Consider the following 116553-nt stretch of genomic DNA (forward strand, 5'->3'; position numbering starts at 1 on the left):
CACAGAAGATAATTAATTGTTTTAATCGTTTGATTTAAAATAATAAATTTAAAGTTTAAATCAGCACTGAAAATAGAATCCACCCAACACTTAAAAGTCCTCCCAATCCATCACTATATTTATTCGTCAGTCGAGATTTATTACACCATATAAACCCCACTCATTATTCAAGAAGTTATCCTACACTTCCATTTTTTTAATATTCTAAAACACCACCCCTGTAAGCAATTACAGAAGCCATATTTATTATCTAAAAAATAATTTAGCTTACATTTTAGCATCCAATAACTGAACACAACTTTTATATGGCAAAACAGTTTGAGTTATTAGCACCTGTAGTTTAATTTTTTCAGCCAATCACCATTTGGAATCAGATATAGTCACTGTGTTGATAATAATTTTGAAGTTAGCTCTATCAAAAGAGTGATTTAGAAAATTTTTGAATTCCCATCAGCTGTCTTCATACCTAGCTTATATTTAGCTACCTGTCAAATACAATTTAAATTCTTTTAAGTTTAGTAGTTAAAGAACATCCACTGAAAATGTATTCTTTTATGATTGTGGTATTTAAAAAAAGTCCACTGCTAATGTATACTTAATGATTGTGTAACTGAAAATAAATTTTAAAAAATCCCCAAATTGATACAAACCTAGCTTTGGCTTCAGCTTAAGGTTACTCCTGGTGTAAATTAACTCATTTCATTAAAAAGGGCCACATATGATAAATTACAAGTTTTCGTCTCATATTTTACGTAGTTATTGGGAGAATGCTATGAACATAAAATATTTTATTATGTAGTATTAATATTTGCATGTCTTGGTAAAGCATAAACTAACACAATAATATTAGTCTTTATACACATAGCTCTTCAGCATATGAATATCTATGTAATGACATTGCTTAGCATATCAATAACAATTATCACTGTTTATGTATTGTGTGGCTTACGTCATAAAGCCATCTGACATCTTCCAATACTCTTGCATTTATTGTCTTGTAACTGTGCATCTGTTATGAAAGATTTACATTTACGGAGTTGTTCCGTTTTTAGATTTGTCTTAATATAGATTTATCTTAATACATTTTTGTTTTTCACTTTTTTCTAAATATATATGTAATGTTAGTTGTTTTACGTTTTGTCCTAATGTAGAAGTTATAGGTTTTGTTTTAACCTTTATCTTAATATATTTTTGTTTTTCACTTTTTTCCTAAATATATTTGTAATGTTAGTTGTTTTACGTTTTGTCCTAATGTAGATGTTATAGGTTTTGTTTTAACCTTTATCTTAATATATTTTTGTTTTTCACTTTTTTTCCTAAATATATATGTAATGTTAGTTGTTTTACGTTTTGTCCTAATGTAGATGTTATAGGTTTTGTTTTAACCTTTATCTTAATCATGTGAGTTGAAAATATTTTTTAATTTTTAAAAACATGAATTGTTTATAATTTTTTTTCTTTATGTCAAACTGTTGGTTAAAATATTGAACTTCAGTGTTTAGTAATTTACTGTAATTCACATTGTAAAGTAATACCTGAAATTCTCAACACAATAGGTGTATTTGTGGTGATTGCACATTGTTTGTTATTTAGTATATCTTCTAGAGTACATAACTTACTGATGTATTTTTAGATTTAACTTTATAAAAAAACTTAAAGGTAGTTATTTCAATTTCATACTCTGAAAGATAATCGCTTTCTGAAGATTTTTAATGTTTAGATATATTGTTTTTTTATTGACACCCTTTATTATTATTTTATTATGTCAACATACTAGTAGACCTGTTATTATTTTTAAAAAGTCTTTTATAAGGTTAATGTTTACCTAAGGGGACTTTTTTCAATTCATATTTTCATATTCTAAATTTTTGAAAATGATAGTCAAATAGAAGCGAAGTAAATTTATAAAATTCTTTTGGCCCAGTTCTTCAATAGAGGTGTTGAAACAGAGCTCATCTGTATCTGTGGACAGAAGAGATCATGCCAGGAACCAGATAGAGCTGGGTGTACTCAGAAAGTCTAACCATATTAATCTGGTCATAGGTTCTCTTGACCACACTATCCTATACGAAGGTTACATTAGCACTGTGTATAGGACAGTGTAGTGAAGTGACCACAACAAATGTATGAACTCTATTTCATCTGTCACATCCCACCTGTTAGGTCCAAAAGGGCAAAAAATTTTTACTGCTCAGACTAGTTTTTTTACTGGGACATCCAGGCCAGTTTGCAAAGTGGCTGGCCAATGTAAAATATATGCTGACAATTTTAAGCTTTTTGGACATTAGCTGCAATTTGGGTTTTGACCGTAACATAACATAACATTATATATATATATATATATATATATATATATATATATATATAAATATAAAATTTCCCCTAAAAGGTTAGCCTATGAGAGACTTTGCTATTAGTATTGAGCGTAAACCAGGGGTCTCCAAACTACGGCCGGATGCGGCCCGCGAAGTCCTCTCATCCGGCCCGCGGAGATCTTTTTGTCCAAGGAAAAAACTTTTGTTGGTGATGGCTGAGGAACTTTGTCCAGAAAAATAAAAGACATGCCTGGAAGAAACTGGCCCCAGAACTGAAAATTGATAGTTAATGCGGCCATCGGACTGAAAAGTTTGGAGACCCCTGGCGTAAACAATGGAAGGATTTGCAGCAAAGGAAGAAAATTAGTTCTGTCACTTGATATTGATTGTATTTAATGTTGAGGGATCACTTTTGACCAAAATACTTAAATGATAGCCATGCTTTATTAGAGGATAACCATTTACCTGTTACATTGCATGATAAGATGATCTTTGTACTTCTTAGTTCAAAATACATTTGGGCTAAAATACATGTAGTAACCCTGTTTTTAGAATAAGTCACCAATACAGATAGATGTAAACATATTTGCCTTGTTTTAGAATAGGTCACAATGTATTTTAAAATCTTATATTAGCCCGTTGATCACAACTACTTTGATGTTTGGCAAAGGAAAAGTGTTCAGTATTTTATTACAGCTTTTGTTTCGTGTGTTCAGTGGAATACCACTTTTTAATCGTGTTGAATTCTATAAAGAGATGATTATATCTACAGAAGTTTTAGGAAGAGATGATAAATTTTAACTAGATCTACATTATGAATCACAGAAGAAACTAATATTTATTAGTTGAAATGTTTGGTTATGATATACTTTATTGTACTTAGATGACAGTATGAAAACTTAGATAATGTTTGCACACGAGCAGTTTAATTTTAAAAAAAATACATCACTTGTTTAACATTTTAAAATCAACGAGAAAAGTTGGACAGTGACATATTTTGCCAGTATTTGTTGTGATTGTGCAAAAGATTGAATTCTGAATTAAAAAGCAGATAGAAGCTCAGGTTGGCCTTGGTTGTTAATATTGAGCTTAAAAGGATATTTGCCTTAAACTCTTTACACTGTCCTAGAGTTAAGTGTAGTAAATGAAAGTTTAAAGGTGTCTTGAAATTGGGTGGAGTAAGTAAAAGTTAAGAGGTGTTAAAGTCTGGTGTAAAGTTTAAAGGTGTTAAAGTTTGTTGTAGTTATTGAAAGTTTAAAGGTGTTAAAGTTTGTTGTAGTTATTGAAAGTTTAAAGGTGTTAAAGTTTGTTGTAGTTATTGAAAGTTTAAAGGTGTTAAAAGTCTGGTGTAGTTATTGAAAATTTAAAGGTTCTTTTAGTTTGGTGTAGATACTAAAAATGTATGGACTCTGGTAGAGGAGCTAACGTTACACCCTGGATCTGAATACAATTTTTGCTTTTAGCTTAAAATAGAAATCCTAATTTAAACAAGTTCAGAACAATATAATTATGAAAAAGTTAGAAAATAGTATTTAAATAATGTGCATTGTTTTTTTCTATTTATAGTTGTTTCAGATTTTTAAAAAAATTCTTTAAAAAAGACATGAAAAAGATGTAATAAAAAAAGTTTAAAAGCTGTTCATATTTTTTTGTATCCCAATCTGTATCAAAGAGTTGAATCAACCCAGTGATATCCTATGTCTTTATGCATTTTATCAACTTTGAACAATGTCATATATTATAATAAATATATGTATGTATGTATACCCATCTATGTATTTGAATTTTCATATTAGCAGTGACCAGCTGGTAGATTCAGTGTTTTTCGTGTAACATATAAAAACCCATAAAAACCCATAGTATTGTGACATACAGCAATAGATCAAAGGTATTCATAACCTTCCTTAAGAAAAGTGTGATGTGGTAATGGATGGCTCACTTGAACTCCTTGAAGTTGAAAGGTCAAAAATTGTAACATTGCCAAAAAAAAAATTACCACCGACATACTATCTATACTATCACGAGATGATATATCACGAGATAAATATTACCACCAATGATGAACATCAAATATTACCCAATATCAACACCATATATTACAACAAGTAAATACTGCTGTTGAAGGTATAACTCTGCTTTTATTGTGATTTAGATATTTCAATTATTAACACACAAAAACAACAAAATAATGAATACATTTTTGGTGTTTTATTTAATGTTTTTCAACTATACAATTAATACTATTAATGTACTTTCCATGATTTAAAATTGTTTTTATTATTTAGTATTAATTTAAATAAATAAAAGTAATATAAGGAATATAATTATGAACTTAAGTATTATATTTAAATATATAGGGACATATATCAATATGTAAAGGCCTATATATAAACTTTGAGCTATGTACTTATGTCTATATTGCTTGTGTATTTAATATCATTGCACCTATAGCAAGGCCACATGTCCTTAATTAATGTGTTTATGCATGTGTTGTGTTTCCTTTGCAGGGGAGGTAAAGTCTTCCATTTAGGATATAATCTGAGTTACCCTAAATTGATGAATGATATCTTTGACTATTCAAACAAAAGAATACTGTTTCTGAGATTTTTGAAGACTCCTTATGGGCTCTAATGTTAATTATCCTCTACCCTAATAGTTTACACTTTACACTTTTGTCATTGGTGTAGTGTATGTATATTTTTGAAGCTAGAAAAATAATGTATCTAAATTCTAGTCTGAATCCAATGGCTGTGCTGATGTATTATAATTATAACATATCCTAAAACAAAATCCAATCATAAAGTTCAAAGTAAGATTCAGGAACTTGACATTTTATTTTGCTGGCTCTCCAGCTATTTGTTTAAGATCTCATTTTTTGCTTGTTTACATTTTAAGCTAAATAAAATAATTTTTTAAAAATTAATTTATTTCTATAAAAAAATGATTTTAGAATTTCTTAAATTTGATGCTGTAGCTGGTTTTGAGATATTAAAAAAAAAACTTATTAGTCTGTAGAACTAATCAATATTTCTAATTAGAAAATGTATTAAATTTTCTTGTGATGTAGATTAAAGCACCTCTCATGAATAGGGAAAACACATTGTTCAGTATAATTAATTTTTTTTCTACTTCTGTATAGCGAAGCAATACGAATCTTCTTTCTCTTCCGGGTTGTGTATCATGTGACCTAAGCTCAAAATAGAACAGCTAACGTAGTCGGTGACAAAAGCTTTGGCTTCATCGTATTTTGTTTTTATCATCAGGCCATTAGAATATTGTTGGAATTATTACAATCAGTGTTTCTTCCAGACTTTTTTCTCCGGGGGTGCACTTGAAATTTTCGGAGGGGGGGGGGGGGAACACTGTCAAAAGTATATATTTTCTATATAAATTCCATTTCGTTCGAGGGGGTGGGGGGGGGGGGGCGGTGCAAGAAACTCTGGTTACAATGCTACTGGCTTATAGTGATTATACTAAACATTGGAGATTGGGTTATAGCAGGGGTCGGCAACCTTTTGAAGCGGAAGAGCCAAAAGTTACAATTTTCAAAATTTCCCTGGTTTTAAAGAGCCACTAACATTTTTTTATTTGAAATATTTTTTTTTAAAGATCATTAGTATTTGTGCAAGGAGCTGGAGAGCCGCATCTTGATATCAAAAGAGCCGCATGCGGCTCGCGAGCCGCAGGTTGCCGACCCCTGGGTTATAGGGATGTCTATTGTAGAGGTTGAGTACTTATAGTTGGTCATGGTGAAAGGGACACTATTTCATAGCTAGATTTGTAATCATACAGCCGAAGTAACTACTTTTGGCTTATCAGTTTCAGGGAATGTTACTGTTAATGGTGGTACCAAAACCGATAATTAGAGACAGCTTTAGCTACTTCCTCGCAGTATAGTAGTATTAGGCATGGTGACCGCTTTACCTCCATAGTGGACTAAACCCACTGGCATGGTTGGTACTGGACTCTATGGTCTAGTGACCTCTTGATCTCCATAGCAGACTAGACCTGCTGGGATGGTTGCTACTGGACTCTATGGTCTAGTGACCTCTTGACCTCCATTGCAGACTAGACCTACTGGCATGGTTGGTACTGGACTGGATGGTCTAGTGACCTCTTGACCTCCATAGTATGTCATGGTTGCTACTGAAACCCCCTGCACTAGTGACAACCCAGTCCCATATCTGCCAACCATGTCATCGTGATCAAATCACAAACTCCCGTCAGTCACACACAACCCGGAAGTGGAATGATGACCATTGTTAGCCGGTTAATATCCCGTGGAACTAGTGACGTCATGTATTTCACCTGTATCGTCTTCTTAAACAGGAGCTGGACATACCCCCCCCCCCCGACATTACACCCCCGCGCTATTACCACCCCTTGTCAATACCCCCCCCCCCCCCCCACACCGCCCAGTCAGGGTTAGGGTTAGAGGTTTAGAGTTGGTGCTAGGATTGATATTGGGGGGTTAGGGTTCTTCAATATAGGGGATGTGGAGTGGGGGTAATACCCTAGACCCTAGTAAAACACAAACCTTAGCACAAAAAATATATCATCAAGCTATCACATCATCTTGTGTTCAAAATTGTGGATTCGATGGTTTCAGTAATGTACAATCTTTGAGTTTTTCTTTTCATCTTGTCTTAATAAAATAATTAAATATGTAGATGGCTTAGCTTTTTAAGATTGGTTATATAAGACTAGTAGACCCGAGTCTGATCATTGGTTATATAAGACTAGTAGACCCGAGTCTGATCATTGGTTATATAAGACTAGTAGACCCGAGTCTGATCATTGGTTATATAAGACTAGTAGACCCGAGTCTGATCATTGGTTATATAAGACTAGTAGACCCGAGTCTGATCATTGGTTATATAAGACTAGTAGACCCGAGTCTGATCATTGGTTATATAAGACTAGTAGACCCGAGTCTGATCATTGGTTATATAAGACTAGTAGACCCGAGTCTGATCATTGGTTATATAAGACTAGTAGACCCGAGTCTGATCATTGGTTATATAAGACTAGTAGACCCGAGTCTGATCATTGGTTATATAAGACTAGTAGACCCGAGTCTGATCATTGGTTATATAAGACTAGTAGACCCGAGTCTGATCATTGGTTATATAAGACTAGTAGACCCGAGTCTGATCATTGGTTATATAAGACTAGTAGACCCGAGTCTGATCATTGGTTATATAAGACTAGTAGACCCGAGTCTGATCATTGGTTATATAAGACTAGTAGACCCGAGTCTGATCATACATGTATTACATTAGAAATAAACTATGTACATTATAAATAAAGACTGCCATGAAGCAGTGCAAGATATTGTCTTCTGTTTCATTAATTAATATGTTAATTATCGTCATTATAATTAATCTGTCATCATCGAAATTAAAGGTAATTAGTGGAATATGCTTTCTTTGGAGACAATTAATAAAGGAAGTGAAGACACAAATGGAGATAGGTTCAGAGAGGTTAAAAGTGGAGAAGGGACTAATCTGTTGTTAATGTAAGCTAACGTATTAGAGTTACCCTTTTACGATAATACATTAGCATTTAGTAAGATATGCTAACACAGAAGTCTCGAGATCCAATATGGGTTCGTCAGCAGATCGTCCCTGAGTCCACCCAGCTCTGACGGGTACCTGACTCACGTTAGGGAAAATAAAGGCAGCTGGGCAAAGTGCTGACCACACTATCCCTTCATATACCTGAAACAGGTGAGCTAGACTTCACTTGCCCAATGGACTGTCTGGTGCGAAAAGGGAACTTAATTTATTTTAAGTAATAAATGGAAATCAGGAAATATAAGCCTAGTTAGTGACGACTAAAGTACGCTTTTTAAAAAAAAAAATGAACCTATTGTCCACTTGTATGGCACTGTATGTTGGAAACCTACCAATGCGCTAGAACTTAAAATAAAAGCCTCCAAAACAAAAGTGCATGTGACAAACAAAATGTTTTAGTCACATTTCTCGATTAGAGAGTTCTCCATACAACATTCAATCAGGGTTTCTTCCAGGCATCCCCAGCAAAGAAATGGAATTTATATAGAAAATATATACTTTTAACAGTGTCCGCCCCCACCCACCCCCCGACAATTTCAAATCCCCCCCCCCCCCAGGAGAAAAAAGTCTTGAAAAAACACTGCATTCAATCAACCATTAACAGTAGTTATCAAGCACAGAAGATGGAGATGGTTGGGCCATGTGATAAGATTGATAGGAGACGATTTGGCTAGGGCTGTTTTCATATGGACACTACCGGGCGAAACATGTAGAAGATAATGGAGAAATTGTTGAGTGTATTCAAACGTCTCAACAAGCAGATGTTATAACAACAGACAGGACGAAATGGCTAAGGCTTTTTTATGCCTTGTGTTCCAAAATAAATGTTCGTAAACATGAATAAATAAATAATAAATAAACATATATATATATATATATATATATATATATATATATATATATATATATATATATATATATATATATATATAAAGCAGTATGGTCACATGGTGTAGTGTTAATTAAGTAAGACAGTTGTCATTCTGGTTATCCGTTGTGGTGGTGGCGTGTGTGTTTGTGGGGGAGGGGAGGTTGGGGGAATCTAATCCCGCAAGATCCCTCTGCCTACGCCATTGACCATCATTGTTTAACCACCATTACCACGGAAAGTCTCCCTTATTCCCTTATGTTGACTGGCCAATGCTGGGAGGAAAATAGATGTTTATTCTGAGTTTAGGGGAGTAATTGGGGATTAGGAATTATAAAGGGGAAAGAACTCAGTAGGGAGAGAGTTATCTGGCAAAGACGGGCTAAGATTCTATGCGACGGTCAAGATGTTGTTTTGTAAGTCAAGCAATGGGGTTGTTCGGCTGCATTTTATAGTAGGCCATGGGGTCGGCTGTGATTTTATGTTAGGCCATGGGGTCGTCAGTCTGTAGTTTTATGGTAGGCCATGGGGTCGGCTGTAGTTTTATGGTAGGCCATGGGGTCGTCTGTAGTTTTATGGTAGGCCATGGGGTCGGCTGTAGTTTTATGGTAGGCCATGGGGTCGTCAGTCTGTAGTTTTATGGTAGGCCATGGGGTCGGCTGTAGTTTTATGGTAGGCCATGGGGTCGTCTGTAGTTTTATGGTAGGCCATGGGGTCGGCTGTAGTTTTATGGTAGGCCATGGGGTCGTCAGTCTGTAGTTTTATGGTAGGCCATGGGGTCGGCTGTAGTTTTATGGTAGGCCATGGGGTCGTCCGTCTGTAGTTTTATGGTAGGCTATGGGGTCGTCAGTCTGTAGTTTTATGGTAGGCCATGGGGTCGGCTGTAGTTTTATGGTAGGCCATGGGGTCGGCTGTAGTTTTATGGTAGGCCATGGGATCGGCTGTAGTTTTATGGTAGGCCATGGGGTCGTCCGTCTGTAGTTTTATGGTAGGCTATGGGGTCGTCAGTCTGTAGTTTTATGGTAGGCCATGGGGTCGGCTGTAGTTTTATGGTAGGCCATGGGGTCGGCTGTAGTTTTATGGTAGGCCATGGGATCGGCTGTAGTTTTATGGTAGGCCATGGGGTCGTCAGTCTGTAGTTTTATGGTAGGCCATGGGGTCGGCTGTAGTTTTATGGTAGGCCATGGGGTCGGCTGTAGTTTTATGGTAGGCCATGGGGTCGGCTGTAGTTTTATGGTAGGCCATTGGGTCGGCTGTAGTTTTTTGGTAGGCCATGGGGTCGGCTGTAGTTTTATGGTAGGCCATGGGGTCGGCTGTAGTTTTATGGTAGGCCATGGGGTCGGCTGTAGTTTTATGGTAGGCCAGGGGGTCGGCTGTAGTTTTATAGCAGGCCATGGGGTCGTCTGTAGTTTTATGGTAGGCCATGGGGTCGGCTGTAGTTTTATGGTAGGCCATGGGGTGGGCTGTAGTTTTATGGTAGGCCATGGGATCGGCTGTAGTTTTATGGTAGGCCATGGGGTGGGCTGTAGTTTTATGGTAGGCCATGGGATCGGCTGTAGTTTTATGGTAGGCCATGGGGTCGGCTGTAGTTTTATGGTAGGCCATGGGGTCGGCTGTAGTTTTATGGTAGGCCATGGGGTCGGCTGTAGTTTATGGTAGGCCATGGGATCGGCTGTAGTTTTATGGTAGGCCATGGGATCGGCTGTAGTTTTATGGTAGGCCATGGGGTGGGCTGTAGTTTTATGGTAGGCCATGGGGTCGGCTGTAGTCGGAAAGCATAGTTTTGCGATTATTGTCCCTATGTCTGTGTGTGTGTATGTGTGTTTATATGTGTGTATGTGTGTCTGTGAACACGATAACTTGAGTACCGTTACAGCTAGGTTGATGAAATGTCCTATATAATACCACATTTTTAGTTCTGTATCAACTTTTCAGCGATTTCCGATAACCGGAAAGTAACTTATTCTACTTTCAATTTTTCAAAAGCCTAGTGTTATATAAGAATAGTAGAGAGAATTTAGGGGAGACCACTCCCTGTTTATTTTTTCCCCAGTCATATTTTAGTTGCAGTCACACTCCCCCCCCCCCCCCCCCCAATCCAGCCTACGCCACTAATACCTGCTCTTACCCACCCATCACCTCGCACCAAACAACCCTTTACACGTGAAAACCATCAAATCTTCAAATTTTAAATCGCCCGAGCCTCCCAATGCTATTTAGCGCGGCCAGCTATTGGACAAATATCGACCCGACTTGAAGCCTTCGACAAGGCTGGGGCGGGTTTCCGTAGCAACACTTTGAAAAGAATCGAAGAGTCCAGCCGCATTCTGAAGCCCTCACTTGCCAATTTTGAGCACTTTTTTTTTTCTCCGGGAAGAAGGTCTTCGGCGTGTGTGTTTACTGCTGGTGCGTTCTATAGGACTTGGTGCGTTCTTTAGGTCTGGGTGCGTTTTTAATGAATTGGTGCGTTCTATAGGAATTGGTGCGTACTATAGGACTTGGTGCTTTCTGAAGGACTCGATGCGTTTGGGATTTCTGCTGGTTGCTAGTCATGTGCTTATGTGTTGTATGTTATGTTGACGTGTTGTGTGTAGATAATTTGTAGATGTATGGATAAGTTGCATGGATAAGTTGTAGGTCAGTGGCGTAGGCAGGGGTGGGGGGGGGGGGTTAGAGGGGGTCATAACCCCCCCCCCCCCCATAGTCCCCTCGGTATATATATATATATATATATATATATATATATATATATATATATATATATATATAAAGTATGAGGGGGGTGTAAATCGAAAGTTTGAGGGGGGTGTGCAAATCGAAAGTTTGTCCCCGGGTAAACAATTTGAACCCCTCCCCCCCACATGAGACGATCCTGGCTACGCTACTGTTGTAGGTGTATGAACAAGTTGCAGTTGTATGGATAAGATGTTGGTGTATGGATACGTTGTAGTTGCATGGATAAGGGAAAGGTGTATGGATAAGTTGTAGGTTTATGGATAAATTGTAGGTGTATTGATAAGCTGTAGGAACATGGATAAGTTATAGGTTTATGAATAATTTGTAAGTGTATGTATAAGTTGTAGGTGTATGGATACATTCTAGAATATGGATAAGTTGTAGTTATATGGATAAGTTATAGGTGAATGAATACGTTGTAGGTGTCCATACACCTGCTACTCCTACTAGAGTTTAGCGTGAATCACGTTTAATCAAATACCCTGAAGGTATGAGACCTACATATGAACGACATTGATTTAAAATTATAACAGTAGTTTTGTGTGTATGTAATACTACAATTACGAAATTGTAATACAGAAATTCACATAGGTTCACTTCAACCGACACTATATGACTGCTCATTTTAAACTAATTTTAATTAATAGAGCCTATTTAATTTTCGTGAAATTCAAGTTGCGTTAATGTTATATTATTTATAACTTATTTTGTTAATATTTAAATTTTGTTTAGTTAAGTAATATATAACCTAGGTCGTGTTGCAATAACGCAATTTGATTTTCACGATTATATTACTCGCTAAAATAACTGCAGAAAAATAATTAAACTTTTTAAGGAGCTAATTGACATTTATTATTAATGAGTTGCAAGTTACAGTTTTCATTTTTATTGGGATCTTTACACGCACAGTGAAACTTCTCGAGAGTTCCACCGAAAATAGACTGGGAGTTATATAGATATCGGTGCCTAAGAAATTCTCGAGGTTTCTACCGAAAATAGACTAGCTGTTATGTAGGTATCGGTGCCTAAATGAAATTCTAAATATCGGTGCCTAAAAGAAATTCTAGATATCGGTACCCAAAAGAAATTATAGATAGTTCCACCGAAGATAAACTGGGTGTTAAATATCTAGATATCTATCCCTTAGAAGTTCTCGAGAATTCCACAGTCAGTAACTTCGATTGATGCGGACTGAGTTTGTCCTTACTGTTGGTTGTACGACTGTGTGAGTGTAAAACGAAGTTCTCATGTAGGCCTACCTGCATTACGGCCGGTATTAGATAGAGGTTTTGTAGTTAATAAGATACGACAAAATTCGTCAATGTGAACTAGGGTGTTACAGTTTTTACATTCTGTAGTTACTGTTATAGGACATAACCTTTAGAAAATATTTTAGAACACATTTATTTAGAGCATATTTTAGAACACATTTTTAGAGCATATTTTGGGACACATTCTTTAGAGCATATTTTAGGACATTTTTTAGAGCATATTTTAGGACATTCTTTAGAGCATATCTTAGGACATTCTTTTGAGCATATTTTAGAACACATTCTTTAGAGCATATTTTAGAACACATTCTTTAGAGCATATTTTAGGACACATTCTTTAGAGCATATTTTAGGACATTCTTTAGAGCATATTTTAGGACATTCTTTAGAGCATATCTTAGGGCATTCCTTAGAGCATATTTTACGACGCACTCTTTAGAGCATATTTTAGAACACATTCTTTAGAGCATATTTTAGGACATTCTTTCGAGCATATCTTAGGACATTCTTTAGAACATATTTTAGAACACATTCTTTAGAGCATATTTTATGATATTCTTTAGAGCATATTTTAGAACATTCTTTAGAGCATATTTTAGAACACATTCTTTAGAGCATATTTTACGACATTGTTTAGAGCATATCTTAGGACATTCGTTAGAGCATATCTTAGGACATTCTTTAGAGCATATTTTAGAACACATTCTTTAGAGCATATTTTAGGACATTCTTTAGAGCATATTTTAGAACACATTCTTTAGAGCATATTTTAGAGAATTCTTTAGAGCATATTTTAGAACACATTATTTAGAGCATATTTGAGGACACATTCTTTAGAGCATATTTTAGGACATTCTTTAGAGCATATTTTAGGACACATTTTACAATTACACGTTCGGAAACATTCTGACAGGACACACTATACTGGATACTTTCTATAGGACACATTCAATAAAACACATTCAAAAGGACACGTTTTACAAGGCGTACGTAGCAAACATTTAATTAAATACACTTTTCAATACAATGCAAATTCTATTTTAATTCTAGACCAACTGTTTAAACTAACACGAACGCTGCTAGTTTGCTAGTGGCTGAAACATCTTTAATTGAATTTAAGAAGGACAGATAAACATTATCTGATACAACACTGTCAACAGACATAATTGGAAACTAATTTGACCGATTAACAACGAAAGTTTGTTGCCGGAAATTTTAACTCACACAGCCATCATGGATGGGATATTTGTCCTGACATGCGCAGTCCTGTTAGCCATGCTGGATATAGCAAGTTCCGGTGAATCCCAGGTAAGTCACACGTCGTTGATTCTGTCATAAACATTGTTTATTTCTTAACCTAAACCAGTGTAGCCTATACCCGTAATCTTATCTGATAACTAGGCCTACATAAGAGTTTCTTCCAGGCATCTCTTCGGGTGGGACTCCGCCCCCCCTCCCCAAAGAAGGTCTAACGCCTCCCACCCACTCCCCGTTCCGAACGAAATGAAATTTATATAGAAAACATTTAATTTTACCAGTGTCCGTTCCCTTACCCGGAAAATGTTGTTCGCCCCCCCCCCCCCCCCCCCTCCATCCACTGAAATTATCAAGACACCCCCCCCCCTCTGGAGAAAAATGTCTGGAAAAAAACGACACATTTCTCATGAGTTAGTGTTGGTTGGCTTTTGAGCTTAAAAATTCAAGATTTATTTTCCAAAGTCTACCGCCTCCCCGAACAAAATGGAATTTATATAGCAAATATATACATTTACCAGTGTTCGCCCCCCACCCCCGGAAAATTTAGTCCGCCCCCCGAAAATATCAAGTGTCCCCCCCCCCCCTCCCCGGAGAAAACAGTCTGGAAGAAACACTGACCCCAACTAACTCTAATTGAATGCCCTCTCCTATACATCCTGTTATTGAGCCCCCCCCCCCATCTGCATACTACTATTCACACCCCTTTCTGTTTGTTGTTGATTTTTTGTTTCTCCCCATACACACTTTTATTTACGATTCCCTTCTACCTACCATTACTTACAGCCTCCATACCCAGATTAGTTATAGCCTCCCCTACCCCGCTTCTTTCTTTTATCTACAAACACCTCCCTTAAAAATACTTATTGATTATACCAACACCTCCCCCTAAATATATTTGTTGATTATACCGACTGCTCCTTCAAAACATTCCCAATTATTCCCTCTTTTAACCACGACCTAGCCCCACACAACCTAGCCCCACACAACCTAGCCCCACACCACCTAGCCCCACACGACCTAGCCCCCACATTACATAGCCCCACACGACCTAGCCCCACACAACCTAGACAAACGACCTAGCCCCACACAACCTAGCCCCACACGACCTAGCCACACGACATAGCCCCACACAACCTAGCCCCACACGACCTAGCCCCACACGACCTAGCCCCACACGACCTAGCCCCACACAACCTAGCCCCACACAACCTAGCCCCACACAACCTAGCCACACACGACCTAGCCACACGACCTAGCCACACGACCTAGCCACACACGACATAGCCCCACACAACCTAGCCCCACACAACCTAGCCCCACACAACCTAGCCCCACACGACCTAGCCACACACGACCTAGCCACACGACCTAGCCACACGACCTAGCCCCACACGACATAGCCCCACACAACCTAGCTAACAGACCTAGCCCCACACAACCTAGCCCCACACAACCTAGCCACACCACCTAGCCCCACACGACATATCCCCACACGACCTAGCCCCACACGACCTAGCCACACGACCTAGCCACACGACCTAGCCCCACGACCTAGCCCCCCACACAACCTAGCCACACGACCTTGCCCCTCACGACCTAGCCCCACACAACCTAGCCACACACGACCTAGCCACACGATCTAGCCACACACGACCTAGCCCCACACGACATAGCCACACACGACCTAGCCACACACGACCTAGCCACACACAACCTAGCCACACGACCTAACCACACACCACCTAGCCACACACGACCTAGCCACACGACCTAGCCACACACGACCTAGCCACACGATCTAGCCACACACGACCTAGCCCCACACGACATAGCCCCACACGACCTAGCCACACACGACCTAGCCACACACAACCTAGCCACACACAACCTAGCCACACGAACTAGCCCCACACGACCTAGCCACACAACCTAGCCCCACACGACCTAGCCCCACACAACCTAGGCCCACACAACCTAGCCCCACACAACCTAGCCACACACGACCTAGCCACACACGACATAGCCACACACGACCTAGCCACACACGACCTAGCCACACACAACCCGAAAAGTTCCCTCTAGAGCATTACCCCGGGTCCTGTAAATCTAATTACGTGCAGCAGTTCGTCATGTGGAGCTCCAGAATAGAACCAAGCAGACATTTCCTGGAGGGAGGTTAGGACTGTAGGATGAAAACAAGGGGGACAACTGTAGGAAGAAGAAAAAAAAGGGGGGGGGGGGGCGACTGTAGGATGAAAACAGGGGGGGGGGGGGGGTAACTGCAGGATGGAAACATGGGGGGGGGGGGGCGACTGTAGGATGAAAACAAGGGGGACAACTGTAGGATGAAAACAGGGGGATAACTGTGTCTGTCAATGTAGTTTTGTTTTAGACAAACTAGAGAAATCTTCGTGCCTTGGTGTCCAGCTAGAAAGCAGAGTTTCTTCCAGGCATCTCTTCGGGCCCCCCCCTCCGAAAAAATTCTACCCCCCCCCCGAACGAAATAAAATGTATATAATTTATATAGAAGAAATATACTTTTAACAGTGTCCGCCCCTCCCCCCCGAAGAAAGTCTACCGCCCCCCCCCCCCCCCCCCCGAAAATTTCAAGTGCTCCCACGGAGAAAAAAGTCTGGAAGAAACACTGCTTGAAAGCTAGCGCATACATACCGTTTAATACAGAAGTACTTTAGTCAAATAAGATATAACGAAATGGTAAGGGAATGGTGTGGTCGGGCCAAATGGCGCCTAGCACGTTGTTAGGAAATATGAAACTAAAACGAATGAGAAGAAGTAGTGAAGAATTGGCTGAATTCAAACACATGTTTTCAAAACTAGGACTAATATCTGCCACACATTTTATACGAAACAAACTTTATGAAGGAAGCATCTAAGACTAAATATCTCAGACTAAATAGCTCAGACAAAAGACATTAGAAACAATAATTCAGAAAAAAATATCACAGAAAAAAGATCTCAAACAGAGTATCTCAGACAAAATATTTCAGACAAAATATCTCAGACAAATATCTCAGACTAAATATCTCAGTCAAAAGAAAAAATACCTCAGAAAAAATATCTCAGAAAAAAGATCTTAAACATAATATATCAGATAAAATATTTCTGACAAAATATCTCATGCAAAATATTTCAGACAAGATGTTTCAGTCTAAATATCTCAGACAAAATATCTCAGACAAAATATCTTAGACAGAATATTTCAGGCAAAATATCTCAGACAAAATATACCGTATCAACGTACGAGCAATAGAACATTCAATTGCTAACTCAGAGAAGATTCCTGAGCCTACCCAGCTCTAATAGGTACCGGAACCCAAGCGTGGACCGTACACTCACAGGGGATAGTGCTCTCCACACTATACCCTCGTTAGTCAGAGTAAAAGATCAATTTTACTTCACCTTTTCAATGGACCACCTAGTCAGAAAGCGAACTTGACCTTCATGTTTACATTGTAGGTGACCTCTAACCCTCTCTAGCACCACGTGACATAATGTTGGCAGTAGGTAATCGGCATGTACACATACATGACACATAGGCACACATACAAGGTGCGTACATGGCATAAGTTACTTAGCCTCTCGCCCAGCCTTACGCCTTCTTTTAGATTCTAAATTTTAGACCTATAAGGGTTATGGTTGTAACTATAAGCATTATGGTAGATTCTGAGGAATGCTGGAGTATTGGTTAGGGGACGATGCAGATACTGTTGGTATTGACAATGATAAAAACGATTATGGTAGTGAGGATTATAATGATGATTATGTTTTGGTCGTGTTAGCGATAACGATTTGGTGTTAACTATGATGATACTGACGACGACAATGATAACGACGACGATAAGTATTATGGGTATGAAGGTTGTTATAAGGTTCCACAGACAAAGTACGTGGATGTGTAACTGTTTTTTTTTAAATATTTCACCACGGGGCGTTGGTAAAGGGGGGGGGGGGGAAAGGGGGCGTGGGCGGCTGACGTATTTTGACCCCCCCTTCTCCTACCCCCTTCCCCACGGAGAGATGGCTGGAAGATGCTCTAACAGCAATGTCTTTTTAATATCCCGTTTCCAGGATACTAATTACATTTCCAAATTTTCATCCGATGGGACCACAGCACAAATCTCCATATCGCCACATCGAATCCCGACTTGCCTCGTTCCATATCGCAATCCTACACCTCCCATAGCCATGAAATAATCATGCCGAATCTGACTTCCCACAATCCCTAACTAATGTGCGAAAGATAATTCGTCGGACAGCAGCGGAACTAAACGAGAGCGCTCTGCCCTTCCCTTAGCTATGACTGCTCGACGCCAGTTCTGAGTTTTTAATCAAATCGATACTCGTTTGCCCAGACTGAGCGATACTCTCTAGCCAGGAAAGGCGGGTTACTCTTTCTAACTTATTAGGCTATACCTCGGAGATTTCGGTACATTGTATTTTCGTCCTATCTATTCTCGAAATAGAGAAAATCGAATGGAATACTTTATGGGTGTCTTGCAGCGGGTTGATGAATAGCGGTTTCACTTGCACGTATTTATTCTGCACTAGTTGACATACATTGCTAGTGTAATTGAAATATACATTTCACCTCAAACCATTTTACCCTAACCTTACCCATGGCTGAAGTGGCTAGCGTTATCAACCAAGCCATTTATTGTATGTCCATTTATTTTTTTTGTCATTAGGCAGTCCGTGATTGTGGCGGTCAACATGTGTGTACAACACTGATGAGGTACAGGGACGGGACCACGGTGGACGAAGGTAAAACTCATGCAAGTCACATATGACACGCAAACACACACACACACACACACACACATACACACTTACACATACACACACTCACACTCACACACACACACACACACTGTACTTAGGTGTGACACACCAAGAAATGAACATGCTTTTTTGAGAATATGATACTATGGTAAAATAATTTTAAAAAGTCGTCGTTGTTTTTTAGTGTGCTGTGTCTCTAGTATAACATTGGTAAAACTAACAACACTACCAACTGACCATACCATCAACTGACCACACTATCAACTTACCATACTAAAAACACTAAAAACACTGACCACACTACCAACTTACCACACTACCAACTTACCACACTACCAATTGACCAAACTACCAACTGACACAACTGTCAACACTGCCAACCTTACGTAACAAAGCACCACAAAAATCTGGCACAAGACAGCAACAATCCTATCAAGTTGTATTGACTACGTTTCCCCTGCATGGTAGAGATACGTGTAGTTCTGTAATAAAGATGAGAGGCTGCCAAAATATTTCCTGTCGTCTCCAATGTATCCCGGGTACATGAACAGCCTGACGATTGATTTCATCATTGATTTTGGGTTGTGTTTGTTTTGGTTTTTATTCAATGTCTAGGTGCCAGTTTTATGTGTTGGTTATAGGTGTCATTGTTGGTGGGTGGCACTGTTGGTTGAAGATGTCAGTTTTTATTGATTAAAGATGTTAAAACCACGACCAACAACATCATCACCATCACCATCACCATCAACACTAACACCTACACCACCGCCATCACTACTATCACCACCACCACATTACCACCACCATCAACACCACCACCACCACCATTACCACCATCAACAACACCACCACCATCACGACCAACACCATTACCGCTACGCCACTAAAATGACCATTATCACCACCACCACCATCCATTCCAACACCAACAACAACAACATCACCATCATCAACAACACAACCATCACCCCTACTATCACAATCACTATCATCACCACACCACCACCATAACTGCAATCAACACCACAAACGCCAACATCACAACTTTTAATTAACACCACCACCACTACTACCACAACCAACGCCACCACCCCAGTAACACCACAACCACTACACCCTACATCAACAAAAACTACACCAACCTTAAAACCACACCCATTACATTTCACCTCACCCTTCCCCCACCCACCCCTCCCTTACAGGAGACAACTGCATATGTCGGGACGGGTTGGCGTGTAGCAAGACCTGGGACGAGACCCACGGGGACCAGAGCCTGACGTGGCAGCACTACGAGCGAGGTGAGCCGAGAATCAGACTTTAGTTTTTCTCTCTTGCTCCGGTCGTAACCCACCCTAATCGACCGAGATCAAATCCAACTCAGACACAATTCAAGTACTGTTGAGTTTATGTTCGAATAAGGTCAAATTTGTTTCTTTCAGGCATCTCTTCGGGGAAATAGAATTTATATACTTTAACCTATGTTCTCTCTCACCCCCTCCCCTCGGAAAATTTAGTCATTTAAGTCTCGCCCCCCCCCCTCCCCCATTCCCTCGGAGCCTAAAGTATGAAAGAAAGATTGTATGCGGACTAGTCCATAAAGATAGGGGTGTTTCAATATAAGACTATTTTGTAACCTTTTTAAGACTAGCCTACTTGATTGTCTATTTGTTGAATGCTAATTTATTGAATGTTATTTTTTTCTTGGGTTTGACGACATTAGATAACATTGATCAAAGCCAGTCTATTTTGCCCGGGTAAAAAAATGGTCCATTGTATAAGGAGTAGTTTTTTAGTAAACATGTTCCGCTTTCATTACGATTTGGGTCATCCAAATTTGTTTTGTTCAATAGTCATGGTTCCTATTGTTTTTTAATTTTATTGTATTTATTTATTTTAAAAAAGATTTAAAAAAATAATTTTTAAATATTAAAAAAAAATAATATTTTAAAAATATTTTTAAAAAATCTTTTTATTTTTTATTTTTATATTTTGCTTTAATGTCATTGTTATTTTTTCGTTCGACAGATCTTTGAAAGATTTTTAATCATCTCTGATTCGTGTGGTCTTTTTTTTTAAATAAAATATTTTTTTTATTGTTATGTTATGATTTAATAACCTGAAAAATTTCTATAATTTTTAAAATTTTTACTTTCGTGTCAAACTGTTTAGTCAAGGTTTCCATTGTGTAACTGTTTTCACACAAGAATGGAACACAGTGCGATAATCGCTTCCACAACATTCCGCTCCCACTAATCTAGCGCCGAACCTGCAGAATGGAATAAAAATAAACCAAGGACTGGTTTTAAAGTCTAGTAAAACAAGGGACAAGACTCGGTGAGAGATAGAAATAAGGGGGGGGGGGGGAGGGGGGATGCGGTGGTGAAGAAATAATACAGGAGGGGGGGGGGCTTGCAGTGATTAATTTCAAACAGCATCAAATGTGCGCGTTAATCACGCAATGGATTCTGTTTCATCGATTTTTTTAAAAACAACACTAAATAGGGGACGCAACTCTATATAATTCAGGACAATAGTTTTCTCCCTTTGTACATTTTTTTTTGTAAAGGGACGGCTTGAGATAAAAATCAATTTTAATTTTAAATTTAAAAACAGAGATGACATTATTTTTTTAAAACTTTTTTTTTGTTGTTAGCTGCAGGTTAGTAATAAACGCAAGGGGCCGCCATTTTGATTGTAAACTAACAACAAACGCTAAGTGCCGCCATTATTTTCTCGCTAAAGAAACGGGACCCTAGCACAAATGACTAAACACCGGCTCTAGATTGTTACACACACTCGCACCAGCACTAACCTTAACATGCACTAACCCTCCTCCCCCAACCTTTCACACCACATTCCATCCCGTCCTCGCACACGAACGCACGCACGCACACACTCTCTCTCACACACACACTCACTTACACACACACTCACACTCACACACACACACACTCTCACACACACACACACACACCACACCACACCAGGGAATAGTAGCCGCCCCAAAGCTTTTAAATCATTTGCATTGACGCGTTTCATGTCATTTGTCTGGTAAATTGTTTAATCTCAATCTATTTGATCATTCTTTTTTCTATAATCCGTTTATTTGTAAATGTTTTCACATGAAGGCGTAATCAACTTTACGCGTATGCTGCTTTCTGAAGGCTTAGCTGCTACGTTAACAACATGTTGCCATCTGAAGGCATATGTTACTTTAACCACACGTTGATATATGAAGGCATATGCCACTTTATCAACGTGTTGTCATCTGAAGGCATATGCCACTTTAACCCCATACATGCCCGGGAGTTACCTCCTTTAAACTTTCTCGAATATTCTTATATAAAACAACAGGGGATGGGAACTCGGGATATAGTTATGATTTTTAATCCATTTTAAATAATTAAACTTTTTAAAATAGAATAGCATCGCATAGAAAAAAGAATTGCCCCCAAGCGAACGCCGAATAAAGATGTGTATAATAGTGCGGAATATTATTAGTACTTTATAAATTCACATGCGTTTTTTGAGAAATCGGAAACAGTGAAAATTACTACTAGCTGTAACGGTACTCAAGTTATCGTGTTTACACAAACACACACACACACACACATACACACACACACAGAGACATTCGGACAAGATTGCAAAACTATTTTTTTCCGACTCAGGGGGGCGTAGAACGTCGAGATTTTTACAAATCTCGATTTTTTTTGCACGATTACAAGACTTTCTCTATACTTCGTATATACGAGAAAGTACAAAACCAGCTACACTTCTTATTATTTTTAATTTATCCCTTATCCGTTTAGCTTGCCCGTGTCAGCCATCGTACTGTGGTGTACCAAATTAAACCAGCCTTCTATAATGCAACAAAACAGGTCAGATTTTTCCGAGATCGCCGTCCATTTCAGACGTGAGACTTGCCCGATGGTAAAATCAATAAAAACAACACAAAACAAAACGCGTCGCAGGCCAAAGGGAAGCGATCGCGTTTCGTCTTTTTAACGAAAACGGCTTTCAGCGAGATAGACATACAACAATTTGTCCGGGGAAAATCGTGAGTGAATAAAAGGGGAAAGCACTCGGATGTTGAAGTTTGAATTGGATGTTTTAATCACAATTTCCGTTGTGCTGAATGCATAGCAGATGAGAGAGAGAAAAAAAAGGGTTTTGGTTACATATAGTAGGGTGCCGCATAGGGATTTTAAACTTCATTATTGTTAGGAATCAAAACGTGCTTTTGGTTCCCTTGTTTAGATATCAAAAAATACATAGCCTGCGTGTAGTTATTTAATAATTCGTTAGTTAATAGATTAGATAGATTATTGAAATACATACGAAACTTTGTAAATGGGGAGATATGATGTTGGTGTTTTTTTTACTGGCATTGTAATCACAGGCATGAAAGGTTAATTTACACTCTGAACTCTGCTTACAAATGTGTGTTCTTTCATATTGTATTGACACAAAGTAAAGGAACGTTTTAGATAGAAGAACTATTGGGTGAATGGTAGGGTGGGTGGATGGTAGGGTGAGTGGATGGTAGGGTGGGTGGATGGTAGGGTGGGTGGATGGTAGGGTGGGTGGATGGTAGGGTGGGTGGATGTAGGGTGGTTGGATGGTAGGGTGGGTGGATGGTAGGGTGGGTGGATGGTAGGGTGGGTGGATGGTAGGGTGGGTGGAGGGTAGGGTGGGTGGATGGTAGTGTGGCTGGATGGTAGGGTGGGTGGATTGCAGAGTGGGTGGATGGATCGTAGAGTGGATGGTAGGATGGGTGGATGGTAGGGTGGGTGGATGGTAGGGTGGGTGGATGGTAGGATGGGTGGATGGTAGGGTGGGTGGATGGTAGGGTGGCTGGATGGTAGGGTGGGTGGATGGTAGGGTGGCTGGATGGTAGGGTGGGTGGATGGTAGGGTGGGTGGATGGTAGGGTGGGTGGATGGTAGGGTGGGTGGATGGTAGGGTGGGTGGATGGTAGGGTGGGTGAATGGTAGGGTGGGTGGATGGTAGGGTGGGTGGATGGTAGGGTGGGTGAATGGTAGGGTGGGTGGATGGTTGGGTGGGTGAATGGTAGGGTGGGTGGATAGTTGGGTGGGTGGATGGTTGGGTGGGTGGATGGTAGGGTGGGTGAATGGTAGGGTGGGTGGATGGTAGGGTGGGTGGGTGGATGGTATGGTGGGTGGGTGGATAGCGGGGTGGGTGGATTTATTGATTACGGTCCTGTTGAAATTAAGCACATTTTTGCTATTATAATCTATTATAATCTATTATAATCTGTTTAACTACTCTCCTCCCCTCCTCTTCCACTCCCCACCCCACCCTCCCACGCCCCACCCCCTCAGCCCACTGGAGCGTCCAGTACAGGTTCTGTACGCGAGTGTTCCAGGACAAGAACATCTGCCGGCCCGGGGAGATGGCGGCCATCGTGGAGACGGACGTCAACAAGTGGGAGCCTTTTGTCAGCAACCCCCGCTGCGTATGCGAGAATGACGTCACGTTCAAAATCATGGGGTGGAAGAGGGAGGGGCAGTCGTGGAAATATTTCTACCATTGTGAAAAGGCAAGTACTCGCACCAGTTAATTCAAGAAGGTGGTCATGAAAACATGCTAGGTATGAGGATCCATGTTTCTTCCAAGCATCCCTTCTGGGGGGAAGAGACTTTTTTCGGGGGATGGAAGAAACTCTTTAAGCTTGTAACATTTAAGTAACTAAAACACAGTAGCTTAATTTAACAAGGTAGGGGGTGCTTTTTTCGGGGGGTGGAAGAAACTCTGTAAGCCTGCAACATTTAAGTAACCAAAACACAGTAGCTTAACAAGGTAGGGGGGTGCAGTTGACACCGTTTAGGCGTGACACCATTACGAAAACTCATAAAATTTACTGTTAAGACTATGTTTTATCCAGTTAAAGTAATAAAATATTAGGCAGAAGGGGTGACACTCCGCCGGAAATGCAAAATTGTTGGAGGGGGGTGGGGGTAGGGTGACACTCACTAAACGCACAGGGTGATACCGAACCTAGTGACGCCACACACCAAACACAAATTTTTAAATGTTGCACTTCGATATATATATATATATATATATATATATATATATATATATATATATATATATATATATATATATATATATATATATATATATATATATATATATATATATATATATATATATATATATATATATATATATATATATATATATATATATATGTAACTAGGGTAGGCCTAGCTACTAGTTACAAATCTGATAACGAACGATAAGCCGAGACGCAGTATTACAGTCTGATGCAACCGATAGCAGGTGGCTTATTGGATCGGACTGATAACAATCTCAAAGCCAACGCGTGCTATTTTGGGAAACGGTTCGAGGGGATTCAGACGGCCTGTCAACTTTGATTGATAGGATGCAGATGTTTATGACACGGACTGTACGTTAGAACTGCGCAACTAGTGGTCGGAGACATCGAGTACAAGTATCGATTACGGAGGAATACAAGTACAAGGACGAGTACGAATACAAGGGATAAATAGGAGGGGACAGCGGAGCTCTCTCCCCTTTTCGATCGCTCTTCCCTCTTCATCGCTCGCTTTAGATCAGTCAGTCTGTGTGACATATCAAGTTGGTTATATTGTGTTAAGAAGGACAATAGACATGTGGATTCAGTTATATGAAGCCTAGTGAGGACTGTTAGGGGTCAGTTGATTCAGACTATTATTGTGAAACATTCCTGTTGATTCATTGTGTTATATTGAAGCATTTCTTGATTCATGTAATAAAAGGATCAATAGCGAACCTGCATCTTCGAGTCTTTCTACTGTAGTCGATGTTGTGTAGCATGAGTGGTTCAACTCGTTACAATTGGCGTTGTCGGGCAGGATAGACTCGGGGAAGGTCACATATATATAAAGATTTGTTTTTTTTTCTCTTTCTTTTAAGTTTGCAAAATAATTAATATTTACCTTGAGGTCCACTTTAGCTGGCCAAGTTACTGACCATAATGGCAGATCTACAATTTTTTTCATACCATCATAAAAATGGAGAAACACGGTGCGCCCAGCTGTATACTACTGCTGAGGCGCTGTAGGACACCCTTTATTTTATTTTATCATCGATTATAGTAGTCCTCCATTTCTTTAGGGCATGGCGCTCATTAAAACAAGTATATGCGCCGTAGTCCTCAGGTTGAACACAGTGCTTATGCAGTCTGACAGTTGAATCTAGCAGTAGCCCTGACCCCTTGTGGAGGACGCCCAATCAGCTGATCTCCAGGTACTAAGAAACCTGTTGGGAAGCTCTGGGTGGTAAACCGAACCACCTTACTGCCAGGGCGCTGCCCTCAGAAAAGAAATTAAAAAAATATTTATTGGCAGAAAACGCTACAGGAGGCAGAGTTTCTTTTTGGCTTCTCTTCGAGGGGGGGGGGGGGGGAAGGCCCAGCACCTCATGTGTGGAGGTGGGGTAGGGCATTTCACGGTCAGTTGAGATTATCTGGAGTATTCTAAAAGACTTTCCAATGTTCCATGGCGATGTGGATGATTAGTGTATTATTGCATAAAGGACAGGCAGACAGACACACACAAAATCAGTAATCATGGATGAAATGAATTTCGGGAGGGCAGACAGGTTTGTGTGTGTGTGTGTGGGGGTGGGGGGGGGGGGGGGGTGGGGGTTGCAAGTTTTTTTTTGGGACGGGGTAGAGAATTTCCCAGTCAATTGAGGTTTGTAGCGAAGCGTGTTAATTTACACAAAGATTCAAGGTACAACTTTATTTATAGGTTTATTCTCCCAATAACTTGTACGACAATGTTATCAATACGGATGGGTACTGTACGACCCCCCCCCCACTCACCATTAAATACCACTGCCTGTACAGTAAGAAACTGGGGGCCTTTTTTTGGGGGCCTTTTAATTATTTCTAATATTTCTATTTCTAATATAAAAAAGAAACGGGATTTAAATTTTCTTTTTAAAATTATTTTTAATGAAAAAATATAAGTTTCAATGTAAACATTTTAATTTTTTTTAAAGAGGATTAAGGTCCACTATTTTCCTTGGGCCCCTATGCCTTACTTACGCTAACTTTACAGTAGCTACGCCACTGAAACCTACCAAACTATTTTACTTAGAACTTCTGCTCTATATTTTTTTAATATAGCAAATGATAGGCTAGAGTTATATTTATAAGTAAGCGGCCAACCTAAGGTTCAGGAATTCAAAATGAACGTAAATTTAAGCAACGCATTATCTCCCATTTGGAAATCCAAATCCAAAAATTTTATGCAAGGGAAATAACTTTCACAAAAGTAGCAAATTAACCAAGTGTAAATAAAACGTACTTGAAAAAACACAATAAAAAGTTTTAAATTTCATTACATAATTATCGTAAGTAATTTTTAAAAATTATTTATGTAGCTTTGGCAAAACAGTATATTTTACCAAGTGACTACTTAACTGTAGGTGTTGTTTGAAAGTATAAAAATAGTAGCATTATGACAACATACTTCTATTAAATTTTAATTATACGCAATCAATTGTGCTCACGAGATGTTTCGGAGTTATCTATAAAGGGACACCTTTAAAGAAAAATAAAATACCGAAAGGCATTTAGATAGGGGTCGGTAACCTGCGGCTCGGGTGCCTCATGCGGCTCCCTTGATGTCAAGATGCGGCTCTTCAGCTCCATGCACAAATATTAATGACTTTTTATATATTATATTTAAAACTCAGTTTTTTTTATTTTGCTACACTTTGTGTTGAACGTATAATAATAAATATAAACAATAAACACTCGCTATTCTATTAAAATGTTTAGTTACTCCCTATTTCAATATACTTCCTATTAACTTGTTCACCTGAAATTGAAACAGTCAACTACATGGTATATAGCACAAAGAAACTAAACGAGCTAAGGGGTCGTCAATAAATGACGTCTAACTCGTAGGGGGGAGCGGGGGGGGGGGGGGGGGGGGGGTCCTTAATTTTGTGACGGTGTGTGATGAGGGGGTGGGGGGTTCAGATGGTGCGACGTCACACTTTTGCATTATCAAAAAGCAATATATATATATATATATATATATATATATATATATATATATATATATATATATATATATATATATATATATATATATATATATATATATATATATATATATGTATGTATTTGGGTGTGTATGTATTTATAATACTAATCAAATATCATAATATTGAAATAAAAATGTTAGTGGCTCTTTAAAACTAAGAAATTTTGTAAATTGTATTTTTTGGCTCTTCCTTCCCAAAAGGTTGCCGACCCCTGCATTACGATATTGCTATAAGTATTGTTTACATATTAAAAAACAATGGCGTAGGCAGGAGGGTGGTGGTGGTTATGGGGAGGGGTTACAACCCCCCTCATGGACCACTCTGTTATATTTTTTTTACTGTCATAATACCACTGTTACTTATTTTAATCTATTTCTGAATCAGTATATATGTATAATAGTATATGTATGTTTAGAACAGTTATCTAAAAACTGACGCTATGTTCACTCTGAGTTGGTTTCTCCGCACCCCCTCCCCCTCCCACTTCACCACCTAAAACGGGACAGGTCTTAATTGTGTAGAGCGACATCAATTTCACACATAGGTATACACTGGGTTGGATAATTGACCTAAAGTGACCGGACAGTGGTGAATAAAGTTGAACCCCTCTCTCTCCCCCCCCCCCACCCAACCCACCCCGAACTGATCTGTTAAGTACATTTGGGAAAACGCCGCCAGAATCGTAGCTTTTGAAACAGGTAAAACTGTGTAAATATTGTTTTTGAAATTACCAGTAAAAGGTATGTGATCAATACAATGACCTAACCCAGGGGTCGGCAACCTGCGGCTCGCGAGCCGCATGCGGCTCTTTTGATATCAAGATGCGGCTCTCCGGCTCCTTGAACAAATACTAATAATCTTTATAAAAAAATAAAATATTTGAAATAAAAAAAATGTTAGTGGCTCTTTAAAACCAGGGAAATTTTGAAAATTGTAACTTTTGGCTCTTCCACTTCAAAAGGTTGCCGACCCCTGACCTAACCCATACATTCTCATTATGTTAAAAATTAATTTTAAAGAACACAAAAAACAGTAGCTAATAAAAAATTGAATGATTGTAACTGCAAGACCAGTATATTAGTTATAATAGGCTATTAATCGGAATGTTCCGCTTATTAGTTATAGTTTTTGTATTAAATAAAAAAGCGTTATCTGATTTCAAAAACTTACATCATGCTGTAATTTTTTAACGTTTATGATGAAAATATATTTAATTCTGAATGTAGACAACATATTGTTGTAAAAAGGAATAGTGTTATCTACTATATTACATACTAAAGTAATTATTGATCTGTTTTGACATTTACAATTGAATTTGTAGAAGTACACATATTTATATTAAGAGAGTGATTATTTCCCTAGTTCGTTTGTCTTAATTGATATTCAAGGAATCATTATGTAAATTTTTTTTTTACAAGGATGAAAAAAAATAATTGTGTTGCGTTCATTGTTTTTGGTTGTATTTTGTGTATATTTTTTGTGTTTAGAGTGATACATTGTTTTGTTTTGTCTGCCTACATTATGTGTTTTTTCTTATTTCTTCAGAGTACTACTTTCAATTTATTTTACATCATCGCGAAGCAATGATATACAACTAGTATATATATATATATATATATATATATATATATATATATATATATATATATATATATATATATATATATATATATATATATGTATATATATATATATATATATATATATATATATATATATATATATATATATATATATATATATATATAATAAAAATATAAAATTTGAACCCCCCATGAGGCGATCCTGGCTACGCCAATTTTTTGAAAAAAAAAACGAAGTTTATGTTTAGTTATAAATTCCAGCCTATATAATATTATATATTAATACTTTAAGAGTGGTAATGTGGATTCCTAAAAATTATTCACCTTAAGAGGAAGCCTACCTTTCTTTGTATTGTGTTCCGTTCTGAATTGAAATCATCTAACTTACGATAAACTCGACTACTCGATATACTCAAACGCTACTACATTTACAACACATATCCAACTTCGATGCTCCAGAACTACGACACCAACTCATTTAACTTTACCAAGCTCGACAAACGATACTCCTAATCAACAGATTTAACTAGACCTACTATTACACTATAACAGTCAACACATTTCGATACCTTAATACCACAGGGCTCGATACTCCCGGACTCCAGAGCAGCGATACTTCATCACCTACTTTCTCATTTCTCTACTACCAATCAGATTCTACTAGACCTTCAACTACACGACAACAGCTAAATAAAACATACGACCCTTTAAACTTCAAGAACCGATATTTCATACCACCGTTACTCGCTTATCTAAATGATTCATCTAAACTTACCAAACAAGTGACAATACTTTGAACAACCCTTCATTATAAAACTCTATATTCTAACCCTAACCCTACTCCTATAACCCTTATCCTGTCACAAACCTAACCCTATCCCTGCCACTACCTTGGTCCCAACCCTTACCTCTACCCCTACCCCTACCCCTACCCCTGCCTCTACCCCTACCCCTATCCCTACCCCTACCCCTAACTCTACCCCGACCTGCCCCTAACCCTACCCCTACCCCTACCCCTAACTCTACCTCTACCTCTACCTCTACCTCTACCTTTACCTCTACCCCTACTCTCCCCCTACCCCTACCCCTACCACTACCTCTACCACTACCCCTACCCCCTACACCTACACCTACACCTACCCCTAAATCTACCCCTACCTACACCTACCCCCTACCCCTACCCCTGTCCCAACCATACCCCTACCCCTACCCCTACCCCTACCCCCTACCCCTACCTCTACCTCTACCCTAAATCTACCCCTACCTACACCTACCCCCTACTCCTACCCCTGTCCCAACCATACCCCTACCCCTACCCCCTACCCCTACCCCCTACCCCTACCCCTACCTGTACCCCTACCCCTACCCCTACACCTACCCCCTACCCCTACCCCCTACCCCCTACCCCTACCCCTACCCTACCCCTACACTACGCCCACCTCTACCCCCTACCCCCCACCCCTACCCCTACCCCTACCCATACCCCTACCTCTACCCCTACCCCTACCTCCCCTTCCCCTTCTGCCTCCCCCTACACCTACCCCTACACCTACCCCTAACCACCCCTGTTCTCTACCCACAGGATGAATGCCGTGACCCCAGTCAAACACTGAACGACAAAAGTGTTTGTGCCAAGATCTACGTGGACACACGCAAGTACACGGACAAGGTTCTGGAGGTGGGTAGTGGACATTAGGACATTAGGACAGACTCAAGTAACGGTAGGACATTACGACAGACTCAAGTAGCGGTAGGACATTAGGACAGACTCAAGTAACGGTAGGACATTAGTAGGACAATAGAACAGACTCAAGTAACGGTAGGACATGAGGTAGGACATTAGGACATACCCAAGTAACGTTAGGACATGAAGTAGGACATTAGGACAGACTCAAGTAACGGTAGGACATTAGGACAGACTCAAGTAGCGGTAGGACATTAGGACAGACTCAAGTAACGGTAGGACATTAGTAGGACAATAAAACAGACTCAAGTAACGGTAGGACATGAGGTAGGACATTAGGACATACCCAAGTAACGTTAGGACATGAAGTAGGACATTAGGACAGACTCAAGTAACGGTAGGACATTAGGACAGACTCAAGTAGCGGTAGGACATTAGGACAGACTCAAGTAACGGTAGGACATTAGTAGGACAATAGAACAGACTCAAGTAACGGTAGGACATGAGGTAGGACATTAGGACATACCCAAGTAACGTTAGGACATAAGTAGGACATTAGGACAGACTCAAGTAACGGTAGGACATAATTAGGACATTAGGACAGGCTCAAGTAACGGTAGGACATAAGTAGGACATTAGGATAGACTCAAGAAACGGTAGGACATGTAGTAGGACATGTGGACAGACCCAAGTAACGTTAGGACATAAGTAGGACATTAGGGCAGACTCAAGTAACGGTAGGACATTAGGACAGACTCAAGTAGCGGCAGGACATTAGGACATACTCAAGTAACGGTAGGACAGGAAGTAGGACATTAGGACCGACCCAAGTAACGGTAGGACATGAAGTGACGATGTGTGACGTCATGTGGCGACATGGGACGATGTGTAACGGTGGTTAAAAAAATGTGACGCCGTGTGCTAATGACGCCTAAACACAGCCTCCTTCCTCCTACAGGTACAGTTCCTGTGTAACTGTCCGGACGGATATTTGTGTCCGGCCAAGTTCGACGAGAAGGCGGACAACAGCCGGATTACGTCAGACGAGACCGGCGATTACGTCACCAAAGAGTGCGAGACCATTAAAAAAAAGAAAGGAGGCTCGGTCTAAAAAATATTTCAATTTTTTTAACTCGAGGAAATAAGAGTTCAGTATTTAAAAAAAATTAAATAAAAAAAAACATGAATGGAGTCTCGGTAAGAAAACTGTTAAACATCTGTTTAGTTCAAGGAGTCGGCATCTCTGCTGAAGTCAAAATCGTGAAAATGTAAGAAATAAAAATAAAAAAACAGAAGGAATTAAACGCTCTTTATTGTATGGGACCGTTTATAGATAACAATTTATGAGATTACGTAGGAATATTGCGACAATCTTCAACAAAAAAAAAAAAAATAATTTAAAAAAATAAAAATAAATAAAAACAACAAAAAACACCCCCCTCCCCACTATTTGTCCCGTTCAACAAACAATTCACGAATCAAACATGACGTAGGTGTATACAATATTTAGGATGATCGTGTGTGAGTGACAGGAGTGGTGGATTGGGTGACAGTTGCAACTACCCAATCATCTCATAACACAAATCTTAACCCCTAGCCTAACTGCTAGTTTTATTTGCTGTAGAATCTACCGATGTATGAAGATGCTTTAAGTGCAGGTGAGTGTTGGCGTAAGGTATGTGTAATACAATTATATCCACTTGATATATGTAATGATCAAGACATCCTATTTTAACCAATCAGGTGATTTGCCGTATCTAGTACCTCATAACTATTTAAAGAAGAAGACAGATAAAATTGTCAGTAATTACGTAACTATGTCATGAATTTATGTATGCATTTTTCATTTAATATATGAATACAACTTTTTAAATAACTATACATGTGTACATTTGTTATACTGCCAAAATGTAAAAAAAAAATAATTGAAAACAATACTAAAATAGTAAGGGAAGCAATCGAATAAATACTAGTTTGTACTGAGATCAAACAGAGTATTCTTTCCTAACTTACCGCACACTGCTAGAATGTCTTGCACTTAAAAACAATAGATGTATAACTCAAAATATCTTCCCTTTTTGTGATATATTTATTTTTCTCATCTTTATATCAAGATAATATAAAACACATTTATTGATACAGATGCTCATGAATTCTTTTATTACAAAACGTATTGACATTGGTGAATGATAATACAAATTGTCAACCGTTTTACACAGTCTATTTTTAAACTTATGTATGTATGAAGTAGCTAGTAACTTTCCATATGGTGTATTTTTGAATTAAATTTGAATTTATACGTAAAATTTATGAGTTATTTTTTAAATTTCTAATAGTGCTGTGTAATATTAAGATGTTGATGAATGATGATACCACTAAATTAAACGTTTAGTATGACAATATGAAAAACACATTTTATTTAACAAATTACTCCACGTAATAAAATTAATGAACTGATCTCATTAGCTTAGCCTTGATTCAGCCAATCAGGGGTAGGGTACCGTTGATCTGTTTAAAAAAAAGAAAATTTGATTGAATAAACCCAGCTGCAGCAAATCAAAGTATTGCTATACTAAGTATTGTTACACAAAGCATTACTTTACTAAGTTTTGTTACACAAAGCATTACTTTACTAAATATTGTTACACAAAGTATTGCTATACTAAGTATTGTTACACAAAGTATTGCTATTGTTATACTAAGTATTCCTAAACAAAGCATTGATATACTAAGTATTACTATTGTAAGTATTGCTAACTATAAATCACAGCGTTCATAAGAGTAGCTCCAATTTATTTCCTGATTTTTTCTAAATGCTTCGAGGCTTCTCGAATATAAAATAAAAAATAAATTTAAAAAATCAATGATCATTTGAGTGCGGCGTTAACTAGACATAAATGCTACTAAAACTTCTTTACTCACTCGTCCCTTAAATTAAACAACCTAGGCTGTTAAAACTTTTACCTTTTTATCATCTTTTTTAACTTTTTTATCTTTTTTGTCCTAAGAAAATAAAAGCAAAGTTTGTAGCATTGTTTGTACATTTTAAAAGATGGTCCGAATGTTCCAATATTAATTCTTATATAATATATATGTTACGGTCAAAGCCCGAAGTGCGGCCAAACCCCGGATTGGCCGGCCAATGCGCGGATTGGCCGGCTCTCTTGGCCAAAGCCCGAAGAACTTACAACTAATATCGTATTTCGTACATTGGCCGGCCAATGCGCGCACTGGCCGGGACGTACTGGCCAAAGTCCGAAGTACTTAAACTTGACACCGTATTTTGTACATTGGCCGGCCAATGCGCGCATTGGCCGGGATGTCCTGGCCAATGTTGTATCTAGACTAAGTTGTGATCGCGTTTTAATTATTCTGGGTGCGGTTTCATTGTGAGTAACGTATTGTTTAGCTCTTGTTTGTATAGCATTCTATATGCAAGGCGACATGGATCAAAAGGGCTGCCAGACCAAGAGACATACATAGCAAATGGCTGTCAAAAGAAAAAAATGTTAATTCAAACATTGTAGTGCAGCTCATTCTTGTGGATCCTGTGGCAACGATGTGCATGCTATTTGTGGAATACCCAATGAAGTTGACGAATGGTACGGAGGGAACATTACCTGCAGATTGTGTCACAACAAACAAGACATCATGGAACACAGGTCAGCAGCTCATACTGGCTTGCAAAATCAAGGTGCTAAGATGCTTAAAACATCAAATACAAAATTTAAAGATGGTGAAGTGGGTGACAATGTACGCATCCGTGTTCCAGATGGTGACAGAGGTCGCGGTGATCCCCGAAGCGTGATTGCATGAGCGTCGAGGGCGGTTTCTACAAATTAGGAACGGAACATGGTGTTCTAAAACAACTGTATGCTAGAAGTGAGTTTTCACATCTTCACGAAAAACTGCTCTTATTGTTGTCAGTTGGCACTGAGGAAAAATCACTACGAACAATCGCATCTTCATCGCATCTTCACAATCATTGACTGGGGGCCAAGGCTACACTCGCTGCAATTGCACAACCAAGTGTACAACAAATCGCTGCAAGTGTAAAAATAACAAGCTGCTATGTAATTCTAAATACCATAAAAGTTCAACTTGTTGTAACAAATGATAATATTGATTGATTGAGACTATAGTACAATAAAAAATTTGAATGTTTCTGTCATTTACTTTAATTAATAATCAATAAAGACTTAATTTCATGATCCTACCGGCATAAAAAAAACCAAAATCTGCTCATGATCTTCTAATTAAGACTTTGGCCGGTCCACCATGGCCAGACCGCGGACTGGCCGGGACTGGCCGGCCAAAGGCCGAAATCAAGAGCTATTTCAGACTTTGGCCGGTCCACAATGGCCAGTCTGCGGATTGGCCGGCCAAAGGCCGAAATGAAGCAAAGTTTCGGACTTTGACCGACCTATGGGAGGCGATATTGGCCAATGCGCGGATTGGCCGGCCAATCCTAGCATTGGCCGACTTCGGGCTTTGACCGTAACATATATATATATATATATATGTTACCGAGTGTATTTACTCGCCACGCCAAATGTTACTGGGTATATTTACTTTTGCTATCTTTGACCGACACACAACATTAATCACAATACAGATACTCTGAAGTGCAGGTTTACATTTATCTCTTTATTAATTGAATCAATAGCAATGCATCAATGTTCCACAAGAATACAATGAACCAACTGACCCCCACTGTCCTCACTAGTTCTCACACATCAGAATACATGTGTCCATGGTTCAGGCTTCCAAACTTATTCTAACAACTTAAAACACGCATCTACAGTTCAGGCTTCAACTTCTGTTCTCCTCACTTCTCGTCGTGCAGTCCTATTATATCGCCTCTCAACTACGCAGTCGCCTTGTATTCGTAATCGGTTCTATCCGTTGCATCATATCTATGAACTCCGCACTTCGATTATATCGCCTCCCAACTACGCAGTTGTCTTGTACTAGTTATTATTAGACTTTTGTTTCTATTTCTGTCACACCACCTGCATCCGTTGCATCAGTTCAGTTTGGCCTTGGTCATGTCTTAGTTGACAGACTGTATTGCGTTCTTATCAATCGTCTTTAGTAACTACACTAGTTACATCCACTCCCGCCGTTTTTTTCTGTGTGTTCTCAACCACAAACAACGCTTGGCAGGTGCACTCCTCCAATGTCAGACGCAACACCGTAAAAAAAAAGTTACTGTTCCACTCACTGTCAATGTCGTCACGTTCGTACAAGATTGAGAGTTATCCCCATTTCAACATATTAAATGTGTCTACATCATATTCCTCAGACACAAAGCAGTTCTAGAATTCACATCCACCCCCGCCGTTTTTTTCGTTTGGTGTCATCACCAGTTTACTTTTATAGCTTTTGGACAGTCTGTTCTCATACCAGCGCGACCATGAAAGAATTGATGGTTGCTGACGAAAAATTTCGTACTCTTTCTGTTCCTCAAACTTCTCCGCGGACCACTTATCTGATATTCTACTGTCTCTCTACTTCTGGGAGGACCGGGATCCTCATTGTTGCAGTTATCCTCCACTTGTGTATCGCTGTTGTGCTGTTGATGGTGACATGGTTCAGGGATGGGTATGTGAATTTCCGTGTAAGTTTCTGGTTCCCTAATTGTCTTAGTTTTCTTTGTGTGTAAATGCTCTTCTTGACTATGCCAATATTTCTTTAATTGAGTAATATTCGCCCAACTGTCCGGTTTGGTGTGATTGGTGGGTCTTACTTTAAAGGGGCCACCGGCTACTTTAGGCATCTCCACGACTTTCCATACCTCCTGTCCCCAGAAGTCGTGGATTTTGTTTCTGCCTAATGGGTGGCTACGCAGTAATACTTTGTCGTTCAGTTGGAGTGGCGGGTCTTTTGTCTGTACCAACGGTTCTCTTCGCCGTGCTTCATGTTCTAGTCTTTCTTGTACCACCCTGTACATTTCTCTAATTCGTCTCATATGTTCATTCACATATTCCAGTGCGGTGTATGAGCCAGTCATGCTTTCCTTCAAGAGGGAGTCGAGCCTCCCGTCCGAACAGTAACATATGTGGCGAAAGGCCGGTTGTGGCATGGAGGGTACAGTTGTATAGGTATACCAACTCTGGGAGAAAATCAGGCCAACGTTTTTTCTGTTCAGGTTCTAGAGTACGCAGCAAATCATGCATGCTGCGGTTGAACCGTCCGTTTCCTTTAGGATTATATGTGGTTGTTCTAGATTTGTTGATCCCGTAGTGGCTGCACAGTTGATTAATTACTTCTGACTCAAAGGCCCTTCCTTGGTCAGAGTGTAATTGTCTTGGTATACCATATTTGATGAACCAGTGTTCTATTAAGACGTTTGCCACTGTTTTGGCCGTCTGGTCTCGTGTGGGCACCGCGACAGTCCATTTGGTGAATACGTCAGTCATCACCAACACATGTTCCGTCCCATCCGATGATTGCTCCAACGACGTAAAGTCCATAGCCACAATCTCTAGGGGTTTCGTCGCCAGTAGGTGTCCTGATGACTGTCTCATTTTGACAACTGGCATTTTCGCATGCTGACACCTCACACAAGCCTCACAATGGCGTTTGACCTCCATCTCCATATTGGGCCAGTAGCACCGCCGTCGTAATATTTTGTGCGTCCTTTCCTGACCCTGGTGTCCCGCCCTGTCATGTGCCAACCTTAGCACCTCTTCTCGTAACTGTCCAGGCACCACCACTTGGTGTATTGACCCTTCTATGTGGTCATGAATTCTCCGCATGAGAACACCATCCTTCATACTGAGGCGGTCCCACTGACTCAGTAGTTTCTTTGTTTCCCGACCAAACTGTTCTCTTTCCCTTCTTCTTGGGAATTTTTGTTCCTGGGCGTATTTCAACAGCGGCTGTATCCCACTATCCGTTCTCTGGGCATCTCTTATCTCTTTATGATTAAGGCAATTAAAATCACTGGTGTCCATGTGTCGGGGCTCTGTGGATGTGTGCTCAACCGCGGTCTGCCCGTTTTGCATCACTTGCACCTCATGATGGATATCTGTTGACGCTCTGACCTCACATATTCCTGTCAGCGTTTCTTCCTCATCGCCCGGTCTCTCGTAAGGATTCCTTGATAAAGCGTCAGCATTGCCATTGGACTGCCCTGGGCGATATTTTATCTCCAGGTCAAAGAGTGCCAATTCTGCTGCCCATCGCTGTTCGATGGATCCCAACTTTGCTGTCTGTAGGTGACTCAGGGGGTTATTGTCAGTGTATACCACACATTTAGCACCTAATAGGTAGTCCCTGAAATTTTCAGTCACAGCCCATTTTAATGTCAAAAGCTCTAATTTCATGGCGCTGTAATTTGTCATGTTCTTCTCTGATTCCTTCAGAGCCCGACTGGCATACGCAATAACCCTGAAACCTTGCTCCTGTTGTTGTGATAGTACAGCTCCCAGACCTTTAGAGCTGGCGTCAATTTCTAGCCGAAATGGTTTGTCAAAGTCTGCGTATCCTTATATCGGCGCCTCGGTCAAAGCATTTTTCAGTAGCTTAAACGAGTTTAGGCATTCATCAGTCCATAATTCCCCTATCAGTTGTGTTTTACCTTTCTTTTTTCCTTACTGTGTTTCTGTGTCATTTTGTTTACTAACTCATGCAACGGTGCGGCAATTTTTGCAAAACCAGGTACAAATTTTCTATAATAGGAAGCAAAGCCTAAGAATGATCTGACCTCTACTGTGGTTGTTGGCTGTTTCCATTCTTTCACAGCCGCAATTTTGTCTGGGTCAGTGCCGATGCCATTAGCAGAAATCACATAGCCCAAAAAACGTACCGATTTTAGACCGAACCAGCATTTGTTTGGGTTCAGCTTGACTCCTATCTCTCTAAGACGGAGAAAAACTTGTTCTAATCTTTCTAGATGGTCCTCCCAAGTTTTTGAGTAAACTAGTATATCATCCAAGTACACCAACATTATTTGAAATAGGAAGTCACTCATAGCACTTTGCATTACTCGCTGGAATGTAGCAGGCGCATTAGTTAGGCCAAACGTCATACGGGTCCACTCGTACAGTCCTAGTGGAGAAATAAATGCAGTCTTATGTTGATCGTCGGGGTCCATGGCCACTTGGTGGTAGCCACTAGCCAAATCTAGGGTAGAAAAAAATCTTGCTCCCCCCCAACGCATCAAGACATTCATCAATACGCGGCAAGGGAAATGCATCCCTTCTTGTGATGTTCAATTTACGGTAATCACAACACAGCCTTATCTCCCCTGACTTCTTTTTTACAACTACTATCGGTGCCGCATACGGGCTTGTGCTGGTTGTAATAATTCCCTTTTTTAGTAGATCGTTCAGGTGTGCTTTCACCGCAGAGTAGTGACTTGGTGGTAATCTTCGATAAGGTTGCGCCACAGGCTTGTCTTGCAGTAAGGGTATCTGGTGTTTTATTACCTCCGTGTACCCCAAATCACCCTCGTACGAGGCAAATATATCCTTGTACTTATTCAGCAATTCATTTAATGTTGGGTCATCAGTTTCCGGGAGTGTGTATGTTCGGTCATCTTCTTTCTTCACCTTGGCAGTCACATTGACCGACCTAATTGTTACTTCATTACTGCTGGTATTGATCAGTTCGATGCACTGTGCCGAAGTTTTTACCTCGACGTTCTGTGGTACTCCTACCAGAGTATTAGGCGGTATAAAAATTTCCTCATCCAATACATTTACCACTAACCCTAGAACCAGTCCATTTTCCGCTGATATGTATGTCCGAAGTAACATGACGCCTGCCCTCAGTGCGGCGCTACATGGTTCTATCATCACATCACCATTCACGCTTCTATCACCAATTTGTAGTGTGATTGCCTTGACCGTGTTTGCTGGGATTGATGTCCTTCCTCTGGTCTTAGCAAACCTGGCCAACTTGGATCCACGACCTGGTGTTGGCGATCCGACAACATTTGAGAGAAATTCTGGCAACTGGCCAAGGATGTTCATGCCCAACAAGCAAGGTACATTTGACACATTTGTCTCTAGGTTGTGTTTCGTGACGAACACCCCAACCTGCTTCAACCTGTATCCTGCCACACCCACATCTGCCAGAAAATAGCCACAGTATGGAATGGTTAATCCATTAGCTGCCGTCAGGCGCATGCACGTATCAGACCTTAAACTATGGTTTTTTCCTTTCATCCATTTGGTGTAAAAATGTTCAGTAATGGTCGTCACCTGGGAGCCTGTATCAACAATTGCTTTAACCTCGATGTCCCCGATCGTGATCGTCATCTCGGGACAGACTCCAATCATTTTGTTCCTTAGGCCATAACCTCGCCCCTCTGTAGCCTGGCCCTGCCTTACAGAGGGCGATCGTTTCCCTGACAGTACCGTGCAATATGTCCGGGCTGTGAGCAGTACAGGCAGATTGGTCGACCGTCAGCTGTCCACTGGAGTGATGGATTTGCAGGTCGCGGCTGTCTAACTTGTCTATGTCTTGTCCAGTTTTTGCCGTGGTTATCTGCTTTTGACCTACTTTCTAACCTCTCCAACCGTTGGTCAACCTTATCCAGGTGAGCTAACAGTTGGGCCATCATGGTTTCCATCGTGCTGGTCCCTGTAGGTGGTGATTGTTTCTGTTCTGGCACAGAGATTTTGTCTACCGAGCAGTTCGATTCGTCCTCATACTCTGACCTGCGGATCGCTGAGTTCCTGACCTGAAGGAAGGTCAACTGTGGGTCCTTGTACACCTCCTCTTTCAAATCTCTTCTTAAGATAGGGGTTGCAAACACTTCGATAAAATGATCCCTCAGCAGGCGCGCATCAATGTCGGGTGTTTTGCCTTTTACAGCGTCAAAGGCCCTGTTCATTCGGTGTGAATATTCCATCACACTCTCCGCCAGTCTCTGCTTTAGACCTACGAACCCCGATAGCAGTTGCGACCCCGACCGTCTCTCACCAAAGGTCTCCAAAATTAGATCTAACACCTTATCTGGGTCTGTTTGGAGGGCTTTATCGTGGCATTTGACCTCCGCCCTAACCGTCTCCCCTATACTGCTAATCAACAACCTTAATCTTTCCTCTGGTGACATGTATCTCGAGGCCCAGGCGGCTTTCACCTCCTCACAGAATCTGTTAGTTAAGGTTGAATCACCGTCTCCATAAAATTTGTTTATGTGGGATTCTCTGGGCAAGACCACAATATGGGTCGGCTTTTCGACCAAATTAGACATTCTAATTTAATTTTTCAGGTAAAGTTTATCCTTAAATATATTTTCTTTGAATAAAAAGACCTTTCCTACCGTTTATGTAAGAATACTTTTCCCTGTTCCTCGATTGTCCGAATTCACACACAAAACACAGTTATTGACCAGGTTGACAATGGTTGCCGCTAACGGCTGGTCTAGTTGAGTTCAACTACTCGCAGCGCCAAATGTTACCGAGTGTATTTACTCGCCACGCCAAATGTTACTGGGTATATTTACTTGTGCTATCTTTGACCGGCACACAACATTAATCACAATACAGGTACTCTGAAGTGCAGGTTTACATTTATCTCTTTATTAATTGAATCAATAGCAATGCATCAATGTTCCACAAGAATACAATGAACCAACTGACCCCCACTGTCCTCACTAGTTCTCACACATCAGAATACACGTGTCCATGGTTCAGGCTTCCAATCTTATTCTAACAACTTAAAACACGTATCTACAGTTCAGGCTTCAACTTCTGTTCTCCTCACTTCTCGTCGTGCAGTCCTATTATATCGCCTCTCAACTACGCAGTCGCCTTGTATTCGTAATCGGTTCTATCCGTTGCATCATATCTATGAACTCCGCACTTCGATTATATCGCCTCCCAACTACGCAGTTGTCTTGTACTAGTTATTATTAGACTTTTGTTTCTATTTCTGTCACACCACCTGCATCCGTTGCATCAGTTCAGTTTGGCCTTGGTCATGTCTTAGTTGACAGACTGTATTGCGTTCTTATCAATCGTCTTTAGTAACTACACTAGTTACATATATATATATATATATATATATATATATATATATATATATATATATATATATAAGAGGAGTATGAGATTTTTCTTGTTTAAGTTGCAGATAAAGTTAGCATGATATTCTTAAGAGATACCATTAAACAATGCACGTATAGTCATGGTGATTTATGCTGTGAGTAGTTTGAACTACGATGATACCATTTCGTCATTAAGTTAAAAATAACTGACCTTTTCTTTGTCATCATCTTTTCTTTTCTTCTTGTTCTAGATTTAAAATTAAAAAAAAAATAAAAAAAAATTTCTTTAAACAAAATACCGTTTAACCTTGTGTTTCAAACTATCAAACGCGAATTTTAAAAAAAGTATCAATTTAAAATAGCTACGTTGTAAGACCCATAAAAATGACTATCTATAACATTAAAACAAGATGATTTATCGTGGATAACATTTCAGTAATTTAATACCCAAAAAGATAAAATATTTAATCTTCATCTTGGGAAAAAAAATAAAAATAAAACTCTAACAATATTTTTTTCGTCTTACTGAGTTTTAAATTATGTAAAATATATTTTCTTTAAGCTGCATTTTAAAAGATTTTAACTACTTGCGTTCTTTCATAATATTTATTTATTAATTTAAATTTTTAGATAAAAACCTTTTCTTTCTCTGTATCAGGGTTAGCTTTCTTGCTCTAAGAATAAAAGTAATAAACAAAAACGAAATATTAAAACGAAACAAAATGTATAAAATAAGTTTGTATTAAATACGATTCCATACTCAGCCGCAGTGTTTCTTCCAGACATCTCTAACAAAGAAAGTCTACCCCCCCCCCCGAATGAAATGGAATTTAAATAAAAAATATATACTTTTAACAATGTCCCCCCCCCCCCCGGAAACTTTAGTCCACCCCCCGAAAATTTCAATTGCCCTCCCCCCGGAGAAAAAAAAGTCTGGAAGAAACACTGTTCTGATGTTAGGCTCCCAGACTCGAGTCAGTAGGACGTCACTGAGTCGACTCAGCTCTGATTGGTACCTGAGTATAGAACTGACCACACTATCGCTATATATGTCGAGTTAATAGAGACAGGTGAACTCAAGTCTGATTGGATAACATTATTTCCTTCAATGAGTAGGCCTAATTATGTCATATTTATCGCTGCCGTACTCAATATCATTGAACGGCGTGGCCTAGCGATAGAACGTTAGACTGCTAACCCGAAAGTCTCGAGGTTGAGCCCAGGATGAAGTCCCTGAGTCCACCCAGCACTGATTCACGTTAGGTGAAGTCAATGCTGGGTAAAGTGCTGACCACACTATCCCTTTATATGTCGAGGTCAAAGAAATAGGTGAACTCTACTTTACTTATCCCATGGGACGTCTTGCTCGAAAAGGGAATTCTAAGATTTTTAAGCAGTTAAAATTTGACACTACATAACACAATCAACACATCTAGCAATACAAGACAACACTTGCTGTGTTCTTTTAATCTCACCTTTTTGTCATCTTTTCTATCCTTTTTAACCTAAGATATAACAAAAATACATAAGTTATTAATGGCCATGGTTTTGATGAAAATTTTTGTTAATTAAATTAGCTGATGAGCTGATTACATTTCAAATTTTAATTTAGATTTCATATGACTGTTGGACAATGGACTTGTCAAACAGATTAAAACCTCTAGAGTCTAGAGTCTAAAATGATGTTCTCTGAAGATTCTCCTAAGTTTATTTTAAACGGCCAATTTGCTTTGCGAATCAGGGAGGTGACATTTGATTAGCAAGATGACTTATTCACACAACGATCCACTGATTAGTCTATATGAGAGACAACTTATTCACACAACGAACCCCTGGTTAGTCTATATGAGAGACAACTGATTCACACAACGAACCTCTACTATAGTTAGTCTAGTTAGAGACAAATGATTCACACAACGAACCCCTGGTTAGTCTATATGAGAGACAACTGATTCACACAACGAACCTCTACTATAGTTAGTCTAGTTAGAGACAAATGATTCACACAACGAACCCCTGGTTAGTCTATATGAGAGACAACTGATTCACACAACGAACCTCTACTATAGTTAGTCTAGTTAGAGACAAATGATTCACACAACGAACCCCTGGTTAGTCTATACGAGAGACAACTGATTCACACAACGAACCTCTACTATAGTTAGTCTAGTTAGAGACAAATGATTCACACAACGAACCCCTGGTTAGTCTATATAAGAGACAACTGATTCACATAACGAAGCTTTGGTTAGTCTATATGAGAGACAACTGATTCACAAAACGAACCTATACTATAGTTAGTTTATTTAGGCAGGTTAAACATTTCGCAATTAATAGTAATAATCAGACTGGGTTAATGACCCAGCGATAATAATAATAAAGCACCCGACAAGGATATAATTTTCCGTCTGCTTGGCCGCCACCCTCTCCATGCATCCTTATTAAAATAGCAACACCCCTAGCAAACCGTTACCCCGACCCCCGGGCTGTTAAAACTTTTACCTTCTTATCATCTTTTTTATCTTTCTTGTCCTAGAAAACAAAGTGCAATGTTTGTAATTTTGTTTGTAAATTTAAAAAGAAGTTTCGAATGTAACAATGTAAATTATGATATATATATATATATATATATATATATAATATATATATATATATATATATATATATATATATATATATATATATATGCCACTGGTCAAATCGACGATAACAACGTCACACCGATATATATCCAAATAATTACTTACTAGAATGTTCAGACGTCAGTGGTTGCATGTTTAGAATATTTTAAATTATTTCTCTATCGTACGTAGATTGATATAGTTTATCAAACCGCTTTTGAATCGTTTTTATTTTTATTTTTGCACTATCAGGTTATTGAACTCTTGTTTGGGAAAGACCAAAAAGACAAGGTAATTATTGTTTCCATACATTTGATGTAACAATTAAATATTTGTAAATGCACTGTGTACATTTGTTTAGTTGTATCACTTAAACAACAACAACAATCTTGTTACCTTTATATATATATATATATATATATATATATATATATATATATAAAGGTAACAAGATTGTTGTTGTTGTTTAAGTGATACAACTAAACAAATGTACACAGTGCATTTACAAATATTTAATTGTTACATCAAATGTATGGAAACAATAATTACCTTGTCTTTTTGGTCTTTCCCAAACAAGAGTTCAATAACCTGATAGTGCAAAAATAAAAATAAAAACGATTCAAAAGCGGTTTGATAAACTATATCAATCTACGTACGATAGAGAAATAATTTAAAATATTCTAAACATGCAACCACTGACGTCTGAACATTCTAGTAAGTAATTATTTGGATATATATCGGTGTGACGTTGTTATCGTACTATAAGTAACAGCCACTGGTCAAATCGACGATTGGCATAATTTAACAGCCTCAGACATACGGACACACCACACCTATAATAGATGATCCGCGCAAGGCCGAAACAAGTAAATGTCGACACAGACATAAGGCCGACATAGACAAAAGAAAGTTATCTTTTTTTATGTCCATCTATACGTCTGTCGATCTAATGGCAATGTCGGGCTTTGGTATAATAGTGTACTAAGATGTAACTTACCTTTTTAACTCCACTTTTCTCTTCAAGTTTTTTCACAAGACCCTTCAACAACATTGTTGAGAGGAAAATCGGTGAGAAAATCGAAAATGTATTGAATATATTGTTTGTCCTCTTCATATAGATGGTGAATGTATATATATATATATATATATATATATATATATATATATATATATATATATATATATATATATATATATATATATATATATATATATATACATTCATCCGGCTAAATTAATTCCATGTTTTTAACAGACGAAAAATGCTTCGCCCACCAAAACTGTAAATGGGCTAAACATTTTTAAACGAGCACCTAAAGTAAACTGAACTAACCTCAAGTAAGTGTTTCAGTTCGTCTAGTCTTCCCTAGATCAAAATACAAAAGACATCATAGAGTAAAAGATATCATAAATGAAGGTAAAGACATCATAAATATAGGTAAAGACATCATAAATAAAGGTAAAAACATTACAAATAAAGCTAGATTTCAAACAAAATACATAAAACACAAATACGTTTGTAGTTAATATGTAACTAATGACCGCTCACCTTGTCAACTTCGTCACTGGAAGCACTGTCATCGCCACCCTTTTAAAGGAGACAGATTTGTAAAACATAGGCCTATATCAAACTTTCTAACTCACAAGCAAGTAAACACAGACAGATATGTTTTCACGATACATTTGAAAAGAAATTTGAAAAGAAATCTTTATACAAATTCTATCTTGTTTATGAAGTGTTGATAAATCAAGCAAGACATTATTACCTCTTTTGAATTGTCCTTTTCTTTTTTCTTTTCTTTGCCAACCTTTAAACAGTGATAGGTAAATACTTTAAAACTGTTAATTGAACAATGTATTTACATAATTATATGTATATATATATATATTATATATAATTATATTTATGTATATATGTATATATATATATATATATATATATATATATATATATATATATATATATATATATATATACATATATATATATATATATATATATATATATATATATATATATATATATATATACGACACTTACTGTTGTTTTAGGGGAAGTAGTTGTAACCGTAGATTTAGCCTGCAATAAAAGTATAGAAAGCTTACACACACATATTTCCAATTCAACACTAGATAGAGTATTATAAATAGAAATCATTGTGTTACCTGAGTAGTGTTAGTTACAGAGGTTGCATTGCTTGCCTTGTAAAGAGAAAATATATTACAAGTCAGCAAAATATGTAATCTGATATTAAACAGGCTTATATTAAAAAAAAACAACAACACTATCAGCAATATGGTTTTCAATTCATATTATGGCGACAAATAATTATACTATTACAACTGTAGAAAATATCTGGTTTTAAACTGTGTGTGTTTACGTTTAAAGCCCGTCAATATTGAAGATTTTCCCATGTTTTACTATCTATTTTTGTACAAGGGAGAATAAACAACTTATCGAGTTTCTCTCTTACCGTGGAGTTGTCCGCCCCGTACACACTTGCTATCGATAAAACAAGTAGCCAGATAAAAATGTGAAGAGACATGCTGAAACTGCAGGATGAAATTAATTGTTGACTGGTAAGTTCATTACTAATTTATGTAATTAAACGTTTATATAAGCAGAGTCTAATTTTGTTTTAAATCGTAGCATAATTAAAACTCAAAACATATACACATATAAAAAGTACATACATAGTTATAGGCTTACACATCTTATAGCACATAGAATACGCACAGACCCTTTTACCCCTAATTTTAAAGAATGTGCAGAACCAATGGAAAAACATGCATGTGGAATTGTCTACATTTTGATACATCAAACCCTTCCGTTAATAACATCATGTTAAATTGTTTACGAACATCACACACATCCATACACAGATACATAATCGACATACAAAAGCACATTTAAATATACAAATACTTAAACATACACATGAGATGCATAAATACATTTACAACTCATACATTTATGATTAATACGTTTCCCACAAAAACTGCTAAATAATTTTGTATTTATTTTCTTTTTTACTTTCTCGTATATACGAAGTATAGAGAAAGTCTTGTAATCGTGCAAAAAAAAAAATCGAGATTTTTGCTAATCTCGACGTTTTACATCTCACTGATACGGAAAAACATAATTTTGCAATCTTGTCCGTATGTCTGTGTGTGTGTGTGTGTCCGTGTGTAAACACAATAACTTGAGTACCGTTACAGCTAGGTTGATGAAATTTCATATATAAGTTATTTATCAAAATCGTAGTTCCATATCAACTTTTGAGCGATTTCCGATAACCGGAAGTGATACTTTTTCTACTTTGAATTTTTCAAAAGCCTATAACTTGAGTACTATTTCAGATAGATAAATGAAATTTGATATTTAAGTAAAAGATCTAATTCTCTACCTTCTGTCAAATTTTGAGTAATTTCCGTTTATCGGAAGTACTTATTTACGCTATTTCCGATTTCTCAAAAAACGCATGTAAATTTATAAAGTACTAATAAGATTGCGCACTATTATGCACATCTTTATTTAGCGTTCACTTGGTGTGCATTTCTTTTGTCTACGAGATTATATTCTATTTTTAAAAATTTGAGTAATTAAAATGGATTAAAAATTATGTCTAGAAGTCTATATCCCGAGTTGCCATCCCCCATAGTGTTATATTAGAATATTCGAGAAAGTTTAGGGGAGATCACTCCCGGTTTATTTTGGGAGTGTTTACATAACAAAACTGACAATAAGGACATGTCGTTTTGTTTGATGGGTAGGCGAGCGGTAAAGCTTATGGTTGCAGAGGCGTAGCGACGGGGGGTACATATGTCCCCGGGCGCCGATTCTAGTGGAGTAAAAAAAAAAGCTCATGTTGGCTACTATTTTAAATCATAAATATAAAAAATAATAGGGGGAGGGGTAAATGGAAATTTTGTCCCCGGGCGCCGGGAGGGGTCGCTACGCCTCTGCATGTTTGCTAAACCAAAAAGTATCGCTTTGGAACCACCGGGCAGCTGGGGACGATTCCAGGAGAGACAACTCAAAAATCAAACAAAAAGAACCGCTGCTTTGCCGTTTGTTCTTGACTGGAAGAAAATCCAAAAAGAAAAGCAGGCTGAAATCGGAGTCAACGGCCTAAATGGCGCATAGCATGTTGACACGAGATACTTATTTGTGTTGGAGGAAATGTCTTCCAACATTAAAACAAGAACTAAGAGTAAAACAAGATGAATGAAAACTTATTTTAAATGATTCGCCATCTAAAAAAATACTTACACAAACTTTTCTGAAGTTGGAAGAGAACAACCTCACCCTTTGAATCACAATATTTCCAGCTACAACTAGCAGTACCTAGTGTAGCGTTCAAAAGTGGATGAACAATTAAGCAAACGACAAACCATTTTCTGCTTATTATATAAACGTTGCCACCCGTTCCTAATTACAGAAATACTTTGCATTTTCAATTTGACATTTAAATATTGTGGGCAGTTATTTTTATAAAATTCCTCTACTTGAAGGCCAGTAATTTAAACCGGTTATATAGACTTAATGCTTTTATCTACATATGCAGTGTAACGCTGAAACCCCATAGTATCCAGGTACCGAGGATAAGCAAATATTGCAGGTGTTAGGCCGTCCTGAACTAATCATTGTCTACTAGATGGGCTGCTTTCCCCAGCTATCGAGCCACATCTGCCTAGGTCTGTGATCCAGGTACTGAGGATAAGCAAATATTATTGGAGTCTATCCGTCCTGGTATAATCGTTGAATGGGTAGCAACTCTCGATAATTAAAAAATGACCCCCCCCCCCAGGGATTTTTCAAGGGGCCACTTTTCTCATTTCGCCCCATCATGATGAATAACAAATGTGTCACTAAATTGTGTAGAAGTAGCATATTGTAAAATATGAAATAACATTTCTTACGGGGTGGGCAAAGATCATGTGATCCCCACACAGCCCCAATGCGTATGTGAATGCATATGTGACTGCATATGTGAATGTATGTGACTGCTTATTTGACTGCGTATGTGACTTCATATGTGACTGCATATGTGCCTGCATATGTGACTGAATATGTGACTGCATATGTGATTGCATATGTGACTGCATATGTGACTGCATATGTGAGTGCATATGTGACTGCATATGTGTCTGCATATTGGACTGCATATGTGACTGCATATGTGACTGCATATGTGACTGCATATGTGACAGCATATGTGAATGCATATGTGACTGCATATGTGACTGCATATGTGACTGCATATTGGACTGCATATTGGACTGCATATGTGACTGCATATGTGACTGCATATGTGACTGCATATGTGACTGCATATGTGAATGCATATGTGACTGCATATGTGAATGCATATGTGACTGCATATGTGACTGCATATGTGACTGCATATTGGACTGCATATTGGACTGCATATGTGACTGCATATGTGACTGCATATGTGACTGCATATGTGACTGCATATGTGACTGCATATGTGACTGCATATTGGACTGCATATTGGACTGCATATGTGACTGCATATGTGACTGCATATGTGAATGCATATGTGACTGCATATGTGAATGCATATGTGACTGCATATGTGACTGCATATTGGACTGCATATTGGACTGCATATTGGACTGCATATTGGACTGCATATGTGACTGCATATGTGACTGCATATGTGACTGCATATGTGACTGCATATGTGACTGCATATGTGACTGCATATGTGACTGCATATGTGAATGCATATGTGACTGCTTATTTGACTGCATATGTGACTGCATATGTGACTGCATATGTGACTGCATAAGTGACTGCTTATTTGACTGCATATGTGACTGCATTTGTGACTGCATATGTGACTGCATATGTGACTGCATTTGTGACTAATAGTTTTAATTAGCCGGAGCTCCCTGGTGAGAGAGTGCTTGGTCCACATTTATAATTGGAACTGTGAATCACAGGTCAATTTGCTTAGAGATGTGTGTATAGCTACACCGATGTTTGTATAGCTGACAGGATACGTGTGTGTATAGCTGTTCAGATGTGTGTATAGCTACACCGATGTTTATATAGCTGACAGGATAGGTGTGTGTATAGCTGTTCAGATGTGTGTATAGCTTTTCAGATGGGAATCACAGGTAAATTTGCTGTAGAGATGTGTATATAGAAACAAAGATGTTTGTATAACTAACAGGATCTGTGTGTCTATAGCTGTTCAGATGTGTGTATAGTTGTTCATATGTCTGTATAGCTACCAAGATGTGTGTACAACTGTTCAGATATGTGTTTAGCTTATAAGATGTGTATAGCTGTTCAAATGTGTGTATAGTTGTTTATATGTCTGTATAGCTACCAAGATGTGTGTATAATTATACTGATGTGTGTTTAGCAGTTAATATGTGTGTCTATAACTATTCAGATGTGTGTATAGCTGCCCAGATGTGTTCAGATATTTGTTTAGTGTGGGCGAATGGTTATACTGATATCGATGCAAGTAAAAATATATTTGTGCTTGTTTGTGTAACATGTAACTGTCAGTTGTGTGTATGTTGTGCTTGCGTTTGTAGCTGAGTTTGTGTGTATGTGGCATGTTGATGAATGCATTGATGTGTGGTTATTTTTGCGTTTGTTACAATGCGTGGCTTTCCTTAAAGTTGTGAAATACATCAAACTATAAATGATACTCTTCATCAAAGGCCAACTTGGCTATCATTTTATAGTTATAAACATAAAGTCTTTTAGCTCAAAGAAAATATTTCTTCTATAGATAAAAATCTTCTTTAAAAAATTGTTTATGTGCGATTAGGTCTAGAGTCTACATATGAAGCTATTACTTGTACATAAAACTAGACCACACGAATCTTTGTCGTCATCATTCAAACGAAAATATTCAAGGGAATTTCCTCCCACACAATTGAATTGTAACGTGTCAACATGGTAGGCGCCTTGAGGGAAGGACGTGGTCGAATGGTAGAACTTAGGACCTCTAAACTATAGTCTCAATCTGTTTCCACGCTTTGCAACCTATAGCCACTACCTGTCCTCCAACCTATAGCCTCCACCTGTCCCAACCTGTCCTCCAATCTATAGCCACCACCTGTCCTCCAACCTATAGCCTCCAACTGTCCTCCAACCTATAGCCTCCACCTGTCCTCCAACCTATAGCCTCCACCTGTCCCAACCTGTCCTCCAATCTATAGCCACCACCTGTCCTCCAACCTATAGCCTCCAACTGTCCTCCAACCTATAGCCTCAACCTGTCCTCCAACCTATAGCCTCCACCTGTCCTCCAACCTATAGCCTCCACCTGTCCTCCAACCTATAGCCTCCACCTGTCCTCCAACCTATAGCCTCCACCTGTCCTCCAACCTATAGCCTCCAACTGTCCTCCAACCTATAGCCTCCACCTGTCCTCACCTGTCCTCCAACCTATAGCCACCACCTGTACACCAATCTATAGCCTCCACCTGTCCTCCAACCTATAGCTTCCACCTGTCCTCCAACCTATAGCCTCCACCTGTCCTCACCTGTCCTCCAACCTATAGCCACCACCTGTACACCAATCTATAGCCTCCACCTGTCCTCCAACCTATAGCCTCCACCTGTCCTCACCTGTCCTCCAACCTATAGCCACCACCTGTACACCAACCTATAGCCTCCAACTGTCCTCCAACCTATAGCCTCCACCTGTCCCAACCTGTCCTCCAATCTATAGCCTCCACCTGTCCTCCAACCTATAGCCTCCACCTGTCCTCCAACCTATAGCCTCCACCTGTCCTCCAACCTATAGCCTCCACCTGTCCTCCAACCTATAGCCTCCACCTGTCCTCCAACCTATAGCCTCCACCTGTCCTCCAACCTATAGCCTCCACCTGTCCTCCAACCTATAGCCTCCACCTGTCCTCCAACCTATAGCCTCCACCTGTCCTCCAACCTATAGCCTCCACCTGTCCTCCAACCTATAGCCTCCACCTGTCCTCCAACCTATAGCCTCCACCTGTCCTCCAACCTATAGCCTCCACCTGTCCTCCAACCTATAGCCTCCACCTGTCCTCCAACCTATAGCCTCCACCTGTCCTCCAACCTATAGCCTCCACCTGTCCTCACCTGTCCTCCAACCTATAGCCTCCACCTGTCCTCACCTGTCCTCCAACCTATAGCCTCCAACCTATAGCCTCCACCTGTCCTCACCTGTCCTCCAACCTATAGCCTCCACCTGTCCTAACCTGTCCTCCAACCTATAGCCTCCACCTGTCCTCACCTGTCCTCCAACCTATAGCCTCCACCTGTCCTAACCTGTCCTCCAACCTATAGCCTCCACCTGTCCTCACCTGTCCTCCAACCTATAGCCTCCACCTGTCCTAACCTGTCCTCCAACCTATAGCCTCCACCTGTCCTCACCTGTCCTCCAACCTATAGCCTCCACCTGTCCTCACATGTCCTCCAACCTATAGCCTCCAACCTATAGCCTCCACCTGTCCTAACCTGTCCTCCAACCTATAGCCTCCACCTGTCCTCACATGTCCTCCAACCTATAGCCTCCACCTGTCCTCACCTGTCCTCCAACCTATAACCTCCAACTTTCCTCCAACATATATCGACCACATGTCCTAAAACCATAGCCTCCCCCTGCCCTCCTGTGTTGTCAGTAATCTACTACAGAAGGCCAACCAGGCAAGATATTTTTTTAAGATTTCTCTCGTCTGAATGCATCGATCTGATGGGAAATCATCTTCAAAGTAAAACTAAAGACAACAGCTTGCCTTTAAATCTTTACAACGACGTAGATGTGTGTTGTTTTCAGATATCATGAATCAATATTTGCACAATTAATCACTACTCCGCATTCGTGTCCAAGAGACAAGACAGAATGCCCAACCGCTTCAGTTTCCCTAAAGTTAGTTAGGTACCCTTTAGAGTGGGGTGGATTCGTAGACGTCCTGCAGAATCGAATTATGGTTCCTATGTGTTAGAGGCGTCGTAATGCGGGGGCGGAGGGGTGCGCACCGCATCGGGTGACACCATTTAGTGGGGTGACATTAAGTCAAAAAGTCCACTTCCCGAGTTGCTATACCCCGTAGAGTCATACAAGGATATTTCATTCTTCATTTTTACTTTCTCGTATATACGAAGTTTAAAGTCTTGTAATCGTGCAAAAAAAAAATCGAGATTTTTGCAAATCTCGACGTTTTAGGGCGCCCTGAGTCGGAAAACATAGTTTTGCAATCTTGTCCGTATGTCTGTGTGTATGTGTGTCTGTCTGTGTGTGTGTGTGTAAACACGATAACTTGAGTACCGTTACAGCTAGGTTGATGAAATTTCATATATAAGTATTTTGATCAAAATCGTAGATCCGTATAAACTTTTGAGCAATTTCCAATAACCGGAAATGGAACTTTTTCTACTTTGAATTTTTCAAAAGCCTATAAGTTGAGTACTATTTCAGATAGATAAATAAAATTTCACATGTACGTAAAAGTTCTAATTCTCTGCCTTCTATCAAATTTTGAGTAATTTCTCTCGACCGGAAGTAGTGATTTACGCTATTTCCAATTTCTAAAAAAAAACGCATGTGAATTTATAAAGTACTAATAATATCCCGCACTATTATGCACATTTTATTTGGCGTTCACTTGGTGTTCAATTATTTTTTTTACGAGATTCTATACTACGAGATAAATGGCCCGTTGAGGAAGGATACAACGGGCGCTAGGTTGATAGTGCTGTCTCTTTTCTCTAATAAAAAACCAAAACCAAAATCATCACCTTAATTCAATTTAACCGGAAACGAAAAATGACATCGAAAACGGATTTTTATCCAGAATGGTCATTTTTATCGCATTTAAGCTTGATCGACACGTAGTTATCGCACATTTATAGTCGTAGCCATATCTCTAAACCATGCACCTAATCTCAATCATGACAAAAGTCGCATTTAGAGTTTCTTTCAGGCAACTACTTGGAAGGAAGGGGCTCCGCACAGCCCCCTCCCCCACAAACACACCAAAGCACCTCTACCGTCCCATTCAACGATATATAATTATATACTTCTTCCAGTCCGTCCCCTCAAAGAAAATTCCATCCCACCCCCGAAAATTTCAAGCACCCCCACCCTTCTCCGGGGAAGAAAAAGTCTGAAAGGAACACTGGTAGCATTTGTTGATCAAACAAACTTAAGGTAGAGCCTGGGAGGGGCTTCGCCCCTACCGGGAGAAATGCATGAAAGAAACTGTGCACGCAAAACACTTTTTAGATTAGAAAATTTCAAGTTCCCCCACCCCTCTCCGGGGAGGAAAAAGTCTGAAAGAAACACTGGTCGTATTTGTATATCATACAAACTGAAGGTGGAGCCTACTTCTATAATTTAAACTCGTTACATCGTTTCCCACTTTTGGCAGATAAACCTCACTCTCGCAGACATTGTTTCTTTCAGATATTTTTCTAGGGGTGGGCACTTGAATTTTTGCAGAGGCGAATAAAATTATCCGGGGCGGGGGAGGACGACACTGGTAAAAGTAAAATATATTTTCTATATCAATTATATTTCGTTTTTTAGCCGGAGGGATTAGACGTTCTACCGTGGGGGTGGGGTGGGGGGGGGGGGTTAAATGGGCTTCACCCCTACTCGAAGAGATGCATGAAAGAAACTCTGCAAGCAAACCACTTTTTATATTAGACACATGAATTAGGCGGTAATTTTATTATAGAGTATCGATGACGACATTTCTTTTGAGTTGGGGGGGGGGGGGAAGGGGCGGCTTCGACGTTCTTACGCGAGGGTGGGGCTTCGCTCCTACTCGAAGAATTGTATGAAAGAAACTCTTCACGCAAACCAATTAGATTAGACAAAATTGTCTTTTTATTCAATGTTTACTCGATAATCAATGACGTCATATTATTGTGTGCACTCCTCCGGCTTTAGACTATTTCCTACTATATGCTACACGTGACGTCATGTTTCGTTTTCGTTTTACTATGAAAGTTTTTATTCTGCTTGTGGTTTCTCTATAGCGTTCTTGTCAGACAGATAAATACATAGATACACAATTGGCGTTGTTTTTTGTTACCATTTTAAAAAGAAAATTTTAAATTCCATTCTTGATATTTACAACAATAAAATTAATTGTTAGCTGATCAACAGTTTGATTTCATTTTAACCAAGGTTAAGGTTAAACACCGCGGGTTTATCACAGTTGCATTGAAGCCTGAATAGCTCAGTAGAATTAGATTAGGTACCTCCCCCCCCCCCCATCCTAGACAGGGCTTAAATATATTATAATTAAAATAGTTTATCCATTGCTCTTTGGAACAAATTGGAATTATTTAGAGATATTTACAGAATTAGAAAGAAACATTAAATTTATTTTCAGATTTACTGTACCGTACATGTTTCAAATTTCGAATTGATTTATTACTTTTCTTTCTGCGCCTTCAACCTAGCGCCGTCCTAGCTAGATCAAATCAAAATGGGTCATTTTAAATACATGTAAACAAGACGGCGTTGTTGGATGATAGAGCACTCGACTATTAACTCGAAAGTTTCGAGTTCAAATCCCATATATATGTTACGGTCAAAGCCCGAAAAGTTTAGCCCTGAGAGTGTATTTCGTACATTGGCCGGCCAATGCGCGCACTGGCCGGGACGCACTGGCCAAAGTCCGAAGACCTTTAACTTGACAACGTATTTCCTACATGGGCCGGTCAATGCGCGCACTGGCCGGGACCTGATGTACAAAGTCCGAAAAGTTTAAAATTGACAAAGTATATCATACATTGGCCAGCCAATGCGCGTACTGGCCGGGATGTTCTATCTAGACTAAGTTGTGATCGCGTTTCCATTATTCTGGGTGAGGTTTCGTTGTAAGTAATGTATTGTTTGTGTAGCATTCTATATGCCATGCGACATGGACCAAAAGGGCCGTCAGACCAAGTGACAGACATACCAGATGGCTGCCAAAATCAATAATCGAAATCCTAATGGAAGAGAATTTGTACACGGAAATCCAAGGCATAGCCAAAGCCAAGTGTATTTTGTGAAAAAATTCATAAAAAACGTTTTAATAACAAGCTTTTATGTAATGATGCACTAAAAAGTAGAAAATAAATTATAGACTACTATTTAAATAACTATAAAGAAAAGCGTGGGTCACTTTAGTACCTTTACTAATGTTAAGGAAGACACCCACGCTTTTCTTTATAGTTATTTAAATAGTAGTCTATAATTTATTTTCTACTTTTTAGTGCATCATTACATAAAAGCTTGTTAGTAAAACGTTTTTTATGAATTTTTTTTTCAGTACTTTACATGTTTTATTTACAATAGAGTTACATGACTAAAAACCATTGCGCGCCTACTGAACATCACGTTCAGTAGGCGCGCAATGGTTTTTGAACGCAGCCATTACGTGATGGCGCAGCTATTGAAGGTGATGACGCGTGTGGTGTGGTTGGCTAGACATGCCTACTAATTCGGTCCAAATTTTTATTAATTCATAAAAAATTAATTAGGCATCCAATTAAGTCAAATTTAGTTTCAGATTGCATTGTCTTCATGTCTTGACCCACGTGCCAACTGTGAATCGTATCGGTCAAGTAGAACTGTCCGAATTTTCACTCCTGCGTTTCCGTCTAGACAGACAGACAGAGGAAGTGAGTTAAATAAAAGCTTGTAAAAATATTATAGCGCTGCACATTCTTGTGGATTCTGTGGCAACGATGCCCATGCAATATGCGGAATAGTCAATAAAGCAGACGAAGGTTAAGGAGGGGAATTTACTTGCAGATTATGTCACAATAAACAAGAAATCATGGACAACAGGTGAGCATCTTATACTAGCTTGCAAACTCAAGGTGCCAAGACGCTAAAACAATCAGATATTAATTTTAAACAAGCTGAAGTGGGAGATAATGTTCGCATCTGTATACCAGATGTAGACAGAGGTCGCGATTATCCCCGAAGCGTTACTACAAGCTAGGAATGGAACATGGTGTTCTAAAACAACTATATGCTAGAAGTGAGTTTTCAGTTCATCACGAAAACTGCTCTCATTGTCGTCCGTTGGCTCTGAGAAAAAATGACTAAAAGCTATCGTATCTTCACAGTCACTGACTGGGGGCCAAGGCTACACTCGCTGCAATTGCACAACTAAGTGCACAACAAATCGCTGCAAGTGTAAAATAACAAGCTACTATGTAATTCTAAATGCCATAAAACAAGTGATAATATTGATTTAGACTATAGTATAATAAAATAATTTGAATGTTTCAGTCTTTTACTAATCAAAAAGACTTAATTTCGTGATCCTTACGGTATGAAAAAACCCTAAATCTGCTCATGATCTTCTAATTAGGACTTTGGCCCGTCCACCATGGACGTTCCGCGGACTGGCCAGCCAAAGGCCGAAATCAAGAGCCATTTCAGACTTTGGCCGGTCCATCCTGGCCAGTCCGCGGATCGGCCGGCCAAAGGCCGAAATCAAGTTAAGTTTCGTGCTTTGACCGGTCAATGAGAGGCAATATTGGCCGACTTCGGGCTTTGACCGTAACATATATATATATATATATATATATATATATATATATATATATATATATATATATATATATATATATATATATATATATATATATATGTATATATATATATATATATATATATATATATATATATATATATATATATTCTATTTTTTAGTTTGAAGATCAAATATATTGTGTTTTTCGTTCTGGTTGTGAAATTATAAACTTAACTGCATTACTTCTTAAAAACAACTGAATTAAAATGTTATAAATTTGATTGATTCAAGTAGCTCAGGAGTGGTTGAGCAGTCTACTGTAAGCACTAAAAAGGAAAGTGAGGCAATCCATAGTCGATAATCTGTGTCCTACGTAAGTTCTCTCGTCACTAACTGCCATTGGCGTGTGTCTTTTAGTTGTTGAATGGGGTTGACACCATTTGATAAAACATTGACTATAATGTACACATACTTAAGTATTATTACATTTTTCTTGGCGATCGCACTACATATTTTTATTTTATTACAGCTGGATATTTTGTCTACTATATCTAAAAAACCAAGTACTCTTATTAAAAACAAGTGTTTTTCAAGATGTTAAAATTTTTCGCGCCGCTTTTGTTTTTTTGGATTCACATCACATGGTTATGTCCAAGTGTTTGGATTGGCTAATTGGAGAACAAAGACCTTTTATAATACAGCGCACACATAGCTCTGGGATATCATTTCCTTCTGGAGACAACGCCAACACATTAATCTGGTGAGTTCTTACTTACATTACATTAATACTTTCAATCATGCATACGTTACGTTACTTTAACTTGCATTATTATATGTTGCGGTTTTACTTTAAGTCATATTTTCAATTATGTTTTAAAACATTTTTAAAATATATAAAAATTTAAAATATACTTAAAATATATTTAATACATTTAAAAAATGGTATTGAATGAAATACTCGGTATAGAATGCGTATCAACAAGAATAACCACTTGTATGAGTTAAAACTGTTAAGTATTTAAATATTTTGTTTCTACTATTTTCTTATAGAGTTAAGCAGTTGGTGAATTAGAGCAATTTAGATCGTTAAAATATTTGTCTTGTTGAGTGGATTTTTACCGATGTAAAATTTAAAAAAAATAATTTTAATAATAGCATTGTTTAACCTCTGTGAGCAATATACAAAGACTTTCCAAACATATTTAATGATGATGATAAAAGTAATTGTAAACAAGAGCATGTCCTGATAAATTTTGTTCAGAGATCATTTGCAATGAGATTATTTGTCCTTGAGACAGAGGCGTAGCGACGGGGGGGGGGGGGGGACATATGTTTCCGGGCGCCGACCTTAGGGGGGCGCCAAAATGGGTTTGAAAAACAAATTGAAAGTTAGAGGGGGGTGTGCAAATCAAAAGTTCAAGGGGGGGGGGGGTTGCAAATCGAAAGTTTGTCCCCGGGCGCCGGGAAGGGTCGCTACACCTCTGCCTCGAGATATTTTGTAAGGGATATTTTGTCTAAGATAATTTGTGTTGAGATCATTTGTCATAGAACAGTTTTACAGCAATCGCCAATGCTATTTTTATAAAGTGAATTAATAACAAATATTTCCTTAAACTAATAAACTGATTGCCGTACCGGCCAGGCAATGCACTCGCATGTGAGGTACAAGATATTTGTCAGCGGCCGTGACTTATGTGCTCATTAAGCATCATTTACCCTAGGCTACCTAGTGTTTGGGAATTAATAGAATTTCCAATTAAATGCATTTTTATTGTACAAAAATATGTTAGTTTGATCATAATGATGGGAATACAATTTTACCTGAAGTTGGAACATGTACATGATATAAATGGTTGTGACTGCTTTAATGTATACACAAAGTAGCATGTTGCTTAAATTGGCTAGATATATAAAAAGCTATAAGAGCAACTTATTTTTTCAAAAAGTGGACCTAGCAGGTTTTGCATGTGTCCTTCTAAAAGATCAGGTATTTCAGATGGTTTAACTTTCACACCGATTTGAAAATTATGTAGAATAAATTAAGTATGTAAGTAAGTTATGTAGAATAAATGATTTTTGTAACCACTTGCTATTATTGCTTTTTTAGGTTAATTAAAGAATTGGGGAAATTAAACGTTGAAATTCGAGAAGCAGTTATATCCCTTCATGTTAGTAAATTTGAGCTATAAAAATAGTCAATTTTTGTTAATTTTCACACCTACTTAAAAACAGTTTAGTATGAATTTTAAAAGAATGTTTCTTTTAAAATTGATCGTTTTCTTTGTTTATTTTTGGGTGTAGTCAAAGAATGGGTGAAATTAAAAATATAAATTCCTAACGTCTCTTTAATAATCAAAATTGAAGAGTAAATGCGTTCAATTATTAACCCATTAATATGACATTTATAAGAAATTGGCAGTTTTCAAGAACAATTTCCATGCACTTCACTTGCAAGTAGGCCTACCCAAACTAATAAGTTGGAGAAGCATACAAAAATTCCCCACCGAAAATTCTCGAGTTCGAACCCTCGGGCAGATAAGGCTCATTAGCTGGGGACAGCCACCATTATAGGAGAGACAAATCCAAAATCAAACAACTGCTACCTTGTAGTTTGTATTTGGTTGGACAAAGGCTATGGAAGCAAATCCAAAAAGAAAAGCAGGCTGAAATCGGAGTCAATGGCCTCAATGGCGCATAACCAGTTGACAATTATCCTTAATTGAGATGGAGGCGTGGTCGAGTCGGCAAAAGCTCATGGTTAATAAATTCGAAAAAGTCTCGAGTTCAAACCCTCTGGCCGATAAGGCTCGATCCCTTCTAACACAAAACATTAGGAACGAAGAAGAAGAAGAAGACAACCGAATATTAAATGTTATCCTTCTTTTTTTAACTTTGCTTTTAAAAAAATAACAGTGCTAGATTATACATTGCTAATTTAACTTATTGTTATTTGCCTTGTTATTTATTCTCAGAAATAAGTCACGAAATTCGTCGTTTAAACATGAAGTTTTCGCACTCAAGCATAAACCTTGCCGCAATCTTACTTTTCTGCTTAACTCATGCAAAACGTAAGTACATGATTAAACACATCAATTGTAAAAATATTTTTGTATTGTTCTTGTTATTGTTACTCTTTTTACCCTTATCCTTTAACCTTTAACCTCTAACCTTTAACCTTTAACCTTAACCTTAACCTTAACCTCAACCTCAACCTCAACCTCTACCTCAACCTCAACCTCTACCTCTACCTCTACCTCTACCTCTACCTCTACCTCTACCTCTACCTTTACCTTTACCTCTACCTTTACCTCTACCTCTGCCTTAGCCTCAGCCTCGGCCTCAGCTTACCCTTAGCATACCCTTAGCATACCCTTAGCTTACACTTAGTTTACACTTAGCTTACCCTTAGCTTACCCTCACCATCACCATCACACTTACCCTTACTCTCATCCTCAGCCTCATCCTCATTATCATTCTCGTTCTCTTTTTCTTTCACATTCTAATTCTCATTATTATCTTCATGATTTTTTATTTTATATTATTATTGTTATTATATTGTTCCAGCAAAATGCAAACGCGACGAGATCTCAACTTACGTAAATGGAGTCTTGGTGTGTTCTTGTAAACCTGGTTATGTCGAAAACAGTAAAAACAATCCAAAATGTGTGGGTAAGTTCTTTGCATGTTTTTGTGTTCGAAATAAAGAAGTATAGTCCCCCCCCCCACACACACACATTTTAAAAACTTAACGTGTATCTGTATTGTTTAACACTACCACAAAAACACCATAATGGCGGATGTGTTGTCCATTAATGACGTCTTTACCAAGGTGAGTGAATTAGTTTTAGAGTATAGGTGTTTTATCTTTATAATATTTTTGAAAAATTGAAATAATGACGACATGTTTTTTTCTCTCATAATTAATTTGTTTTGCAAAACGGGTACAGGTGGAAATTTTTCATCATTTTAGGGGACATATAAACAGAACGAGAGAGAGATGTAAAGTAAAAGTAAAGTTCCCTTTTCAAACCTGACGGTCTATAGGGCAGGTGAAGTAAAGTGTGGTCTGCACTATACCCTGCCGCCTTTACTTTACCTAACGTGAGTTAGGTACCCATCAGAGCTGGTTGGACTCAGGGACTGATTTGAACCCGGATTCGAACACGAGACTTAGTGGTTAGCAGTCTAGCTCTCTACCGCTAGACCACTCACATAGTGAGAGATGAGTGCAACATTTATTTATGTATCATACTTAAACACTCCCAGCTGTTTTCGTTTATCAATGTATTTCTTTTTTATATTTTTGTGTGGTCCTTAATTATAGATGTAATTCCACTTTTTAAAACTCTTTTTCTGTGATAATCTGCTTCGTAGCCTCGATAAAAATATTCAGGGATATTGCAGCATATGGGAATGCGTGGCCTAATCCGGAAGTCTTGAGTCCGGGTCCCAGTCAGTAGAACGTCCCCTAGTTAGGGAATGTTAGGGAATGTAAAGTCGGCTGGGCAAAGTACTGACAATACTTTCCCTTCATATGCCGAGGTCAAGAAACATATGAACTCTAGTTCAAGTGCCCAATGGATTACTGGTTCTAAAGAGGATTCTTTACATTTATATTTGTTACATCTTAACATGTGTGTCTGTATTTGGCCATAAAAATACTTGAGGGTTGTAAAAGCAACGAAAAAGTAAAACTGATGATGCTCAACAAGGGTCTACTTTGTAAATAACTGTTTGTAAAAAAAAATATTTTAATTATATGACGTTACGTTTAAAACTAAAAATTTCAGACCTCAACGAATGCGCAGATCCAAGCACAAACCCCTGTCAGCAGATTTGTGCCAACACCGAAGGAAGTTACTCGTGTTCATGCAACGCTGGCTACATCATCAATAGAACTAACCCCGATTTGTGTGATGGTATGTTTTTCTTTTGATATATTGAACCCAATACCTGATGATTTAGTAGCTTTGATGTAAGCATTATATGGTACTCATATATGAGACTTTACATACAAGAACATTAATAAACAACATAATTGATATGTATTAACAAACACGTCTATTACAAAAGTATTAGAACACTACCACAAATAACCTTATGATTTCATTACCAAGTGCAGAAATATTGTTTTAAGAAGGAGCAGGGATTGTAAGAAATTTCTCAAAGTAACTTTTTCTTACTTCAAAAATTTTAAATCATAATAACAGGTACATTTTAATCAGGAATGCATTTATTTGCAGAACGAATGAACATGAAACTTTTTTCAGATTTTTTGTGGTCATATAAACACAGCGAGTGAGAGATGAATGCGACGTATTCATTAACGTATCTCACTTAATACTCACAGCTGTTCTAGTTTATCAAGTTGTTTATGTTTCGTATTTACATGGCTGAAATTACAAATGTAGTTCCATCACATTTTTTCAAGCAATATCTTAAGTTTTGTCATTTTACACATTTCTTTATCATTTCTGTGATAATCACCTAGCAATATCAAAACAGTATTCAGGGCTTTTAAAATGTTCGACAGCATAGGCTAACATGTATGTCTGCTTGTGCTTTGGACATAAAAGTGTTTGTGGATTGTGAAAGCAAATGTTATTAGCTGATGACGCTAAACAAGCAAAACAATAGCTATCCCCCACCGCGAAAATACACTGGTTATATTTAATACTTGAGGTCAGGTGCTAAACAAAAACATTTCAGACATCGACGAATGTGCAAATCCAAGCACAAACACTTGTCAGCAGAACTGTGTCAACATAGCAGGAAGTTACTCGTGTTCATGCAACGCTGGCTACATCATCAACAGAGCTAACCCTAATCTGTGTGATGGTATGTTACTTTGTGTTGTGAACGAACGGACACGCCTTTACTGACGATAGTGTGCGTCGCGCAACATGTAATGTGTATGAAAGTGTATACTTGGGACGGATCACTGCGTGTGTGAATGTATCCTGTAGCAATATCTGAGGCCGCGTGTGTTGACGTAAATGTTATTGTACGGAGTGAACGAGGGTAAAGGTGAAGCGATTGGTCGAGTGACAGCGGTTGTGTTGTGAGCGAGTGAAAGGAGGTATGTTGGAATGAATACGGAGGGTAGTTGACGGTGGGAGAAGAAGTTTGTAATGTGAATGGACGAGGACATTCGTTGGGTTATACAGACAGTTATATTTAACCTCTACGTGTTTGTTGGTGTGTACGTATACCTGAGTTTACGAGATTCATGTCAACCCTCACAATTCCCTAAACTTTCTCGAATCTACTTATTTAACCTTGCGGGAGATGTCAACTGGGGATATAGACACGATTTTTTACTTTATCGTATATACTAAGTATAGAGAAAGTATTGTTATCGTGCAAAAAAAAAAAATCGAAATTTTTATAAATTTCGACGTTTTACACCTCTCTGATACGGAAAAACATAATTTTGCAATCTTGTCCGTATGTCTGTGTGTCTGTCTGTTTGTGTGTCTGTCTGTCTGTGTGTAAACACGATAACTTTAATACCGTTACAGCTAGGTTGATGAAATTTCATATATAAGTATGTTATCAAAATCGTAGATCCGTATCAACTTTTGAGCGATTTCCGATAACCGGAAGTGGTACTTTTTCTACTTTGAATTTTTCAAAAACCTATAACTTGAGTACTATTTCAGATAGATAACTAAAATTTCACATGTAAGTATAAGATCTAATTCTCTACCTTCTGTCAAATTTTGAGTAATTTCCGTTGAACGGAAGTACGAATTTACGTTATTTCCGATTTTTCAAAAAACGCATGTAAATTTATAAAGTACTTATAATATTGCGCACTTTTATGCACATTTTGTTTTGGCGTTCGCTTGGTGCGCAATTCTTTTTTCTATGAGATTCCATTCTATTTTTAAAAGTTTAAGTAATTAAAAATCATGTCTATATCCCAAGTTATATAAGAATATTCGAGAAAGTTTAGGAGAGATCATTCCCGGTTTATTTTACAATCTTTTATTTAATTTGCTTCCTCTGAATGTCGTCTTAGATCGAGACGGGCGAGCGAAATTTTGGAATAGATTAGTTTCAAAGTTAGCACGTGGGTCTAGACTTGAAGACATTGCTAAATAAAATTTAAATTGACTTAAATTTGATCCATAATTAAATTTTTATGAATTTATTTAAATTCTCTGAAATTTGTTGGCAGAATTATCCAACTTTATTAGGCGCAATATTTGCTTGTCTTGCAACACTAATGCAAATAACATTATTTAAGTACTGAAATTTATTTAAAAAAAAACATGTTAAACCTAGCTTTCGTGTAATAATGCACTAAAATTCAGAAAATTAATAATTTTCTTTAAAAATTTAATAATACACTACTATTTGTGTTTCTTCCTAATTATTAGTAAAGGTATCCACAAGATAATATAGTGACCCACGCTTTTTAAATAGTAATTTAAATAGTAGTACATTATTATACATTATATAAACATATCTAATTTTAACACGTTTTTATTAACTCAGCTTCGCGTGGATGTGTTTGTTGTTAAAATTGACATCGAAAATTAGCCCACTTCTGATTGCTCTATAGATCTGAAATTTGGCATGCAGGTTACTTTCGCCTAACAATTTCAGATGCAACCATAAAAACTAGCAATTAGAGACCGTAATTAGCTTAATTTAATTACGCCCCAAGGACCATAAAATTGAGGACATGATTTCTAAAGATACCGACAAGACTGTAGGCTTATTGACACAGTTACTTCGGCCCCAATCGATGTGAGCGCGCTGGCCGTGATCGTATAGTGGTTAGTACTACGCGTTGTGGCCGCGACAACCCAGGTTCGAATCCTGGTCGCTCAAGATTTTTTTAGTCCGTGTATTTATAAACACTTAGTCAATTCATACTTAATCAAGTCATTAGATAAAGTAGAAAATAAACTATATAAAAAACTTTTTTAAAAACCACGTTTTTCATGTGTAGCAACGGACTAAAAAGGAGAAAATAAAATACTTAAAAAAAACTTTTTAAAAAACCACGTTTTTCTTGTGGACTAAAAAGTAGAAAATAACTATTTACATACATTTGATGACAAAAAACGTGGGTCGGGCAGATGGGTCGGGAAATTTGATGGTGAACGTACCCACGTTTTTTGTCATCAAATGTATGTAAATAGTTATTTTCTACTTTTTAGTCCACAAGAAAAACGTGGTTTTTTAAAAAGTTTTTTTTAAGTATTTTTTCTATTTTCTTTCCGTGATCGAAATTAGTACTTTAAGCTTCAGATTTGTCGAAATACGCATATGAATTTATAAAATACTAATGTTACGCACTATCATACTAACCTGAGGGTTCGGCGTGGTCGAGTCGGTAAAGCTCATGGTTGCTTAACCGTAAAGTCTCGAGTTCGAACCCTCGGGAAGATGAGGCTCGTTAGCTGGGGACAGCCACTCTTCTAGGAGAGACAACTCCAAAATTAAACAACTGCTGCCTTGTAGTTTGTTCTTGGTTGGACAAAGGCTATGGAAGCAAATCCAAAAAGAAAAGCAGGCTGAAATCGGAGTCAATGGCCTCAATGGCGCATAACCAGTTGACACGTATCCTTAATTGTGTTGGAGGCGTGGTCGAGTCGGCAAAAAGCTCATTGTTTATAAATTCGAACAAAGTCTCGAACAAAGATAAATCTTAATCCCCTTCAGCACTAATAATTAAGAACGAAGAAGAAGAAGAAGAAAAATACTAGCCTGTTCAATTCCTTGTTCTACAATATTCTATTCCATTTTACAAATTTCTTTATCTTGAGTTGCCATCCCTCACAGTGTAACAAAAAAAAAAAATTCAAGAAAGGTTAGGGGAGATCACTCCCGCTTTTTTAAAGGAAGGACAGCTGGTTGTAGGAAATTTATCAATATACCTTTTTCATATTTCTGAAAAATTTAAATTAAAACAACAGGCAAATTTGAATCAGGGTTACACTTGTTGCAGAACGGGCGTGGAAGGAAATTTTACAGCGTTTTAGGGGTCATAAAATCAGAGCATTTGAGAGATGAGTGTGACGTATACATTTATGGTTCACCCTAATTACTTACATCTCTTTTCTTTTATCAATTTATTCGTTTTGTATGCTTTTGTATGCTTTTTTTTATTGATGTGTATATTCTACAATTCGAGCTCTTTTCATGCAGTAGATTATATTGGTAGTTGTATTACAATTCACAGAATAAAACATTTGGCTGCTAATGTTTTTGTCAGTTTTTTAAAGACACAACACATTGTTTTTTTAAATCGAAAGTTTTAACCCTTTCACAGAAGTTACGGCTTTTAAAAACATTGGACTTATGGTCGTAATATAATAATAGAATATTATTATGTATTTACTATGGCAAATGAGAACGCATTTATACACCCATGCAGTGAACATTGAATAATATCCTAGGAATCTGTTGAGACAAATCAGACTCAAAATTGTTATTGAATAATTATTCGCTGAACCGTTTATTTTAAACTATGTAATTTTCAGACATCGACGAATGTGCAAATCCAAGCACAAACCCTTGTCAGCAGAACTGTGTCAATACAGCAGGAAGTTACTCGTGTTCATGCAACGATGGCTACATTATCAACAGCACTAACCCCAATATGTGCGAAGGTATGTTATTTTGCGTCGCGCAACATATAAGACTAACAATTACAGTGGGTTAAAAAATACAAGAATAAAAAAAAGGCTCGTGAACGCTGATAAAGCGGAAGTGATCTCCCCTGAACCTGTCTCGAATATGACCAGCTTTTATTTAACTTGCTTCCTCGGTTGTCAGCAGTGCCGGCGCCAGGTTATTTAGCGCCCTAGGCAAAACTTATTAAAATGCCCTCTGCAATTTTTTTTCGAGTCCTATATATATATATATATATATATATATATATATATATATATATATATATATATATATATATATATATATATATATATATATATACTATTTAACCTTTATCATTTCAAAGTACATCCACCATAAGACTTGGAAAAACATTTTTAACATATTCTCACAGGAAACTTACATTAAGTGGGCTTAACAACAAAAAAATATAATTAAATCTGTCATATGATGTGTCTCATGAGACAACAAACCACACATATATAGGCTGAAACTAGTTTCTGGCTTAAATTAATGGAGTTTTAAAAACGCCTCATTTATAAATCTCATTTATGCCCACCGAAAATTACGAATAGTGGATATTTTTACCAAGCAATTCGGTCAAAAAAATGTTAATCAGACGAACTTGATATGTGTAATGGTTTCCCGTGTTTCTTTTATTCTTATATATTTTTTTTAACATTTATGTTAATTTTGAATTAATTCCTTTTTATACCTTGGACATTCGCTACGATGCTTTATTTTAATAATAATCAAGAGAAGAAATTTCGTTTTAACTTTCTTTGTACAAAACTATTTAAATTTTCTTTATCGGCACCCCTTCGACTATTTAGAGAAGAGCAAAAGGTCATGGAACTGGTTTAAAGGTTTTCCTACTTTCATCTAAAACTTACGTAGATTTTATTCTCTACGCAACAGTATGTGTTAGTTACTGTAGAGCAGGGGTCTCCAAACTACAACCCGCGGGCCGGATGCGGCCCGCGAGGTTCTCTCATTCGGCCCTCGGAGATCTTTTTTTTGTCCACGGAAAAAAATGTTTGTTGGAGGTGGCTGAGGAAAAAATAAAAACAAACTGAAAATTTAGCATTGGGTGCAAATACCATTGAAGCAAATGCATCCAGTTGCCCAGCAAATGACCTCCTTAAAGACAGATTCAAAAAGGGCATGTGGGTTTTATAATTGTTTGCCCAACAAAGAATTTCCTAATATTAAAACTTTTGCATCAAAGTACCTTTCAAATTTTGGAACAACATACACACTTTATCAAGAATGAAGTAGACCTACGTGAAAAACAATTTGAGAACAAACTTGGACCTCGAGTGTCTTGTCGGTCACCGACAGTGTTTCTTTCAGACTTTTTTCTCGGCTGGGGGCTCGCTTGAAAAAAAAATAAAAAAAATAAATAATATATATATATATATATATATATAGGTATATATATATATATATATATATATATATATATATATATATATATATATATATACATATATATATATATATATATATATATATATATATGCATGCCTGGAAGAAACTCTGGCCCCCGAACTTATATTTGATAGTTAATGCGGCCCTCGTGGTGAAAAGTTTGGAGACCCCTGCTGTAGAGCCATCACTGCTGCAGACGATTTGTTTTTTCACTAGTCTATCAAGGTGCTAAATTATTTTTTTCTTTCGGATTTTGCATCCACCTTCCCCCGCCCCCCGCCGCCGCATTGCGGGTTGTGGCGGTATAGTGTAGTTTCGCCCATGTAATTAATTTATGTTTCGAAAAACTGCGCTATTCACTAACCATCGACACTGGAAGTGTTATTAGTAAACTCAAGGAAACAACATTTGGTACATAATCTTCCAATTTTGGTTGTACTATATTGGGAAGCATATCTGATGGGGACATAATTATGATTAGGAGTCTACTACTTGAAACTCATTGCTTGCAAAAGGTCATCAGCATCAATATCTTTATTAGCGTCATGCGTCAACGACGTTTTTTATTGTTTGCAGTCAGTTAAGTTTATCCGCATGTTTCTTTTAATTGATATTGGATGTATTATAAAGGAAGTCAGAATATTATGTTGTTTTAATTGATGGAAACGCTCTTCCAACGACTGTATACCCATATCTAAGATTGTGTAGTAGAATTCTACTTTAAAATTCTGTTTATGACCTTGTGGTGCAACAATTCATTTAGTTTGAAAATTTAAATCTCTCACTGGCTAACGAGATTTCTAATTCAAATTGAAAGAAAACGAGACTTAAAGCCCTATGAAAAATCAAAATTGCTCGTGTTCTACAGAGTCGCGTCATGCGCTAGAGCGATCACTAAACATACATTAAAATTAGATAATCATCTGAAATATTCGAAATTAAAAGGTTTAGATTAAATAGAAGAATACTCTTATTATATTAACAGAGGCGTAGCTAAGGGAGGGCGGGAGGGGCGGCTGCAAAAGGCGCCGACCCAAAGGGGGCGCCAAACGTGGCAGAAAATAATATAAAAAGCTCATTACTGAATTGAATACAGTCGAAATATAGAATGTTGACTGTTACTTGGCATTACGGACTTATAAGTTTTTTATATCATTTGTGGGACACCAAAATAAAAAGGCAAAGAGACTGTAAAAAGCGCCCCGACTTGTCCAAATGAAGAAAGTGGGCGTATTTTCACCAACGCGAATAACTATTTATAGTCCTAATTTGAAGAGGGGGCGCCAAATTGATAGTTCGTCCTGGGCAACGAAATAGATCGCTACGCAAAGTTAATAATTATTAGGTATTTTTTCGCCCCCTATGGATGGCGTCTTAGGCGACCGCCTAGTTCGCCTTATAGGTAGCGCCGGCCCTGGTCGACAGTTTGTCTTTCATAATACATACAAACAGGAGAACGAAATTTCGGGCACTTCTAACTGACATTTTCGTTTCAAAACTTGGCACGTAGATTAAGCTTTTAGGACAAAAGAGTAAGACATTAAATTTTACATAATTGGGCGAGTTTTTAGAAATTAATTAAAATTTAAATTTTTTTAGAAATTAGTAGGCTGTCCTTTACTTATATTCTGAACTATAATCACATAATCATGTTTATTAGGTGCGCAATTATTTTTTTTAGTGATGAAACTTTATTGTAATAAAAATTTAAAAGTAATGTAAATAAACCGGGAGTGATCTCCCCTAAACTTTCTCGAATATTTCTGTATAACACGTGATATAGACATCAGTGGCGTAAGCAGGGGTGGGGGGTTAGAGGGGGTTATAACTCCTCCCATGGACCCCCAAAATGACTACTTTTTAACGTTAAGCATAAACACTAACACTTAAGCCTGGCAGCCTCTAGAACGACAATGTATATCATTGTGATGAGAATTTCCGGTAGAATTTAGTTACGATTTTTATTATCGCGCTGAATTAATGTATAATAAACTGGAACGCAATAGGCCAAGGAAAAGTTGGCCAATGTTAGATTAGTTAAGGAGTGTAGAAAGGGGAGGGGTAGGCCTTTGTTGTCTACTATGATTGTAGTGCAACCAGAAAGCATCTTGAAATTAAAAAAATAAACAATAAACAAATGAACTGATTAAGGAGCAATTTTATTATTCGCATTGAGGTTCTATAATGTGCATGTATTTACTACTTTAAGCCATTTAAATTTCATTTCACTTATGGCGGATGACACAAGGAAACTGTAAACTTCATAACTTTTAAAAATATAAGAAAACTAAAAATGATAAAGATGGCAGAGGAGTGGGCAGGGGTGAAGGGGGGGGGGGGTTAAGGGATTAGGACCTTCAAAATGACAATCCTTTACGTTAAGTTTCAGCTATTGACATCGGTGAACTTGTGTTGCTATAATTCAGTGCTTAAACCACAAAAACTCAGGGTTGCAATAAGCGAAGGGAAAGCTGAACAAGGTTATCAGCTAAAGGGTGTGGAAGGGGGTGAGGGTGGGATAAATATTAATAGGTGTCTATTATAAAATACTACCGGATGTGCACCTGGCATGAAAGCGTGGGCTTGACGCACTATTATTGACACAAAACTTTGTGTTGGTAGATAGAAAAACTGCGTATATGGTTAAATATAGATCAGAGGCGTAGCAAAGGGGGGGGGGGGGGGTGGCGGGGGGACGACATATGTCCCCGGTCCCCGGACGCCGACCTTAGGGGGCGCAAAAATGGGTTGGAAAAATAAATTGAAAGGTTGAGGGGGGGGGGTGCAAATCGAAAGTTGGAAGGGGTGGAAATCGAAATCTTGAGGGGGGGGGGTTCAAATCGAAAGTTTGTCCCCGCGCGCCGGAAGGGTCGCTACGCCTCTGATATAGATGTAGAGCCAGGAACCTACAATTGTCATTAAATAAAAGACAGCCAGTAAAGAAAGATTAATAATAATTTATTTTCTTATTCGCATAGTCGTGTTTTAATGTATATCTTTTTACTACTTCAAGCAATTTAAATTTATTTTAATGTTGGCGGATGAAAAAAATAAACCGGGAGTGATCTCCCCTAAACTTTCTCGAATATTCTTATATAACACTACGGGGGATGACAACTCAGGACATAGACAATATTTTTAGTCCATTTTTAATTACTTAAACTTTTTAATATAGAATATAATCTCGTAAAAAAGAATTGCACACCAAGTAAACGCAAAACAAAATGTGTATAATAGTACGGAATATTATTAGTACTTTAAAAATTCACATGCGTTTTTTGAGAAATGGACACCAGTGAGTTGACGAAAATCCTTCCGTAATGTTGTTGACATAGAATAAAATTTTGCTTTTTTAGATTTAGGACCGTAAAAATAATAAAAGATAAAATTTTATGAAAAACTTAAGCCTAAAATTAATTCAGAAATTTAATATTTTTTAGAATCAATGCTATACAAGTTGCAGATCCAGAGAACTTGAAAATAATTTGTTGAGTTTAAGGCTACATTTCTATTAACTTTCATCAAGCCTAAGTTATAACCCGATGTTTCACTTTCGTAAGACAAACATTGATTGGCTGTACAGGAACTCCGTGATCGATTTCTGACAGCCCCACTTTATAGTTTTTTGTTTACAAAACTTTGCAGATCAAGTTTTTAAATAACAATGCAAATTTAAACCCCATGACCTAGTTTTTCTTTTTTTAGCTTAAAATGTGTACAATAAAATTTATGGCGGCCTATCGAATAGCAGGATGCCATTGTTTATGTCGCCATTACACGTGAAAACCAAATTGTTTTTGCTTTTTTTTAAAAAAAAAATTATTTAGTTACCGAAAATGTTATAAACATCAAATACATCCAATCTTTAGTAAAGTCTGAAAAAACCCAGACAGACAGGATTTTATAACCTTATTAATTGTAACTACGCTGTGCATGATTTTTAAATTAATTTATGGACCTATAAAATACCTTTGAGACTTTTCTCGCTGGCGTCCATTGGAAACAGCAAAAAGTACAATTTATCAAAGGAGTTATAACAGATGATGGAAGGTTTTATTTATTAGAAATCATTTGGCGTCCTGATGAACTTTTTAAATGTGCAGCAAGCGGACAGAGAAATTTAAAGTTTCAATATTCGTGGCTACGTTGGTGGAACTGGTTGTCTTATTCCAAATTACTTGATGGTGCATTTTGCAAATATTGTGTTTTGTTTAGTTTGAATTATGGTGGTGTAGGTAGTCAGCCTTTGGGTAAGCTATCAACAATTCCATTTTCAAAAGGAAACAGACAAGTTTAATGAGCACCAGCAATGTGACTATCATAAAAGAGCAATTTTACTCTCCCAAAATCGTAAATCAATCATGTAGAAAATAATTGAAATTATTAACATCTCCTTGAACTCATCAATAAGTCAACAAATTCTAGAAAATCGTTTAAGATTAGTGCTCATAATAGAAACTATAATTTTTTTGCGGCCGACAATGTCTTGCACTTAGAGGGCACCAGTGTTTCTTCCAGACTTATTCCTCCGGATGGGCACTTGAAATTTTCAAAAATCTATGCAATAACGTTTCCTGTCAACAGAATACTCCAAACAGAAAACTTTGATCTATCTGCGGCTCTAAAATTTATAGAAGATTCAAGTAGCCTACTAGCGAATATGCGGAAGGATGCTGAGTCTGAACCTACATCCGTATTTAATGAAGTCAAAGACATTTGTGAGGACTTCGACATAGATATACTTATTCCACGACGAGCTGGAAAACTAATTCAACGCTGCAATGTGATGGCAAATACCCCTGAAGAGTATTACAGAATAGCTGTATTTATTCCTTTCCTTGATTCCGTTATATGTCAAATAGGAGACAGATTGCTAAAACATAAATCTGTTTTGGGAGGTTTTATGTATCTTTTGCCCAATGACTCAGGTTCTACTAAAGAACAGGAAAAGAATGCCATAACACTTATGGAAAAATATGAACGTTTAATTAACAGCAGTGTCATCGATGAAAGCATTGGAGAACTGAAACTGTGGTGGCGCCAATTTTTTCAAGTGGAAATGTACCGCAAAACGCTCATCAAGCTTTTTTAAATATGTGACGTAAAAATATTTCCAACAGTACACAAACTACTACTTTTAAGCTTGTATGTAATAATGCACTAAAAAGAGAAAATAAATGATTTTTTTTTCAAATATATAATAATACACTACTATTTAAATTACTGTAAAGAAAAGTGTGGGTCTCTTCCTAAATATTAGTGAATGCATCAAATAGATAATATAGTGACCTACGCTTTTGTAATAATTAATTAAATAGTAGAGTATTATAATATATTTAAATAAACTCTTTTTTTTCTATTTTTTACTACACTATTTTATACAAGCTTATTATGAAGCGTTTTTTATGCATTTTTAAAATGGATCATACTTTTGAGACGCTATGAATTCATTTTGAAGTATGGCTTTATATTCAATTAGGCTAAGTGTTTGTGAGTGTGAGTGTGGTATTACATTCTTTTCAATCATAAATTATCACTTATAAAACTATGTAAGAAGCGAGTGAATATATTTTCAGACATCAATGAATGCACTGCTGGGAATCCGTGTGAGCAAATATGTACCAACACTGAAGGAAGTTTCTCATGTTCGTGCTACCCTAGGTTCTTCATTAATAGCACGTACCCCGACCAGTGTGAAAGTAAGTCATTAATTGCACTGACCAAAACAGTACTCACTTTTTAAATTAACAATACATAGTTTTCAGTTCACTATATAAATAAAACTTACAATTTGATTATTAGTTTTACTAAAACAGAAACTTTCGGTTGTCTTTAAAAAGCGTTTATACATGTATGTGCTAAATCTTCAGCTTATGATATTAAGAAAACTTTAATGTGTTTACGAAATGATTATTCGTGTAATGTGGGTCTACTTTTAAAAAAAAAAAAGCTAGAGTTTAAGCCTCTAAAGTTCCTACATTTACATTTTAACATTGTTGATAATATTCATGATACTCAATATCTAACCATTACCAAGAATCATGAATCTTATTTTAAGTTAAAAATATCTAACACGTGTCAACAATATTAAGTGTTGTTAAGTAATTACTTGCCGGGTGCCTGAGATCTTACTATATTTTATTTCGGATCCTGATGTGCATAGGTCATGAACATACCACCGCCAGCATAGCACAACCAGCATATCATTACCAGCGTAGCGCTATAGGCATAGGTCTACAAAAAAAATAATTCCGAAATACGCTTGCCAAAAGGCCGTTTTCCTAAATTTTAAGGCTAATCCGATCAATGATTTTTTGTAGATACGTGAACGCACTTTAATTTTATTTGAATAAAAATTCATAAAAGTAAATCTTATCATTAATTTTCCCGGCAGAAGCATATTTTTTGCCCCCAAAAAAATCAACTCTTTATTTTTTCTTCTTTAAAACTAAGTAATTATCTTTCTTCAATAAATAAATAATTACTTAAAATTTATTTCAATGTAGGACATTAATTTACGATTAATTAATATCGGTAATGTGTTGGTTTTAAATCAGCGGGTAAAAAGTTATGAGTCATAGAGCCGCAGGGGTACTGAAAAAGTTGAGTGAAAAAAATAATTCCAGTAATACGTGAAAAAGTGAAAATAATAAAAGGCTTAATGAGTTAATTTGACACTTGCACGAATGCGACAAATGTATGGTGGAAGACAATGTCGACATTGTGCGGAAAAAAATAAGTGAAATTGGTACTTCGCGAACTGGTTTTTGTAGTAAAATAAATACAGTAAATCCATCTTTTGTTCCAGCTACTTGTGGCGCTTATCCTAATAACGCACCAATATTCCGTCAAACCTCAACACGAAAGGTAACATTGTAACTTCTATGTCAGCTCTAGTAAGTAATAACGGTGACAGGACAAATGATCTCAGGACAAATGATCTCAGACAAAATATCTCAGACAAAATATCTCACGGACAAATAATCTCAAGACAAATGATCTCAGGACAAATGATCTCAAGGACAAATGATCTCACGGACAAAAGATACCAGGACAAAATATATCAAGACAAATGATACCACGGACAACTGATCTCAGACAAAATATCTCAGACAAAATATCTCACAACTAAATTTTGATAGTGTATTGGATGATTTTAATTGATCTGAATTTTTTTATTGACTGTCTTATGGTTTTGTTTACTATGTTTAATATTGTTTAAAGGCCTATAGAAAAATTGTAAGAAATGTTTGCCGTATAAATGTGTCATATTGCACTAAACATTTTAAGGTTAGTATTAGTAATATAGTATGCCAAGATCAAAGAAATAATTTCGATAGACAGCGTAGGTGTGCTTGACAAACATGAGACAATCCTACCACGTCAGATGGACGAAACTAGACCAAAGGGGATGAAATAACAATAAAGACACACCTTCGTATCAAGGTGGCCGCCCGCTTTGATGGCAGAAACATGCCTTAAGGGAAAGACATCCGCCCTCCATGGACAATACGACTAGCATATAAAGTCCATTGTTATGCGTCGGTCACACCTTAGTGATCAGGTGACTAATGCTTATTTAAACGACAGCGGTCATCGCGGAGCTAAGTATGTCGTAGTGTGCATCAAACAAAGCAGTATTAATGGTGATTGCTATGGTCTCTTTAGTTATCTAGCAGAAAGGTATTAGGACATTAGTTTCTGATGAATTTATGTTTGCCATAAGCAGGCAAAGAGATTTGGAAATGTGAAATTAGGACATGTCGAGCAAGAGTTCACACAATAGATGATCACATAGTATTGGAGTGGTGTGATCATAACGACGTACCTACCATGTGTTGATGATGCAATAAAAACAATAGTGTAACGTTACGAACCTTCAGACCCATTCACATTTTTGAAAGATATTTCGCGTGATATGAACATTACTGTTGTATAGCTACCGTTACTTTATTTGTTTTATACATTATCATTTATTATACCTTTCAGGCTAAAAGAGTAAATTTGTTTTAATTTTTACTTTTTCAAATCAAATGCTACTACAATTGCTTAATAAACCTTTTGATGGTTTGTTAGGTTTCACTAATTCATTTTATTCACAATTATTATACGCAAAAAAGTAAACAAAACCATATTAACAGTCAATAAAAAAAGTTCAACTAAAATCATCGTAAATACTATTAAAATTTTGCTGTGAGATATTTATTCTGAGATATTTTGTCTGAGATCATTTGTCCATGGTATCATTTGTCCTGATATATTTTGTCCTGGTATCTTTTGTCCGTGAGATCATTTGTCCTTGAGATCATTTGTCCTGAGATCATTTGTCCTGAGATCATTTGTCCGTGAGATATTTTGTCTGAGATATTTTGTCTGAGATCATTTGTCCTGAGATCATTTGTCATGGAACCGTAATAACATACTTCTACAGTAAGCTAGAATCAAACCTAAACCATAAACAGCTAATTGCTTGGGGATTTGTCTAAACTTAGCATAACACAAAAATCAAGTGAAGATGCCCAGTTCTTAACCAGTCATGCAAGTACACTAACTACTTTAGCTTAATCTTATTTTAAACCTTAACCAGAACATAGGTGAAGTATTGGTAAGTACAAATAAAAAACCAAACCTGAACAAAAAACATATTGCGAAACCATTTAAAAAAAAAAAAAAAAACTATTGTCAAACTACTTATTGTCACGAAACCTATTTCCAAACCGCTTATTTAAAAAAAACTATTGTCACATCATCTTTTGTCAAACAAAAATATTGTCACACCACTTATATTTACAAAACCTGTTTTGAAACCACGCATTGTCAAAAATCTATTGTCAAACCATCTATTGTCAAAAACCTGTTTTCAAACCACCTTTGATAAAAACACGTGTGATTTAAACATTATACCCTTATGAGTTATTCTGCTGAATGTGGTTTATTGCCTCTATGCATGTATAGCTGGAGCTGAAGCAATGGTCCTTGTTGCCATTTGATGTCAGAATTATCTCGCAGAATCAACATTTTTATTTCCAAGTACGATTGACTACTTAAGCTTAATATAATATTATAGTTGAACCAAGCATAGACGAAACAATTGTAAGCATAGTCCAAAACCAAACCTTTAAAAACAACCTATTGTCAAACCATCAATTGTAAAAAAATAAACCTACTGTTAAAGCACTTATTATCAATGAACCAATAGTCAAACCACCTATGATCGAAACACAAAAACCCTTATGATGTATTATGCTGATATTGGTATGTTGCCTCTATGCGCGTATTGCTAGAGCTGAAGAAAAGTTACCTGTTGCAATTTGATGTTAGAATCATCTTGCAGACTCAAATTTATATTTCCAGCTACTTTTTAACTATATAAAAATATATTTTTTAGTCTAATTTTTGTTTTATTTTTAATTTTATTACTAACGCTGTATACATTCCTCGGCCTACATTACCTGTTTCAAGATTTAAAATTGACTCTTATTTTCATAACGCCATTACAGAAAAATCTCTTGAAGACATTGTAACTTTCCTGGGAATTTTTTTTTCCCTTTAACTTAGACGCAATTCTTAAAAATGACGGTATTAAATCCACAGAATTTAATAATTAAAAAATGACTCTTGTCTTTTCAAAAAGTTTTAATACAATGATTCCATTGTAACTTAACTATGTCCCAACATAGAATCGAATGTTGGTCGCTTTGCAGAACCTTGAAATTTAGGGATACATTTGTATGCATGGCATTCATAATGGATAGAGAAAAGATCCTCAGCAGCACGTACAGAAATACGAGAGCCCATATGTTTTTCAAATCACGCAGAATCTCATTAGCCAGGAATCCAAAGGGATGGATATTAGATGCATTCTAGAAATTCATTTAGGGTGTAAAAACGCTGCGTTACACAACAATACTGATTTCTTACAATGTGTAATAATTTTAAAATACAAAACCATTAATTTTTTAAAAATTATTTTGTTAATATAATACCAATTTCATGTCTCATTTTAAATAATACCAATTTCACGTCTCATTTTAAATAATACCAATTTTATGTCTCACTTTACACAATATTTTAGTAAATAAATTATACTAAATAATGTTCAACTAACGTAAAAATTTTAAAAACAAATCTACAGGAATGTTTCGACCTGTGTGTAAACCAGCCTTTATGCTATGCATTCAATTATTATGTAGGCGGACGTTGTGACCTTTATGTACCAGCCGGTAATCCAGATGACATTAGCATTGATGTAACGGCTGCAAATTATGTGGGATGCACTAATGTCAGCTGTAAGTAAAAACTATTTATAACAAAGTATAAAGAGAGCATACATAAAATAATTATTTTTTCAAAATAAATAGCAAACGTAAAATAATTATTCATACCATTATATATATATATATATATATATATATATATATATATATATATATATATATATATATATATATATATATATATATATATATATATATATATATATTGGTGAGTTTGAGTGTTATTGTATGCATATACGCGATTGTCTGTTTACAATAAAATAAGTGGATCTTTATATTTCCAGCTCAATGTGCCTCCTTTGGTAACAGAGAAGACCGATTAACAAACGATACCACTAGAAAGGTAAGGAGTCACCCATAACCGGCTTTACGCTTGTATTGACGATTTTTACCTTCTCCCCTCCGTCACACATCACACATCGTCCGCCTTAGCTGACACCTCCACTTAAAAATTGTGGTTTAAGGCTAAGGTTTGTTTTTAAACAGCGAATTTTTTTTTTCAAAAAATTGATTAAGCACGGGCAAAGATATGTACATTAATTTGTTTTCTAAAATAGATTTTCGAAACGCTAAAAAACGACATATAAAATTCCTTTTTTAAAATACCAAAGTGTAACGTCGCACTATCTGACCCGCCCCCCCCCCCCCCCCCCCCTCCTTTTCTCACCCCCCGCATCTCATATCTTTTCAAAATTACGAAACCAAATGCCTAGAATTTCGACTTAATTTACGAACAATCCCTAAAGTAAAAATTGCACTTTATTTTACCTCAAGAATATAAAGATTAAAAAAAAAAACTTTAGCGAATTTATTTTCTACTTTTTAGTGCATTAATACATAAAAGCTTATTATTAAAAATTTTTTAATGAATTTTTTTCATCACTTTTAATTTTTAAAATTTACAATAGATTTGCATGACTAAAAACCATTGCGTACCTAGTGAACGTGATAACACGTGTCTAAAATTGCGGAATAGTTAATGAGACAGCCTACTAATTTGGAAAAAAATATTAATCAATTCACTACTATTTAAATAACTATAAAGAAAAGCGAGGGTCACTTTAGTATCTATTGGATATCTTTACTAATATTTAGGAAGAGACCCACGCTTTTCTGTATAGTTATTTAAATATTAGTGTATAACTTATTTTCTACTTTTTAGTGCATTATTACATAAAATCTTGTTATTAAAACGTTGTTTTGAAGTACTTTTTTTTAGTACTTTACATGTTTATATTTACAATAGAGTTACATGACTAAAACCATTGCGCACCTATTTGAACGTGATGGAGCGCTATTGAACGAGATGACGCGTGTGGAGTAGTTGGATAGGCCTGCCTACTAATTTGGTCAAATTTTAATTACCTCATAAAAAATTACTCAGGCGACCAGTTAAGTCAAATTGAATGTCATGATGCATTGTCTTCATGCATGATCCATGTTCCAACTACGAACCGTATCTGTCAGATAGAAGTGCCTGCAATTTCGCTTGGGAGTTTCGAACTAGACAGACCGACTCACGACTGACGACTGACGAGGAAGTGAGTTAAATAAAATCTTGTAAAAAGAAGTAAAAGTTACCTCCATTTTTTTAATTATGTAACCTAGCATTAGGGTGTAAGATTACCAATGTAATTGAAATAGAAGAAAGCTACTTGTTTTTTTTTTAATTATTCAAACCCACTTCCCATTGTCCAATTGTGCTGAGATTTGGCACAGTGTTAGATCTCGAATGAATATTGAATTTTTGTAATCTAATTAGATAGACAATTTAAAATTACTAATTTCAATAATAAAAGGGGAGACAATTAGATAAAAACTAAATACTATTTTTAGTCATACCAGCTTTAATCTTTAGTAGCAATACACTAAATATTTCTTCTTTAGTTTGTAGTGTATTTTTTTTCATTTATGATCGTGTTTGTGATTTTTGAATAAAATAAAAGCCTCTTTTCTTCAAAAGTTTTTGATAATTTAAATATTATTTTTAAGTTTAATACACTTAAGCAATAGTGAACATTTTAGTATTGGGTTATGTATAGAGTAAAATTAAAGTGATTTTTTTTTCTCGAAAATATATAGGCCTACTAAGTAAGTTGAATTATATATGTATGTATATAAATATACATATACAAGTAGAAACATGTTTTAATGCAATTTTTATAAACTAATCTATTTTAATTTTGTTTGAATATGTATTTAGTTTTTATCATGCCTTTCAAAATTATCTTTTCTATTAACATCCACACAGGAATGTTACACAAGTTGTGTGGCGGACTCCTTTTGTTGGGGATATATATATTATCTTGGCGGGCCATGTTATATAGTGAGAATGCTTGATCCAGTCAGCATGGACATAGAAGTAACTTCAACCACTTTTGTTTCCTGCGATGTTTTGTAAATATTTTTTTTTAATTGGTTCGTTCTCTAAATATTAAATTATATGATATTTGGGAACTTTCAGGATCGATTGATTCGCAATGCAATTCAAACTATTTTCCCTAAAGATAAAAATATAAAAGAAGTGTGGTCTATAATATTATTATTTTTAAAACTTAGCAGTACCTTAATATATCAATAATATGTGAAAACATTTAAGAAAGAAACTTAAATAAACCGGGAGTGATCTCCCCTAAACTTTCTCGAATATTCTAATATAACACAACGGGGGATGGCAACTCGGGATATAGACTTCTAGACATGATTTTTAATCCATTTTAAATACTCAAATTTTTAAAAATAGAATATAATCTCGTAGAAAAAAGAAATGCACACCAAGTGAACGCTAAATAAAGATGTGTATAATTGTGCGCAATTTTATTAGTACTTTATAAATTTACATGCGTTTTTTGAGAAATCGGAAATAGCGTAAATAAGTACTTACGTTCAACGGAAATTACTCAAAATTTGATAGAAGGTAGAGAATTAGATCTGTTACTTACATATCAAATTTCATTTATCTATCTGAAATAGTACTCAAGTTATAGGCTTTTGAAAAATTCAAAGTAGAAAAAGTACCACTTCCGGTTATCGGAAATCGCTCAAAAGTTGATACGGATCTACGATTTTGATAAAATACTTACATATGAAGTTTCATCAACCTAGCTGTAACGGTACTCAAGTTATCGTGTTTACACACGGACACACACACACACACACACACACAGACACACAGATTATTTTGCTTTAAAAGATATATTCATTTTTAAAATCTATTCTATATTTGATTATGGCTTTTCCTTTTACTATTACAATAGGTCTTTGTATTTTTTAGTTTTGTCTACAGATTTTATAGCCTTTATTTTACTGTCATAATTCTTTATGCAAAATAAGTGAATTATAATCATGTTATATTTAAATAAGCGTACAGAATACAACAACTCTATTTTGCAAACACCATGGTTAACTACACAGTGGCTGTAGATCATTAGAAAAAACAACAACTAAGTAAGCATTATGTAAGTGATGTTGGTTGAATATTAAATAAAATGATAAAGTTTGAAATTATTTTTAAAATTAATTTTGTAAGATTTAAGAAAATTGTTTATTACTTGTTTATTATATCATATGACTATTTGTTTGATACTTATTTTCTATTCATTGGTTAATTAATTATCTTATGATAAGTGGTTTTCAAGTGTTTAATTGGGATTATTTATTAAAATGGGTATAAAGTATTATGTGTTTTTAGTCATTTATTCTACTAAAACAAAAAGCGCCGACATGAATTTCCTTGACAAATTGACGACAAGCTAGTTTTTAAAATGTGTGTGTCTGTGTATTATTGAGATGGATTTGAGTGAGTTGTTTATGCCTGTGTGTGTTTCTGTGTGTACCTGTGTCTGAGTTTGTCTGTGTCTGTGTGTAAGTTTATCTATGTGTTTATTTATGCATGTCTGTGTGTGTGTTTGTGTATGTGAGTGTGTGTACGTGGCTCCGCAAATCTTAAATGATTAATTCAACCTTCTTGGTAATAGATCTTGGACGACAACGCAAAAATATTAAATTTTTAATCTTATAAGATTAATCATGAAATTTTAATTCATAAATTACTCTATTCAATAATAAAAGGGAAGAAAAAAATTACAAGCAATGTGTTGGTCAGAAGGCCAGAAGTATTTTTTTGATCTCAATCCAAATGACCAAAAAACTCTCATCACGTATTTACATATTTCTTTTCTCATTATTTACCCACCGATTTAAAAACCACCTACAATTCTTTTTATTGATTAATTATCCCTTATCCCTTTAGCTTGTCCGTGTCAGCCATCGTACTGTGGTGTACCAAATTAAACCAGCCTTCTATAATGCAACAAGACAGGTCAGATTTTTCCGAGATCGCCTTCCATTTCAGACGTGAGACTTGCCCGATGGTAAAATCAATAAAAACAACACAAAACAAAACGCGTCGCAGGCCAAAGGGAAGCGATCGCGTTTCGTCTTTTTAACGACACAGCTTTCAGCGAGATAGACATACAACAATTTGTCCGGGGAAAATCGTGAGCGAATAAAAGGGGAAAGCACTCGGATGTTGAAGTTTGAATTGGATGTTTTAATCACAATTTCCGTTGTGCTGAATGCATAGCAGATGAGGTAAATAAACTAGGTTTTGGTTACATATAGTAGGGTGTCGCATATGGATTTTAAACTTCATTATTTTTTCGGGGGTGGAAGAAACTCTTTAAACCTGTAAGATTTAACGCATTTAACAAAGTGGGGGGGGGGGGGGAAGTGACACAGTTTAGCCGTGAACCATGACGAAAACTCGTAAAATTTACTGTCGAAACTATGTTTTATCCAGTTAAAGCAACAAAGTATTAGGCAGAAGGGGTGACACTCCGCCGGAAAGGCAAAATTTTTGGAGGAAAGTGGGGGTTGGGTGACACTCACTAAACGCACAGGGTGATACCGAACCTAGTGACGACACTAACGAAACACAAATAAGAAAGCTGTTGGGAAACTCGGGGTGGCAAACCGAACCGCCTTACTACCAGGGCGCTGACCTCAGAAAAGAAATTTAAAAAAATTTAATGGCAGAAAACGCTACATGAGCCAGAGTTTCTTTCTGGCTTCTCTTCGAGGGAGAGGCACTGCTCCTCATGTGTGGGGTTGTGGTAGGAAATTTCAGTTGAGGTTTATCTTGAGTTTTCTAAACGACTTCACAATGTTTCATGTCGACGTGGATGTTTAGTGTATTATTGCAAAAACGACAGTCAGACAGACACACACACAATCAGTAATCATGGATGAAATGAATTTCGGGAGGACAGACAGGTGTGAGTGGGGGGGGGGGGGGGGGGGGTGGAGGTTTCTTTGGGACGGGGTAGAGAATTTCCAAGTCAGTTGAGGTTTGTAGCGATGCTTGTAAATTTACGGGTGCCACATGTCAATCTCACAAAGATTCAAGGTTCAAGTTTATTTATAGGTTTATTCTCCCAATGGCTTGTACCACAATGTTATTAATACGGATGGGCAATTTACGAACACCCCCCCCCCCTCACCACTGAGTACCAGTGCCTGTACAGTAAGAAACGACTGGCGGGCCTTTTTTGGAAATTTTAATTATTTCTTATATAGAAAGATAACTGGATTTGCATTTTGTTTTTAAAATCATTTTTAATAAAAAAATGTATAATTTTTAATGTAAACGTTTTAATTTTTTTAAAGTGGTATTAATAAGTAAGCGGTCAACCTAAAGTGCAGGAATTTGAAATGAATGTAGAGTGAAGCAACAAATTATCTCCCATTTGGAAATCCAAATGCCAAATTTTAATTCAAGGGAAATAACTTTCAAAAGAATAGCTAAATTAACCAATTGTAACTAAGACATCCTTGAAAAACACAATAAAACGTATAAATTTCATTACATAATTATTTTAACTAATCTTTTTTATTAGTTATGTAACTTTGTAAAAACAGTATATTTTAACAATTGACTACTTAACTGTGGGTGTTGTTTGAAAGTATATAAATAGTAGCTTTATGATAACATACTTCTAGTCAATTTGAATTATACGTCAATAATTATAATTGATACAAATTTTGTCTATGGTTCTTGTAAGTAGGCCACCAACTTCACATTCTCGTACTTTCCAGCTAGTATTTTTCAAACCAAATATTATTTTTATTAAATTGGTAAACAATAAATAAATAGAAAAGTTACTTCCGCTAATGTTACTCGTTATTTAAAACCGCGAACAGTAATAGACTACAAGATGTAGGCTAAGTTAAAGAAAAATATATACTACATTAAATTGAGATTTTTGTTTTTAAAGAAGCGAAAATTTGTTATTATTTATCGAATTCGTAACAAGTTTTCCTAAAAGTAGTTACACAATTAATTTTAAATTAATACCCTAGGCCTACCAGTACTTAATTTAATCTAATCCTATTTATAGTAAAATATGTATAATTGCTGCATGTTGGGTAGGCCTACTCTTGGTGTTTTGAAATCTTGCAGCCTCATGTTTTTATGACCAATGAGAATCATGTTAAAAACAAGTTAGTTCAAAAATGTATATCTCTCCCTGGCTAACGAGATTTCGAATTATAAGCGAGAGAGACCGAGACTTAAAAAACCTATAGTCTTTAAAAAAATGCTGGAAACTGTTTAAGATATTGCTATAAATATTGTTTACATATTAAAAACAGAGGGGGCGGTTAGGGGGCCCCATGGACCACTCTGTAGAAAAATTTTTACTGTCAAAATAACACTGTTACTTATTTAAATCTATTTCTGAATCAGTATATATGTATAATAGTATATGCATGTTTAGAACAGTCATATAAAAACTGACGCTATGTTCACTCTGAGCTGGTTTCTCCATCCCCGCCCCCCACCTCACCACCCAAAACTGGACAGGCACTAATTGTGTAGAGCGACATTAATGTCACACTTAGTTGTACGCTGGGTTGGATAATTGACCTAAAGTGACCGGACAGTGGTGAATGAAGTTGAATTCACCCCCCCCAAACCCACCCCGAACTGATCTGTTAAGTAAATTTGAGAAAACGCGTTATGAGGTACCACGGAACCATGCCGCCAAATCATAGCATTTGAAACAGGTAAAACTCTTAAAATATTGTTTTTGAAATTAAGAGGTGTGCGATCACTACCACTACCCCATACCCTTACCTCTACCTCTACCTCTACCTCTACCTCTACCCTTACCCTTACCCTTACCCTTACCCTTACCCTTACATTTACCCTTACCCTTACCCTTACCCTTACCCTTACCCTTACCCTTAATCTTACCCTTACCCTTACCCTTACCCTTACCCTTACCCTTACCCTTACCCTTACCCTTACCCTTACCCTTACCCTTACCCTTACCCTTACCCTTACCCTTACCCTTACCCTTACCCTTACCCTTACCCTTACCCTTACCCTTACCCTTACCCTTACCCTTACCCTTACCCTTACCCTTACCCTTACCCTTACCCTTACCCTTACCCTTACCCTTACCCTTACCCTTACCCTTACCCTTACCCTTACCCTTACCCTTACCCTTACCCTTACCCTTACCCTTACCCTTACCCTTACCCTTACCCTTACCCTTACCCTTACCCTTACCCTTACCCTTAATCTTACCCTTACCCTTACCCTTACCCTTACCCTTACCCTTACCCTTACCCTTACCCTTACCCTTACCCTTACCCTTACCCTTACCCCTACCCCTACCCCTACCGCTACCCCTACCCCTACCCCTACCCCTACCCCTACCCCTGACCATTCCACCTACCCCTACCCTTAACACTAACACTAACACTTACCATGTCACACCCCTAACCCAGCCCTTACCCCTACCCCTACCCCTACCGCTACCTCTACCCCTATCCCCTACCTATACCCCTACCCCCATCTCTACCCCTAACCACCCCTGTTCTCTACGCACAGGATGAATGCCGTGACCCCAGTCAAACGCTGAACGACAAAAGTGTTTGTGCCAAGATCTACGTGGACACACGCAAGTACACGGACAAGGTCCTAGAGGTGGGAAGTGGACAGTAGGACATGTGGGCAGACTTAAGTAACGGTAGGACATAAGTAGGACATTAGGACAGACTCAAGTAACGGTAGGACATGTGGACAGACTCAAGTAACGGTAGGACATAAGTAGGACATTAGGACAGACTCAAGTAACGGTAGGACATAAGTAGGACATAAGTAGGACATTAGGACAGACTCAAGTAACGGTAGGACATGTGGACAGACTCAAGTAACGGTAGGACATAAGTAGGACATTAGGACAGACTCAAGTAACGGTAGGACATAAGTAGGACATTAGGACAGACTCAAGTAACGGTAGGACATTAGGACAGACTCAAGTAACGGTAGGACATTAGGACAGACTCAAGTAACGGTAGGACATGTGGACAGACTCAAGTAACGGTAGGACATAAGTAGGACATTAGGACAGACTCAAGTAACAGTAGGACATGTGGACAGACTCAAGTAACGGTAGGACATAAGTAGGGCATTAGGACAGACTGAAGTAACAGTAGGACATTAGGACAGACTCAAGTAACGGTAGGACATTAGGACAGACTCAAGTAATGGTAGGACATTAGGACAGACTCAATTAACGGTAGGACATTAGGACAGACTCATGTTACGGTGGGACATTAGGACAGACTCAAGTAAGGGTAGGAAATGTGGACAGACTCAAGTAACCGTAGGACATAAGTAGGACATTAGGACAGACTCAAGTCACGGTAGGACATTTGGACAGACTCAAGTAACGGTAGGACATGAAGAAGGACATGTGGATAGACTAAAGTAACGGCAGAACATGTAGTAGGCATTCGGACAGACTCTAGTAACGATAGGACATGAAGTAGGATATTAGTACCGACTCAAGTACCGATAGGACATGAAGTGACGATGTATTACGATGTGTGACGTCATGGGATATGTGACATCGTGTGACAATGTTTGACGATGTGTGACGCCATGTGGCGACATGGGACAATGTGTAACGGTGGTTAAAAAAATATGACGTCGAGTGCGAATGACGCCTCAAACACAGCCTCCTTCCTTCTACAGGTACAGTTCCTGTGTAACTGTCCGGACGGATATTTGTGTCCGGCCAAGTTCGACGAGAAGGCGGACAACAACCGGATTACGTCAGATGAGACCGGCGATTACGTCACCAAAGAGTGCGAGACCATTAAAAAAAAGAAAGGAGGCTCGGTCTAAAAAATATTAATTTTTTTTTTTTAACTCAAGAAAATAAGAGTTCAGTATTTGAAAAAAAATGAAATTAAAATAATAATCATTAAAAAAGTTTTAAAAACCCACGTTTTCTGATTGAACTAAAAAGTAGAAAATAAATGCTATACATGACAATAATGCAAGCGATCACTCTACTATAAGCGATGAAAAACGTGGGGCGCCGAAGTAAAATTTATATTACTATTGATTAGATAATACTATTGACTTTTATTAGGGAGCTTGTAGAGAGTCAACAGTATTAGAAACTGTAAGAAAATCACGGCGCCCCACGTTTTTGATCGCTTATAGTAGAGTGATCGCTTGCATTATTGTCATGTATAGCATTTATTTTCTACTTTTTAGTTCAATCAGAAAACGTGGGTTTTTAAAAACTTTTTTAATGATTATTATTTCTACTTTTTAGTCTTTGTCTGTTTGTTTGCATTAAAATCTCGTAAAAGTTGTATAGCATTAAAGTCTCGTAAAAAGACAACTCGTAAAAAACACGTTGTGTGAATACGTTACTGACTAGAACACATAGATTTGAACCCGTGTCGAGTGGGATAGCAATCGTTTGCCCCACCACTCGACCATATCGTCTCCCCCATACTGGCCACCAGTTGTTACGGTTGTTTGTACACAAACACCGCGTGAACACTACTCAGTAAGCAAAGAGGGAGAGTACCGAACCTTGTTTTTATCAAATTACAGTTACTGGGTTATGTCCCTTTTTCCCCACGTTTTTTGTACAATTATATAGCGGTCTAAAATGATCAATAAAATGTTTCCATGGATCAATTTAGTAATAATAACAATTGACTCAGTAAGAAAACTGTTAAACATCTGTTTAGTACACGGAGTCGGATCTTTGTTTTAGCTGAAGTCAAAATCGTGAAAATTAATAAAAAAAAAGAATTTTGTATGGGACCGTTTATAGTTAACAATTTATCAGATTACTTAAGAATAATGCGACAATCTTCAAAAAAGAAAAAAAAAAAGAAACAACCCCAGATTTGTCTCGTTCAACAAACAATTCACGAATCAAACTTGACGTAGGTGTATACAATATTTAGGATGATCGTGTGTGAGTGATAGAAGTGGGGGATTGGGTGACAGTTGCAACTAACCAATCATCTCATAACACAAATCTTAACCCCTAGCCTAACTACTAGTTTCATTTGCTGTAAAATCTACCGATGTATGAAGATGCTTTAAGTGCAGGTGAGTGTTGGCGTAAGGTATGTGTAATACAATTATATCTACTTGATATATGTAATGATCAAGACATCCTTTTTTAACCAATCATGTAATTTGCTGTATCCAGTACCTCATAACTATTTAAAGAGGAAGACAGTAATTACGTAACTATGTCATGAATTTATGTATGCATTTGTCATCTAATATATGAATACAACTTTTTAAATAACTATACATGTGTACATTTGTTATACTGCCAAAATGTAAAAAAAATAATTGAAAACAATACTAAAATAGTAAGGGAAGCAATCGAATAAATACTAGTTTGTACTGAGATCAAACAGAGTATTCTTTCCTAACTTACCGCACAATGCTAGAATGTCTTGCACTTAAAAACAATAGATGTATAACTCAAAATATCTTCCCTTTTTGTGATATATTTATTTTTCTCATCTTTATATCTAGATAATATAAAACACATTTATTGATACAGATGCTCATGAAATCTTGTATAACAAAACGTATTGACATTGGTGAAAGATAATACAAAATGTCAACCGTTTTAGACAGTCAATTTTTAAACTCATGTATGTATGAAGTAGCTAGTAACTTTCCATATGATGTATTTTTGAATTAAATTTGAATTTTTACTTTAATGTTATGAGTTTTTTTAAACGTAATAGTGTGGTGTAATATTAAGATGTTGATGAATGATGATACCACTAAATTATACGTATAGTATGACAATATAAAAAACATATTTTATCTAACAAATTACTCCACGTAATAAAATTAATGAACTGATCTCATTAGCTTAACCTTGATTCAGCCAATCAGGGGTAGGGTGCCGTTGATCTGTTTAAAAAAAAGAAAATGTGATTGAATAAACCCAGCAACAGCAAATCGAAGTATTGCTATACTAAGTATTGTTACACAAAGTATTGCTACACTAAGTATTGTTACACAAAGTATTGCTATACTAAGTATTGTTACACAAAGTATTGCTACACTAAGTATTGTTACACAAAGTATTGCTACACTAAGTATTGTTACACAAAGCATTACTAAACTAAGTATTGTTACACAAAGTATTACTATACTAAGTATTGTTACACAAAGTATTGCTACACTAAGTATTGTTACACAAAATATTGCTATACTAAGTATTGTTACACAAAGTATTGCTACACTAAGTATTGTTACACAAAGCATTACTATACTTTGTATTGTTACACAAAGTATTACTATACAAAGTATTGTTATACTAAGTATTACTATACTAAGTATTGTTACACAAAGTATTACTATACAAAGTATTGTTATACTAAGTATTACTATAAATCAGAGCGTTCATAAGCGTAGCTCCAATTCTTTCTTGAATTTTTTTTTTAATGCCATGTGGCTTCCCGAATATTTATTTAAAAAAAAAATCAATCATCATCATGCTACTAAAACATCTTAACTCACTCATGCCTTAAATTAAGCAACCCAGGCTGTCAAAACTTTTACCTTTTTATCATCTTTTTTTTTATCTTTTTTGTCCTAAGAAAATAAAAGCGATGTTTGTAGCATTGTAGGTAAAAGATGGTCCAAATATTCCAAAATCAATTCTTATATATATATATATATATATATATATATATATATATATATATATATATATATATATATATATATATATATATATATATATATAAAATAGGAATATGCAATTTTTCTTGTTTAGGTTGCAGATAAAGTTAGCATGAAATTCTTAAGAGATACCACTAAACAATGCACGTATAGTCATGGTCATTTATGATGTGAGTAGTTTGTACTACGATTATACCATTTCGTAATTAAGTTAAAAATAACTGACCTTTTCTTTGTCATCATCTTTTCTTTTTTTCTTGTTCTAGATTTAAAATAAAAAATAAAAATAAAACAAAATTTCTTTAAACAAAATACCGTTTAACCTTGTGTTTCAAACTATCAAACGCGAATTTTAAAAAAAAGTATTAATTTAAAATAGCTACGTCGTAAGACCCATAAAAATGACTATCTATAACATTAAAACAAGAATATTTATCGTGGATAACATTTCAGTAATTAAATACCCAAAAAGATAAAATATTTAATTTTCATCTTGGAAAAGAATAAAAAAATAAAAACTCTAACAATATATTATTTCGTCTTACTAATTTCTCAATTATGTAAAATATATTTTTTTCCAGCTGCATTTTAAGATTTTTACTATTTGCGTTCTTTCCTAATATTTGTTTATTACGTTAAATGATTAGATAAAAACCTTTTCTTTCTCTGTATCTTGGTTTGCTTTCTTGCTCTAAGAATGAAAGTAAAAAAATAAAGAACGAAATATTAAATAACGAAACAAAATGTATAAAAAAAGTTTGTATTAAATACGATTCAGTACTCAGACGCAGTGTTTCTTCCAGGCATATCTAACAAAGAAAGTATACCCCCTCTCCCCCCGAATGAAATGGAATTTAAATAGAAAATATATACTTTTAACAATTTCCTCCCCCCCCCCCGGAAACTTTAGTCCGCCCCACGAAAATTTCAATTTTTTTGCCCCCCCCCCCACCACCTCCCCCGGAGAAAAAAAGTCTTAAAAAACACTGCTCCGATGTTAGGCTCCCAGACTCGAGTCTGTAGGACGTCACTGAGTCGACTCAGCTCTGATTGGTACCTGAGTATAGAACTGACCACACTATCACTATATATGTCGAGGTCACAGAGACAGGTGAACTCAAGTCGGATTGGATAACATTATTTCCTTCAATGAATAATGCTGTAATATTTATCGCCGCCTTACGCAATGACGTGGGACGGCGTGGCCTAGCGATAGAACGCTAGACTGCTAACACGAAAGTCTCGAGGTCGAGCCCGGGATGAAGTGAGTTCATGTGTCCACCCATCTCTGATTCACGTTAGGTAAAGTCAAGGCGGCTGGATAAAGTGCTGACCACACTATCCCTTTATATGTCGAGGTCAAAGAAACAGGTGAACTCAACTTTACTTATCCCATGGGAGGTCTTGCTCGAAAAGGGATTCAAATATTTTTAAGCAGTTAAAATTTGACACTACATAACACAATCAACACATCTAGCAATACAAGACAACACTTGCTGTGTTCTTTTAATCTCACCTTTTTGTCATCTTTTCTATCTTTTTTAGCCTAAGATATAAACAAAAATACATTAAGTAATTAGTAATTGACAAGTGATTTCTTATATAACTATGAGTATCCCTTGGTTTTGATGAGAATTTTTGTGAATTAAATTATTTGATGAACTGATTCACACAATAAACCCCTACTATAATCAGTGTTTCTTCCAGACTTTTTTCTCCGGGGGGGGGGGGCACATGAAATTTTAAGGGGGGGGGGGCGGTCAACATTTTTCGGGGGGGGGGGGGGGCCACACTAGTAAAAGTGTATGTTTATTATATAAAATCCATCTCGTTCGGGAGGGGGGGGGGGTGTGGTCGATTTTTTCTTCGGGGGGGGGGGGGTGGGACTCTGCCCCCCCCCCCCCCGAAGAGATGCCTGGAAGAAACTCTGACTATAATTAGTCTATTTTAGATACAACTGATTCACACAACGAACCTCTAGGTAGTCTATATGAGAGACAACTGATACACACAACGAACCCATACTATAGTTAGTCTAGTTAGTGACAACTGATTCACACAACGAACCTCTAGGTAGTCTATATGAGAGACAACTGATACACACAACGAACCCATACTATAGTTAGTCTAGTTAGTGACAACTGATTCACACAACGAACCTCTAGGTAGTCTATATGAGAGACCACTGATTCACACAACGAACCTCTAGGTAGTCTATATGAGAGACAACTGATTCACACAACGAACCTCTACTATAATTAGTCTGTATTAAAGGCCAATAATTCATACAACGAACCAATATTTTAGTGTATCTCGAGACAACTGATTCACACAACGAACTTCTGCTATAGTTTATTTAAGCAGGTTAAACACTTCGTAATTAATAGTAATTATCAGACTGGGTTAATAACCCAGGGAAAATAACCAGGAAGTAATCGACACTTTCTCCATGCATTTTAATTAAAGTGGCAACACCCCTGGCAAACCGTTATCCCGACCCCCGGGCTGTTAAAACTTTTACCTTCTTATCATCTTTTTTATCTTTCTTGTCCTAGAAAACAAAGAGCAATGTTTTTAATTTTGTTTATAACTTTAAAGAGATATAACAAATGTTTCAATGTCAATTCTGGTATATATATATATATATATATATATATATATATATATATATATATATATATATATATATAATATATATATATATATATATATATATATATATATATATATATATATATATATATAAATATATAAAATATATATTATAAATATATATAAATATATATATAAATATATATATATAAATATATATATATATATACATATATATATATATATATATATATATATATATATATATATATATATATATATATATATATATATATATATAATATTCATAAGATATACCACTTATCAAATGTACAGTGTATTTACAAATATTATTTTAATAATTACATCGATTGAATGGAAACAATATTTACCTTGTCGTTTTTGTCTTTCCCAAACAAGAGTTCAATAACCTATTAGTGCGTAGATAAAATAAAATAGAATAAAAAAACTGACACTCCTTGATAAACTAAATCAATCTATGTTACGAGATAGTTATTAATTTTGTAGCAGAATTCTTTAAAGTATTCCAAACATACAAGCACTGATGTCTAAAATTGTTGTAAGTCATTGGATGTATACCGTTGTTACAATGTTACGGTACCAGATGTAACCGCTAGCTGTCAAATCGACTATTGGCATTCTATGAAAATATTATAAGACAAAAGGCCGACATAGACAAAAGGCCGACATAGACCAAAGGCCGACACAGACAAAAGGCCCCAGCGTATACAAAAGGCCGATATAGACAAAAGGCCTACACAGACTAAGGGCCGACACGGACAAAAACCAGTTGTGGGATTTTTTAAATCGTAATATTAGTCTGTCGATTTAATGTCAATGTCGGCCTTTTCGTACGATAGTAGTATACTAAGATGTAATATACCTTTTTAACTCCGCTTTTCTCTTCAAGTTTTTTCACAAGACCCTAAAACAACATTTTTGAGAGGAAAATCGGTGAGAAAATGTATTGAATTTATTTTTTGTCCTCTACATATAGATGGTTAATATATATATATATATATATATATATATATATATATATATATATATATATATATATATATATATATATATATATATATATATATTTATATATATATTCATCCGGCTAAATTAAGTACATGTTTTTAACAGTAGGAAAATGCTTCCTCCGCTAAAACTGAAAGCCTAAACATTTTTGAACGACCACCAAAAGTAAACTGAACTCACCTCAAGCAAGTGTTTCAGTTCGTCTAGTTTACCCTAGATAAAAATATAAAAGACATAGAGTAAAAGATATCATAAAAGAAGGTAAAAACATCATAAATATAGGTAAATATCCTAATATATAAAAGCCCCCGTGCGCACTTCTCTCTCTCTCTCTCTGTCTGTCTGTTCGCAAAATATTTTCGCCGGACATCACGTCAGAAACTGCAGCGATATATGAAGAACTTTATACGGACTTTTGTTGAAAATAATATGTTAGATGTTTTAAATGTATACCACAATTTTATTTAAAGAAGAAAAAAAAATAAAGGCGTATTCAAATGTAGAAAAATAATTTTAATTATGCAACCGGAAAAGTGTTTAAACTTGGGACAAGAACGCATTTAGCAATGACGTCACTTATTGTTTACACTAAAAAAAGAGCACGAAACTGATGACGTCATCTTCCGAGTTTAGAATGAAATAAAGAAATGAACTATTTCATTCAAATATGATTTAGAGCTATGTACGCTATGAAATGTATACAATACGATTTTCTCGGCCTAAACTTAAAAAAAATATTTTATCTATTTGGATTCTAAATCTAGCGATGTAGACCCTACCTAGATGTAAAATCTATTCAAATAATACATTTCTATACTAAAGTATTTCAGGCCTTAATTACTTTATTAAAATCTTTGTTTATCTTTGCAATTTGCTAATCTCTATCTAGATCTATATATCTATCTATCTATATATATAAAAAGCAATGTATGTTTGTGTGTGTGTTTGTTTGTCCTTTATGCATTACTACACCTCTCATCGCAACGCCGTGAAACTTTGGGAAGTTGTTGAGAATATTCCTGGGGAGGTTTCTGCGAAAAAAAAAATTCAAATTCGCAGGGGTGGCGCCCCGGCAGGGCGCGATTTGTTTTTCTCTATATACGGTATATAAAAATAAAAGTAGATTTTGGTTTGACACCATTCATCTGATAGCTATCAAACTTTGGTGAGTTTATTAGAACACTTTAAGGAAGGGTTGTGTAAAAGATCATTTTTAATTTCACAAGGGCGGCGCCACGGGGGGGGGGGGGTGCGATTTTTCTCTATATACCGTATATAAAAATAATAAAAGTGAATTGCCGTGACACCGTTTACAGATCGCAATGAAACTTTGGGAAGTTGTTGAGAATATTCCTGGGGAGGTTTCTGCGAAAAAAAATTTCAAATTCGCAGGGGTGGCGCCCCGACAGGGCGCGATTTGTTTTTCTCTACATACGGTATATAAAAATAAAAGTAGATTTTGGTTTGACACCATTCTTCTGATCGCTATCACACTTTGGTGAGTTTATTAGAACACTTTAAGGAAGGGTTGTGTAAAAGATCATTTTTAATTTCACAAGGGCGGCGCCACGGGAGGGTGCGATTTTTCTCTATATACCTACATAAAAATAATAAAAGTGAATTGCCGTGACACCGTTCACAGATCGCAATGAAACTTTGGGAAGATATTGAGAATATTCCTGGGGAGGTTTCTGCGCTAAAAACATTTTCAAATTCGCAGGGGTGGCGCCCAGGCAGTGCGCGATTTGTTTTTTTCTCTATATACGGTTTATAAAAGTAAAAGTCTATTTCGGTTTCACACCGTTCATCCGTGTACCATGAAACTTTGGGGAGATGATTAGATCACCAACGGTAGGGTTCTGCAAAAAAAAAATATTTTTTTAATATTGCAAGGGCGGTGCCCCCGGGGGAGCGATTTTTTTCTCTATACACGGTATATAAAAAATAAAACTCGGATGCGGTTCATCCGAGTGCCATGAAACTATAGGGAGTAGATGAGAATACTCCCGAGAATATTTCTGCGAAAAAGAAAACTAAAGTTTCTTATGGGCGGCGCCATATAGAGTACAATTTTCGTCAATACACGGTTTGGCGCCCAGAGTTTTAGAGCGACGATGTTGGCACTTGGCATCCGTTAATCGTGCGTCCTGCATAGCGAGTAAGGGGTACTACTATATTCAGCGGTAAAACTACAACAGGCTTCTAAAAATAAATTTGTAACGCGAGGAAATCCTGTACAGTTTCGTCACCTTGCGAAAGATGAAAAAATAACTTTTTGAATATGAGGAGCCTACTGTAGAGTTTCGTCACTTTGCGAATGATGCAATAAGCATCTATTATTATCGAGCATCTAATAATAGACCATTAGTAACGCTAGCATATTGCATTAGTCACACTGATGTTTAAAACACGTCAAATAATTTTTTTACGTGTTAAAGAAAAAAATCCTGTTCATTTGTGTCACTTTAGCCAATGACGAAATATGCATCATTGTTTACAGGATGCTATTTGGCACGCTGGGTTATCCTATTAGAACGATGGTGCCTGTTAGTTTTAAGGAGCCAGGGGCCGTACGCTGCGCCTATGCGGTAGTGTAATCGGGGGGGTGGGGGGGGGGGGGGGGCTCCTGAGTGCAAGACTCGACGTCCCTGACACATGGATGGTCACCGAAGTGTGTTCTACCTCATTATTTCGGTGAGTGATTAATGTACACTCGAGGTTTTCATGCGGTAGTGTAGGTAAACCCGTGTCCCGATAATTATAATCCAAGCGCAGGCATTGTTAACATTTAAATAACACAGTTTTAGAAAACAAGGTCACGCGTCTAAGAACATATGATTGGTAATGCATTGGTGATATCCCTCTAATATATTTCGTCAGACTTTCTTCTATCCCCGCGGCAACGCGCGGGGGACGGGTACGCTAGTAATATATAAAGCTAAGTTGTCGGGTGCCCGATAGGGTACTTCCCGGCGCCGCAGGCGCTTCAAATTTGGCAGGATCTTGCCTTGGAGCGACAGAACACGGGGGCCGGTTGGCCGAAAAGTCTACGATGAGGGGGTCAAAACTGACCTCGACTGACCGGCGCCTTATATGGGCGAATTAATTAAACATTCAAATTCTCAGTTTTCGAAAGCCTAAGCGAAGCTGGGCAGCATGCCTAGTGTCATAAATAAAGGTAAATATATCATAAAGGTAAGACATAAATAAAGGTAAAGACATCATAAATAAAGGTAAAGACTTCATAAATAAATGTAAAAACATTACAAATAAAGCGAGATTTCAAACAAAACACATAAAACACAAGTACTTTTGTAGCTAATGTGTAACTAATGACCGCTCACCTTGTCAACTTCGTCACTGGAAGCACTGTCATCGCCACTCTTTTAAAGGAGACAGATTTGTAAAACATAGGCCTATATCAAACTTTCTAACTCTCAAAGAAAAAACCTTAACATATGATATGTTTTCCCGTTAAATTTGAACAGAAATTTGAAAAGAAATCTTTATACAAATTCTATCTTGTTTATGAATTGTTGATAAATCAAGCATTGTAAACCTTGTTTTTTTTTTAAAAAGAAAAAAAAAGCAAGACAGTATTACCTCGTTTGAATTGTCCTTTTCTTTTTTCTTTTCTTTGCCAACCTTTAAACAGTGATAGGTAAACACTTTAAAACTGATAATTAAACAATATATTTACATAATTATATGTATATATACAGTGGCGTAGCGAGGTCGGGTAGTTACCCCCCAGCAGAGGCGTAGTGACTCTTCCCGGCGCCCGGGGACAAACTTTCAATTTTCGATTTGCAACCCCCTCAAACTTTCGATATGCACCCCCCCCCCCCCCTCAAACTTTTGATTTGCACCCCTCCCCTACATCCTTGCCGGGATTTGCCAAATTTGCTCTTAAAAGACTTCAACACTCGAATTAATCACTTAAGTGGAATTATCATTTTTCTCTATATATTTTGCTATTTTTTGCCTTGGTGTCACCCCCCTTAAATGATGTCACCCGGTGCGGTCCGCACCCCCCGCCCACCCCTCACTACGCCACTATATATATACATAATTATATATATATATATATATATATATATATATATATATATATATATATATATATATATATATATATATATATATATAAAGTAGACACTTACTGTTGTTTTAGGGGAAGTAGTTGTGACCGTAGATTTAGCCTGCAATAAAAGTATAGAAAGCTTACACACATATTTCCGATTCAACACTAGACAGGGTATTATATATAGAAATTACTGGATTACCTGTATAGTGTTGGTTACAGAGGTTGCATTGCTTGCCTTGTGAAGAGAAAATATGTTACAAGTCAACAAAAAAAAAATGTAATCTGATATTAAACAGGCGTATATTTAAAAAAAAAACAACAACACTACCAGCAATATGGTTTTCAATTCATATTATTGCGACGAATAATTATACTATTACAACTGTAGAAAATATCTGGTTTTAAACTGTGTTTTACTATTTTTGTACAAGGGGAATAAACAACTTATCGAGTTTCTCTCTTACCGTGGAGTTGTCCGCACCGTACACACTGGCTATCGATAAAACAAGTAGCCAGATAAAAATGTGAAGAGACATGCTGAAACTGTAGGATGGAATTAATTTTTGGCTGGTAAGATCAATACTAATTTATGTAATTAATCTTTAATCTAAGCACAGTCAAATTCATTTTTTTTAAATCGTAGGCACAATTAAAACATAACACATAAACATATATAAGATATACACGTACAAAAGTACATACATAATTATAGGGTTATACATATTACAGCAAATAGAATACGTACAGACACGTTTACACCTATTTTTAAAGAATGCGCAGAACCCATGACAAAAAACATGCATGTGGATTTGTGTACAAATTGATACATATAAAAAAAACTTAGACGTTAATAGCATCACGCTAAATTGTTTACGGATATCACACACATACATAAACAGATACACATCGAAATACAAACACAACTACATATAGGCCGACATACACATGAGAGCACATATACATTTACGACTTATACATTTATGATTTATACATTTCCCGCACAACTGCTAAATACTTTTGTATGTATTTTGTATGTATTTTCTTTTTGGAAGCGTTTACTTAGCAAAACTAACAATAAGGACATGTCGTTTTGTTTGATGGGTGGTCGGGCGGTAAAGCTCATGGTTGCAGAGGCGTAGCGACGGGGGGGGGGGGGGGGGTGGTACATGTTCCCGGGCGCCGACCCTAGGGGCGTAAAGTAAAGCTCATTTAGCTGCTAATTTGAATTATAAATATACAAAACATATGGGGGGTGGGGGCAAATTGAAAGTTTGTCCCCGGGCGCCCGGAGGGGTCGCTACGCCTCTGCATGGTTACTAAACCAAAAAGTATCGCGTTGGAATCACCGGGCAGCTGGGAACGATTCCAGGAGAGACAACTCCAAAATCAAACAAAAAGAACTGCTGCCTTGTAGTTTGACCTTGACTGGAAGAAAATCCAGAAAGAAAATCATGCTGAAATCGGAGTCTAAGGCCTAAATTGCGCATAACATGCTGACACGAGATACTTAATGGTGTTGGAGGAAATGTCTTCCAACATTGAAACAAGAACGAAAAGGAAAACATGATAAATGAACACTTATTTTAACTGATTCGCCTTCTAAAAAAATACTTACACAAAATTTTCTGAAGTTGGTAGAGAACAACCTCACCCTTTGAAATACAATATTTCTAGCTACAACTAGCAGTACCAAGTGCAGCGTTCAAAAGTTGATGAACAAGTAAGCAACCGACTAACCATTTTCTGCTAATTATATAAACTTTGCCTCCCGTTCCTAATTACAGAAATACTTTGCATTTTCAATTTGACATTTAAATATTGTGGGCAGTTATTTTTATAAAATTCCTCAAATTGAAGGCCAGCAATTTAAACCGGTTATATAGACTTAATGCTTTTATCTACATATGCAGTGTAACGCAGAAACCCCCTAGTATCCAGGTACCGAGGATAAGCAAATATTGCTGGTGTTAGGCCGTCCTGAGCTAATCATTGTCTACTAGATGGGCTGCTGTCCCCAGCTATCGAGCCACATCTGCCTAGGTCTATGGTCCAGGTACTGAGGATAAGCAAATATTATTGGAGTCTGCCCGTCCTGGTATAATCGTTGAATGGGTAGCAACTCTCGATAATTAAAAAATGACCCCCCCCCCCCCAGGGATTTTTCAAGGGGCCACTTTTCTCATTTCGCCCCATCATGATGAATAACAAATGTGTCACTAAATTGTGTAGAAGTAGCATATTGTAAAATATGAAATAACATTTCTAACGGGGTGGGCAAAGATCATGTGACCCCCACACAGCCCCACTGCGTATGTGAATGCATATGTGACTGCATATGTGAATGCATATGTAACTGCTTATTTGACTGCATATGTGACTTCATATGTGACTGCATATGTGCCTGCATATGTGACTGAATATGTGACTGCTTATTTGACTGCATATGTGACTGCATATGTGACTTCATATGTGACTGCATATGTGCCTGCATATGTGACTGAATATGTGACTGCATATGTGACTGCATATGTGACTGAATATGTGACTGCATATGTGACTGCATATATTACTTCATATGTGACTACATATGTGACTGCATATGTGACTGCATGTGTGACTGCATATGTGACTGCATATGTGACTGCATATATGACTGCATTTGTGACTGCATTTGTGACTAATAGTTTTAATTAGCCGGAGCTCCCTGGTGAGAAAGTGCTTGGTCCACATTTATAATTGGAACTGTGAATCACAGGTCAATTTGCTTAGAGATGTGTGTATAGCTACACCGATGTTTGTATAGTTGACAGGATACGTGTGTGTATAGCTGTTGAGATGTATGTATAGCTGACAGGATACGTGTGTGTAAAGCTGTGTAGATGTGTGTATAGATACACCGATTTTTGTATAGCTGACAGGATATGTGTGTATAGATGTTCAGATGTATGTATAGCTGACAGGATACGTGTGTGTAAAGCTGTGTAGATGTGTGTATAGATACACCGATGTTTGTATAGCTGACAGGATACGTGTGTGTATAGCTGTGTAGATGTGTGTATAGCTACACCGATGTTTGTATAGCTGACAGGATATGTGAGTATAGCTGTTCAGATGTATGTATAGCTGACAGGATATGTGCGTGGATAGCTGTTCAGATGTGTGTATAGCTACACCGATTTTTGTATAGCTGACAGGATATGTGTGTATAGATGTTCAGATGTATGTATAGCTGACAGGATATGTGCGTGGATAGCTGTTCAGATGTGTGTATAGCTATACCGATGATTGTATAGCTGACAGGATATGTGTGTGTATAGCTGTTCAGATGTATGTATAGCTGACAGGATATGTGCGTGGATAGCTGTTCAGATGTGTGTATAGCTACACCGATGTATGTATAGCTGACAGGATACGTGTGTGTATAGCTGTTCAGATGTGTGTATAGCTACACCGATGTTTGTATAGCTGACAGGATACGTGCGTGTATAGCTGTTCAGATGTGTGTATAGCTTTTCAGATGTGAATCACGGGTAGATTTGCTGTAGAGATGTGTATATAGAAACAAAGATGTTTGTATAACTAACAGGATCTGTGTGTCTATAGCTGTTCAGATGTGTGTATAGTTGTTCATATGTCTGTATAGCTACCAAGATGTGTGTACAACTGTTCAGATATGTGTTTAGCTTATAAGATGTGTATAGCTGTTCAAATGTGTGTATAGTTGTTTATATGTCTGTATAGCTACCAAGATGTGTGTATATTTATACAGATGTGTGTTTAGCAGTTAATATGTGTGTGTCTAACTGTTCAGATGTATATGACTGCCCAGATGTGTTCAGATATTTGTTTTGTGTGGGCGAATGTTTATACTGATATCGTTGCATGTTTGTAAAGATATATTTGTGCTTGTTTGTGTAACATGAAACTGTCAGTTGTGTGTATGTTGTGTTTGCGTTTGTAGCTGAGTTTGTGTGTATGTGTTATGTTGATAAATGCATTGATGTGTGGTTCTTTTTGCTTTTGTTACAATGCGTGGCTTTCCATAAAGTTGTGAAATACATCAAAGTATAAATTATAATCTTCATCAAAGGCCAACTTGGCTATCATTTTATAGTTATAAACATAACGTCTTTTGGATCAAAGAAAATATTTCCTAAAAATCGTTAGCAAGCGAAATTATTCTTCTATTGATAAAAAGCTTCTTTAAAGAAATTGTTTATGTGCGATTAGGTCTATAGTCTACATATGAAGCTATTACTTGGACATAAAACTAGACCACACGAGTCTTTGTCGTCATCATTCAAACGAAAATATTCAAGGGAATTTCCTCCCACACAATTGAATTGTAACGTGTCAACATGGTAGGCGCCTTGAGGGAAGGACGTGGTCGAATGGTAGAATTTAGGACCGCTAAACTATAGTCTCAACCTGTTTCCACGTTTTGCAACCTATAGCCTCCACCTGTCCTCCAACCTATATCCTCCACCTGTCCTCCAACCTATAGCCTCCACCTGTCCTCACCAGTCACCCAACCTATAGCCTCCACCTGTCCTCCAACCTATATCCTCCACCTGTCCTTCAACCTATAGCCTCCACCTGTCCTCCAACCTATATCCTCCACCTGTCCTTCAACCTATAGCCTCCACCTGTCCTCCAACCTATATCCTCCACCTGTCCTTCAACCTATAGCCTCCACCTGTCCTCCAACCTATATCCTCCACCTGTCCTTCAACCTATAGCCTCCATCTGCCCTCCAACGTATAGCCTCCACCTGTCCTTCAACGTATATCCTCCACCTGTCCTCCAACCTATATACTCCAGCTGTCCTCTAATCTATATACTCCACCTGTCCTCCAACCTATAGCCTCCACCTGTCCTCACCTGTCCTCCAACCTATAGCCTTCACCTGTCCTCCAACCTATAGCCTCCACCTGTCCTCCAACCTATAGCCTCCACCGGTCCAACCTATAGCCTTCACCTGTCCTCCAACCTATAGCCTCCACCTGTCCTCCAACCTATATCCTCCATCTGTCCTCCAACCTATATCCTCCATCTGTCCTCCAACCTATAGCCTCCACCTGTCCTCACCAGTCCCCCAAACTATAGCCTCCACCTGTCCTCACCAGTCCCCCAACCTATAGCCTCCACCTGTCCTCCAACCTATAGCCTCCACCTGTCCTCCAACCTATAGCCTCCACCTGTCCTCCAACCTATATCCTCCATCTGTCCTACAACCTATAGCCTCCACCTGTCCTCACCTGTCCTCCAACCTATAGCCTCCACTTGTCCTCACCTGTCCTCCAACCTATAGCCTCCACCTGTCCTCACCTGTCCGCCAACTTATAGCCTCCACCTGTCCTCCAACCTATAGCCTCCACATGTCCTCCAACCTATAGCCTCCACCTGTCCTCACCTGTCCTCCAACCTATAGCCTCCACCTGTCCTCCAACCTATAGCCTCCACCTGTCCTCACATGTCCTCCAACCTATATCCTCCACCTGTCCCCCAACCTATAGCCTCCACCTGTCCTCCAACCTATAGCCTCCACCTGTCCTCACCTGTCCTCCAACCTATAGCCTCCACCTGTCCTCCAACCTATAGCCTCCACCTGTCCTCACATGTCCTCCAACCTATATCCTCCACCTGTCCCCCAACCTATATCCTCCACCTGTCCCCCAACCTATAGCCTCCACCTGTCCTCCAACCTATAGCCTCCACCTGTCCAACATATAGACTCCACCTGTCCTCCAACTTATAGCCTCCACCTGTCCTCCAACCTATAGCCTCCAACTGTCCTTACATGTTCTCCAACCTATATCCTCCACATGTCCTCCAACCTATAGCCTCCACCTGTCCCCCAACCTGTAGCCTCCACCTGTCCTCCAACCTATAGCCTCCACCTGTCCCCCAACCTAAAGCCTCCACCTGTCCTCACCTGTCCTCCAACCTATAGCCTCCACCTGTCCTCACCAGTCCCCCAAACTATAGCCTCCACCTGTCCTCACCAGTCCCCCAACCTATAGCCTCCATCTGTCCTCCAACCTATAGCCTCCACTTGTCCTCCAACCTATAGCCTCCACCTGTCCTCACCTGTCCTCCAACCTATAGCCTTCACTTGTCCTCACCTGTCCTCCAACCTATAGCCTCCACCTGTCCTCCAACCTATAGCCTCCACCTGTCCTCACCTGTCCGCCAACCTATAGCCTCCACCTGTCCTCCAACCTATAGCCTCCACATGTCCTCCAACCTATAGCCTCCACCTGTCCTCACCTGTCCTCCAACCTATAGCCTCCACCTGTCCTCCAACCTATAGCCTCCACATGTCCTCCAACCTATAGCCTCCACCTGTCCTCACCTGTCCTCCAACCTATAGCCTCCACTTGTCCTCCAACCTATAGCCTCCACCTGTCCTCACCTGTCCGCCAACCTATAGCCTCCACCTGTCCTCCAACCTATAGCCTCCACATGTCCTCCAACCTATAGCCTCCACCTGTCCTCACCTGTCCTCCAACCTATAGCCTCCACCTGTCCTCCAACCTATAGCCTCCACCTGTCCTCCAACCTATAGCCTCCACCTGTCCTCACATGTCCTCCAACCTATATCCTCCACCTGTCCCCCAACCTATAGCCTCCACCTGTCCTCCAACCTATAGCCTCCACCTGTCCGACCTATAGCCTCCACCTGTCCTCCAACTTATAGCCTCCACCTGTCCTCCAACCTATAGCCTCCAACTGTCCTTACATGTTCTCCAACCTATATCCTCCACATGTCCTCCAACCTATAGCCTCCACCTGTCCCCCAACCTGTAGCCTCCACCTGTCCTCCAACCTATAGCCTCCAATGTCCCCCAACCTAAAGCCTCCACCTGTCCTCACATGTCCTCCAACCTATATACTCCACCTGTCCTCCAACCTATAGCCTCCACCTGTCCTCCAACTTATAGCCCCCACCTGTCCAATCTATAGCCTCCACCTGTCCTCCAACTTATAGCCTCCACCTGTCCTCCAACCTATAGCCTCCAACTGTCCTTACATGTTCTCCAACCTATAGCCTCCACCTGTCCTCCAACCTATAGCCTCCACCTGTCCCGTAACCTATAGCCTCCACCTGTCCTCCAACCTATAGCCTCGACCTGTCCTCCAACCTATAGCCTCCACCTGTCCTCCAACCTATAGACTCCACTTGTCCTCAAACCTATATCCGCCACCTGTCCAACCTATAGCCTCCACCTGTCCCCACATATCCTCCACCTGTCCTCTAACCTATAGCCTCCACCTGTCCTCACATGTTCTCCAACCTATAGCCTCCACCTGTCCAACCTATAGCCTCCACCTGTCCAACCTATAGCCTCCACCTGTCCAACCTATAGCCTCCACCTGTCCCCACATGTCCTCCAACCTATAGCCTTCACCTGTCCTCCAAACTATAGCCTCCAACTGTCCTCCAACCTATAGCATCCACCTGTCCTCCAACCTATAGCCTCCACCTGTTCTCCAACCTATAGCCTCCACCTGTCCCCCAACCTGAAGCCCCCACCTGTCCTCCAACTTATAGCCTTCACCTGTCCTCCAACCTATAGCCTCCACCTGTCCTCTAACCTATAACTTCCACCTGTCCTCCAACCTATATCCTCCACCTGTCCTCCAACCTATAGCCTCCACCTGTCCTTCAACCTATAGCCTCCACCTGTCCTCCAACAAATAGCCTCCACCTGTCCTCCAACCTATAGCCTCCACATGTCCTCCAACCTATAGCCTCCACCTGTCCTCCAACCTATAGCCTTCACCTGTCCCCACATGTCTTCCAAACTATAGCCTCCAACCTATATCCTCCATCTGTCCTCCAACCTATAGCCTCCACCTGTCCTCACCTGTCCGCCAACCTATAGCCTCCACCTGTCCTCCAACCTATAGCCTCCACATGTCCTCCAACCTATAGCCTCCACCTGTCCTCACCTGTCCTCCAACCAATAGCCTCCACCTGTCCTCCAACCTATAGCCTCCACATGTCCTCCAACCTATAGCCTCCACCTGTCCTCCAACCTATAGCCTCCACCTGTCCCCACTTGTCCTCCAACCTATAGCCTCCACCTGTCCTCAAACCTATAGCCTCAACCCGTCCTCACCTGTCCGCCAACCTATAGCCTCCACCTGTCCTCACCTGTCCGCCAACCTATAGCCTCCACCTGTCCTCCAACCTATAGCCTCCACATGTCCTCCAACCTATAGCCTCCACCTGTCCTCACCTGTCCTCCAACCTATAGCCTCCACCTGTCCTCCAACCTATAGCCTCCACCTGTCCTCACATGTCCTCCAACCTATAGCCTCCACCTGTGCTCCAACCTATATCCTCCACCTGTCCTCCAACCTATATCCTCCACCTGTCCCCCAACCTATAGCCTCCACCTGTCCTCACATGTCCTCCAACCTATATCCTCCACATGTCCTCCAAACTATAGCCTCCACCTGTCCCCACATGTCCTCCAACCTATATCCTCCACCTGTCCCCCAACCTATGGCCTCCACCTGTCCTCACATGTCCTCCAACCTATAGCCTCCACCTGTCCTCACATGTCCTCCAACCTATATCCTCCACCTGTCCCCCAACCTATAGCCTCCACCTGTCCTCCAACCTATAGCCTCAGCCTGTCCAACCTATAGCCTCCACCTGTCCTCCAACTTATAGCCTCCACCTGTCCTCCAACCTATAGCCTCCAACTGTCCTTACATGTTCTCCAACGTATATCCTCCACATGTCCTCCAACCTATAGCCTCCACCTGTCCCCCAACCTGTAGCCTCCACCTGTCCTCCAACCTATAGCCTCCACCTGTCCCCCAACCTAAAGCCTCCACCTGTCCTCACATGTCCTCCAACCTATATACTCCACCTGTCCTCCAACCTATAGCCTCCACCTGTCCTCCAACCTATAGCCTCCACCTGTCCTCCAACCTATAGCCCCCACCTGTCCAACCTATAGCCTCCACCTGTCCTCCAACTTATAGCCTCCACCTGTCCTCCAACCTATAGCCTCCAACTGTCCTTACATGTTCTCCAACCTATAGCCTCCACCTGTCCTCCAACCTATAGTCTCCACCTGTCCTCCAACCTATAGCCTCCACCTGTCCTCCAACCTATAGCCTCCACATGTCCTCCAACCTATAGCCCCCACCTGTCCTCCAACCTATAGCATCCACCTGTCCCCCAACCTATATCCTCCACCTGTCCTCTAACCTATAGCCTCCACCTGTCCCTCAACCTATAGCCTCCACCTGTCCTCACATGTCCTCCAACCTATAGCTTCCACCTGTCCAACCTATAGCCTCCACCTGTCCAACCTATATCCTCCACCTGTCCAACCTATAGCCTTCACCTGTCCTCCAACCTATAGCCTCCACCTGTCCCCACATGTCCTCCAACCTATAGCCTTCACCTGTCCTCCAAACTATAGCCTCCAACTGTCCTCCAACCTATAGCCTCCACCTGTCCTCCAACCTATAGCTTCCACCTGTCCTCCAACCTATAGCCTCCACCTGTCCTCTAACCTGAAGCCCCACCTGTCCTCCAACCTATAGCCTCCACCTGTCCTCCAACCTATAGCCTCCACCGGTCCAACCTATAGCCTCCACCTGTCCTCCAACCTATAGCCTCCACCTGTCCCCCAACCTATAGCCTCCACCTGTCCTCCAACCTATAGCCTCAGCCTGTCCAACCTATAGCCTCCACCTGTCCTCCAACTTATAGCCTCCACCTGTCCTCCAACCTATAGCCTCCAACTGTCCTTACATGTTCTCCAACGTATATCCTCCACATGTCCTCCAACCTATAGCCTCCACCTGTCCCCCAACCTGTAGCCTCCACCTGTCCTCCAACCTATAGCCTCCACCTGTCCCCCAACCTAAAGCCTCCACCTGTCCTCACATGTCCTCCAACCTATAAACTCCACCTGTCCTCCAACCTATAGCCTCCACCTGTCCTCCAACTTATAGCCTCCACCTGTCCTCCAACCTATAGCCTCCAACTGTCCTTACATGTTCTCCAACCTATAGCCTCCACCTGTCCTCCAACCTATAGCCTCCACCTGTCCCGTAACCTATAGCCTCCACCTGTCCTCCAACCTATAGCCTCGACCTGTCCTCCAACCTATAGCCTCCACCTGTCCTCCAACCTATAGACTCCACTTGTCCTCAAACCTATATCCGCCACCTGTCCAACCTATAGCCTCCACCTGTCCCCACATATCCTCCACCTGTCCTCTAACCTATAGCCTCCACCTGTCCTCACATGTTCTCCAACCTATAGCCTCCACCTGTCCAACCTATAGCCTCCACCTGTCCAACCTATAGCCTCCACCTGTCCAACCTATAGCCTCCACCTGTCCCCACATGTCCTCCAACCTATAGCCTTCACCTGTCCTCCAAACTATAGCCTCCAACTGTCCTCCAACCTATAGCATCCACCTGTCCTCCAACCTATAGCCTCCACCTGTTCTCCAACCTATAGCCTCCACCTGTCCCCCAACCTGAAGCCCCCACCTGTCCTCCAACTTATAGCCTCCACCTGTCCTCCAACCTATAGCCTCCACCGGTCCAACCTATAGCCTTCACCTGTCCTCCAACCTATAGCCTCCACCTGTCCTCTAACCTATAACTTCCACCTGTCCTCCAACCTATATCCTCCACCTGTCCTCCAACCTATAGCCTCCACCTGTCCTTCAACCTATAGCCTCCACCTGTCCTCCAACAAATAGCCTCCACCTGTCCTCCAACCTATAGCCTCCACATGTCCTCCAACCTATAGCCTCCACCTGTCCTCCAACCTATAGCCTTCACCTGTCCCCACATGTCTTCCAAACTATAGCCTCCAACCTATATCCTCCATCTGTCCTCCAACCTATAGCCTCCACCTGTCCTCACCTGTCCGCCAACCTATAGCCTCCACCTGTCCTCCAACCTATAGCCTCCACATGTCCTCCAACCTATAGCCTCCACCTGTCCTCACCTGTCCTCCAACCAATAGCCTCCACCTGTCCTCCAACCTATAGCCTCCACATGTCCTCCAACCTATAGCCTCCACCTGTCCTCCAACCTATAGCCTCCACCTGTCCCCACTTGTCCTCCAACCTATAGCCTCCACCTGTCCTCAAACCTATAGCCTCAACCCGTCCTCACCTGTCCGCCAACCTATAGCCTCCACCTGTCCTCACCTGTCCGCCAACCTATAGCCTCCACCTGTCCTCCAACCTATAGCCTCCACATGTCCTCCAACCTATAGCCTCCACCTGTCCTCACCTGTCCTCCAACCTATAGCCTCCACCTGTCCTCCAACCTATAGCCTCCACCTGTCCTCACATGTCCTCCAACCTATAGCCTCCACCTGTGCTCCAACCTATATCCTCCACCTGTCCTCCAACCTATATCCTCCACCTGTCCCCCAACCTATAGCCTCCACCTGTCCTCACATGTCCTCCAACCTATATCCTCCACATGTCCTCCAAACTATAGCCTCCACCTGTCCGCCAACCTATAGCCTCCACCTGTCCTCCAACCTATAGCCTCCACATGTCCTCCAACCTATAGCCTCCACCTGTCCTCACCTGTCCTCCAACCTATAGTCTCCACCTGTCCTCCAACCTATAGCCTCCACCTGTCCTCCAACCTATAGCCTCCACATGTCCTCCAACCTATAGCCTCCACCTGTCCTCCAACCTATAGCCTCCACCTGTCCTCACATGTCCTCCAACCTATAGCCTCCACCTGTGCTCCAACCTATATCCTCCACCTGTCCTCCAACCTATATCCTCCACCTGTCCCCCAACCTATAGCCTCCACCTGTCCTCACATGTCCTCCAACCTATATCCTCCACATGTCCTCCAAACTATAGCCTCCACCTGTCCCCACATGTCCTCCAACCTATATCCTCCACCTGTCCCCCAACCTATGGCCTCCACCTGTCCTCACATGTCCTCCAACCTATAGCCTCCACCTGTCCTCACATGTCCTCCAACCTATATCCTCCACCTGTCCCCCAACCTATAGCCTCCACCTGTCCTCCAACCTATAGCCTCAGCCTGTCCAACCTATAGCCTCCACCTGTCCTCCAACTTATAGCCTCCACCTGTCCTCCAACCTATAGCCTCCAACTGTCCTTACATGTTCTCCAACGTATATCCTCCACATGTCCTCCAACCTATAGCCTCCACCTGTCCCCCAACCTGTAGCCTCCACCTGTCCTCCAACCTATAGCCTCCAACTGTCCTTACATGTTCTCCAACGTATATCCTCCACATGTCCTCCAACCTATAGCCTCCACCTGTCCCCCAACCTGTAGCCTCCACCTGTCCTCCAACCTATAGCCTCCACCTGTCCTCCAACCTATAGCCTCCACCTGTCCTCCAACCTATAGCCCCCACCTGTCCAACCTATAGCCTCCACCTGTCCTCCAACTTATAGCCTCCACCTGTCCTCCAACCTATAGCCTCCAACTGTCCTTACATGTTCTCCAACCTATAGCCTCCACCTGTCCTCCAACCTATAGTCTCCACCTGTCCTCCAACCTATAGCCTCCACCTGTCCTCCAACCTATAGCCTCCACATGTCCTCCAACCTATAGCCCCCACCTGTCCTCCAACCTATAGCATCCACCTGTCCCCCAACCTATATCCTCCACCTGTCCTCTAACCTATAGCCTCCACCTGTCCCTCAACCTATAGCCTCCACCTGTCCTCACATGTCCTCCAACCTATAGCTTCCACCTGTCCAACCTATAGCCTCCACCTGTCCAACCTATATCCTCCACCTGTCCAACCTATAGCCTTCACCTGTCCTCCAACCTATAGCCTCCACCTGTCCCCACATGTCCTCCAACCTATAGCCTTCACCTGTCCTCCAAACTATAGCCTCCAACTGTCCTCCAACCTATAGCCTCCACCTGTCCTCCAACCTATAGCTTCCACCTGTCCTCCAACCTATAGCCTCCACCTGTCCTCTAACCTGAAGCCCCACCTGTCCTCCAACCTATAGCCTCCACCTGTCCTCCAACCTATAGCCTCCACCGGTCCAACCTATAGCCTCCACCTGTCCTCCAACCTATAGCCTCCACCTGTCCCCCAACCTATAGCCTCCACCTGTCCTCCAACCTATAGCCTCAGCCTGTCCAACCTATAGCCTCCACCTGTCCTCCAACTTATAGCCTCCACCTGTCCTCCAACCTATAGCCTCCAACTGTCCTTACATGTTCTCCAACGTATATCCTCCACATGTCCTCCAACCTATAGCCTCCACCTGTCCCCCAACCTGTAGCCTCCACCTGTCCTCCAACCTATAGCCTCCACCTGTCCCCCAACCTAAAGCCTCCACCTGTCCTCACATGTCCTCCAACCTATAAACTCCACCTGTCCTCCAACCTATAGCCTCCACCTGTCCTCCAACCTATAGCCTCCACCTGTCCTCCAACCTATAGCCTCCACCTGTCCTACAACCTATAGCCCCCACCTGTCCAACCTATAGCCTCCACCTGTCCTCCAACTTATAGCCTTCACCTGTCCTCCAACCTATAGCCTCCACCTGTCCTCCAACCTATAGCCTCCACCTGTCCTCCAACCAATAGCCTCCACCTGTCCTCCAACCTATAGCCTCCACATGTCCTCCAACCTATAGCCTCCACCTGTCCTCCAACCTATAGCCTTCACCTGTCCCCACATGTCCTCCAACCTATAGCCTCCACCTGTCCCCACATGTCCTCCAACCTATAGCCTCCACCTGTCCCCCAACCTATAACCTTCACATGTCCTTACATGTCCTCCAACCTATAGCCTCCACCTGTCCTCCAACCTATAGCCTCTATCTGTTCTCCAACCTATAGCCTCCACCAGTCCTCCAACTTATAGCCTCAACCCGTCCTCCAACCTATAGCCTCCACCTGTCCTCCAACCTATAGCCTCCACCTGTCCCCACATGTCCTTCAACCTATAGCCTCCACCTGTCCTCCAACTTATAGCCTCAACCCGTCCTCCAACCTATAGCCTCAACCCGTCCTCCAACCTATAGCCTCCACCTGTCCTCCAACCTATAGCCTCCACCTGTCCTCCAACCTATAGCCTCCACCTGTCCCCACATGTCCTTCAACCTATAGCCTCCACCTGTCCTCCAACTTATAGCCTCAACCCGTCCTCCAACCTATAGCCTCCACCTGTCCCCACATGTCCTTCAACCTATAGCCTCCACCTGTCCTCAAACCTATAGCCTCAACCCGTCCTCCAACCTATAGCCTCCACCTGTCCTCAAACCTATAACCTTCACCTGTCCTCACATGTCCTCCAACCTATAGCCTCCACCTATCCCCACATATCCTCCAACCTATAGCCTCCACCTGTCCAACCTATAGCCTCCACCTGTCCTCCAACCTATATCCTCCACCTGTCCAACCTATATCCTCCACCTGTCCCACAACCTATAGCCTCCACCTGTCCTCTCATGTCCTCTAACCTATATCCTCCACCTGTCCAACCTATAGCCTCCATCTGTCCTCCAACCTATAGGCTCCACCTGTCCTCCATCCTATAGCCTCCAACTGTCCTCCAACCTATAGCCTCCACCTGTCCTCCAACCTATATTCTCCACCTGTCCTCCAACCTATAGCCTCCAACTGTCCTCTAACCAATAGCCTCCACCTGTCCTCCAACCTATAGCCTCCACCTGTCCTCCAACCTATAGCCTCCTCCTTTCCTCTAACCTATAGCCTCCACCTGTCCAACCTATAGCTTCCAACTGTCCTCCAACCTATAGCCTCCACCTGTCCCCCAACCTATAGCCTCCACCTGTCCTCCAACCTATAGCCTCCACCTGTCCTCCAACCTATATCCTCCATCTGTCCAACCTATAGACTCCACCTGTCCTCCAATCTATGACCTCCACCTGTCCAAACTATAGCCTCCAACTGTCCTCCAACCTATAGCCTCCACCTGTCCCCCAACCTATAGCCTCCACCTGTCCTCCAACCTATAGCCTCCACCTGTCCTCCAACCTATAGCCTCCACCTGTCCTCCAACCAATAGCCTCCACCTGTCCTCCAACCTATAGCCTCCACATGTCCTCCAACCTATATCCTCCATCTGTCCAACATATAGCCTCCACCTGTCCCCCAACCTATAGCCTCCACCTGTCCTCCAACCTATAGCCTCCACCTGTCCCCACATGTCCTCCAACCTATATCCTCCACATGTCCTCCAACCTATAGCTTCCACCTGTCATCACATGTCCTCCAACCTATATCACCCACCTGTCCAACCTATAGCCTCCACCTGTCCTCCAACCTACATCGTCCACCTGTCCAACCTATAGCCTCCACCTTTCCTCAAACCTATAGCCTCCACCTGTCCTCCAACCTATATCCTCCACCTGTCCTCCAACCTATAGCCTCCACCTGTCCTCCAACCTATAGCCTCTATCTGTCCTCCAACCTATAGGCTCCACCTGTCCTCCAACCTATAGCCTCCACCTGTCGTCAAACCTATAGCCTCCACCTGTCCTCCAACCTATAGCCTCCACCTGTCCTCCAACCTATATCCTCCACCTGTCCAACCTATAGCCTCCACCTGTCCTCCAACCTATATCCTCCACCTGTCCAACCTATAGCCTCCACCTGTCCTCCAACCTATATCCTCCAACTGTCCAACCTATAGCCTCCACCTGTCCTCCAACCAATAGCCTCCACCTGTCCTCCAACCTATAGCCTCCACCTGTCCTCCAACCTATAGCCTCCACCTGTCCTCCAACCAATAGCCTCCACCTGTCCTCCAACCTATAGCCTCCACATGTCCTCCAACCTATAGCCTCCACCTGTCCTCCAACCTATAGCCTTCACCTGTCCCCACATGTCCTCCAACCTATAGCCTCCACCTGTCCCCACATGTCCTCCAACCTATAGCCTCCACCTGTCCTCCAACCTATAGCCTCCACCAGTCCTCCAACTTATAGCCTCAACCCGTCCTCCAACCTATATCCTCCACCTGTCCCCCAACCTATAGCCTCCACCTGTCCTCATATGTCCTCCAACCTATAGCCTCCACCTGTCCCCCAACCTATAGCCTCCACCTGTCCTCCAACCTATAGCCTCCACCTGTCCCCCAACCTATAGCCTCCACCTGTCCTCCAACCTATATCCTCCACCTGTCCTCCAACCTATAGCCTCCACATGTCCTCCAACCTATAGCCTCCACCTGTCCTCACCTGTCCTCCAACCAATAGCCTCCACCTGTCCTCCAACCTATAGCCTCCACATGTCCTCCAACCTATAGCCTCCACCTGTCCTCCAACCTATAGCCTTCACCTGTCCCCACATGTCTTCCAAACTATAGCCTCCACCTGTCCCCACTTGTCCTCCAACCTATAGCCTCCACCTGTCCTCACCTGTCCGCCAACCTATAGCCTCCACCTGTCCTCCAACCTATAGCCTCCACATGTCCTCCAACCTATAGCCTCCACCTGTCCTCACCTGTCCTCCCACCTATAGCCTCCACCTGTCCTCCAACCTATAGCCTCCACCTGTCCTCACATGTCCTCCAACCTATAGCCTCCACCTGTGCTCCAACCTATATCCTCCACCTGTCCTCCAACCTATATCCTCCACCTGTCCCCCAACCTATAGCCTCCACCTGTCCTCACATGTCCTCCAACCTATATCCTCCACATGTCCTCCAAACTATAGCCTCCACCTGTCCCCACATGTCCTCCAACCTATATCCTCCACCTGTCCCCCAACCTATGGCCTCCACCTGTCCTCCAACATATAGCCTCCACCTGTCCTCCAACCTATAGCCTCCACCTGTCCTCACATGTCCTCCAACCTATATCCTCCACCTGTCCCCCAACCTATAGCCTCCACCTGTCCTCCAACCTATAGCCTCAGCCTGTCCAACCTATAGCCTCCACCTGTCCTCCAACTTATAGCCTCCACCTGTCCTCCAACCTATAGCCTCCAACTGTCCTTACATGTTCTCCAACGTATATCCTCCACATGTCCTCCAACCTATAGCCTCCACCTGTCCCCCAACCTGTAGCCTCCACCTGTCCTCCAACCTATAGCCTCCACCTGTCCCCCAACCTA

The 116553-nt window shown here is 38.9% G+C and overlaps 2 protein-coding genes across 5 annotated transcripts; one reads left to right on the forward strand and one right to left on the reverse strand.

Moving 5' to 3' along the window:
• Positions 1–11136: 11136 nt before the first annotated feature.
• Positions 11137–32510, forward strand: LOC131952434 (U-scoloptoxin(11)-Sm7a). Of its 3 annotated transcripts, none has more exons than XM_059315072.1 (7): positions 11137–11203; positions 13817–14074; positions 18730–18805; positions 20026–20121; positions 24168–24385; positions 31081–31176; positions 32141–32510. In XM_059315072.1, the coding sequence occupies exons 2-7, from the start codon at positions 14000–14002 to the stop codon at positions 32291–32293; spliced, it is 714 nt and encodes a 237-aa protein (XP_059171055.1). In that variant the 5' UTR covers positions 11137–11203; positions 13817–13999; the 3' UTR covers positions 32294–32510. The 3 variants fall into 3 exon arrangements, with proteins under 3 accessions (XP_059171055.1, XP_059171054.1, XP_059171056.1); XM_059315071.1 differs by having other exon boundaries at positions 11146–11241; XM_059315073.1 differs by lacking the exon at positions 11137–11203 and adding an exon at positions 11215–11300.
• A 629-nt stretch (positions 32511–33139) lies between these two features.
• On the reverse strand, positions 33140–101169 carry LOC131952435 (uncharacterized). Of its 2 annotated transcripts, none has more exons than XM_059315076.1 (20): positions 101064–101169; positions 99913–99985; positions 99648–99683; positions 99525–99563; positions 98965–99006; positions 98706–98744; positions 95542–95574; positions 95216–95257; positions 94704–94742; positions 94241–94270; positions 93236–93265; positions 92375–92410; positions 91946–91981; positions 91612–91629; positions 44690–44710; positions 43663–43692; positions 42826–42861; positions 42399–42434; positions 34147–34185; positions 33140–33690 (listed from the first exon to the last, which is right to left on the reverse strand). In XM_059315076.1, exons 2-20 carry the CDS (start codon positions 99982–99984, stop codon positions 33661–33663), a joined length of 684 nt encoding a protein of 227 aa, XP_059171059.1. In that variant the 5' UTR covers position 99985; positions 101064–101169; the 3' UTR covers positions 33140–33660. The 2 variants fall into 2 exon arrangements, with proteins under 2 accessions (XP_059171059.1, XP_059171057.1); XM_059315074.1 differs by having other exon boundaries at positions 33142–33690; positions 99913–99991.
• Positions 101170–116553: the final 15384 nt, after the last annotated feature.

This window comes from Physella acuta, unplaced genomic scaffold, assembly GCF_028476545.2.
Source record: "Physella acuta isolate Inbredline_101_S28 unplaced genomic scaffold, ASM2847654v3 ptg000873l, whole genome shotgun sequence".
NCBI lineage: Eukaryota > Metazoa > Mollusca > Gastropoda > Physidae > Physella > Physella acuta.

Bases quoted from the DNA above. Each gene is read 5' to 3' on its own strand.
- LOC131952434 (XM_059315072.1), top strand. From the start codon at position 14,000: ATGGATGGGATATTTGTCCTGACATGCGCAGTCCTGTTAGCCATGCTG. The intron at 18,806-20,025 runs GTAAAACTCATG...CCTCCCTTACAG, and splicing joins CGGGACCACGGTGGACGAAG to GAGACAACTGCATATGTCGG. The intron at 24,386-31,080 runs GCAAGTACTCGC...CTCTACCCACAG, and splicing joins ATTTCTACCATTGTGAAAAG to GATGAATGCCGTGACCCCAG.
- LOC131952435 (XM_059315076.1), bottom strand. From the start codon at position 99,984: ATGTCTCTTCACATTTTTATCTGGCTACTTGTTTTATCGATAGCCAGT. The intron at 94,743-95,215 runs GTATATTACATC...ACGCACTAATAG, and splicing joins AGAAAAGCGGAGTTAAAAAG to GTTATTGAACTCTTGTTTGG. The intron at 42,435-42,825 runs GTTTTTATCTAA...TTTTAAATCTAG, and splicing joins CTGATACAGAGAAAGAAAAG to AACAAGAAGAAAAGAAAAGA.